This window comes from Anser brachyrhynchus, assembly GCF_964034855.1.
Source record: "Anser brachyrhynchus genome assembly, chromosome: 6".
NCBI classification, from domain to species: domain Eukaryota; kingdom Metazoa; phylum Chordata; class Aves; order Anseriformes; family Anatidae; genus Anser; species Anser brachyrhynchus.
In genome coordinates, this window is record NC_137700.1 from 36,325,202 (window position 1) to 36,446,209 (window position 121,008).

General features: G+C 47.3%; 3 protein-coding genes across 10 annotated transcripts; 2 read left to right on the forward strand and 1 right to left on the reverse strand.

Annotated features, from left to right (window-relative positions):
• Positions 1 to 2,883: 2,883 nt before the first annotated feature.
• TDRD1 (tudor domain containing 1) lies at positions 2,884 to 25,892 on the forward strand. The gene is made up of 25 exons (XM_080597745.1): positions 2,884 to 3,086; positions 3,841 to 3,938; positions 5,117 to 5,187; positions 5,370 to 5,514; positions 5,912 to 6,017; positions 7,132 to 7,192; positions 8,763 to 8,867; positions 9,203 to 9,385; positions 10,055 to 10,198; positions 11,268 to 11,316; positions 12,483 to 12,554; positions 12,986 to 13,162; positions 14,371 to 14,478; positions 15,908 to 16,078; positions 16,480 to 16,731; positions 17,510 to 17,629; positions 18,318 to 18,428; positions 18,629 to 18,799; positions 19,337 to 19,579; positions 20,064 to 20,180; positions 20,402 to 20,512; positions 21,430 to 21,597; positions 21,892 to 22,107; positions 22,315 to 22,361; positions 23,866 to 25,892. The coding sequence occupies exons 2-25, from the start codon at positions 3,878 to 3,880 to the stop codon at positions 23,956 to 23,958; spliced, it is 3,102 nt and encodes a 1,033-aa protein (XP_080453871.1). The 5' UTR covers positions 2,884 to 3,086; positions 3,841 to 3,877; the 3' UTR covers positions 23,959 to 25,892.
• A 999-nt stretch (positions 25,893 to 26,891) lies between these two features.
• VWA2 (von Willebrand factor A domain containing 2) lies at positions 26,892 to 49,198 on the forward strand. Of its 4 annotated transcripts, none has more exons than XR_013952884.1 (15): positions 26,998 to 27,235; positions 31,724 to 31,782; positions 32,347 to 32,421; positions 33,432 to 33,565; positions 34,951 to 35,060; positions 37,648 to 37,842; positions 37,983 to 38,113; positions 38,685 to 38,817; positions 40,065 to 40,120; positions 40,976 to 41,083; positions 41,218 to 41,799; positions 42,077 to 42,628; positions 45,688 to 45,810; positions 46,319 to 47,519; positions 47,594 to 49,198. XR_013952884.1 is itself a non-coding variant. In XM_080597755.1 (14 exons), the coding sequence occupies exons 2-14, from the start codon at positions 31,734 to 31,736 to the stop codon at positions 46,438 to 46,440; spliced, it is 2,370 nt and encodes a 789-aa protein (XP_080453881.1). In that variant the 5' UTR covers positions 26,892 to 26,991; positions 31,724 to 31,733; the 3' UTR covers positions 46,441 to 49,198. The 4 variants fall into 4 exon arrangements, 2 of the variants coding, with proteins under 2 accessions (XP_080453881.1, XP_080453880.1); XR_013952885.1 differs by having other exon boundaries at positions 47,610 to 49,198; XM_080597755.1 differs by lacking the exon at positions 26,998 to 27,235 and adding an exon at positions 26,892 to 26,991 and having other exon boundaries at positions 46,319 to 49,198.
• A 1,531-nt stretch (positions 49,199 to 50,729) lies between these two features.
• On the reverse strand, positions 50,730 to 114,096 carry AFAP1L2 (actin filament associated protein 1 like 2). Of its 5 annotated transcripts, none has more exons than XM_080597752.1 (19): positions 113,933 to 114,096; positions 76,076 to 76,204; positions 75,463 to 75,540; positions 71,286 to 71,377; positions 67,570 to 67,660; positions 62,093 to 62,295; positions 61,652 to 61,831; positions 60,691 to 60,780; positions 60,287 to 60,371; positions 59,828 to 59,932; positions 59,043 to 59,254; positions 57,000 to 57,145; positions 56,553 to 56,664; positions 55,639 to 55,878; positions 55,371 to 55,551; positions 55,022 to 55,189; positions 54,308 to 54,489; positions 53,741 to 53,869; positions 50,730 to 53,086 (listed from the first exon to the last, which is right to left on the reverse strand). In XM_080597752.1, exons 1-19 carry the CDS (start codon positions 113,946 to 113,948, stop codon positions 53,060 to 53,062), a joined length of 2,466 nt encoding a protein of 821 aa, XP_080453878.1. In that variant the 5' UTR covers positions 113,949 to 114,096; the 3' UTR covers positions 50,730 to 53,059. The 5 variants fall into 5 exon arrangements, with proteins under 5 accessions (XP_080453878.1, XP_080453876.1, XP_080453877.1 ...); XM_080597750.1 differs by having other exon boundaries at positions 62,093 to 62,298; XM_080597751.1 differs by lacking the exon at positions 113,933 to 114,096 and adding an exon at positions 92,151 to 92,184.
• Between the last annotated feature and the right edge of the window lie 6,912 nt (positions 114,097 to 121,008).

The following is a 121,008-nucleotide window of genomic DNA, read 5'->3' on the forward strand; positions in this document are numbered from 1 at the left end:
CAGGAGTGCAATGTCCAACGCCCGCCCCTTGCAGGGCTGACTTTGCTGTTAGGTCAGCCCACTCCTTTATTTTGGCAAATTTGTTTTTATATGCATAGAAAACCTTACACATACAATTTTTTTTTCAGCGGTGTTGAAATCAGGTTAAGAAAATCGAGGCTCTACTCTTCCAGAGAGGCAGTCAGAAAGGACATTTGTAGGCAGCTGGACTCTCCACAGCTCCAGGCCCAGCACGGAGGCTCAGGTACTTCTGACTCTCTTTCAATACCTGTGTTGAAGCCAAATTTTCACCTAAACACTATCTTATCCCCAGCAGGCAGCTACGGATACATTGTGAATGATAATGCCAAGACCACAGGTTGAGCCCCCTCCCCAAACTGTCTGCACTCAAATTAAGTAAGAACAACCAAATGACTGTAACTCTTAGGTAGCCAGCAACAGCTCTCATTCGGCACCACAAATGGTGTGGAAGACAATTTCTGAGTGAGAGAACTTACCTTCTAAAAGACAGTCATATGCAGACTCCCCTTCTGCTGCAGACATAAGCTCTGCATTGCAGAGGCAGAAGCAGAATTTGGCCTGTTTTTTCAAAAAGTCACAGTTGGAGAGCTTTTGCCTCTTATTTTGTTGTCTTCTAAGAAAAAAAAATAAGTATTCACATAACTGCTCGATTTCTAGCTGGTGTTTGTTAATTATATAGGATCTTTATAGCTCTGCCCACTGCAGGGGCTTATGATCCTCTGTTCTTCCCTTCAGCTGTGGAAGTGTCAGCATCCCCACTTTAGGGGTAAATAAACAAGGAGGTGGCTGAAGCTGCAGAAGTGCTGAACACCCTGTACTCCTCCTCACTCCTCCACACCCCGGGCACTGGAGAGCCGTGGCTGGCAACACCGAGGAGGAGCTGGGAGGAGGGCCCCATCCTCTGCAATCATCAGCAGGCTGCTCTGTTGTAATGTAATTACTGCAAGCTGATTTAATTTCACATCATGCCTTTCGTATAATGGCAAGATGACCTAAAGAGTTATTATTTTCTTCATTAAGAATTGCTTTCATTAACTAACTATTTTATTCTAAGTAAGCATGGCTTGCCATGGGTCTTTGGGAGCACCACCAACAAAACCCCAGGAAGCCTGTCTTCTCTCCCCAAGTCAGATAAGTACAGCATTGCAGCTGAAGCTGCAGTCCTGGTGCCCAGGCCTGTCCACCATTGTCGTGTCTAATTTATGCATGGAATCGTTCAATCCTAAGCGTGACTGTAATTACACAAGCACTCTGAGTAAGTCATACCTGGAAAAAACTATTTTCATTGTATGTTGCTCAGACTGCCCTTTGTTCAGCATGTAGCGCAGTGGTGTCCCAGCTAGTTCCTAGGCACTTGGATCCTACAAATTAGAGCTAATAACACACTGGTACAGTATTACAAAACCTGCACGCGGACAAGCCCAAAGCTCTGACTAGTATTTGCAGGCAAAGCACATCGACCTCCAGCAGCTACTGCGATGTTGCTCCTGATCAGTCTCTATGCTAACAGCACTACCCCCAGCTACCTCTGGCACTCCTTTGCATTTGTCATTTTCCACTGCTAATGCCAGACCTGTTCTTTTTCTTTTCAGAATTAGTTTTCACTGCTGTCATTTCATGCCCTTTCTGGATGCAGTATCCTAAGGCATGGAATGTCCCAAATGACCAAGTAACATTTAAGAAACAAAAACAATGAAATGAACAGTCGTTGTGGCTCAGTCATTCTTTGAAACTTTTAACTGCAAGAAAACTTCATGCCAGTTCACGTGCTGATAAAGTTCTGTCCCCAGTGGGATACTTGATTCTCCTTTTCATTGCGTCCTGTCAGTATTCTTCCAGCTCAGTCTATAAGGTTAATTAGTGTCATTCCAAAAGACTGTTCAGACCAGCAGTGTTGCTTTGATTCATCCTTGGGGGTGGAAATGGTTAGCCAGCTAAAGGTACTAAAAATATCTGGATATGTTAAATTACAAAGATAGTATAAACTTTTTTTTTTTTGGAGAGATTTGAATGCCAGGGAAGCGTTTCTTAATGCCTCAGTTATTAGTGCTTCTTAGGCACTAATTACTGGGCTCATCCTGGGGACAGAGGAACATGGTGCGGGGAGGTAATGGAGGCTGCATTGTGATTGCCCCAACTCTCTGCAACCCCGCTGTGCATACTCTGCTGTGAAATGGTGGGCAATTTGGCCATTTTCCTGCAATACCACATACTCCTACCAAATTTATCAGCAGCCACTCCACTGTAGCCAGCTTCTGCTGCTTGCCACAGTGGGCTGAAGTTCACAGGAGCCAGGAGAGTTGCTTCTCTGACTTTGGTAGGTAATAACTCAGTCGTCTAGAAAAAATTTAGCCAGCTCTTAACACAACACATTTTCTTTGGAGTATACTTAGTAGGGATCAGTAATTTGGCACACAGGAGCCTAGATCCACACCTCTGTGTCTGTGACAGAGATCGTTCTACCCGCCCCACTTGACTTGTAAGAATAAACTCTACCTGATTTTACACATCTTGGCAGTGGGTAGAGCAGCCTAAGCACCAGAAGAGCCACGGTTCACTTATTCTCGGTGAATGTTTAACTGCATGGCACTGGATCACCACAGCGCTCCGCAGGGTCGGGACGTCAGGGTGCGCCTCGTCCGGGACACGAGGAAAGGGGAGATGGATGAAGCACCACATCTTCTAGGCCACAGGGCAAAATCCTAACGCTTTAAAACAGAAGTTTATTGATTATTGAGCTTCACAGCTCTTAGAGGGAAGGTGCCTGCCCCACGGCGCTGCCTCAGGCACCGCCAGCTCCAGCCGCCCCTGCAGCACGTGTCCCGCGGGGCCGGGCCGGGCCGGGCCGAGCCCTTCCGGGGGAGGGACGGCGGCTCTGAGGAGGAGGAGGAAGCGGAGGAGGAGGAGGAAGCGGAGGAGGAAGCAGCCGGGGTGTCTTCGTTTGCCCTCGGCCTTCGAGCGAGGCCCAGCGGCCGCGTGGCGCAGCCCGGGGGGCGCAGGGTGGCCCAGGGTGGCCCCGGTCCGCCCCGGTCCCTCGCAGCGCTCTGGGTGTCGGCGAGGTCGGGGTGAGAGCCAGTACCCTGGCCTGGCCTGGCCGGGCCCCGGCTGGGTGTCTTGGGGCTAAAAATGCTTAATTCTGTCCCCAGTTAGTTAAAGTAGCGCCTGCTGGTTCTATGTGGTTTCGGTTGTGAGAGTTAGTTGGTGGTTTGCTTGATTGCCATGTAAATGGGTATGCTCAAAGGCAGCTCTGCTTTATTTGCGAGTAGATTGTAACTTAATTTCTTCATCGTAATGTAGTAAGAGAACCTCTTTATAGTTAAAATAGATGTATGGTGCATTAACATTTGGAAAGCAGGTGCTAAAAATTCCTTCTGGTAACATCCCGTTGCCTGCCTTCCCCTCAGACACTGGCGGTGCTGGTCCAGAAGCTGGCTCGCCTCAGGGCTCCGCTGTGCTGCGGAGCCTTCACATGGGGCTCTGATCCCATTGTTGGGTGGGTGAACTGGTGGATTTTAGCTGGTGCTACAAATAGATGTCACTTACTGAAGCAAGTGGTTCAGTTAGCTTGTCACCCTTTGTGACAACCGTTCCTGCTTCTCAGCAAATCCCTTTTGTAAAGCACTGCTGCTTACTTACCTTTGGTCAGAAGTGTTGTTAATACCTTTAGCACAAGCTGTTACTTCTTAGTGTGTAAACTGATGGTGAATTATCCTTCCAAAAGTGATTTTTAAAGATAACTTCACAATATGACTTCAAAATATTCAATTTTTAAATTTGTGTCCTTGCCTGAATTGATTTCTTAAATCTATGCTTCTTTAGTTACCTGGCATACAATCGCCTCTTGTCATACTCGGGTATGAATGCTGACATGATGGCCCAGCCCCTTCACGTGAAGGACAATGGTAATAAAGTTCCAGGTAAAGGTTAAAGCAGAGGAGAGCTACTTTTCTGTTGCAAAGTCCTCAGTTTGGAGGCTGAACCTGTGAGATATATAACAAAAATGAGTATTTCGTGAAGCAATTACACACTTTTTTTTGGTCAAATGTGTGTGTTTAAAAAAAAAAAAGTACAGAAAGTGTTACTTTAAGCTGCAGCACAAGAGTGAACAACTGCAATAAAAAGAGATTTTGTCCAAAGCTTGACAAAGGTATTTTAACTTTTTTTCCTCTGTATATGCGTAATCATTGTAAGGATCAGCAGTAAAAGTTTGGCTTATAAATGCAACTAATTCCTAATAATTCAGACTTGGGTGGCCAGGAATGCCTTAGATAACTGTAAAAAGAGAGTAATTGGAGTACTGGGGAACTTGGTGCAATTGTGCAGTGGGAATCGGAGTCCACTCAGGAATATTTTTTGCCTTCACTATTCTCTGCTCTATGCTCTCAGTTATTCCAAATGGGGGGGAGAGGGGGAGGATTGCTACTGGGAGATCTGAGGTAGCTTGGTATGCAGCCATCTGGAGGGTTCATTAAATGTAATTAATTTGCTTCCACGTAGAAAAAGGGCCGCATAAGCTTTATATTGGCTTAGTGGAGAATTGGGACTAATGAGCCTGTTGGACTGGAACAAGCTCAGAAAGGCATGTGTGGTCTATGACTGAAACAACGTCTTTTTTGTAGATGAATGAGTTACCCAGTAGTAAAAAAATATAGTTCCGAATACGTTGGTATGCAGATTTATCAAACAACTTCCACAAGACAAGCGTTCACATAAAGAATAAACTTGGGAAATCATAAGGCTTATAAGGCACTCAATTGAAAATAAAATCTGTTTAAGTAGTTTCAGAGTGTTTTGTTTTTGAGTACTTGCTTATTTATGGATGGTGGTCATTAAGGCCTCTATTGAGTGATAGGACCAGAACAGAGAAACTGTTGCTCAAATAATACCACTGATGGTAGGGTTTGAATAAATGCGGTATCAGAATGATAAGAAGTGACTAGCAGAATATGTAATGTTCCTGTAACATCTCCGTTTGCTCAAATGTGCTAGCAGAACAGTAGAAATAGAGAAGACTTGCGTGTTTTCCTGTAAATACTCCATAACACAGGCACACATTAGTATTGTTAGATCACTTTGCAAATATTTCTTCTCTTAGGAAGTTCTATGGAAGGCACAACCAGTAGAAGAAAGTTGCCACAAGCAGCTGGAACTGATAAAGGACGTACTGTGAGTTACTGCACTTTATAATTGCCCCACGTATTCTGAGTGTTTCTAGATAGCAGAATGATCAGCATAAATTGATCATCTCTTTCTAGAACTTTGAAACTTTTGTCATGTTTTGATACATGAGAATATTTCTATCCAACGGGATTGCTTTTTCTGGTAAGAATCACCTTAGATTTTTACAGGTATCGCATTCTGATTTGATTGAGAAGCCAAAGAAGTTGCAATATTCCTATGAGAATGTTTTCTCTATTGGCTATGATAAGAGTCTCTTCAATTCACTAGCATCACCTCCTCAAACGAGAACTTGCCATCATTGTGGTCTGTTTGGTAAGTTGCTGTTACTCTGTAGTCTGTGATGCATGGTGTATTTGTCAGTGAAGCAGGATCATAAGAATTACTCAAAAATGCCTTAACATAGAAATGTATTTTGTTTGTCATATGCAAATGTAGTGACTATTCATAACGTAATTGGATTTACAAAAGTGAGAAAATGAAGAGCATCTCTCTCAATCAAAATGTTTTTTTCCTTCTTCAGTACAGAAGGAATTTGGGGCAACTGGAGCAGTAATAGGTAGCTACAGATGAATAAAAACACCTGTTTGTATCTGCTTAGAACTGTAGTAGGACCCCCTTGTAAGCAGTTATTTAATAATACATGGAGTTAGTATCTTAACAGCTGTTGTCTTTTCCCATATAGATGTTTCTTTGACTTTTTTTTTTTTAGGATCCCTCAGATGTTCGCAGTGTAAGCAAATATACTATTGCTCTGTAGATTGTCAGAAGAAAGATTGGCCATCCCATAGTGTTGTGTGTGAGCCAGTTAAACAGAAGTAAGTTTGTTAAAAGGTCTGCTAAATAATATTTACAGAAATATAATGATATCCCTCTTAGTACAACTTAAATTACCGTATCAGGGCACTATAACAGTAAAATATGTTGCTTATTCTTAGGCTAGTATTACATCAGGATGACGTGATAGTGTTTAGAGTTCTTAAGTGTGAATTAAGTCAACAGAAATGTTTTTGCTTTGTGTTAGTATTGGAATGATGTGAGCATGTGGTAAGAATACCAGTTCATCACCTGTGTTATTGCTGTTGATGACGTAGGGAATGGAGGACAAATAAGCCTGTACTTATCAGGAGTGGCGCAATTAATGGACTGTTTTAACAGACTGAAGAGGCGAATTTTAAATGTAACTGTAGCGTCATTGAGCTTTATGGATATTTTATTTTTGATCAGCACAGTTGCAATTAGAAGATGTTGTTTCAGCCAGTTCATTCTCTAGCTGCTCTTTATCATTTTTTGACATGCCAGCTGAGATGATCAAGAGATCGCTGTCTAGTCTGTTTCAGTTAAATGAAGCTCTGTTAGGTTATGATACTGTACAAACTGCCTGGATTTGGAGAAGTTTTGGAAATCTGAGCGTTTAGGCTGACACTAGCAAAGAGTGATGATAGCAATTGTTCCATGAGCCTGTAGCCAGGTTTCCATAATCAGTTTACGAGTGAGGTGTTTTTTCACAAGTTTTGCTACACTCTCTGAATCACGGGTGTAGGAGAAGGGGATTCAGTCTGGCACGTTATCTGGATTTTACCTGTGTGTTCAATTGAAACAGCAAGATTTATCTTTTTTTTCAGTTTCTACAGTTTTTAAGGCTTATTTGGGATTGCAGTGTTAGCAGAATGCCACAACAGTGTGAGATTTCTTCTCCAATTTAACCGAAATTAAATAGTTTTTGTTGATGGTATCACAAAAAGCACACCAGATGTTACGTGACAGAGAACTAACAAATTTGTTCTGTCCTTTCTTGGAGGAGGAATAAGGGTTGACACAAACGTCTCATTATTAACGCAGCTTTTCTGTTTTATTTGCAAGTAGGTGTTATGAATGTTCCTTGTCTGGTCTTTGGTTCTTCAAAACTAACATGTTTTTCTTTGATTACAGTTCAAGTAATAACAATGGAGGCAAGATACCTGCTAAAACAAAGACAGGACTTTACCTTAAGGTATAGAATATGATTTTTACTATGTGTTGAATGAAGTTACTGTAAGCTAGTTGCAGGATATGATCTAACCTGTCCAGGGAAGGAGCAAATTCCAAAGATAATAATCTACTCATTTTAGAAAGATTAATGCTTCTAATCAAAAGTTACTAGGAGAGACATTCAAAAGTATGTTACTTCTAGAGCTAGTAGCAAGACTGTCAATAAACTTGATTTCTGTTCGAAAAAAAAAAAACACAAACATTTGTGATAAAGTTAAAAATTAAGATGTATGATGTTGCTAGAGAAATATCTTAGGAAGGATACAGATGTAGCTTGTCCAGTTCTGAACAATTCTGTATTTCTACCTGTATCCATGAGCTAAAGCTGGAAGCCTGGCAAATATTGGAGGAATACGTCATGTAGTCTTGTACATTAACAGATGCAGATGAACTCTTGCTTGTTTGCTGTAACAGGATTTAAACATGATGCAGCTCTCCTTCATAGCATTTTGATCTTATTTTCAGACAAACATTTCTTCCTGTGGACTTCCTAAGAACAGTTTTGCAGGAGATCATTTTGCTATCATTTTGTTCGTTCATCTGTTTAACTTCTTGAAAAAATTTAGAAAGTAGGCTTCATTTTTGGTCATGAGACTTCTGTTAGTACATTCCGAAAGCTTTCTGCTGTCTGTGCGTGTCTGTAACTGTTCCGTTAAAACTGATAAACTGGTAACAAGGGACCTCTAAATCAAGAGGGCATACAACATGAATAAACAATTTCTAGAGGATTATTTTGAAATAATGGAAGGCTTTATTTCTCCCTGTTTCATCTTCTGAGTCTCAAGCAAGTTCTGGGGAAGTAAGAGAGCTCACGTTAAAAGATTGTTCGATATGTAATGTATTTTACCGTTGGACTGTGAGGAGCATTTTTATGGGAAATGTTCTGAAGAATCTTTGTTGCAAGTAAGCAATTAATTTGGAAGTTATAACAGCAGTCTCTGTCGTCATGCATTGTCCAAAGTATGTTGGTCTGAATATAAGAGTACTTTTCCTTAAGGATGTGTATGAGATTTTTTTGTGATGTTTTTAGGGTGTCGCAGACACGGATGGTACGCATTAGGCAGATTACACTAAATGTGCAATGTTACTTTTTTTTTATAAGTGCTGTTAAGCAGTAGCTGCAATGTACTCTGTTAAAGCTGCAAGGAAGCAGGTGGAATTGAATTCCTCTTCTGAGAGCCTCATAAGCAGGAAGTATAGCAGAGTCATTGGTCCTGTGTGAAAGGAACAGGTGAAGCCATGACTGCTGCCTAGACTACTTCAGCACTTGTTTTTCATCCTCAGTGTATCTCTTGATAATGTTATTTAGTTATTATATAACTATTTATTTTATGAACTAAATATAACTATTTATGTTATAGTTATTTCCAAGAGTAATACAAAGTCTTTGAATTCCAATGAGGAGGTCTTAACCAGTATCTACAAATGTGCTTTTGTTGAGATGATAAAATGTTCTTTTTTTCATCTGTTATTACTCAAAGATGCAGCTGAACAACTCCAGTCTAAACATAACTTGTAGCTCCTTTAAATAGGGTAATTCAACGTCTGTGGATTCCCTCAAGACAGAAGAGCAGTGCAAGAAAATAATGTTGTCAGATCTCCGGAGCCTAGGTCTCAAAAAAGCTATGGAAGTACAGGTACTTCAATTTTGAAAGAATGCAAGAGGCATTTGAAGCATTGTTAAGCATGCGTAGCTGTATGTTACCTCAGCAATCTGTATCGTTTTGTTTGCCTGTAAAGTGTCTTTATTTTTATAAAGATAAGTAAATGCAAAGGGAGGGAATAATGGAGAAAGATTTGTTTCTGTGATGGTGAACATCGCTGTCTCTTTGTTCTGAGTAGATACTACTGCTAGATTCAAAACAAAAGAACAGCAGCAGGTGTAGGGTGAAATGCATTTACTGAAATGCACGCTGGTGCTGAATAATGGACTGCGGGGTGTTCTTGTATCATTGTTATGTTCTCTCTTCAGGGTACAGTAACAGAATTCAGGAGTCCAAGTGAATTTTATATACAGATGACTTCTCCAGAAGTTTTAGACCAGATCAGTAAACTTTCTGTGAAACTGCAAGACTGTTACGCTAACACGGTTATTCAGGAGCATTATGTGGCTATCAAAGGAGAAGTCTGCGTTGCAAGGAATTCTTTGGATCAGGTAAGATCCGATTGTCCATAAAATAACACTTTTATAATGAGCTTATCATGTCTTTGCAAGTTTTGCTTTTATGTCTCTACAGGTGAAAGCTGCTACTTAGATATCTGTTTATTGTATTGAAATTGTGATAGTTAGCAACTTTATAATACCTGGAACTCAAATTGAAGGCGCTCTATTTTTTCCCTCTAAAAAGTTTACTTTTATATATTTTTATGTACTTAAACCGTGTAGAAGTGGTTTGTCCTAGTGTTTCTTGAAGGCTATGGGAGTTTATAACAAATCTAAATTACTTTAGTTAGTTTGGAGTATGCCTCTGCTTATTTATTTCATTTCTTACCTGGTTGCTGATTGCTTTTTTTGTAGTCACCTCTAGTTCTCATTTCCCTTCCCATCCCCTTTCTTTCCTTTTTTTTTTCCTCCTCCATTGTTAGCAGATGTGATTCTCTGTAGGAAAGCCCAGATCCATAGGAGTTTAACTATCTTCACAGCAGTCAGTGTTGACGTGTGTCATGTTCATTTGATTTGCTTTAAAATTGCTTGGTTGCCTTTGTTTAAAAACAAACCTGGTGGAATAAAGTAAGCTTTGAAGTGTGTGTTTTAGTGAGGAGTGCAGTAATTGTGGTTGTTTGTTATGCTGTGTTTTTACTAAGAGTATTTATTCCCATACAGACATGGAATAGAGCATTGGTTAAAGATGTGGATATATCGCAAAAGAAAGCGCAAGTATTCTATATAGATTATGGAAAGGAAGAAAATATTCCACTCTCCTGGATTAAAGCTCTTCACAAAGACATTGAACTGCTTCCTCCATGTGTGAGTTCTATTTTCGTAACAGTAGTTGAGATTTTAAATGAGTAGCTCTGAAATAAGTATAGCTCTTGTATCAGTGTAACTGTCATTATCACAGTATTTTGTGTTCGGTGAAAGTGATGCATAAAACCTGCTATATTACGCAGAGGTTCATGTCCTGAAATGTTCCATAGCAGTGAGGAAGGCCACCTATATTATTTTTTTTTCCTTAGTCCTAGAATTGTTTTCTGAGCTGGTAAAATAACTGTGGGATGTTCGGGCTCACATTTCCCTTCTGTGCTGGAGGGTGGTAGGGGGTGCAGCCTGCTCGAGTAATTTAATCTGGTTTTAGGCAGTGGTGAAAATGACTCAGAATTTGGGCAAACCTCGTCTGCAGTATTGACAGCTCTTGGTCTAAGTTGCAATTGTTCTGGTAGTTGTTCATCATCCAACTGACTTCGTTGCATGCTGTGTGAATATCTCCCATTACAAAATAAATGGTCTAGCTTTAATCCACAGGTCAAAACGGTATGTTTGACTTGACACAAAGAATAAAGAAGCATTCTTTCAACCAGTGGGTGCCCTGAGTACCAGCTATCGGAACAGTCTTTCGTAGTGTGTTCACGCGACTCTGCTGGGTTTGTAGTAGACTTTGACAGCCTTCTGAACTTTGTCTTAAAACCCTCAGTGTCTCCTGCAGGCAAGTTACGACATACACCCGTAGTCAGACGTAATGTGATACAGGCACACCTTGTAGTCCTGAGGAAATGCAGTGTACAGTTTGAACATAACTTCCTATTTTTTAACTGTTCTGTAAAGAAGTTAGTTGAATTGATAGTGCTTCAGATTTCAGCAGCAGCTTTTACTCTTACAGACCGGATGATATTTTGGAGGGCCTTAATTACTTATTCATATTTTTAAAGGGCAAATAATCCCCAACCTTCCTTGTTTTAATGGTAATTCTTTCCAGGCAATTAAGTGTTCCTTTGCTAATTATGATCCAAAACAAAGAGGATGGAATGAAGGCGTCGACATCTTTTCTTCCCAGCTCATGGGAAAGACCTGTTCAGTAATTGTTGTTGACATATTACAGGAGGAAATGATGTCAAGATTTGCTGTAGATGTTGTTCTTCCAGATTTTTGTAAGTGTTTGGAGTGAGGGTGGAAATGGGCTAGGGGGGAGGTGGGGAACACGACTGTTAAGTCTTTCATACTCACTTTCCCTCTCCACAACACTCCCCAAGACCCTTGGAAGAGGATTTTTTTCTTTTTTTGCTTCCCTCCCTCCCCACCTGCCCCTTGATTTTATTTTTTATATATTTTTTTAATTATATTTTGCCTTTTAATAGAGGCTATTTTAAAGTACCTGTACCTGAAATATCTTAATGTTTAATGACCTTAAAATTGAGTCTGAATTGATATTTTCAGTTGAGCTTTAAGGGTTTGATTGTAGAACCAGATCAATACAGAAAAAGTGTACCTGCTGTCATCATTAGGAGGGCTATTTTTAATCTGGCCCCAGAGCAAGAACAGTATAGTGATGAGATAATATTCTTTTCATTAATTTGCAGCCCCAGAAATTTTGAAGAAAGTGATAGTTCATTTTCTTAACCTGATAAAATTCCTCACATGCAGGAAGCTTATCTTCATGCCGTAGTCTCTGCAGTCTATGGATGGTTCACCTTATTCCTGTGTAAATGCCACTGCTTCAGGACCGTGCTGGGCATATTTCACATCCAGTTGCTTTTTACTACATTGACAAACTAATATAACTTATCAGCCTCTTGGAGAGAAGATCACAGCAGTCTCTTGGTCATGGAATAGACACAAGCAGCATTTCATGACCTTACAAGCAATTTAAACATCTGTACTCAGGCTTTCATTTGAAAAGAATTATATTGAAAACTTGAAATACTGTTTCATGCTTCCGAAATGGAATATGTAATTACTGAGAAACTCAGGATTTCTTTGTAAATCCTGTGTACTTGGTGTTGCAAGTTTAGACACAGGCTGTGAAGAATTAAAAAGTTTCAATCGCTTTTCAGCCAAGTATTTTCTGGTAATGTCTACAAGAAAATGGTGATCATGACTGTTTAGTCAAACAGTCTTGGAGCTATGCATGTTGTCAGGAAGCTTAAATGCTTGAGTTACTCTGAGTCTACTTCTGTCTCACATTCTAAGTGTATTAATTGCTTGATAAATAAGAACAGGATAGTAACATAGGATAGATTCAGAAGATGGTTCTTAAATGAAACTGAACTATGACTAACTTGTATGCTAAACTGCTTTGCTTCTTGCATCTGTTTAGATAAACTGCCTTTAGAAATGAGGTCTAATTTAACTCCAGGAAGTAATACTGAAGGAACAGACTCTCCAAAAGGTGAGTAAGCAAACCATACTTTCTAAGTAGGAGGCTGAAAAAGGTTGGGGAGCCTTAGATTCTCACAGATGGGGTGATGCTTTATATGTAGTTTACGTATTCTAGCTGTTCATTAGCTTTACATCCTACTTAAACGTTGGCCAGGGAAGCTTCCTTCAGCTCACTAGTGACACTGGCACCTGTGCTTTTTAATAGTATGAAATGCTTGTTGAGTGAGGATGATGTGTCTATTAGTTTCATGGATAAAATGGCATGAGCCTTCAAAGTCCAAAGAGTATAGCAAAACAAACTGCTTCAGCATGTTTTAATTCTGTAGTTTAATTTAGCATAATTTGTATAAGTATCTCTGAATCTGGCCTGGTGAGGTCGCACATTGCAAAGTCATCTAGCTTTTGATCAGTGACATCTTTTTCCTTTTCTTTAATGTACAGTGTCAGAAAACCATTCTATGGGAGGTAAAGAAAAAACACCTGAAGATAAAGATCTGCTTTGCTGTGGAAAGTCGGTAGCAGAGTGTGTCTCTGTATGTATTGGAGACACGTTCCCTGGTGTGGTTTCCCATATTCAAAATCCAGACAACTTTTTCTGTCAGCAGATGCGCAGTGGCCGTAAGTGACTTGTTGAAAACAGGCTGTGGGGTATTTAGTATGGCGCTTTTTTCTTCAAGAGAGATCCTCTAGAGGGAGGCATTGCTGGTCTGATAGTTTGACCTTATAATGGAGATTTCCTGTGGCTTTAGGCTGTGCCTCAGTTAAGAGCCATGGTGCTATAGAGGATGTTTTTGGCAGCATTAGCTGTTCACCTCCAAGTTAATAGGCGATGCTATCATTTGTTGCCAGTCTGAGTAGTCCAAACTAGAAAGATGGTGTTTGTATGGATTATAGCAATCTTGTTGAGTGAATTTGTATATTTAAACAATAAATGTGTTCTCTTAAATGTTAAACATGTTATCACAGGTATTCAGAAATGTGTGTCAAGTTCTAATTATTCCTTTTTGTTCCTATAATGCCTGTAATGCTATGCCACTGGGGAGAAGTTGCCTTTTAGGCTGGGTGTGTGGACTGAGCTTCTTTGTTATGTAGAGTGGGGAGAATATCTGAGTTTCAGAAGGGAGAGGAGCCCGGATAACAATTCCCAAACCCTGCTTTGTTGTCTTCTGATACAGTAGAATATAAGATAAGTAACAGTTACAGTGGATCAGAATGCTAGGCTAGGAGGAGCTTTGGTGCATCTCACACAATGCCCTTAAACAGATGTTTGGGGGAGGGAGAGAGCAGAGTAAGTCCGTGGGTTGTGTCCTCCTAGCACTCTCTGAGTGTACGGTTATTTTCAGCTGAAGTGGCTTTTGCAGCTGGATGGGATCTGGCATGTTTACTAATCCTGAGTGGTTTTCTCTTCTTTTATACTTACCCAGTCTTCCTCTGAATTCTGGGTAGACTCATAGCTTACGATTCCTTTGGCAAAAAGTTACACTAGACATCTACCTGTTGTTTGAAGAGCTGTCTTCCTTTTGTTTCCTTACAGCGTGATTATGCTATCCGTGTTCAATTCCTACTGGCTTCAGTTATGTTACTGTACTGAAAGAGTCTGACTGGCTTTCCCTGTCCTCTTTACTGTAGTGATTTCTCAGAGTTGTGCAAGACTCTCCTTGTGCAAGTCCTAGTTTGATCACTTTTTTTTAGTATTACATTTAACATTACATGAAATAACCTCCGTTATGTTACAATCTGTTCTTTATGGCCTTAAACTTAACATTTATATACTTCCTTAATTATCAGGCAGTGTATTTTCCACAACATGTGTATTTTAATACCAGGTCATCTTGCTGAGCTTCAGGTGTGTCTTGATGAACACTGTAACAGACTTCCTAGCAATCCAGATTTCCGTCCTGCTTCAGGAGACTTGTGCTGTGCCCAGTTCACAGGTAAAAGTGGAAGTACGACTCTGAATTTGTCAGCTTAACTTCCTGCCAAATTTAAATGAGTTTTACAATTATGTTTAGAAATGTCTTATACAGACTATTTCATTTGTCCAGTTTTAGCTCTGCATTGCACTTCATAGTGGTTTTTTTAAATTTAAATTGAATAGTATTTGATAGATGTCATCATCATTTACCAATTTTTAAACAAGAATCATAAAATGGCCCCATCACTAAACAAACAACACTGCATTCATTTTTGAGTAAAGGAGCTTTTTAGGAGACCATGAAGAAACTGATTTAATGCTGTTTCCTGTGACTGGAAATAAGCATAGGCTTGAAATTTCACACCCCAAAAAAGGTAAAGAAGAGACAGGATTATATATAGCATTGTTGCCCTGATGGGGTTCTTCACAACAGGTTATTTAGCAAAACCCTGGTAATTATGAACTGTATGTTCATAACTTAGTTTCTGTGTGACAGCCATCACTGTCAAGTTTCTACAAGTCTTATTACAAAATTACATCTTGTTTAAACCTAAACTAGTATTCTGCATAAGGCAGTGTTATGTGCCTGGAACTGTCCAGTCTACATGAAAGAAATACCTTTTTATTTGTAAGAATATGAGGTCCTGTTTGCCTGAGAGCAGGAGGGTAAAGATGAATCTCCTCCTTACAGATATTTCTTCTTTTCATTCACCTTTTTAAAACAGACAAAAAATTGCTGCTCTTGTACCTTTTTTCTGTTCAGAAATGTTGCTGTTACAGCCTCTTTACATAATCTATGAGCATTCCTCATCATTTCTTTTTGTTTCTGATATGTTTTTGCTACTTTTAATAAATTAGCTGTTAAACTGAACAGATAAGCTGAAATAAACTTTTTTTTTTACACATTCAGAAAAAGCTGGTACTGTCAATAAGCTGTCTTGGTGTTTGAGTGGACACTGGTTTCAGGTGCTTAGCTGGGGAAAACCATCAGTTCAGTACTTCAGCTGTCTTGATAAATTTGAGAGAGAGCTTTTATTTCTGTTTCTGAAATCTTTTAATTGAATTAAAATACGTAAATTATATTAGATCTGTTATGTGGTCTTTGAACTGCATGCCATTTCAGTCTGCTGAGATCCTGGTTTTTTTTTTTTTTTAACGCTGAATTTAACTACATTGTGTGGGTGTAGTGCTTATTTTTTCTTGCAGTATGCCTTTGCGTGCTGGGGCTTCTTTATGGAAAGAATGTTTGTAACGTTTAACTCCCATGAGGGGTGATGGTGGTAGGTGTCTTCTACAGGGTTTTGTCAAGGTTAGCATGAACTGTAATTCTGTTGTTTCAAGTCTTGTGTTGACATTGCTATTGTGTTTTATATTGTTCTGTCCAAAAAATCATTCTGTTCTTGGAAGCAAGTATCTAGTATAACGAATGTCTGTGTGTTCATTTCTAGAAGACAATCTTTGGTATCGTGCTGCTGTTATAACATATGCTTCTGAAGATACTGTTCTGGTGGGATACATAGATTATGGGAATTTTGAAGTTCTCCAGCCAACCAGACTTCGTCCTATGACTCCAAAATTAATGAACTTGCCAGCTCAAGCCATAAGATGTACCTTGGCAGGTAGGAAATAAACTTTTTTCTGAAAATTAAGAATTTTCAGAATTCTTAATTAACTGTTGTAGCATATGTACAAAACAAGAAGAAATCTTTCCTCACGTATTTAAAATCTTTCCTAACCTATTTAGTGACTTGTATGCTTAGAAAACTCTTATGTTAATGTGCCTATTCTTAGGTTTGCGTGTGCTTTTTTTTTTTCTAAGCAAAATTCAGTCACCTGCTGGATTTGTGGAGTTCTTAAATCTATTGTGGCTTTAACACTGCAGGAGAAGATAAAACTTCATGTTGTATTTTGAAATGCTGAACTCTGTCTCTTCCCCTCCACTGGGACAAATCTGAATCCCCTCTGAATCTTTCCTCTGAAATCTGCCCTCTGAATCTTTCCATGCTATTTGACTTTTCAGGTGTAAAGCCACTAATGGGAGCCTGGTCCTCAGAAGCTATTTCTCTTATGAAACAATTAGTGAAAGACAAAGTGCTGACAGTGAAAGTAGTGGATAAAGAGAGTTATAGATCTGTGGTGGAGCTTGTGGATGCATCTGTTATTCCGGAAATAAATATATCGAGCTATCTCCTGCTGAAAAACTGTGCAGCTGAGGAATCAAGGATAGCCTCCTTGCCAGCAACTGAAATAAGCGATGTTAAGCAAGCAAATAGTGAGTACAAGCACGTCCTGCTCAAGTGGTAGTATTTAACCTCCTACTAGAGTATGTACAGAGAACCACGTTCTTTGTCCAGTCCAGATTGTGAAATCTAGCCTCTACAGCTCTGAAGTCTAGTTATTGTGACTTTTCCATGAAGAAATCATGTGTTTGTGTATGTGTGCACATACATAGTGAAGTTGCAATTGTTTACTTGTAGAAGATCTTACAAGAATTTAATTTTCTTTGGTCAGAAGTCTTAAAATTTCTAGTTGAAGTAGGATATGACTGGTTAATACCTGCCCGTTTCTATGCCCTTGCCCTTTAGCTCATCTTTGTCTATATTTAACATCTGAAGCCATATGTTCAGTCTTTCAAAAGCTGTTCAACTGCAGTAGCCTGTGTAACTTCAACACTAAAGGGGTTAGTGGCCTAAACTGCCTTTCGTGCATTTAGTGATCGAAGCTTCAGTGTGAGATAGGTAGGGGACTAAGGAACCAACTTAGATTCTAGGAACTACAATTCCACAGAGTCCCTCATGCTCAGATTACTGTTGTCTAGTCTGAAACTTTCTGTGATCACCGCTCCCCAAATACCTATGGCTTGCCCTTCTCTGTAGTGAAGCAACTGGCATGTTTCTCTTGCTTTTATTACAAAAAGGTTCTCACTGGTAATTAGTCTGTTGGTTTACTTATAATGAGAAATTATAGTACACAAAGAATGAATATACAGGATGTGATTTTTTTTCTATAAAAATTATTTTAATTCCTCTACTTCTCTCTTTCCTCTCTAGAGGACACAGCAAACAAAAAAAAGTGGGGATGGAATAAATTAACTCTTCAACAAACAGTAGATGTGATAGTGTGTACGCTGTACAATCCTGGAGAATTCTACTGTCAGATTTCAAACAGTGGTAAGTTTCTTCAGCTTTTGTTTTCCTGCATAGTTTATTTGCTTCCTGATTTTTCAGTTGTTATAGTTCAAATGCATTGCTGTTTCAAGTGAGTTTATAGCACCAAGTCTTACCTCTGAATTTTTGTATGTAAGAGCGAAGAGTACAAGAAAAATGATGAAATTGAATCAGGGCACGTAGTGGCTCTGAGACTGAAATGTGAAAATGTTGAAGTTAAGCAATTGAATAGTACTGAAGGGTGCTTAGTGGTAGATAAATCTCTTAATTCGTGTGAACTGACGAATGTGACTAAAAAATCTGGCAATACAGTTATTGGAGGTACTATTAATCAGAATGGATCACTGCTAATTTTGGCAACCCATGTCAGAGCTGATACACCTCTTTCACAGATGGTTAGACTTGTGGAAGAGGCCCAGACCTCAAAGGCTCCTATACAGCAATTTGCAGACAAACTTTGTGGCTACTTACCTATTTGTCAGTAAAGATCAGCTTTCTCACTTCTTGCTAAATCAGTCTGCCTGGTAAGTTAACTAGTTAATTCAGTGTCACAGTTCTTTCAAATAAAATACTAAATTTCACTGAAATCTTCCATTAACTCTTTTAAATGTAAACTATACCACAGAAGTATTGATAATGTTCAATCCCACTTATTCTATTGATCTTGTCTTTAATTCTTCCCATTCTTCAGAGTTACGCGCTCTAAACTTACTTAATAAATCATTGTCTGAATACTGCCGGAAAACTCCTCCAAATGTTTTTAAGCCAGAGAGTGGAGAACCTTGCTGTGCTTTTTTCTCTGGTAAGTGGCAGACTAAAATATTTCAGTTTAACAGGGTGAAATAAAGCACAAAAAACTCCACCCTAACTGATAGTTTATATTGGTAGAAGATAGCAAAGAATTGGTTTTATTTACTAGTAAAAAAAAAAAAAATCTGCTGGTAAATGCACTAGATGTGTGAAATGTGTTTTTTTTTTTTCTTTAATCTTTTCTTAAATCAGATGATGGTAACTGGTATCGTGCTTTGGTGCAAAATGTTATTTCAGACGGAATTGTTAAAGTATGCTTTGTGGACTACGGGAATGTTGAGGAAGTACCACTGGATAAAATACGGCAGATTCCATCCTCGTTCCTACAGCTGCCATTTCAAGGAATTAAATGCTGGCTTTCAGGTGGATCTTCTTAGGAGTTCTCTCCTTACAAGTGTTACTGCATGTAGAAACTTGTTGCTTGTGGGGAAGGAGGTAAATGCATGGTATACTTCACAGAACTGTGTTTTATTATAAATGTCTGTGTTATTTCCAGAGTCTGGAAACAATATGCCTCATTTCATCGAGGCATATTCTGCTCTTTTTGTCTCTTAAAACACTATGATTTTCTGCGCCCTTTATAAAGCAGTCTAATATGGCGTTTTCATAAACAGTCTTCAGTGTTATTTGTGCTAAGGGTTAGGGATTTACTTGGTAGAGTATTGTAAGATGTAGAAAATAAAACTTGGGAGTCCTGAGGAAATGTTTCCTTTTTGAGGAAAGGAAGGAGACCAGCTAACAAGTATGAAGTACGCTGTGTATTCCTAAGGTAGCCAAAGTAGCCTTGGTATTTCAAGTTGTGTTTTAAAAAATAAATAAAAATTAGATCTTTAAAGGAAAATACAATGTTGGAGAAAGTCAGTTAATGGAGTTATCTTGAACAGATCTCCTCCTTCTTAGGTATAAAGCCTGCTAACAGCAAATGGATTCCAGAAGCAACAGAAAGATTTCATGCATTCTCTGCAGGGATGAAGCTTCAAGCCAAAGTAACTTCCCTTTCTGGAGATGGGGCAGGTGTAGAGCTTATTGATAATTCCACAGGTTATCCAAAAGTGATCAATGAGATACTAACTTCTGAAAAATTAGCTGTAAGGGAAGATCTACAAGACAAAAGTAATCTTCCAAATAAGTCTGACAATAAAGGTAACTAAATGAATGTTAACTTTTAGATTGAACGACAATTTTCAACTTTCCAGCCTTTAACCATAGATAAACTCAAAACAGTATGTTTACTATTGATATTATCTTGAGGTTTTTATAGTTGAACACAAGTGCCCTGCAGGTGGCATTACAGACAAAAAAAAAAAGTATAAATCTGTGTTTGTCTTGAATGTTATTTGAATGTTTGACAGTGGAGAGTTGTAAGCTTGCTGCATGATGAAAACTTTTTCCATGTTTTCTTTCCTGTATCTTATTTCTCCAGAATGCTTTTTAATTAACTACTTCTATACCTAGTAGATAATGAACACCAAATTAAGCAAGAATTATCTTGGTTTATAGTTATCTTCTTGAAATAAAGCCATGCGGTTGTCACTAAAATTCAAAAGTGTGTTCCGTAACATACTTAAAACATGTATATGCTTGGGAAAAAAAGCAGCATGAAGCACTTTCTTGCTCTTCCTCTTAGAAACCTCAGTTGGGTGCTGGAAGCCGATAGAATTGGCTATGGATGAAACCGTACCTGTCTGTGTAACAGAAGTTGTAAGCCCAGATTTGTTCTATGCTATTCCAGTTCAAAGTAAAGGTAAGAAACAGTGTTCTCTGCTCCTAATACCAGTAAGAAGTTATTGCTGCGAGCTAGTTAATAAAATGATTGCCTGTAGTGAACTGAACTACATAGAAACATAGCTTGGATTGGAGAAAAGTACAAATATATTAAAAAAAAAAAAAAAAAGCCAAGAGTGGGGGCAGGGGAGCTTAAGAATAATTGTGCTCTTCGTTACATTCATTTTTTTTCTTCTGTAGATCATGAGAAACTACTTAGGCAGCTGATTGAACTAGATGACTACTGCAAATCTTATAAGATGCAGTCATTCACACCAAAAACGGGTGAAGCCTGTTGTGCCAGGTTTTCGGGTGAGGGAATCCATCTTTCTTATATTTTCTTAACCAGGAGAATGTGGAATATGTTGTGCACTGCAAAATGTATGGAACTTGAAGAGGAAAGAATAGCTAGTTACTGCTTAAACTGAAATTTATTTGTGCTGCCCTGCGTCTTGGGGCATGAAATTTATAGCAGAGCAATAGTGCCCTTGCATCTGTACAGACCCACTTCTGTTTTGTAGGTGGCTGGATGTTTTTCTGTTTTGTTGCTTTCTCTGTGCATGGGTAGGTGCCACTGGCTATAACAACTAATAATTCAGCCTTGTTAGGTTAACAAGGGATTAGTGAACTGTTATTCAAGTCAAAGGTATTTTTAACTGTTAGGAACCTTCATTTATTGCCTTAATCTTTTAGAAGAGGGCATTCCCTGCTGATGCATTAGCTCACCTTTAAAAAAAATTAAAAAATAGTGAGTAATATTAAACATTGACTGCATGTGCATTGCTACAGGAAATCCAGCTAAGCGCTGAACAGCCTTAACTTAGAAAATGCTATAAAAATAAACGTAGGTGCTAGATCAGATAACAGCTCATGGAAAACAGCATAGATGAATTAAAAAAATACTAGGCAGAGAACACTAAGCATACGCTAAAGGAATGTGTTGGAAAACAGATAAAGGAGCTAGCAATGGGGTGGGTGTATAGACATCCCAAAACAGTAGCACAGTAAAACTCTTGTCTGTATGATTTGGGCAAAATTCTGAAAGAAACACTTAAGTCAGTATAAATACCGCAATCAGAAACTGTTCTCTTGTTCTTCTGTGGGTTTTTACCTTGTCAAGTGGCATTGTCTGTATACCAGAGTATTTAAAAATTCCTGGGAAACTGTAAAGCTGAATATTTCTGTTCTCATCATAATCTGTCTGATTCTGCTTGTTTTGATCTTTTCAGGTAATGGGCGTTGGTACAGAGCTCTTGTTCTAAAAGTTTCTCAGTCCACAGTGAAAGTACTATATGCAGACTATGGGAACACAGAAACTTTACCAGTTTCAAATGTCCTGCCGATCACAGATTCCTACTTAAAGTTTCCTTTTCAAACAATTATATGTTCACTTGCAGGTAACAAAAAAATAAAAACAACAACAAAAGTTCATTATAAATCTGCGTCTATCCTGATGATATAGTGTTCATTCCTTAATAACAACAAACATAACGATCTGTTGAAATAGTATACCGGTTAATACCGTGAAGGCTGTTTCAGAAAACGTTCTTAACTAGCTGTAGAATCTTAACTATTTACTATGAAAATTTAGTGTTATAGTTTCAAAAGCTGTGATGACATTATATGTAAGATGAAGTGATATAAAGTAACTCTTCATAGAACAAATTTGATTGTACTTCTCTTTTTTCCAGGAATAAAGAAAGCTGAGTGGTCTCCTTTGTTACTTGACAAGTTGAAAGAAATGTTGTTGAATAAATATGTCACAATTACTGTGAAGGGAATCAATGAAAACGTGAACTTGGTAAAAGTAGAGAAACAGTGTGAAAATGGTAGTGTGAATATAGTTGACAAACTAGTAACAGAAGGTTTAATCTGCAAAGCTGAAAACTCAGATATTGTGCATCAAGGTACTTATTTTTACAGACTTCTTAAGTTAAACTTAATTTGAAGAATTAATTAGGAATTAGGAATTAATTTGACATGTGGGATGCCCGAGTGACTTGTTCTTTTGAAATTTTAGGGAATTCCACATACCAACTCTCACACATGAGCACTGCTTTCCTAGTTAATCTAGATCATTCATTTACTTTGTGGTTTGTTTGTCCTTTTTGTAGGCAATGGAAGTGAGACCAAATGCTGCTGCACAGAATTAAAAATACAGGTAAGATTCAGTCCAAACAGTACTTTAAGTTTTTCCAGAATTTAAAAGAAACCCTGTGTGGGAAGCAAATGGGAGCAGGGAGAGAATAGCTAACTGAAACACTGAAGGTATGTGAAGTGAATATCCCAATACTTTTCTCAGTTTTTGTACATGGTAGTAATCAGAACATCCCGAAACTGAGAAGATATTGTGTATGTATCACTCTGTGTGTTCTGCCACACATCCAGCTGGTTTTTTTTCCGGTAGAGTTCAAGGGCTCAGGGATGCTAATTTTGTCTACTGTGTAAAGATAGTTGCAGTGTTTTGCATAGACTGTATCATTTTGACCAAGGGCAACTGGATTGTTTTCAGTAACAAAGCTGTGTCTTGCTGTGGATGCAACTTGGCAGACAGCTGCGCATGTAAGAGGACTCTCACAATATGTATTTCAGGTAGCACAGATGAGTGTTAACGTCTGCCACGTTTTGTCATGGTGCTAGGGATGAGAGTCTGCGTTCAGTTGGAACGTGTAACTGCTTTGCTAGTTTCAAAATCTTTTCTTCTTTATTTGCAGGGGAAAAAGTCTTTCACAGAAATAGCATGTTTGTGTAATTTTTGAAAGCTTTCTGGTTTTAGCACTGCTAATCTTTAACTTAGGCCGTTCGTGAAATATTAGAAACAGCTCTAGATTACTGAAAGTGACTTAAAGTGTACCAGAAAAGATACAGCAACCTTTTCTGAAGTAAGGGTCTTTGTCAGAGGAATAAGCAAAACTTGGAATTCTAAAGGCAAACTCCTTTGTAAAGGTGTTTTGATTTTTCAGCCAGAGGCACCTAGGCCAAAAGAAAAACATGCACTACTATATTTGGGAGGTAAGAAGAGAGCATTTCTGGTGGTTCAGGATCTTGCTGTTTCAAAGGCAGCGTAGTTAGCAGCAGTTTAGTAGCAGAAAGATAACATAACTAAGCTTGGGAAGAGTCTAGTAGATTTCCCTGTCCCAGTGTAGGCTCTTGAAGCTCCCTTTCCCTTCCCCCCTGTATCTCTTTGATCTTTCAGTTCTTTGGGGCTTGTTCTCTCTCTAATCTCATGTGACTTCACTTTGGTTACCTTTTTATCATCCTTCCTCATTCCAACAAGTTTGGCTCAAAGTCTCATGACATGAAGAGAAGACAGACGATTTCCTGATCTTTTAAGTTGTACTGAAATAGGTGTGTGTAAATAACAAAAACTTAACAACCTGATCTATGCCATAATTTGAGTATTCCGTCGATTTTGGTCTTGAAATTTTCTTTTTAAAAAATAAAAAAATATCAAGTTGGCTAGAATTCTGCTGGCTTCCCCCCTGAAGATTTTACTACAGAAAGGAACAGTATATTCAGTGACTTAGTGTGGGACTTGGCTGAGTTTGTAGTTTTAGGATATACAAATTAAATTACAACAATTGTAAGTTACAATTGTAATGTAAATTACAAATTTACACTTCAATTTTTAGAACTGTTTCTAATACTTTCTGCTTATTCCACAGCTTAAAAAACACGAACAGATTCTCCTCTTCCTTCTAAACAAATATGGGAATCCAGATGGGTTCAGTGAAATGAAAAAACTGTTGGACTGCTAAGTCTGTGACGTGCTGTTTCGTTTGTATGCGTACCAGGTTACTGCAATTCCATTTTTGGAAGAGCAATTGTATTCATCGTACTAAAAATGAAAGTCACTTAGAAGAAATTCTGCAGTTTAAATAACTGTATCAATCTGTATGCTTGGACTGTTATTATGAAATAAGTATGTAACTTCAGTGTTTTCAAATCTGCAAGCTAAATTTTCTGTTCGGGTTTTTTTTTGGTACCACAGTGTTGGTAAGCTTTTTTACTTTTACTTAGCTATTGAATGCGCATAACCTTATGGAGTGGTCATTGCACTTTGAATATATTATGTAAAATTAGATTTAAAATTACTGTAATCTAAAGCTTACTTCAACTTTGGTACCATTAATTTTACTTTCTTTTACTTTCTTTACTTTCATTTGCTATCTTATCTTGATTACAGTCTTCTGTCAACATAATTTCCTGTCTTTGAAGTTAGACTGAAATTTTCTCAAACTTGTTTTCAGTATTGTTAAAGGATGAATCTTGTGTTAGGCTGCAAATAGGTAGTTCTCAAATCAGTAAACACTTAAGTGTGCACAAGTGTTTGTTTACACTTATGCTGTGTAATTTGCACCTGTGAATATTTTGGAGTTGTATGAGATCTTTGTTCTGTCTCTTACAGGTAGCTGCATTGTCAAGATTTCAACCCTGTCATTTTTTTTCCACACTAATAGAGAAGTCCTATTCTGGGATGTGACAGCCCATTCATAATTTGATTCAGTATTTCTCTAATGCAGCTGATACCTTCTTGTCATTGCTGACTAATCCAGTGGCAATGTTACTAAGGAGTGCCAAATCATTATTTATAGAGCACAGTAGATACTTGCTTATTAAAGCTGCAGGGATACATTTTTTGTTCTCGAAGTAAATATGTTAAATTCTGGCTCTGTTCAAAGTAGAAGGATGTTGATATTAAATTTCTTTGTGAAAGTGAAGTGTTTGACCTAATGTTTTATTACACTTAAATTGCCTCAGATATTTTTCCTGCCTCTTATTTTGTTATATTTTATTCTTGCAGTGTAATTAAACTGACTCTTCCACTTGGTTCTGTTGGCACTCTAGAGTGCCTCAGTCTTGAAACACGCCTGTGTCCATCTTATGTGTCCCCATAGCCTCCTGGGACAAGTGTGACCTTTACAAGCATTTACTTGCATGCAAAACAACTCACTGCTGCTATGGTTCTCCTGCAGCTTTTGTTCACTTTTCCACATACCACCGTTCCTTGCTGCTAATACGAATCTTCTGAAACTAAACAACTAGTTGCTGACTTTGCAGTAGACTAACAGTCATTTTTGTCTACATTTGAAAAGCAGAAAAAAGAAAAATATGAAGATTGAATTTTTGCTTGTTCTAATCTGTCATTAAAAAAATGGAACGAAGTTGGTGCTCTACTTAGACACAGTGAGAGGTTATTTGGCGGTTACCTTTTCTAGACAGTGGAAGAAATGGAGAAGAGACTTGGAATGGTTCAAAGGCTTTATTTTACTCCATTTCAGATGAAGTCTTGTGGAACATTAAGAACAAATCACACAAGAAATATGGAAACCTCTTAGACTTCCTGATATGTAGCCTTGGGTTCCTCTTGTTCTGTTTTTCTCTGCTCCTTTTAATCTGTAATTGAAGTCTTTTCTTGAAGTGATGATAAACTCTATCAAGTCTGTGTGAATTATATATCTAAATGCTAGTATAGAATCTAATTTTTAAGTAAATTTTCATGTGAGATAATGTCTGAACAAAGGATGTAATGAGAAATACATGAATTTATAGCATCCAGTCTCTTAAATTTTACTTACAAACTTTATCCTCAAAGCAAAACAAATATGAACTGAAACTCTGTAATAACGTGGAGCTTCTGAAATGGAGGTAATGAAAAACTTAATAAAAATGATATAGCACTGAAAAACAACAGGGTTTCGTTTTAATCCTTAAAAGACTTTTCATTTATGAACAGTGTTTGTAGTAGCTGGAGTATTCTCTGTTTGGTTTGGTTCTTTTTTGAGTATTTGCTATTGTAGTATATTCTTAACTAGTACTATGCTGTGGAGGTAAGAAAATATTTTTTTCTGTGCAGATTACAAAATTATTGATCTGTTTAGCTTTTGTGTGGGAAGAGACGTGCATGATATTCTTCGACTAGAATAGCTTAATTTTATGCAAGCACCAGTATTTGTACCCGTCTGTCGGGTTAGGGTGGTACAGTGCTTTCGGTAGTCAGTGATGCCTTGGGGCTTGGAATCCTGAGGTCTTGCTGTCTGCTTTAAAACCCCACCTGTAAGCGGGTCTGATACCTTCTCTCTTAAGTGCATCTTTTACTTCTGTTTACAGGAGCAGTGCTCAGGCACTGTATGCATCAGCTGCTCCTTCCTGAATGTGATAGAGTCTCGAGGTGGGTCAGGCACAGGATTCAGAACCTGCCAAGCTCTGCAGCTATGTGTGACTCCAGGAACCATGAAATTAATGCTTTCTGAGAAGTGTTAACTCATGCAGTTCTCTTTCAGTTACACATCATATAGCTCATATAACTCTAAAAAGGGGTCCTAAATAACCCCTCTAGGTGTAGGGTCTGAATGTGGTTGATAAAAAGTAGTTTTAGCTGGAAAACAAGCAGTAGGGAAAACAAACAAACATCCCCCATCAAAGTAAGTAAGGGAAGTAAGTTATTTCATAGCTGGTCTGGCTTTTACCTCTGTTTTTGGTCCTGTTTTACCTGTTTTTAGACACCTGCCCTCCCTAGCCAGCCTGTCCCAGGTGTGCTGAAGTCAGCTACACTCAGGCTCTAGGATGAGTAGGTACAACAGCGTGACTCTGAAATGAAACCTAGCGCACTCTTTTTTTTATTTTTTTTCCCCCTGCACCTCCTGGAGCTCGTTACGCGGCCGGGGAAGGGGCAGGCGGGGATGGCTGAGGAGGCGAGGCCGCCTCAGCTGGCGGGGGGCGTGCGTGCACCTCCGGGCCGGAGGGGCCGGGCAAACCCAGCAGGTGTGCAGGGGCCGCGCCACATTAAGGTAAAATGCACCCGCAGCGACTTCATTTTCTCCCGTTCGGCTGGTAACCTCCGCGTCAGCGCTTGAAGATCTCACCTTTTACCTCTTCTCGGGGCTGACTTCTCCCTCTCTGCTTTAAAGACGGCTGCGAGCCAGGCGGTGCAGGGGGCCGGCGGTCTCCCGGCCTCCTCGCCTCCTTCCCGGCCGAAATCCGCCCACCCCCGCCGCTGCCCCGCCGAGGCCGGGGAGGGAGAAGCCCCCGGAGGTGAGGCCCCAACCCGGGGAGGATGCGGGGTGGGGAGGCCGAGGGGCTGCCGTGGCCCCAAAGCCCCCGTCCGGGTCTGGGGATCCCAGCACCGAGGGGAGGCTGCGAGCGGGAGCCGTGCTGGGGTGGCTTGGCCAGGCTTCCTGAGCACTTGGTGCACAAACAGCGCTGGGCTGCTGAAATAATGAACAGATAAACCAGCCCTAGCCCCTGCTTCGAGGCTTTCGGCTGGCTCGTTTGTCATGGGTTTGGGGAGACGCGCTGGACTTGTCAGGGCAGGCTCGCGGGCAGGTTGTGTCTGGTGGCCTCGGTGATGGCCTCCTTCCGAAGCCACAAGGCTTCATCGAGTCTCCGCAAGGACTGAAGGACCTCAAACGGTGTCTGTGATGTGTCCGGGTGCTTGTAGTTCGTTAAGGAGAGGTCATTAAGTGGCTTCTGTCTTTGAGAGTGCATGGAGCGGCTTCTCCTGGTGTGTTGGCGAGGGGAGGGCTCTGGTTCACAGCTGGGTGATGGACCCTGCCTGTGTTCAAGAGGGATGAAGATGCCTTCCTCAGAGCTGCTACTTAGAAAATCAGGAGGAAAGGAAAGGGGAAGGGTGCTGCTTCCATGTCAGCTGAGTAATATGTGAACAGACATTAAAGCGTGGCTCGGAAATTGTGAAAATGACTTAATGGGGGCTTCTGGTAACTTGCCTGCCATTTTACATGTTTAATTTTGCATAGTGAAGACGAGGCATCACCAGGAGACCTGCACCGCGTATAAACACACTTTCCCATTTCCCTTTCTTCTGAGCTGGCTGTGCTGGAGAGCCTGTGTGTGTGTAGGGCGTGCTGGGACAGCAAACTATCTTCTTTTTGGGTGCTCTTGAAGGTATCTGTTCAGTGGGGTCAGCCTAGGAGGTACATGCAGGTGAAAAATCAATAATAAAAATTTGATTGTATCCTGCTTCTGTAGAAAAAAAAAAAAAAAAAAGGAGGATTCCCACTCTCTGAAGTTCCTTTAGGAAGGGCCCACAAACCTCTGTCCTGAAAATGCGTGCAGGTAGCAGCTTGTAGTTCGCAGGAGTGGTGCCATGGAGAATTCCCAGGCTGTGCCTTCTCCCCGGGGGCTCTCAGAGATGCAGCAGGAGGATAAGGTGGTGTTAATTGTGCTTGGTTTTGTGAAAGGGGCTGGGTATGTGATGATCAAGAACATCTTGGCGTCATACAGGCTGAGATGAGGACAGACTCTCTCGTGTTCTGAGAGCTAAATTAAATACCAGAGTTGACAAAAGAAGGATTTTTCTTCCCTTCCTCCAGTCCCTGCTGTAGGTAACCACTACAACTGACTGGCTAGGAAAGCTAGAATTCCTCTTCTGCAGGATTAGGTGTTAGGGGAAGAGGAAGGATTGCCACAGCAATCCTCGTTCCTGCATCTGATGCTGTGAGGTTTGTCCTTCCGAGCCAGCCAGCAGGTACCTGTGGTTTGAGGGTCTATTTGTTAACAACCAGCTTGATCCTCAGTGTTTTAAGGACAGATTCTTACTGCTGAGGGATAAAGCAGAACCGTGTCTTCCTGCTGAGGTGCAGAGGAAAGCCACAAGGATGCGGGGAGCCTGGCCCTCTCCCACCTCCTCTGGGAACCATTTGCACCTGCTCACGGTGCAGGTAAATCGCTCACTGACCCACCTCAGGTGGGGATGCCTCTGGCTGGGATGGCACAGAGCAGACCCCAAACAGGCACCAGCTGTGGCCTTCCCAGACCTGCACGGGGCAGGAGGGGACGATTGCAGTGACTGCAGCTGAGCCCATAGCCTTGCATGAGATCCCAGCAGGGTACGGGACCCAGTCCTCTGCACGTTTTCATGACCTCAATGTAATTGTATTGTTTTTGTGTTTTTTCTTGCACTGCTGTTGGTTTATCTCAAGAAAACCAAGTTCACACAGATCACCTTTCCCCTTTTCTCAGGCACTACACAAAGCATTTCTTCCTGGCATCTGTACTTGCTGCTTGCTGCCGAGAGCAAGTGCTCAGTGCTTGAGGTGCTCTGGCTCCCGGGGGTGGCCTCAGATGTGACATCCAGCAAGGGATGAAAAGGATGAGGCATTCCCGGGAACACTCCTGCTGCTCTAGCCACAGGCAAAGTCACTAGCGTGAGCACGGCTGTCAGAACAAACTGCACAATAAGTTTAGCACAAGCTCCTGGGTCAGAAAAGTGTCTTTTGTTCTGCGGCTCATGGCTCTTGCAGGACCTGATGTGCAGTACCTAGATTTTGACAGTGCCCCGTGTGAGCGGTGCTGCAAGATCAAGGTCTGTGCGCAGGAGCCCTTCTTGCCCTGGGGAAAAGAGCCTGTCAAAACCCTTACTCGGTGCAAAACCAAGGGTTTTGAGTAAACGAGCTGGTTTTGTCAAGCATATTACGAAAAATTAATCTTGTTTATCACTTGTAGGAGGAAAAAAAAAAGCGTCAGAAGTTTTAGACTGATTTTTTTAGTGTGCATTTGAGCAGCAGTTAAACTTTTCCTGTCTTCTTCCTTCCTCCCCCTGCATCTCTGGCTCACATTTCTCCCCATTAGCTGTCCCCAAAGGGCCGAGGGGACACCTGGAGTTCCCCATAGATGCGTCCCACCTGCCTCCAACCTCTTAGCAAGCCTTAGGAGATGAAGCAATGAGAATTGCATCGCTTGCGATTAATGCCTTGCCTTGGACAGCAAATCCACCTTTGGGAGGAAACTTTCAGCTTCCAGGAAACCTCCTTTGTGCGGGTAGGGCAGCGGGTTCCCTTCGGCAAGCCGGTGCCACGTCCTCTCCGGCAGACTGGCACTGAGGGGAGGCACCACGTTACAACCGTGCTGTCAGGGTGTCGCTGGCTTGTTAAGGTCACACTTTGACGAATATGCAGCATAATCCTTTCTGCCTTCTCTCCTGCTATTAAATAAATGGAGGACAGTTAGGAGAATAAGCTGGAGGATGCCTTTTGTTGCAAGCCAGGTCTCAGTGTAGTGGGTTTACGTGGCAATGGGGCCATGAAAAGAGCTGGTATTTAATTAAAGCAGCTGTGACAGGTACTTTTACCCATTTTTCTTCTTGTCCCAGCACAAGAGGAACATCTGCCCCAAAGCAGTGCAGGCGGTAACCCTTCCGATAACCGCCCATAGAAGTGGTGGGTGTGTTTGTACGGATACACAGGGAATAGCACCTCATGGCGTTGTTTTGTGCCAGGCAGTTTTGGCAAGGTGCACCTTGTCCTTTCTTACGGAAAAGCCTGCCCAGAAGAGCAGCCTCTGTTGCTTAAAGCTTGGCTGGTGTCTTGGGGTTTCAGGTTTTACGTGTTCCTGGACTCCTGGGTGTACACCTGTGTGTCACCGGGGGCTTCCCACCTGTGGAAACAGCAGAGGCTGGGGCCTGACTTAAAAAATTGTGGAAACTGAGGGAGTGAGAAGCCAGAACTGAGCAGGGCCCGGGGTGGTCAGTCAGGTCCGGGCCTGAGAGGACCCGGTGCTCAGCTCTGACTGAATAAATGTGTTCCTGGTGGAGCTAACATACAGAAATGTGCTGGTGAGGGGCAGCAATCGAAGGTGGCGTGGCTGATAGCATGGTGGCCCCACAGGAAAACCCGTGAAGCTGCTTCCTGGCCTCTGTTTCTCTGAAGCGCGAGGTTTGCCAGGTTGTGCTTTCAAAGCACTGGCATCTGGAGCGATGGGAACGGGCCTTTTCTGGTGATTTCACCAAAAAGTGCAGGTTCTTCCTATTTATTTAATGTATCATTAGCTGCAGAGATGAGTCTTTCCTGTGTAAAGCCCCCTCTGTCTTCACAGAAAAATAATTGACGCGTAGAGGCAGTGGTCAAGCAACACGCTTATTTGTCTTTAACTATGCAACAAAAATCTGCTTTTGCAATAAGGGAGACCAAAACCCAGCCTGAGTCAGGTCAGAATTGCCCTGGTGAGTGTACCCAGCACTCCCAATCTGGAGAAAAATTAAATATACACATCTTAAATAGAAAGACAAGGCCTCTGCCAGACATGCTTGGTCTAAATCTGGGCACGTTTGAAAGTGTCACTGATGTCCACCTACAGAGTGATGGCAGCCTTTCTGATTTCACAGAAAACGAGCAGTCCTTTGCTGGACGTTTGCACATAAAAGCATCTCCCCAGAAAGCAGTCCTCAGAAAACACGAGGCACGAAAGAGCCCGAGGCAGAGTGTTGTTGAGGAAGGGCTGGGCAGTCCCGCCTTCCACTGCCAAGCCTGCTTCCTTCTGGGCTTGGGAAGAAGAGTATACAGGGTATACAGGAGGAGCTTTCTTCTCTTTCATTCCTTCTATTTCAATGTTTTGTTTCCTGTTTCCCACCCTTCTTCCCAGGACAGCTGCATTTGCTGCTTGTACTCAGACCAGACATTTTGGAGCTCTTCATGAGACAACCAGCAAGGCGATTTTAGCTGCAGGCAAAGAAACCTGCTTTAGGAATTGGATTAATATTCCTTTCATTTTTTTCTTTTCTCTCAGGTTTGTCGCCATGAGCCTCTTGCCACTTGAGTCCATCTGCGTTTTCCTGCTTCCCCAAGGTACGTTTAAAGTCGTCTTTCTGCATCAGTGGTTTCTCTCTCAGATGCTTCCCCGTCTCCAGCTGGAGTTCTGTGCTCGGAGGTGCGAGAGCTGAATCCAGGAGGTTTTCATGTAAGCCTCTGCTTTACATGGACAGGGGGAAAACGGTACCTGGAGAAACAGCTTTTCAAACGCACATGACTGTATGTGAAGAGTCTATTTGGAACAGGAAAAGCTGATGCTGTTATTATGATATTAAAAGTTCATAGATGTCTCCAGTTGCAGCGGTTTGGTGTGTCCTGTGGCTGCGGTCTTCAGAGCCGGAGCCTGGCACAGCTTGCAGTGAGCGGGGGCACCGTCCTCCCTTGTGCAGGAGTGAGGTGCATGGCAAATTGTGTCCGTGTCCCTGCCAGAAGGAATTTCCTCCTGGGGGTGCTGATGGGCTGAGCTGCATCACCACGTTATGTTTTGCAAGTGTGAAATCTGCCCAGCAAAACAGCATTTTTACTGCTGCAGATTAAAGGCCGCATTTATTTTTTTTTAAAGGCAGTTTCTGGTACTGATGGATCTGTTTGATCCCACAGTTTTGCTGGCGATGGGTATACAAGAAATTCATGCCGACCAGGAGATGATTGGCAAGATTTCAGCTGCTGGCCAGCGTAAGTTTGTTTTTATAACTCAAGCCTTCTACTTTCTGAATTCTTTTTTTCCTAGTTTCTCTTGTGTTTTTGTTTGTTTTCTTTTTCTTTTGGGGCCCTATTAGTTCCTAAAGTCCCCCCCCTACTTACAGACTATATCATGCATTCTCCTGTTAGACATTTGCTATTGTCTGCCTGTCAATTTACATCTTTTCTTATGCCGGCCGTGCCCTCCAGCCCCATCCCGCAGCAGCGCCGTGTGTTCAGCTCAGACTTTCCATCCTGGTGTGCTCCACCTGGACGTTTCTCCCTGGTGCACATCACCACCAGCCCCTTGGCTGCGTGCGCTGCCAGAGGGATGAGGGGCTTCCCCTGCAGCACGATGCCTCAACAACATGTGCGGGGGAGTTGGCGTGTTCCTGCAGGCAGGGGTGACACACGGACACGGCCCTGAAGGCAGGAGAATGGTCAGATCTTTGTGAAACGTGTTTCTGTCAGTGCCTTGGAGCTGTGCAGAGTTTGTGTTTACAAAAGCAGAGCGTGCTTTGAACACTGTGCTGTAGATGAAACACATCTGGCTCCACGGGGCCCGGCGTGCCTTGCAAGTGCCTACTCTGTGGGCTGGGAGAGCGACTCTCCCCGCAGCTCACAATCTTGCTGGATGTGCTCACCAGAGCTGCCAGCTCCCTCGATTCCACAGAGCCCAGAGGGCCGGGCTGGGGACCTGAAATCTCAGGTGGAAGCCTTGCAAACCATCAGCTCTGAGCTGTCCTGATCAGAACAGGAAGGAGAGCGTGCAGGGTTTGGGTTGGGAGTGTGGGATCGCCCCACTCTGTGCTCTGCAGGTCCATTTTTTTATTTATTTTTTGCCATTTACTTCCAGAGACTGATAAATGCAGGCGCTTTTATTTCCTTTCCTTTCCTTTTCCCAATTTTTGTTTCATTGTTTTCTAAAAAATCTGCCTGCCCAGCTTCTGCAATTGCCTCGGATCCAAGCGTGAGCCCACAGCATATATCTTGTTCCCTCCTAGTGATGCAGTGCTCAGCCGCAGTTGATATCCTTTTCCTCTTGGATGGCTCCTACAGCGTTGGCAAAGGCAGCTTTGAAAGGTCTAAGCACTTCGCAGGCAAACTCTGCGATGCCTTGGACATCCATCCAGGCAGGGTGAGTGTCAGGAATGTCTCATTTTAGTTTCAAGCAGCTCGATGATGTGTGGGAAGGCAAGTGATAGCATGCTGAGTGAAATTGCAAAATTCATCCTGGCAGCTCCCTTGGGGTGAGGATATTTATTCAGAAAGATGCAGCGAAGGTTTGTGAAGCAGTGAGGCTGGAGGACTCTTCTTGATTCTTCGTGGATTTAAGCAGTTTCATTTGGTCTTGAGAAAAGACGTAATCATTCAGGTGAAAGATTCTGATTTGTGGTGTGTTTTTTTGTTTGTTTTACTGATTTTTGTTTGATTTTGGATGCTCATAGACAGACTACAAATGGTAGCACCTTTTTGTGTTGTTTCCCCCCCCCCCCCCCCCCCCGGAAAGTAGCAGAATTAGTCTCTGGCAAGTTCTCTGTAGGGACAGTAGAGAGGTCCTCTGTAGAGAGGTCTCTACCTCTCTGTAGGGATGTACGTGACACAGTCTGTTGGCCCTGCTTCTAGAAAGTCCCTACTTCACAATAAGCCCAGAGGGCAGAACAGGAGGAGTTCATGCCAGTTGTGTACAGAGGCATTTGGGAATCTGCATGCTGCCACAGGTCTTCACAATGTTCTTGTCCTCCTCAGCTGCTAGTGGACCTACATTCTCTGCAGCCAACAGGGATGTTGCTCAGAGGGGAGGTTTTCACTCCTGTGAAACCTCCCATTACAATTTGGTTAAGGGCAGGTCCTGGCTGGATGCTCTGTTCTTTCGTCCCTGCAGTATTTGCAGATTTGAGGAGTTGTTTCCTTAAATACCATGCTTCCCCTAGTCTTTCTGTTAATCCCTACATAGGACTGAAAATCAGTAGCCTTTTTACCTTCAAGACGTCACATTCCATAACGCTTCTTGTAAGGCTTCAGTGAAATATTCTGAATGTATAGCCCAATATAGGTAATTTAGTCAGTTTGCATTTTCAGCTATAGCAAATGGTTTTAGAGGAGGCAGTGGAAAAATAATTGCCTTGAGTTACCTGCTGTGATCAGTGCCAGAGGGAGCTGCTTTTAGTAAAGGAAAGATTGCCATCTCAGTGTCTCAATGGTTTGGTGTAAAAGGTGTTATTTATAAACTTATTATTATCCTTGAGGCTATGAGCTGCTCTGAATGGATAAATACAGTTCCTGAGCTGCCTGCGACTGTAGCAGAGCGTCCAATGTTGTCTGCAGCTGAACTTCTTTTGCCTTGTTTGTAATCAGTACAGGCAATGCTGTGGTTTATGCTCTTTTTTAAGGTATATTTAGAGTGCCAGTGGTTCAACATGCAAAACAATGTTTGTTGTGATACAATTTAGAGTTTCTAAATCTGTAAATTGATCAAAAGACTCGCACCTTTCTTTCATACTCTTTAACCTTTTCTTTTAGGTCCGTGTGGGACTGATACAGTTTAGTTCAACTCCCCACCTTGAGTTCCCGCTGGATTCATACCGAACCAAACAAGAAGTGAAAGAGGGAATCAAGAGGACGGTGTTCAGGTCAGCTTATTTTACAGCTCTTCTCTTTTTCTGGGCTATGAGTGATCTCTGGACTGAGAGTTTTCCAAGATTTCCACCTCAGCTCTGCGTGCACCACTGCGATACCCGTAGGAAGGGGGATGAATGGCCAGTGCCCGTGGTCCATAATCCACAGCCTGCGACAAGCATGCGTCCTGCTCTGTCTTTGTCAGTGCAGGCTAACAGGGGAGAAAGCTTCCAATGTCACACTGTAATGTGGTAGATAGGGGAGAGTTTCTGTGCTGGGTGGAGGGTTACATCCTTCCTCCTGCTGGCAGGAGGTGCAGGGATGCTCTGCTGCTGTTTGCTGGGCCGTACAGTGAGGAGTTTGCACAGCCACAGCCGTGGGCTTGCAGAGGAAAAAGCAAGTGTGGCCTTCCTGCCTGGCTGAGCGCTGGCAGGACAGTGTGTACCTTTGGGTTTTGGTGGTTATGATTTCCTTTGACCTAGCAGGTAGTGATGAATTGCTAGCGCCTCGAAATCTGTGCATGCCTTGCATCTGCTGAATCCAAGGGAGTTGGGTTTTCAGGCAGAAATCGGGTTTTCAGACAGAAATTTTCTTCGTGAACGTTATGACTTGGATGTGTTCCTATGGCCTCAGGAAATGGAGTCAGAAGCCCAAAGAAACACTCTTCTCAGAGGCTCTCAGCATCCAGACTTTTCATCTCCAAGAAATACATTTGGATCAGCAAAGGGCCTGACAACCAACCCAAATAACACTTGTTTTGGTGACAGATGAGGTATCGATACGGCCCGTGAGTGCCTTCTCTTTTGTTGATCTGCGTTAGGGCGAAAGGTTAGCTCAACTTTTCTCGCGGATGCCTGCTGCTCTCAGCACGGTGTACATGTTGCGAGCAATGTGACCACTTCTGACTTTTAATCAACATCAGTTAGCTGGGTTTTGTTGCAGTGCTCTTGATAAGCCTATCAAATCAAGAAAACCTCTTTTGTTGTGTTACAGGGAAAACTTACCAGAAAAAAAAGAAAGAAAGAAAGAAAGAAAAAAAACCAACACACTCCTCCTCCTTGGCTATTGCTTATAAGTCTGAGAGTAGAGAAAGCGAAGCAGTGTTTGGTGTCTGGCACTGAAATTCTTTGACAACAGACGGATGCTGACAGATTGAACAGAAATAATGACATTGTGCTCAGCCATTTCATCTAGCTTAAATGAAAAACTGACGTTTCAGAGTAGATAAAATAGTTATGGATGGATTCCAGTTGGCTTCTGAAAAACGGTGTTTGACATCTTAGTTGAGAGCCTCCTTGACGTGCTCCTGGCGTTTCCCAACTTCAGCCCCTGCACCGGGCACAGAGCTGAGAGCACTTAAAAGAGGCAGCACCAGGCTGCGGTGAGGCTTCTGTGATTTGTTTGGAGACTGTTGGTCTTTTTCTGCGAATCTCATCCAAATAGCTTTTGAATGCACTGGCCCATCTTTTTGCTGTTTTTCCCCTGGAAAGTAGCAGCATTGGTCTCTTCTGTGGGGCCAGGTGAGAGGGAATGGATGGTTTCCTGGGGAAGGACAAGAACGGGCTGATGTCGACAACTTGTATCGTGTTTTAAATGGCCCCGTGCTTGTTCCAGGTGATCCCATCTCCAACATGAGAAGGGCTGGGGACAGCTTGTGCGAATGTCAGGGACTGGTGCACCTTCCCTATCACACCAGTGCTGCTGGCATGCAACCCAGCAGATGAGGGTATTGCTTTCAATTGAATTCAGGGTAGGTTTAGACAACCGGAGCACCGGCTGGCTTTTCTTTATGCTTACTTTAGTAGTGTAAAGGGCACTGGCAAAGCCCTGAAGAAGTCATGCCTTGTATTCAGTCCTATGGAGTTTCTGGGAATACACTAAGAAGCTTAGCATTTGTATTTTCAGGAGCTTTCCTACAGGATGGACAAACGACTTTTGTAAAAAAAATAAAATAAAAAATTTGAATTAAACCTCAGATCTCAGATTAACCAGGGAGAAAGAGGCAAAGGCTTTCTGCCCACTGCCAGCCTGCAGATTCTTAGCCACAAGCTGCGATGCATGGCTCCCCTGCTGTAGCTCTCATCTCAGAACGGCAGGAGATCCTCTGGAGGGAAAGGGATGATATGTGGCGAGAATGTATACCACTTTTATGTGCCTAGAGGAAGGAAAACTTTTGAGATGCTGGTCTTTGTTCATTATCGCCGTTTGTACTGTGTTTCTGACTGGAATACAAGAGATTGCTGTTAAACCGCTTTTCCAAGCCACTCTTAAAGAAGTGGTTTTCATTTTCAAATGGAAAAACAGAAGCAGTTGATAGTTGTCATAACTGGAAATTAAACTTAAATATTCTAGAGTGCTCTGTTTTATTAAGTCTTCTTAACACAACTGTGGGTTGGAGAGGAGAGAGGTAAGGATGGATAGATGGACCTGTGGAAAGATGACGAGAATGACAGGATTGGACGTCTCTGTGGATGCCTTGTGTGGCAACAGATGGAAATAAGTGAAGTTCCTCCCTTCCAGATGTTAGAAATGTGGAAATCAGCAATAGCAAGAGAGGAAGTTTGATTTCTGCTTTTCTAATTTTATCTCCCTTCTCTCTAGAGGTGGGAGCACAGACACGGGCCGGGCTCTGAAATACATTCTCCGCAAGGGCTTCCCGGGTGGCAGAAACTCGACCGTCCCTGAGATCCTGGTCATCATTTCGGATGGAAAGTCCCAGGGCAGTACCGCAACGCCTGCCATGCAGGTGAAGGAGAGAGGAACCACCGTTTTTGCAGTGGGAATCAAGTTTCCAAGGTAGGAAACTCCACAGCGTTGGGCACGAAGGCCCAGCTCACCGAATGGCAAGCGTGGGGTTTGTTTTGGTACTCAGCTCCTTGGGGACCATTTAGGGCCTGGTTACATGAGTGATTGAACCCCCCCCCATTGCTTGGCAGGTGGGAGGAGCTGCACTTGCTGGCCAGCGAGCCCACCGAGCAGCACGTGCTCTTCGCTGGAGACGTCGCCGACGCCGCCAACGGCCTCTACAGCGCCCTCACCGGCTCCGTCTGCCGCGCCGCCGCCCCAGGTAGCCTCAGCCCCAGCTCTGACCCTGTCACTGCGTGAGAAAAGAGGAGGTGGTGTCTGAAATGCTTCTCTAGACCTGAAGGGTCTCAGACCTAAGTCTTGGTGTATCTCTGTTGACCTCTCAGAGTGGGAACACCAGACCTCGCTCATAAGCATGGTTGTGCTAAATTTTCTAATAGACTTGGCTGTGTGATAAGGGGAGGCCACCAGGGCCTCGCAAGAGATGGAAGAGATACCCATGTGGGAACTAGGGTGGCCCAGAGGTAGAAGTAAATCAAACACAGGAGTAACGAAGGCACCAGAGGAGCTGAAAATTGCTGCAGTGCCACAGCAGTGCGGTTTTATAGCCAGAGCAGAGGGGGCTGAAGAGTACCCCAGGAGGCGGGGTAGGCTGTGAGACAACAGAGAAATTCCCTTCTGGGGTCTCATCGAGGACTCTTTGAAGCACTGCCTCCTGAACTGTTGGCAGGTAGATGAAGAAAGCTGGTTTGTTTCAAAGGGCTGCTCCACTCCCACAGAGACTTGGTACTTTCAGGCAGTTGACCCCAGTTCGGGTTTGCTTTTTGCTACAGGCTGCAAAGTCGAATCCCACCTTTGTGAACGCAGGACCCTGGAAACTGTGAAAGAGCTGGCTGGAAACTATGTCTGTTGGAAGGGCTCCAAGCAGCAAAATGCAGTGCGTGCTTCGCTGTGCCCTTTTTACAGGTGAGTCAGACACCCGCGGATCTCAGAGTGAGAGGGACAGAGAGAAGAAGGGACATACAGCAGTGAGGCTTTTGTCTGACCGTGTCTTTATGGGGATGAAGATCCCTAGAAACACTGGTGCAAGCATGGAGCATAGCCCTAGGAAGAAGCTACCCCTGCTCTGACCATTGGCTGGTCTGAAAAGGGCAAGAGGAGCATCTGAGGTGCAGAAGGAGAAGATGATTTTCCCAAGAGCACCCAAAAGGTTATCAATGGAACTGGGATTAGTCTCCTACCTGCTGAACTGAGGTGCCTGGAAGTTTACATGCCTGTGCCTACTCTGTGCTACAGGGGGTTTCTAGGTCTGGCTCCCTACATGGGCGCTAGTTCTGTTTTCCTCCCTGCAGGCTTTTTTCCCTCTAGAGGAGCCCCTTCTCCTTTGCTTGGGTGGCCTGGGAGGGACTGTCCTGTGCAGAAGCTCCAGGCACTGGTAGAAAATACCCGCAGTCATGATGTGGTAGTGCCAAAACTGGGCTGTGAACACGGAGGCACTTTGTTAGATCAATGGCAGTGAGCTGTGTGAGGGGAATTTCCTCTTGCCCAGAGGGGAGGCTGCAGCTGGAAACCCACAAAGCTTGCCAGGTCCTCCAAAAGATGTCATCACTGCAGTCAGTGCAGTAGGGAAATGCTTTAAAATGAGCTGTGAAGAGGAAGGCAGCTTCTCGCTCTCTTTGCTGATAACAAGAGCTGAGTGAAAGTGTTGGTGTACAGGAATTGTTGTGTGTGTGGGTATTTTCCCTTAGAGGGGATGCCTCATTTGTTTGGTTTAATATCAGGCAGTCAGATAAATATTTTAAAATCACTTCGTATTTGGGCCGTGCTACGAATGGCCTGCTGCACAGATATATTGGGGGATGATTATACAGACAATTTCAGACATGTCCTGAAGTTTAACATCCCTTCTTTAAGAACTAAAAAAAAAAATATCATTTGAAGCTTTAAAAATATGTCCATAATCTTTAGGCATAAAATGTCGAAGTAGAGTTCAAAAGCAAAAGAGTAGATTTGATAAAAAGATCTGTATTTCTTTCACCACCCCACTTAGAACAGATGTTTTTATTTGAAATACTAGTTTTGAAAAATTGCCTTTTCAAAAGAAAATGTGTTCCACTGAAAACATAGTAAGGTCAGCCTTGAAGGTACCTTGTTAATCTTTAAATTCATGCTAGATTTTATTTTCCTGTTTAATAATAAACTTCCTATTTCAGATGGAAAAAAGTCTTGGTAAAACACACATCCAGATGCTTCCGAACTGTATGCCCAGGTAAGGTTATACCTTTTTTGAAATTTTATTTACCAAGCAGGAAAGGTAATATAAAAAGATGCAGTCTTTATCCTCACTTCTGAAAATTTTGTTCTGAGTAAAGGATTGTGATCTTCAGCAAGAAGTTGATACTACATCCCATTTTGTCATCTCATGGATATGTATGACCAGAATTCTTTTGAATTAAAATACCTCCCCACCTTTCCTCCTTCCACCCGAGGAGTCAGTTCTCTCCTCACCTGCTCGTGTTGCTGGGACAGGGGGTTGCCCTGTTCCCGATGCCTGCGGAGAGCCACAGCCCTCCATCTGAGGGTGTGCAGGGTGGGATGCTTCCACTCGTTCACTGGGTACCGTGGGCATCATCAGTTCCGCAGGGAACCTGACACTTGCTAATTGTCAGCCTGTTTCTGCGACAGTGGAAATAGCTGCAGGACTTGAGCTCTGCGCTTAGCCTCCCTCCCTTTGCTGGTTCAGATAACAGTGGCTTTATTTTCTTTGTCAGTATAACATTGTCCAAGCAACAGGTGAGACCTTTCCCTTCTTTGCTGGTGTAAATCTGGAAGGACTGCAAGGAGTTTTTTAACTATTTTGTATGTACATGAATGTAACTTCATTGGCATTATTGGAAAGCAAATGAAGTGAGGTCAGTCTGGTTTGCTGTCTTCACCGCTGTCTATCTGAGAAGCATCCCAGGAGAGTGAGGGTGCACATGGCCCTGTGTTAGCTCCAGCTGCAGGAAGACGGGCTGAAGTTTGACCCTTTTCCACACCAAAGGCCATTCTCGAGCCAGCACAGGATGGGAAGGGGCAGGCTCCCTGCTGACTCCCCGTCTTTCCCTTCTCTGGTCCCGTTTAGACCCTTGCGACTCCCAGCCATGCCAGAACGGTGGCACCTGTGTCCCAGAGGGGCTGGACAAATATCACTGCCTGTGCCCGGTCGGGTATGGAGGAGATGTCCACTGTGGTAGGTGTGAACCCGTGCTCTCCCTCCTTCCTTCTCAGCTGTGTCCTGCCTTGGCGGTGCCCATGGCAGGGCCGCAGGAATGACTCCAGGGGTCAGCATACACTGTATATAACACATTGCTCTCTCCCTTTCAGCACCAAAGCTGAGCCTCGAGTGTGGCGTGGATCTCCTTTTCCTGATGGACAGCTCAGCGGGGGTCACACTGGAGGGGTTCCTGCGCTACAAGGCGTTCCTCAAGAGGTTCCTCCAAGCGGTGGTGGGCCGGGACTCACCAACAAACGTGGGGGTGGCCCAATATGATACTGATGTCAGGATACCCATTGAGGTGGGACAACACAAGGATGCGTTTGGTCTCATGAAGGGCATCGATGCTTTGAATTTCGGTGGAGGAGGAACCCTAACAGGCAGAGCCCTGCGGTACATTGCACAGCATGGTTTTAGGAGCACCCCAGTCTTTGCAGATGTGCAGGATGATCTCCCACGCGTGGTTGTCTTGCTCACTGACTCCAAGTCCCAGGACCCAGTGGCAGAAGCTGCCAAGTATGCGAGGGACCAAGAGCTCTTCTTGATTGGTGTAGGCAGCAGCTTTGTGGGAGCAGAGCTGGCTGAAGTGACCGGCAATCCGAAGCAGACAATTGTCTACTCAGATCCCCAGGATCTGTTCAACAAGATCCCAGAGCTGCAGAGAAGAATCTGCAGTGTGGACAATCCTGAAGGTAAGAGAGTGGTGAAGGGATTTCATGATAGGTTTGTCAAACCACTGAACTCCACTGGTCCTTGTTTTGCTTTTGTCGGTCGTGGATTCAGGGACTAAGCTTCCATCGCTGCTTTTTATGATGGAGCCGTATCTACTGGTATTAAAGGGTCTTAGATCATCCTTCACAGTGATCAGTAGTGATGAATTTTGCCCACCATTTGCCCCCACTGCTCTTTTTGGTAGAAAGAAGTACATATATACTCTGAAAATTACATTGTTTGCACCCTTCTCTCCAGGCTGCCAGGCACAGCCTCTTGACTTGGTGTTTGCTGTGGATGCCTCAGCTGGAGTTGGCCTGGAGAATTTTCTGCAGCTCAGGGACTTCGTCAAGAGCAGCTCTTCGCACTTCAGCATCAACCGGGATGTCACCCAAATTGCCTTCGTGGCCTACGGCAGCAAAGCTCACACCGTGTTTGCTTTGGACACCCACACGAGCAACTCAGCTCTCCTCCAAGCCGTCGACCAAGCGCCTTTCCTCGGGGACGTGCCATCTGCCGGCAGTGCCTTACGCCATATTTACGGTGATGTGATGACAGTGCAGAAAGGAGCACGGCCCGGTGTCAACAAGGTGGTGGTGGTGCTCACAAACGGAGGTGGCACGGAGGGTGCAGCTGCCCCAGCTCAGCAGCTGAGGGACAACGGCGTCTTGGTGTTTGTGGTCGTCATTGGAGATGCACGGAGGGATGCGCTGCTGAGGGTTGCTGGGTCTCCCACCTACCTGGTCCCCATCTCCTCCTATGAAGCCCTGCGGCATTACCAGGACCTTATCACTGAAAGAATCTGTGAAGGTGAGAACATCCCAACCTCGCTATTTGTGCTGTTGGCAGGTGGTAAACTTCATAAAACAGGCATAGAGGGGAGTTTCATACGTAGTCCTTGTTGTTGTGGGTTTTCTGATGCATTAATGAGTGCTCTTGGTGTTGTCACGTGCACTTTACAGACAGGGAGACCATGACATAGAGATCTGATGATTGTCCAAAGTAATCCTAAAGGAACAGGAACCAACTTTCCCAATATTGAGTGCAGTTGGTGAGGTCAAGCTTCATGTGACTGGCTCTTTCCAGCCCTGCCAGGTCCAGGTTCTGCCTTCACTGAAAGACTAAGACATTGCTCATTTTCTGATGTTGCTTTACATCTGTAGAATTTGCTCTGTGTTACTGTACCTTCTGAAGTGTTTTTAGGGAGGATTACGGGGATGCATTTCTGCAGCCAACAGTGTTGGTCCCTGAGCGAGATCTCTGAGTGTTGGTCTCCCTGAGCAAGTGTCCCACTACAGGACACTGAGATTTTGTTTGCATTGCACAGGATTTAATCCAAAATCCAAAATCTGTCTGGTTTTGGAGCCTGCAGACTGATAAATTGAGGTCTTCAGACACCTTATGCTTAGTTTTGTTTGCAGGACTAAATCCTTATTCCCAAAGCATTCAGGAGGGCAGAATTTTCAAATATTCATGTAAATCTCATGTCTGTGTGCTTTCTTCACAATTTCAAGTTCTGAGGGGCGGTCCCAGCTGGGAAAAAATGCATACTGAAATCAAGTTTGAAACAGATGTGTGCTGTGTGTGAGTGCTTGTGTTTGAAATGAGCTTTTCAGAATGGAAAGCAGCCCTGGTTTGCAGACATTGGTGGTGGAGAAAGTCCTTTTAGTTCCTTGCTGCTCCAGCTCATCTCTCCCCCTTTTTAAATGCCATGTCTTACTTCTCATTTGTATCAGTATAACATTTAGCTCTTTGGTCTTGTTATGTTTTAACCCATAAGTAAGATCAAATGAAGAAGCAAGTTGAGCAGTGCTGTGATTAACAGCACAATCAAAGGTCTTTTTCATCTGTTGGCATGCCGTGGCTCTTTCAGGGTTAGAAAAAACGCCAGAGCTGTCTCTTTGGGACGAGGAGCCTGTCTCCTGGCAGGCCTCTGCAGGCAGTTCCTACCTGGAGATGTTCAATGCGCTGCTATTACAGCGGTATTTTCAGCTGTGTTATTATAAAAACAATCTCCTCTACCATGAAATTAACCACAAGGACACAGATGAAGGGGAAGAGACAGCAAGGTTCAATGATTCAGGCTAATAACATACCATTTCTGGAGACTGAATCGTTGCTTTCATTTCACGTGCAGGTAATCACTGTTTGTACTATAGAGGCTGGGACCCAGGCTGATGTAAAGATAAACCCTTCATTCACTCTTCTACTCTAAGTCCAAGACTTAATAACAGAACCATTGTCTGTGAAAGGACTTAAAAAGAAAGACTCGTGATAAAAGTATGTGAAAAACAGACCCTGCCTCTGGACACCTGGAGTATTGTATTTATTACGAGGCTTAGCTGAAAAGAGACCATAAAAAATGACCTGGGGTCTAGGAGAAAGGATCCTAAGCACTAATTATATAAAATAACAAATTAATAGAAATACAGGCATCATCAAAGGGTAAACTCCCCGAAGTGAAAGAAGCTGATTTAAGGTGATATTGTGTTAACGGGAGGCTTGAGTTCAGAGAAATGGTGTCTGGGCGGAATAGCATGATTCCCCCAAACAGGGATCCCCAGGTTGTGCCGTGAGCCAGGCGTGGAGGGAAGTGGTGGACACAAGGCGTGTGGAGCAGAGCACCAGGAAAGCTCTCTGGGGAGCAGCCGGGGCCTGGAAGGAGTGTGGTAGGTCTGAGAGGGGCCTCTGGCTTTGGTTGCCAGCAGCTCTGCCACCCTGCCATGAAGGCAAAGGCACCTGTCCTGGGGACGCGCCGTCAGGCAGGACCCCATCCGGGGTGTCTCACCACAACAAAAAGGCTGTTGAAGTCAGCTTGACTCCACGTAAAGTCAACAGGGACTGATGATTGAGATCCCTCAAATCTAGGACTGGCGTCAGTGATAATTCTGCCTGTCTCAGGTGTAGGTTTGAGTGTTGATGTGCAATCATCGTTGTCTGTACAGGGGGAACGACTGTAACGTGTTGTGATCTGTAGTAACTGTTGTGGATAGAGGATAGAAGTTGTGTTCTTTCCCTCTCCTTCCTTTCCTACTCCCTTTGTCTGCTTTTCCTGCTGCGGAGCAAAAGGCGAGGCTAGCGGGTGCAGGCCCTACGCCACGCCGTGGTTCCCCAGAGGAATTTCACACCTTTACCAACGCTGCGGTAGAGGTGCCAGAAGGCTGGAAGCGAATTCCTCAGGGATGCTGCTACGTAACCTAGCGTATTCACAGCAGGAAGCGCTGCCAGCCCTGCTGCCAGCTGAGGTCTGCTCCTTTCGGAGAGCTGGGAAATCTGCCCCGTATTTCACAAGAACAGAGCTAATTACAGCCCAGGCTACCATTGCAGGCTTTTCTCTCAGATCTCCAAGAAAAAAGCACTGAAATATTTCCCGTATTGTTTTCCCCTCATGCCATCCCTGCTGCCCAGCTGACTTCTTGTCCTTGCTGCCCTCTGGTACAAGCTCAGGCCCTCTCCAGGGCGAGTGGGGTTTGAACTCCGGGGGTGCCTGGGCTTGTGAACTGCTTGGAGCAGGGCACGTGTCTCGCTCTGCACTGGCGGTGTCTGGATCTGGGAGGTTTAGAAGCGCTTGTGTCTTCAGTGCACGGCTCTGAAGATGCTTCCTTTTAGATCATAACATCTAGCAAAGCCATCCTTCCTCTTCTCCAGGTTAAACACAGAGGAGTCTGCCCTCTGTGTACAAACAGGGCCGTAGGCGTACGCCCTCTGCCATGTCTGTGTGCCTCCCGCCCCGCTCGCCCCAGCTGACATCTCCTGACCTTGGGGATATTTAGCTGCTGTCTTTTTGGAAGTGTTCCTGATGGACGTGGGTCTTAACAATTACCACTCTGCCGACGTGCCTGACCCTGCTGTCCTGCTGTTTGTTGCAGAAGCGAAGAGCCCCATGAGCCTGTGCAAACCCAACCCGTGCCTGAACCAGGGCGTGTGCATCCTCGGGCCTGGAAGCTACCGCTGCGAATGCCGCGGCTGGGAAGGACCCCACTGCGAGAGCAGTAAGCCTCAGCAGACACCAACCGTGACGGGCCTCGTCCGTTCGGCCCAGCCCCGCTGAACCGCTCCCAAATGCCCACCTCTCCCTTGAGCAGAGACGTGGCTGTAACTCCCTGACAGCTCGCCAGTAGCCTTGGTGCTGGCGTGGTGTGTCGCCCGGAGAGCAGAGAGGTTTGGGATGCTGAGGGCATCTCTCGGGAAGCTGCACCCTGTTTTATGCATTCACCAAGAAAGCCGAAGCCCAAGGTGTAATAATTTTGGTAGTCTTCCCCTCCGTTCTGTTCCCCTGTCCTGTGGGCCCTGGTTGAAGAAACGAACCCTCCTGGGCTATTGGGATGGGAAGCTCCGGCCGCCCTTTGAAGGGACGGAGTTATCGCTAACTCTAATAGTTATCTGTCGTTAGATAACTCTCGGAGTTGTCTAATGGCGTTTGTTGGGCCGTAAGGTGCCGAGCTTATCCCTTGGTCCTAAAGCCCTTATCCCATCTGCGTTTCTCTCCTTCTGCAACAGGAGCTCTCCGGGGTGACTCCCTGAGATCCCCAGGCCTTCCTCCGGACTCCCGTGCGCAGTGGGGACCAAGGGCTTCGCAGCACTTCGCCAGCGCCCAAAGGCACGGGGACCACAGACACTGACGCAGAGGTGCGAGTGCCCCGGTTCTCCTGCCACCGACACGGACTGCTGCTCGCAGGCACGACCCCCCGGCCACCTCTGGCCTTGGCCCAGATCAAGTGACTGGCACCGAGGCCATGCTGAGGATGTTCCCAGTTCCTGCATCACACAAACTTTCCGGTGCTTGCTTTCTTTTTGAATCAAGTAAATATTTGTGTTTCAGTATTTATCGTTGGCATTTTGCATTTCCTCATCTGGAATTCTGGTGCTGTGGGATTTTTATTTGTTAACGGACTTCTTGAAAGATCTTTGAGTTAGTCTAAAATTATGTGGGAGTCTGAGCAATTCTGGAGTTTCCACCGATGGGGGATAGTGTAGATTGCAGCTTTGTTCCCAGTGCACAGAGATTTTTAAGGAAGTATTGAATCAACTGAGCCAATGGGCTGGGTCAGACTCTTAGTCAGCTGTAATCTTGATGTTAGTTTTTGGATCAGCCTAAAGATTTGTTTGTCTTTCTGAATTTGACTCCTTGATCTTGGCCAGAATTAGTTCTCAATGGAAAAACCGCAGAATGAAATTACTGGCTTTTTTTTTTTTTAATGAGGAAGTTGCTTTTTAATGTTCTCTTTTCTGAGCTTTTTGAGCATCACCTCGCAGTTAAGGAGGGAGCATGACTGGGGAAACTGAGATGGATCCTGAGGTCTCACAGACCCAGTCAGGACCCTTGGTCACAGCTGCCTCCCTGGTTAGGCAGCGGGTGACGCAGTGAACGGCTTGATAGATACCTACAGGAACACAAGTACGAGGAAGGAGATCTGGTTGTGAGTTTCTGTTCTGTTTCGTAAGTTGTCCATGCCGCTCTCTTCTCTGAATTTATGTGGACTGATCTGATATGGTTAGTTTCACAGGCATTTTTTAGCTGCCCATTTTTGATAAGGAGAGAGGTTTGAAAATGATTGGTTTTGCAAGAGCATTCAATGGTTTGTGCAGCTCCAAAGCAGAGGGTACAGAAGAGGAAGAGGCCTGGACATCTCTTCCCAAATCTCATCCACCACTTCCTTTCTCCTCTTGTTGGCCACTTCTTTGCTGTTAACTTTGTATGGTATGTGTTTTTTTTACTTTTTTTTTTTTTTGGATGAGCCTCGTGGCATTTCTCCCTTCCCTCTTTGCTCTAAGCTGACCTTGTCCGCAGCACAGCAGCAGTCCCTGCAGCATAAGCTGGGCTCTGATGGTTCACGTGTCTCCAAAGACGCTTTGGCCTCACGCTTGCATCCTGAGCCTCACTGGATCACCGGGTCAGTTTGCCCATGGAGCTATAAGCCGTGTGTAATCGCTCCCCAGGGCCCGAGGTTCGCGCTGTGGGGTTGTTCTCTGCTGCTTTTCCCATGGCACCCGTCACCTCGGCAGAGCCAGAGCAGCTCTGGACAGGGCTGAGGCAGAGACATCAACTGCGACTGCCAGCCCTTGTGACAATTGTGGCTGTTGTTCACGGAAGAGGAAAAATAATCACCCAGATGTCCTGGCTCAGCGTTTGAATAGTAACATTAGATGTGCAGAGAGAGACCCAAATTATTCCGCAGGTTCATTGTCAAAAGAACAACTGTGTAAGGCACTCTTGGGGATGAAAGCTGGCGCCAAGACACGAGCGATGCTATCACACCTTGTGGAGAAACAGGTTAGGGGAAAAGGGGAATTTCCTCTCTCTTTTCACTGTCGCTTCAGTAGATTGTCTGTGCGCTTTGGTGCCCGAGGCACAGCAAAACGGAGGTTTGGTTGAAGGAAGGGCTGACAGGAAGAGAAATGAAACCTTTACAATTACTGACTTAGCCAGGGCTGTAGCTATGCGTTTCCCCTGCTATAAAAGTGTTGGTTGTCTCTTGTTACAGGGAGAATGGGCTCCATCAGATTCACAGTGAGCATCTAAAGTCGTGGTTTGTGTTTTATGGTGCGGAAGCACCCGTGGAGCCAGCTGGATTCCAGCCAAGCTGCTCGGAAAACTCTTCCCGGGTCTCTCTGATGGGTCAGGGAGACTGCAGCGCTCACCCTCGTGGTGTGGGGTTTGCAGCTCCCTGCTGGTTTCTGTGCCATAGCTCATCCAGCAGCACTGTTCGTTCCCTCCTTGCAGCCTTTTTCCCCTGCAGGATCAGGCTTCCCTCTCAAACTGTGGAGCACGTTTACCTTGCCTGGCGCACAGCTCTGGGGCTGGGGTATGCTCAGCCTCATCCAGGTGTTTGGAGCCTTTCCCTTGCATCTCTGTTGCCTGCAGGATAGTTTGTACGGTGCTGCTGAGCATTTTGGCTTGTGGCAAGTGTGGTTTGCATGTAATCTGTGCGTGCCTGTCTTCGTTTCAATATGTGGCTATGAAGTACGTTGGTGGAGTGCCTGGGCTTTACTGGGACTGCTTGCTGGGGTCCAGAGTCGGGAGGAACCTTCTGCTGTGTTGAAGCACAGACAGACAAAGCCCTCTGTGAGATTTGGGAGCCACAGACTGCCAGCTCTCGTGCTGCAGACTGTATTTTAATGCCAGGTGGGATATATCTAGCCCCGGGCATCCGATTGTCAGGTAGTGCTGGGATGAAAGCCTGGAGGAGTTTCAGGGAAGCTGGTTCCCGTGCTCCACTGGATTTCCAGAGATGTGCACCTCAGTGTCTGTAAAACCCAGCCCCTAGCCTCTGGGTGAATGAGGCAGGGGTCTGAGAGCCCCAAATGCCCCAGGGATCCCCGTGTCAGGGATCCACGCGTGCTGCACCTGTGACCTTCCTCCTAGATGTGGCTGAGCACCCAGCTTCGGGTGGTTGCTCAGCCGTGCTCTGCAGAGCCTGCTTGCAGGGTGCCAGCCATGCCCCGCAGGGTGCAGCCCACGCCGGGCTATGTCCACCGCGGAGGAGCAGCTCTGGACGCTGGGAGCAGCCCCGCAGAGGTCACCAGGACTCACGCAGGCACTGGTACGCCCAACGTGCATGCATGGGACAACCCGGCTTGGTCTCAAGTGACCGTGGGTTCCTCGCCTCTCAGTGCTTGTTTTTGCATCCACAGCCTTCCATTTCTGCAGGGTTTTGCCAAGGGAGAGCAAACGCCCAGCAGCAGCAGCCCCAGCAGCTCTGTTTTTGTAGGACGAAGCGCTTTGCAAGGTAAGGGGGGCGTAAGGGCAGCGGGAAGAGGGGGAAAAGGCAAAGGTCATAAAGGTCAGGGATTTGGGATGGTCTTGGAGAGAGCTGCTGATCCCACAGGCAGGTAGGACATTGCTGAGCAGTTGGAGCTGTTTTATTTTGCCTTTTTTTTTTTTTTTTTTTAATTAGAGTTGGAGATCCTGGCTGATTTCTAGGCCCTTTCTCCTGCAAATTTTAGTTAAAAATGGGTAAGTAAAAAAAGTAAGTAAGTGGCTTGGGGCTCTGTTGTGATCCCTTATTGGGTTCACTCTCACAGACTTGCTTTGAATTCAGTCAGAAATATTTAACAAGAAGTATCTGATGGGGGCTTGGGCCCTGGAGGCTGGGCGCTGCTTGCCCCTGGCACAGCCACTGAGGGGGTCCCTGCGAAGGCGGCACTGATCCTGTCTGCCTTGGCGGGGGGGTGCAGAGGCTGAGGCCTGTGCCAGCTCAGTGTTAGGTGTCTGTGCTGCTAACAGCTGTGAACACCTCTTATGCTGCAGGATTGCTGCAGGAACCTTCGCTGCTCATGGGCCAGGTGCTGACTGCAGGGGAGAGGCCGTTTCTTCTTTAAGAAACTGGGATTTAGGTAAGTGCCACGAATTTCATCCCCTGTAGGTCTTACCTTCCCTCTGCCCTCGAGTTTCTTGCACAAAGCAAGCAAAATCATTCCTGTTGTGCCTAGTAAATATTTGTTTCACAAAGGGGGTCTGGTTTGGCATCTGTGTAGCCTAGCTTCAACAACTTTCTTTCCTAACCCTTTTCCTTCCCTTCCAGCTAAATGCCTTCCTGCTTGGCCCGACAGCGATGGCAGCAGGCACCAAGCGCTGCACACAGTTGCTACCTGGTGGTGAGTGGGAGGTAAGGGACTTTTGATACATTTTTCCCTCTGTGCTGGTTTTGTGCTAAGGACTGTGCTGCTGAGGCTGCTGCACGTATTCATGCAAACTCCTTGCTATTTTTCAGTGGGTTAGCTGTCAGAAAAATTTGGTTGGCGTTGCTGTCACTATAGAGGACTAACCTATTTATTTCAGACATAGACTTTGTGGACTGCATAGCCAAGGAACTCTGTAGTAACTAACAGTGTTGGGGTTTGAAGTGCATGAAAGCCATTGGAAAATAGAGCAGGGACAGGGCGTATTAGAAATAAATTACACTGGTAATAATATACTCAACATTTTATTATAAAACCCTCTAAAGCGCCACTTTATAGCTCACAGTTACGACAAAGGAAATGCCTTGAGTTAAGAAAACAATGGGGACACAGAGACATTGTTTAACATTTTTTTGTCTGGAAAACACGTGTTGCTCAGGACTCGCCTACGTTTACCATCCCCTGGCGGTCCCAGCAAGCCCACCGAAGCTGAGGGGGCTGCGGTGCGGGCAGCGGGGCTGCTCTCGCCCAGCGCTGTCTGGGTACCACTGTGAAATGGCTGGACAAGCTCTGGCAGCTGACAGCGGGGTGCAGGGTGAGGGCATGGTGCTGTGTGTGTATTTAGGGGGTGGACGGGGTCTATTTAGGGTGTGGACAGGGTCTCCCGCCAGCTCATCGTGGGTCAAAACAAAAGCTTTGTGATGGTGGCCGTGGCCTCCTCGTGCTTTGGAGCTGAAAGGCCCCTGGGCCCTGAGCCAGCAGTGGCAGCAGTTGATTTGCAGGAGTTTTTCCTATGTGCAAACCTTGCTGAGGGACAGGGCTGACAGCTGGGGCTGGTGATGAACCCCTCCTGAGGCCTGGGCTTACAAATTCCTCAGTCTGTGCCACAGTAAAAACAGGCACGAGGGCATCCTTCTTGCCTCGGGGATACCCTGCCCACATGCTTTGCTGCACCAAGGCTCGGTGGCAGCAGCGAGCAGCCTCCCGCACCCCTTCATCCCCCAGCCATCAGGCCTCTGTTCACGGAGAGGCCTCATTTGGAGCTGATCTCGGGCCCGTCAAAGGCTTTCAAGGGTTAGGAAGGTACAACGTTTTGCCTGTCTTTACCCTGGTTCTGGGTGCTGTTTGTCAGCGTAGCCGCAGGACCCCAGGGACAGCCCAGCCGGGTTAGCAGAGCTGCTTTGGCTTTGCAAGGTTGGAGAACGCTGAGGCCCTGCCGTCAGCTCAGTTACCGAGCTGCAGGGCTGAAGGACCAGCAGAGGAGCCAGGCAGTGGTGTCTGCAGGCCTTCAGATGTGACAGCAGGTCACGAGGAGGAGAGGGAAACAGGTGGATGGATTTCTGCCCTGCGCCTTCAAATTTTACTGTCTCTAAGCTTACCAGTTCCAGGCACCTAACATCGCTCATTAAAAAGCTCGGCCAGAGAGGAGAGGGATGAGCTCTGCAGGCCACAGCACCCAAAGGCTATATTAAGTAAGTTTAATCATCTGGAAATAAGGGTGATAGCACCAAGACAGCCAGCAGCCTACCAGAGACACGGAGGAGAACAGATCCAGCACCCTCCTGCACCCATGTGAAGGGTTCCTTTCCCACAGGGAGGTGTTCAGCAGATTGTGCAGTTGCTGCTGTGCTGCAGCTCTGCAGGGACCAGAGAGCATCAGCAAAGTGGTGCTTGCAGCCAGGGCAGGAGCACAGGGACACTTTTACCTTCCCTCCCTGTGGAAAGGGCCAGCATCAGGATCCAGCATCCTCATCCACCAGGTAAGCAGGCCTGGACCTTTGGTAAATTGTTAACAAGCCTTCAAATATGGTTTTCTTTTTTTTTCCAGAACTCCTCTGGATGCTGTCTGAGAGATCTTCTTTACCCAGAGCCCTTGGTGCCACCAGGCTGCAATATAGCACAAGAAGGTGAGCAGGGATCTTCCTCCGTATTGTGGCAAATCAACCCTGCTGCAGGCTGGTAGGAAAAAGGCTGCAGTGTGATGCATCTGGTCACTGAAAATCTCTGCTGCAGGTGTAGATATACTTAGTGCCCTGTTGTGCTGAGAGGATCCTTCCCGCTGGTGTGTGCTTCTCATCCGTGTCTCAGACGTTGCTCAGGCCCGGGTACCTCCCCAGGCTGAAGGCTGGATGATCTGCAGCTGAGTGATGACCAGCAGCAACAGGTAAGACTTTAGCTGATTGGGATTTGCTGTGACAGGTTGAAAACCACTGGGGTATAAAGAATAGCAGAGGCCTGTCCTGAACCCACTACTGTCACTAATATAGAAACCTTAATAACTCATTGATAAACCTTCAGAGTAGAAATACACAAAACACCCCTATGTACAGTAACAGTCTTGTTTACATCGACTGGGTTAGGAATCGGATGCAAGGATTGCCACTGGTTGTTATTGTTTTAGCTACGTGATGGGACTTGTCTGGAAAGAGCAAGATCGTTTGGGCTAATTGGTATTGGCAGCCGTTGGCTCCACTGCTGCATCTGAGCAGGTGGAGCGACGCAGAGGAGGCGCGTGGTGTGGGTTGTGTTGCACACCCAACCTCCACCGAGAGGTGATTGAATCCCCTTGTCCATGCCTGGGTAATTCCAGTCTTTAGTCCATCTCTGAAAAACGTGCTTCTAACTAGCGCCCTTCTTCTCCCATTCCTGCCAAAGAATAAAGGCAAATTAGTCAAAAGGTAGATCTGGCAAGCAGCAGTAGCTGTAATATGCTCAGGAGCAACCTGATTATCTGGTACCGAGGGGTTTTAGCCGCAGAGTGGGTCAGGGAGGTCTCTGTTAGAAGCAATGCTTTTGTTACAGCCTTCCCTCTCCAGAAAGCAGTGGCACTACCTGCAAGGGACCAGGCACGTGGGTGGGTAGATGGGGTGAGACATTTAAGAGGGTGACAGAGAAAAGCTCAGCCAGCATCCTTGTTTTGTTACAAAGACAGATGATGGTAAGGAGAAGACCATATGGGGGCCTCCCAGGTGCTCAGAAGCAGACTGCCTGATCACCCATCCTCCTAGTGAAACTTCAAATGCGTTTCAGCACAGTTTCAGTGAGAGGAAACCTCTTGTTTACTCCAGTTGCTGCCAGCGCAGTCAGCATGACGTGGCTCCAGTTACAGGAGCACACAGCGATTAGCTGAAATCGCAGCCAGGACAAGCCCAGGTGAAAAGCCCAGAGGAAAACCAGGCTGCCCTGAGTCATGCTCAGCGCGCTGCCCAAACACCAACAGGCCAGACCCCGTCACTGCTGGCCTGCTCAGCCGCTGGGACAAGCGAGCAGCAGCTACCCCAGGCACCAACCAGCATTTACCTTAGCTTTCTGTAGGACTGTCCCCTTCCCTGTCACCATGACGGACAAAGGCCTGTTTTTCAAAGCCGTTGCTGAGTTGACTGGTGAGCTCTCTGCGCTGTTTCCTGGACTGGCAGTTTTTGTTTGAATCTACAATACGAGTAATAGAAATAGGGGTAACCATTGCTGTTGTGTGGGAACCTTGTCCTCAGGAAGGAATTTAGGTGCCTAAATCTCCCCCAGAACAACCCTTTGCTTGGCTGGGTGCAGAAGGAGCACTGGGTCCTGACCTGCATGACCCTGATAGTGTGGCTCAAGGCCCCACAACAGCCAGTCCCAGCCTCCTTTTCGCAGCAGTGATGGGGGAGGTATCTCATTATTTTATTACTATAGTTTCATATTACTATATTTTATTTTCATGCTACTATATTATCATATTACTGTTATTATCATATTATATTTTTATATATCACATCATTATAGATAGAGTGTTAAAATATGATGTTGCGTTATTATTAGTTACGCCGTTAAGGAGCAGGCTGAAGTGGTGTGCCCACGCCACCGCGCGCACTGGGTGCCCCCACCTACCCGGGGTGCTGCGTTCTCCAGGTGCGTGGTGTCCACCGTGGTGCCCAGCGTCACGGGGCCGGACTCTGCCTTCTTCAGGTTCTCCTTCACCTCCACCAGGTTCAGCTCCACATCCACCCTTCGGCTCTCCTTTTTCTTGCACTCTTCTTCTATCTCCTTCAGCTTCTGCTCCAGGCTCTTGTCTGCAAAGGGAAGGACAGCTCGGCACCACGCGCGCTGGCTGGTTCCCAGGGGCTGGCATGAAGCTGGGGGTCCTTGGCAATTGTGGTGCTGGTGGCTGCAGGGGACTTGGGGCACCCAGAGGGGGAGCAGGGACCAGCCACAAGAGTATGCATCACTCCTGCACATTTTCCTTATGTCTTTCCCCAAGATGGACCATGGCAGAGCCAGCACTTGCTCCAGTGCATTCTAGGCTAGGTGGTTTGGCTCAGAGCACAGGGTCTACCCCCGGAGCTGAGGCAAACCATGTCACTGTGACAAGGCCAGTTCTTCCCTCCCGTGCCATGAGATAGGAACAGGGTGGCTCAGGATCCAGCCTTTTCCAGGATTTCAGCACTGACTCCCCTGGCAGCTGGGCTGCTGTTAATGTGCCCGTGGTCACGCAGGTGGTGCTGGAGGAGCAAAGCCCCTTCTGGTCCCAGGTTCATCACCCCTCTCCAACCCCCTGGTCCCACCTTGTCCCATTTCTGCGTGTTGCCCCTTGCCCAGCTCTACCTGTGCATCCCACGAGCATCTCCTTCAGCTCCCGCCTCTCTTTGCGCAGCTGGGTGAGCTGAGCTCGGATTTCCTCCTTCTCCTTCTCCAGCCGCTCCTTCTCCTCCGTAAACCGCTTCACCTCGGCCTCTGTCCTGTTCTTGCCCAGCTTGGTTTCCACTGCTGCCACTGAAAGCACAAGCCACCCAAACCAGCTCAGATGGGGGGAAAAAGCAGGAGGGAAAACATCTTTGGGTGGTTGCAAACAAAAATGAACGAGACTTGGGAAAGTCATGGGAGGCTCATCACCAGCCGCAGGGCAGAGCTCGCACCCGGAGCCCCCCGTCCATGCTCCCCGCTCCCCACTCACCAGGAAGGGGCATCTTGGGCCGGTGCGCGGGTGCCAGCTGGGGGCTGCCCACCGCCGCTGCCGACCCCGCGGGCAGCTCGGGGGCCGTCTGCGGGAAGGCGACGGTCTGCTGCTGCGCCTGGGTTTTGACAGGCGGCGTCTGGGGCGGCAGCTCTTCGGGCTCCAGCTTCTCTGGCTGTTTCTGGAGCAGAAGATGGGAAAGGAGGTGAGATGATGTGGTGGGGAGCTGGACCCCTGATGAATCCTGGCCCCAAACCCAGTTAAATACCTGCTCCGAGGTCTCCATCACCTTTCCACAGGGCTCAGCGTCCTTAGCCACCGGGGTTGTCTCATCCACGCTGTCGGGGGCAGCCTTGGTGCCAGCCCTCTCTGGAGACGGCGAGCTCAGGGGTGAAGTCTGGCTCGACTTCTTGCCAGCGCAGTGCAGGAAGGACTTCACCGGGGTGAGATCCAGGTACACCCTGTCTTGGTCCCCCTCCAGTTTGCTGTCGCTCTTGGATACTTCTCCCTGCAAAAGCCAAATGTTCCCCTGAAAAGGGCCCGTCTGCTGCAGCCGAAGGAAGGGCAGTCTCACTGCAGAGCAGCAGCATCTTAGGCAATCTGGGATATTTTCCATAAATATATAAGTGATCTAACGAAGTTACAACCCCATTTTCTAAGTCACTCCTCAAGGAATATTTTCAGAGTACAGAAAGTTCCACCCTGCTTTCCTCCAATAAATCTTTCCAGTGGTAGCAGAAGACTCATATGGGGTTTGCACCCTGGTGTAGATCTAGCCGGGCCCTGTGAGATCCTTTGCCTTCTCCAGGATACCAGCCCCCATCTCCCCAGCATGGCCTGTGAGAGCAGATCCCTACAACACCCCACTGGAAACCTCTCACATTCCTCAGTGACTCCTCACCATCGCCCACTTCTGTCCCTTGCAAAAGCCTGGATTTCCCCGGGGGGGGCTGGGAATTCCCTTCTCCCCAGGTGCCAATACCAGCTGTGTGTGGCTTTGGCAAATCCTCTCCCTTCCCTGCTGGAGATTCCCCCTGGCTGGGAAATGCGATGCTTCCCCGTGAATCATGGATGCCCTTTGATGCAAGCCACCTGTGACAGCGACCAGGGACTTTTTAAGCAGCAGGAGCCAAACCCAGTGGCAGCGCTCGCTGCAGGTGGGTGTCGTGCTGGGCACCTTACCTCGGGCATGTCCGGCAGGTCCACGTCGTCGTAGAGCTCCTCCTGCGGCATCCTCCCCTTGGGCAGGTTGTCGATGTAGGCGTTGGGCTCGGAGTATTTCCTCTGCATTAGGCTGTGAACAGGCAGCAGGACATCCTGTCAGAAGGGACGGTGCTCTCTGCGCGGCCACACTGCTGAATTCTGGGGCGTCTGTGCATGCGGTGCTGCACCCCCAGCCCCACTAACCTGGCTTCCCAAAGGCCACCTGGGCGCACGCCCCTACCCCTGTGGCAGCAATGCTCAGGTAGGTGCACCACGCTGGGACGAGTGCTCTCCTGCCTTGCACTGAGCTTTCAGAGAAAGCACCCGAGCTGCACCCATGCCTGAAGCACCCCTCTCCAGCTTGCCCCCCGCCCCCCCCCCCCCCCCCCCAGCTCCCAGGAGCCCCGCGCCACCCCAAAGACGTACAAGAAGGAGTTCTTCGCAGCGCTCACGATGCAGGAGACTCTGTCAGCATCCACGTAATCATAGGTAAATTCCTCCGGGTCTGTTTTTGAGCCTGACTCTGATAAGAGGAGGCCCAGCCAGTGGCCCATTTCCTCCGAGGACTTCGCCTACAACGTGACCAGACAGATGTTATGGGTGGCAACAGCAGCGCCCCTGGACTCCCTCAGCAAAGGAGTTTACCAGCAGTTCTCTGTCCTTGCAAGGAGCTGGCCATTTATTTTAAACCTGAGACCACATTAAAAAAAAGAAAGTACCACCACCCTGTGTACGGACCGACTGGCAAACTGGGGAGATAGATACATAAATGCAGCTCCTCACTAAAATTTGTAGTCGGTCTGCATGTACCTTTCAGTGGCGAACAATTCACCTGCATTCCAAACTAAGAAAAGTCTCTATGGCTGGAGGAGATGCTGTCAGGGGGCCAGCTTTGGGAGGAAAGAGTGCGTTTTTTATTTTGCACCAGCAGAGTGCAGTAACATGATTTCCAAACACCAGATGTGCAAGGAGACACAAGCATAGCAAAGAGCCTGCGAGTTCCTTATGCCAGAGCCCCAAATCCTGTTTGCACAGGGAAAAAGGGAACAGGAGAGTTTAAAGCATGGTCAGAGAAGAACATCAAAGGGAGCCCCTAGCTATAACATGGTCAGAACCAAATTCCCAGATGCAACGAACAGCCTGACATTTTGCAAAATTAAGTGTTGAATATTATGCCTGGAAGTCAGCTCTAGCAAACAGCCACATAGGCTTACCTCCCAGTAGTGGATGATTTCTACCTGGAGGAAGAAGTGGGCTGACACAGATATCGTTTGCTTTGATTTGAGGCATTAGAGCAGTAAGTACAAAGTAAAATTCAAGGCAAGTGAATCCCAAACTGGAAAGTGTATTTTAAGCTTCCAATCTGTTTGATTTAGCACAGACTTCAGTGCCTGGGAAGCCAGCCAGCCAGTCTGTACATTGAGGCTGGTGGCCCAACAAAATACAGTTTCTTCCATTCACAAAATGTAAATTTTCCCAGCACCTTTTCTTCACATCTGTAATTAGGCAAAACGTCTTGGACATAGACACAACCTGAATCAGAGGCTAAGCAAAAACACCTAAAAAATGTCATGGCAGGCACTCGAAGTCTGTTGTTTAGCTATAAATATTCCACCCACTGGAAAAATACAGGAAATTGCTCACATTGTCCACCTCCTACTATAATCACGCTGTCGTCAGAGAGAACTAAGATTAGAGATAAGCAGCCTAGATGCAGGCAAAGGAAAGTAACAGATGGAGACGAATTCACTTGCACTTTCGGGGCAGATCTGTGATCGGTTTACTTAGGATGCACTCATGACCCATGGCTTTGGGACTGTTTTCAGAAGATGAAGTTCATAGAATCATAGAATGGTTTGGGCTAGAAGGGACTTTAAAGACCATCTAATTCCACTCCCCTGCCATAGGCAGGGATGCCACTCACTAGATCAGGTTGCCCAAAGCCCCATCCAACCTGGTGTTGAACACCTCCAGGGATGGGGCATCCACAGCTTCTCTGGGCAGCCTGTGCCAGTGCCTCACCTCTCTCTGAGTGAAGAATTTCCTCCCACAATCTAATCTAAATCTTCTCTCTTTTAGTTAAAGCCATCACCCCTTGTCATAACATTATCTGACCAAGCAAAAAGTTGCTCTCATCTTTTTTTTAGAAGACCCCTTATCCTATAGTCAGTGGAGATGGGCACCTCCAGAGACCCTTCATCCCAACCTTAGATGAGAACCTAAGATGAAGGCTGAACAGTCCTCTGGAGATGCCAGCATCAGAGGCAGCCTGGATTACCAGCCAGGTAGGACACCTTCTAGGTGACCGTGGTCTGGTGAACCAAAGTCCAGTGCTTCAGGCTGTTTGCTGAACTGAAGTCTTCCCTAAAAAGGCCTTAAAAGCATCCAAGCAGTGAGAGGCTTTTAGGCCTGCTGAGACACCCAAACCGACCATTTAAAGAAGAATGAGCTTGGAGATATACAGCCTACCTCCAGAATGACCCGTTCTTCCCCGTTGTGCAGGATGCGGAAGGAATAGAGATGATCAGGGCTTGGGTCTGGAATAATTTCACAACCCGCCAAACTTAGGGGCTGCTGAGCCAGTTTGCTTCGGTTCTTGTCCTGGTAGAAATGGAGGTGACCGTCTTTTATCTGACACCAGCGAGACTTCCACTGGCTGTTCACAAGCACATTCAGGTAACCTGCAAGCAAACACAGGTTATCGAGTCATATTTTCCACCCCACGGGGGGGGGTGTGAATCAAAAGTCATTTCTGTGCACGGGGAGTAAGTCAGTTCTGAGTTCACCGCAAAAAGCCACAGGCAGTGATGAAGAGCAAAACCACAAAGATGAGTGGTCCTGAACCACATAAAACAGGATGAAAGGGTGAAAATTGGTTCAAAATGGGACCCTTGAAACTCAAATTAGGTTTGGAGCAGCAAGCTGGCTACGGACACCTGGGCAAAGTTGGTCCCAAATGATTCCAGTTGACCCACACAACCTCCTCCCTGTTGAATCACACCACGCGTGTCTGGTATTACCTGCCCTTCCTCTTGAGTCACCCTGTGAGCTATTGCCTGCCCCTGTAAGCACCACAGTCGCCTTCATGTGAGGAGGCACCATAATCTGCGTGGATTTACTGGTGTGGACAGTGGCTTTTTTGCCTCCTGATGCATGCAGACAGCAGGCAATGATGCCTGGTGCTCACCCTGCACTGCACACCAGGGCCCAGCCCTGAGACAAGTCCCTGCAGAGGAGTTCGTGCTGTCACTTACTTGAGGTCTCCAGGGATCTCTCTGGGCTATCCATGGAGCTGGATTTTTTCCTCCCAAGGTTCATCAGGTTGCTTAGTATTAGGCCAGTTGTCCCTTTCTTCTTAACTACCAGAAACAAACAAAGAAACAAAAGTCACTTAGGCTGCATTTATGCCATCTAAAACCGTCGCAAAGCGACTTGCCCAGATTCATGCAGGATCTCTGTGGTAGGGCAGGGCCTCACGCCCAGGCTTCTCAAGCCCTATAGGAACACTAACTGCTGAGAAATCCCAGTGTTCACCTGCCAACTCATCATGGAAAAAAGCAATGAAATCAAATTCTCAGGTAGTGAATTAACAGACAGTTTTCACCCTGCATCAGGTCAGTTTGAGGTGGCAGCAGCCGGAGAAGCTACAGAAACCCTCGCTGCACACAAGGTCAGCAGCATAGTTTCCCCTCATTCCCAGGGTGAGTTTTTACCATCTTTTGTCTCAGCCGTCTCCGGGTGCCCGTCTGTGCTGCTCCCACTCTCTGAGGCTGCAGAGTACCTCTCGGAGAGCTCCACCTGCCAACAAGCACCAGACATCAGCTGTGCAGACACATGCAACCCGCTCCTCCAGCAAACACCCACCACAGGGAGTTTTCCCCCTGGCTGCTCCCCTGTATGGAGGGGAGCCCAGTGCTGGGTCAGTTTTGGGGAAAAAATGTGGCAAGAAAATTCAGACTGTTCCAATAATGCTCCTTTTTAGCAGAACAGGTGGTGGGTTACATTTGTATCCATCTCTGCTCAGACAAAATTAATGTACCTACGCCTGCTATTTATTAAAAGAATAGGGTGGAAAAGTCATCCCCCTATCCCTCCTCTCTGTAGGGACAAGGTGTACCTTCGGGTAAGTGAGGCGCTGTGAATCTGGGATGTACTGGTTGCCTTCACTGCCTCCTTCGCACTGCAGACCGCTGGTCTCCTGGATTACCTGTGCAGAAGACAAAGCCATAGCTGGTGAGTACAGTGCAGTTACTGGACTGATGCTTCTCCCCACAACCATGGACAGGTGAAAACAGGACATCCTGCTAGACCCCCAGAGTCCCTCCTGTTCTGGGTCAGCCAGGGAGCCCTGGTGCTGCCCCAGGCTCCGCAGAGGCTCCCCCTTCTGCTGCCATCCCAAGGCAAGGGCTACATTTCCCCCTGTCCTCAGCCACTTCACGCTAGGCACTCTCCCCCCAGGCATTCCTCCTGCTGCGGTGGCTGGGCCGCGAGGTGCCTCTGTGGGCTCCCGCGCACAGAAGATGGTGGGTTGCTCCAGGAAGAAGCTAACCCAGACATGAAAATGAAGTGGTCTATTTGTATATGGGCTTGCAGGGAGGAAGGAGCCAGAGCATGCGAGGACAGGACGGAAATCAGATACGGTGCTGTTGGGATTCAGCTGGAGGGATTCAGAGACACTCGTCTCTGGAAGATGTACGGTCCTGCACAGGAGCATGAAAAGCACGTAGCACTCACATTTCTCCTCTTTCTTACCTTCCCTCTGCATTACCAAGGAGTCAAGACAATAATGCTGGAGGGCCATTCCAAAAAGCTTTCTCTGGTTACCTGTCCCTCCCTCCCCATGTTCACACCTGCCTCACTGAGGCAGGAGCTCCTGCAGCACTAACGCCACCCATCAGCATGGGGAGAAGCAGGGGCTGAGCCACACCACATGCATGGAGGGAAGTGAGGAGCTTCCCCCTTGGCACACAGGGCTCCCGATGGGCTGCTATGACAGGCACTGCAGCCTGAAGGAAATGCTCAGGGACCTGCCTTCCCTGGCAGCTGAAGGCCTGGGCAACCCCGGGGATGTCACTGACCCTGAGCCACTGCTCTGCCTGGTCTTTGCTCTGCAGCCCCAGCACGATGACATCAGCGTTCATGGGGATGATCTTCAGCTTGTGCTCTTTCTTCCTCACTTGCTTTTCCTTGTGAATGACAGTGCAGCCCAGCAAATTCACATCCAGCTGCGGGTTGTGGTCTTTGGAGCTCTTGTAGCACTGGGGAAGGAAGATGGAGGACAAGTCAGAGACAAGAGGAGCCTTCCCTTTTGCTTGCTGGCATGAACTCACACTAGAAGTGGCTCAGTGCAACCTCATGCATTAAGTGCCCTGAACACAAGAAGGTTTAGGGCCTATAAGGATGCCACATCTATGTATGCAGACTACGAACAGGTCATATCTATTATGTATGTAGATACACCTAAGGTGTAAATAGGTTGTTTTAGGTTGTTGTAGGCAGACGGCAGAGGATATACGCACCAGCAGCCTGGTGTCCTTGATGACACACAGCTGCTTCGCCCACTGTCCCAGCCACTTCTTCCTCCATAGGAATGCACAGATACGGGCGTCCTTCATCAGCTCGATGGTGGCCTCTGTGGATGGCCACTGGTGGGTTGCTGACTTGCCTTTGCTGCTCTCTTCTTCATCGTAAGATTCATAGGAGCTACTGACGGCGTCACCATCTTCTAAAACAAAAGCAAAGCTTTGTCAGTAAGTACATCCCTCGCACAACTCTGGGCCTATTGCTTGCCTCAACCATGCTCAGACATGCAAAAGCTGCAAGCACAGGGATGTGTCTTTTGAACATCTCCTGCAGAGGATAATCAACAGGAAAATGACCCTCACTGATCTTTTTTTTTTCTTTTTCTTTCTAGCTCAATATTAATCTAATTGAAATGTTTTGAGTCTCATAGTCTCAGTTATAAAATACTCAAAAGACACATCTCAGTTGACCACAAGTTTGAGAACATTCCCTTAGACATTTTCTGATGCTTTCTGCTTTTTTTTTTTCCTGCCAAGATGCTTTCTCTGCTTTCCACTTGAAGCCAAATAAATTTTTTAAGGCAATAGCAAGCTATAATCACCCCTTGTTCTCTGAATGTCAGAAGTAAAAATGGTATTTGCAAAGCCATGCAACAAGCAAGGATCTGTTGTATTAGAGATGTCATGCCACTTTCCCTCTCTGGGCTAACATATCTAAGGGACATCAAGGGGCTTTGAAGTAACACACTGTTGCAGCAGCGAGAATTAGTCATAAGTGGCAGCGGTAAATAATAACAAGCACATTTTTCACGTTCATTCTTGAACTGATTGCTACTTTATTAGGGTAAGCCGGGATTTTCAATGCTCAGCTCTACTGGGAGGTGATAGGAGCTTTCAGCTGATAGGAGCAGCTGGTTGTTGGTGCCAGATTCATCAGAAACAACAAAAATGTTCCTGTTGGCTGCAAGGGAATTTGCAGTGCTTTGATGGTGTCTACCGTACAGCTCTTATTCACGAGGAACCGGATCCCCATCACGGCTACGTAAGCTCGCATGGCAAGATGGCAAGATTTGGGCACCATCTGCGTAGAGTTTGACATTCTTATCTGATCAAACAGCACTGAGAAAGGTCACCAAGTTTCCCTCACCAGAATTTAATCTAATTTAGATTCTCATCAAATCTTAATATCCACATAAAAGTAACATTGTTGGATTGGTGTAAAATAAAAGTGGAAAAGCAGCCGGAAAAGAGAAAAAGCATCATTGAAGAGAATTTCTTAACTTGGGTTTGTTTTTAAAATAAAAGGAACTGAGACTCAGTAACAAAGCTACAGTCTTATCCCCAGCCTCCTCTGGTGAAATCTCACTCTACAACATCCCTCAAGTGGCCAGCACGAAGCTGCACCAATTTAACAAACTTTAAAAAAATAAAAAATAAAATAAAACAAAAAGACTGCCTTTCAAAGTCTCTGAATACCGCTGACACAAGCTACTGGATCACCATCTCCAAACCCTCCTGGCCTGGTACCACTGCGGTGACCTCCTGATGGAAAGGCGTTTTCCAGGCTGCGTTTCCAGCTGACAAACTGGGACAAACCCTGCTTGGGTGACTTGTGCTAACACTGTGATTACCCCTAGAGCTCACTCCATCCCAAGGCAGACAGCTCAGGCACTTCAATACAAGGTCTTCGCCTACTGGCAGTTTCAGCTAAGACCAAAGTTTTATCCTCTTGTTGAAGTGACATCGGTGGCAGCCTCCTAAATTCAGAAAATTAGACACCAACACACAGCAGAGATGCTCTGATGGCAAATTTTGAAAAAACAGAGTGTGTTTTTCCCCAATTCTTCCCTTACAAGGATTTGGAGCCGTTCGACTCCCCTCCTCCATTTCTGCTGAGATTTCCAGTCTCTCCTGTGCCAAAATAACACCTGCAAGCTACTTTTGACCCAGACAGGATTATGAAACCAAGCCACCCCAGAGGCTCTCAGCCATGCTCTGGGATGCCCTTATCTAGACCCAGCTCTGCCTTCCTGTTTGGTCTTCCCACGGCTGCCCAGGCTGCCCATCGATACAGCGACGCAGGGAGCTCCAACCACCCTTCTTGCACGTAACGGGCAGTGCCAAGGGGAAGCACTTGATTGCCTTGGCTAAACATTAGGTTTCAAAAAAAAAGAATAATAAAGGAAAAGCATTTCAGGGTTAAAAGCATGCCATACCCATCGTTATTGTGGCATAAATAACACCCTCAGTAACCTGCAACCCTGGCCTGGGTCCAGCCGCAGCAAGCCTACCAAAAAGACCTGCACAGTCAAAAGCAAAGAGAAAGGGAAACAAAGAGAGAAAGCCACAGATAAGAAAATGCAAAGAACAAGGGCGACAGCCTGGCTCGGGTCCCGCTCCCCCCTCTGCCAGCGAGGCTGCCCCGTCCCCCGCGTCAGCTTCCAACAGGGACAGGGGGCCTGGGGACGCTTGTAACCAGCCCCGCAAGCAAGGCAATTCTCCTTAAAAAAGGGATCATCAGCAGCAGAATTAAAATCAGCGAAGGCAGACGAGCTGGCTCAGTAGGAATAATCGTTGCTCAGTTGGCAGTCATGTTGCCCCTTCCATTTTCACTCTGTCTCTTATCACAGCCTTCACTTATGCAAATACAGCAGAGGAAGGGAACGATAACGGTTTAACACATCTCGGTCTGGGCGGAAAAGGAAGCAGCAGCGTTCGCTGAAGCTGTACGGTGAAAGGCAGAGGCATCCCCAGCGGAGAGGCGGGGATGCTGACGATGAAAGAGGAACCCCAAGACCCAAGGGTCTCTCCTGCCCGTTTCATTTTAATTAATTCACCCACGGTTTGTTACACTGTTTGCAGTCCCACCTCTGATGATGCACAAATCCCCTATCTCCTCAGCCCATCTGGAGGCTTGCTTTGATGTCCTTTCTTGGCAGCGCGCTCCCTAATTTTACTAGCGTTCCTATTTTTGTTTAATTTCGCTACGCCCATTTGTTTGGAGAGCCATGGGTGTCTTCCAAGGCTCATGCTGTCAGCAACACCACGAGCAGCTCCCTGCTCCGCCAGCCTGCAGGGGCGAGCAGCGAGGTCTCGGCTGGGTACTGGGGTCCTACTTCAGCACACATGGCTCTTCTTTGCCCTGGGCACACCCACACGTGTTCCTACCACCCTTTAGCAACGCCAGCCACACTAAGGTCTCAAAGCAGTTGCTGGCAATGAGCATCACTGCCTGTAAGCAGGTATTGCAGGGTGCTATTACCAGCTGACGCGCTGAGGGGTGGCTAAGGGATGGAGAGCCTGGTTTTGTACTTGTTAAGCCAACGGGCAGGACCAAGACCTGCAGGTTTGCCCCATGTGCCGTGGGATTTGAAGTCGGATGTCTCCAGGCAAACCGGGGCACCAACTGCCTGAGAGTATTGCTGCCTGACCTGCCCTCGGCACAAAATGCTGCATTTCACCCCCTTCTGAGCACTTCTGCTGCCTCCTCCTGCACATCACTGCAGCTCCCTGCCTGTCCCTACTCCTCCTTCCCACTCACCCCAGTGAGCCCCCTGACACACCAGTATACCAAAAAACAACAGAGATTCCCAGCAGCACAGCGCTCTCTCACTTCCCACACAAAGCACCTTGAGGGATATCTGCGTTGCAGCACGCAGGGCGCTTTGTGCAGGAGGGACCTGCTGGGGCCTGCAGAGGGCACGGGTGGTACCGCATTCACGGGCGGTAAAGGCACCGCATGCCTTTACCTGTCTGCGCTGTCTGGGCTTGCACATCCCATCTCTGCGCCCTTCTTGGGCTTGGATCTCCGCTTATTGCTGCGACGCCGCACTCGGTGGTGCCCGGCGTCACCGGCTGGGGGGAACTGGGCTTGGAGGCAAAAGGGTTTCACCTAGCTAGCTCCTGACACGCAGCCCAGTGGTGGTGGCCACCCCCTTCTCTTCCTGCTGCTCTTCTCCCTGCAGGCACCCAGCTCTGGCCTTCTCAGGACACCCTTGTTTAAAGCACACGCTGCAGCAGTGCCAGGGACGGTCCCATTCGCACCACACCATGGGGCCAAGGTCAGTGCCTGGTGCTTTCGCTCAGGGCAAGCTGCAGCGTGCTCGGCATTTGGAGGTGTGAAACACCAAGCCCGCTGCTCAAACAGCTGCTAACAGCAGCCACAGACAGCAACGCCAGCCCCCACAACCACCTCACTTTGACCACGCTCCCATCACGTGGGGTTTTTCCTTTCTACCACACTTGCGGGCTCGGATCTCTGGGTGCCTCAGGTCTCTAACTGGCCCTGCCGGGTGTATTTGCATCTCGGAGCAGCACTGAAAATCCTAAGCCTGGATGAGCACGGAGATCCACACTGAGCTACGAGCTGTCCGGGTGTGTGAGGGGGACGTGCTGCAGTGATGGCTGCCCGCATAAACCAGCCCCAGGTGGCTTCAAGCAGGGCCACAGGAGTTTTACAGCCTGGCGTTGCACACCGGGGCTGTGGAGCGCTCAGCTTCTCTCACGGACAGCTCTGATTCAATGGCCAAGAGCTTAGATCCAAATCCCACTTTTATCCCTAGCTCTCACTTCTCTGCTTGCCTCAACTCTTCCCACTCGGATCTGCCCCGTGCCACGTATACGACTGCACCCTACGCTGCTGCAGTCAACGGTGCTGAGCTGAGAGCTGCCTCTCCTGCAGTGCAGTGTCACCTCTCTCATCCAGACTTAAATGGCTCGTACAGCAACGACAAGATCAGCTGCTATCAGATTGGAGGGTGGTAATCTCTCCTAAAGGGTAGTCCCGAAAAGAAGGACGCACGAATGCATCGGCACAAATGAGAAGCCGGGAGCTCTGCCTGCCTGCAGCAGCCTCCCCCAGAGGGGATGGGAGCGCACGGTGATGGGCACCAGTGGCACTGCTGAGGACATTACTGGGACACGGGCGTGAGTGAGTGTGCACAGCGAATCCACGCTGTCCCCTCACATGATGGGTGGCTTTTAAAACAAGCTTACAGATAGTTCAACTACCCGAAGAGACAGAGCTGAATAAATAGTCAATTATAAAACCTGTTACAGCAGCTAACAGGTCAGAGTCATCAATTTTGAGCCCCAAAGGGACAAACAGAGCAGCAGGACATAAATGCAAGCCACCACAGCTTCACTGCTTCTGAACGGAAACCAGCATTTGACTAGAGACTATCTGCCAGAAAACCATCAAGACAAAGAGAATCCACAATGATTTATAATATTTTACAGCGATGTCATATTAACCCAGACGCACTACTTATTTCTACAGGAAACTTAAAACTTTGAGTAACTCATTAGACTTTTCAGCTGGCATTACATGTATAATATTACACGTGATCAGAATCAGAAAACAAAATCTGTCACATAAGCTGTAAGAATTGTATGTTTTTTAGTTTACTTTTTCTCATAAACTTCGAGTCTTCCATCTCACACATAACCCCCCCAGACAGTTAGCTGTGATATACCATTTAGAGAGACATCATATGGCTCAGCCTCTTCATAGTATCCTTCCGGGGATTCGATCTTGGGGACCAAAGGTTGTTTTGTGTCAGGAATCTGAAGAATAAATAAAAAAAAGAAGCATGATTTAAGGTAAAAATAGATGCTTGAAAACAATGGGCATCCTTTCTGTAGCACTGAAATACATTCTAGGGTTTTTATCTAAACAAGCTGAGATGACAGGGAAGAAAAATTATTAGTCTGCTGAAGGTTTCCAGTTAAAGTAGAAAGTTCTCTGAAATTACTGCATAATTGCATCATAAATATTATTTTCTTTAATTTTGCTGAAATCTGCTGAAAGTTGATCCTCGGAAGGATCGACTTGTACGTTTCCCCATAAGCAGCAGCTCCAGCCCGCTGGCCTTACCGTGAACTGGGACTTCTGCCTGCCATGCTGACCCCTCCCAGGCTGCTCCTCGGAAGGGGATGAGCCTCTGAGCTACCGATCACCTTAACGGGGAGCCAGCGGGGTGGGCGCTCCGTGCAGTTCTGGCTTTGCACTCAAAAGCGCAGCCTGAGCTGTCACTGGTCGTATCTTGAAGTCTCTAGCTGATAGCTAAAAATCTCTGTTTTAGGCAATATTAGGAATCTTTAATTGTGCTCTGAGCAAAAAAAAAAAAAATGAAGGAAATGGATAAACAACACTGATGGAAAATAGGCCTTTGAAAGGAGTCCAAGTGCTGGAAAATCCCTGTGGTGCCTGCCAAACCCCTCCCTAAACACAAGCAAGGGCAGGCAGGAAAAACAGCGCCTTGATCCTTTAGAAATACCAACATATGACGAAAAAAAAAAAAGGGGGGAAGCTAAGAAACAACCTTTTTAGTTCTCAAGTAATTCACATGGCTGTTGAACGTGATACAGCAGAGCCGGAGATAACAGTCGGATGGGCCCTTAGCTTACACTCTTCCCCAAACACGTGGCATCCCACCTCTCCCACCACAGCCCAACAGTAGCATGCCGCCATTCCCCAGCGAGGTTTCCCCTCTCCTCGCCCAGGTCAAACCACCCCCAGCCGTCTGACAGCGCTATGCTCTGGCTCAGACCGCTCCCGTGGCTTCTGACCGAGAGCTGCGCAAGTCCCGGACAGGACGTTCAGTGCTTGGGGGGTAAAACCCCACGCCTCCCAGGAGGACAGGCAGAAGAGCCGGTCTCTCTCTGCAGAGACACCAACATCGAAGGTCACGGATCATGCATGGTCCCTCATCCACAGTGATTGCTCCCCGTCGCCTTGAGCATCACGGCACAGTTTAAGGCAGGATAGTTCTCTTTGCAGGTCACGCCAGCACCATCAAATGTAGGTTCAAAGCCGTTCCTCCTGCCCTGGATATTTCCACCAAAGGGTACTGTTGCCCAGAGGCAGATAGGAAGTTTTGAAGGAAAAGATTTTCTGGCTAGCAACTTCCCTTGATAGGAGATGCTGCTGATCCCACGGGAGTTAGGTACCCTGGCCTTGCTGGCCAGCATGGGTGAGCTGCACACTTGTCACCTTTTCAGGTGTCTTGGACGAAGGCACCTCCTGACATGGGACTGCCAGCTGCTGTGAGCAGGCTCTGAGCTTGCTTCCCAGAGCCACACAGGACGTGCTGTCAGAAAACACTTGCCTCCAAACACCTCAAGGTTTAGGAACTTGTCCTAATGTGTTAAATTAAAGAAACAAGAACAACCAGTCCAAAGCTTTCCTTAATCCCTTCCCCGGCCAGGAGTATGTCTGCAATTGCCATCTGCGGTGGCCTTGTGCGTGTAGCCAGCTCACATTGTGTTATGACCATAAACAAATTGCCTACACAAAGAAAGGCTGTGGGTTTTCTGACACCATCCCAGGAGTGTCAGGGAAAGGGTGGGGGGAAGGGGCAGCTCTGTTTTGCTTCCTACAGACAATGGAGTCCAACAGGGAATAGGTGGGACTGCGCCCCAGCTGCCCCAGAAGTCGTTTTTTTTCCTCTTTCCCTAAAGACGTAGAGTTGTTTTGTCTCTATCTGAAATCAAAGAATATATGCTGCTGCGTTATCTAAGCCGGGCTGGCCCTCGCAGCACATTTGTCTCTGTATTACAACACAACGGAGCATGCAAACGAAACCATCTCGGGAGTCCGTGCCTGCACCCTGCCACCTCCCTGGCAGGCAGCTGTGAGAAGCAGCAGAGCAAGGAGAGCTGCCAGGGCTACCGGAGGATGGAAGGACACTGACATCTGAGCTATAGCCCGTGGGACTTAGTGCTTAAAGGCTACTTTGGGACAAAACCAAAGAAATGAGTCAGATCCAGCTGGGTCACCCCCCGTTGGGTAGGTAGCCACAGTTCTTGGAATACTGAAGTACCTCTGAGTGCTCGGATGTCTTTGCAGCCAACAACTCACTGATACTCCTCGGATGCTTACAGCGAGGAAGCACCTGATTGCTTTATGTGAGTGAGGTTAGTTCCACGGGTAAGCAGTTGGGGAAGGTAGTTCCCAGCACAGGCAGCTGGCCTGGGAGCAGAGCCTAACCTTGTCAGCTGTTGTTGAAAACTGCTTTTCCTAACTTCCTCATTTAATTTTTCAATTGTCCTATCAGAAGGACGTAACATGCCTTAGAGCCATGCCATAACACTTGACACAGAGCCAGGTTTTCAGGACAGGAGCTCCCAGGGAAGGCCAGCAAGCACCAGCAGATCAGGTGGTGGCATCCCAGGGGCTTACCCGGGAATGGCAGTGAGCTGAGCTGTTTGGGGAAAATGCTTTGGATGCTGGGTTCCTTGGGGTATTCCTACAAAAGCAGTCCCTGTAGTAAGTAGCTAGCTCTGCCATTCCTTTTCCCAAGACAATGTTCATTAAAAAAAAAAAAAAAAAGGAAGTGTTTTTAATTTTCTGGATTTTCTTTGAAGTGGATTTTCAAAATTCAGCATCATCCAGCTGCCAGGCTAGGGAAGAGGCCACCCCACTGGAGCAGTGAACCCTCCTGCCCAGCTTGCAGAAGCAGACGTGCAGGAGCTGTCCTGCTACAGCACACAGCCTGTCCTGGGCTGAAGTCCTGGGGCCTCCACCCGTGTCGAGGGAAGGGGCAGGTTCTCCTCTGGGGTCACAGATGCACCATCCTGCCCTCCTCTCCATGTCCCCTCCACATACACTCCCTGCCCTCCTTTCCTTTCACATCCCCAAATCCCAACTGCTGCAATTCCCACGTCAGACCAACTACAGAACAGCCACAATCTCTCGAGGACAGTCGGGCTGGCTTTCTGGCACAGGGACAAAATCCCACTGGAAGCTGACCATGTAAAACTGTACCCTCGCAAGATTTACAGCTCTCCTATGGAAGGATCTAAAGGAATGTTCTTTTTGCAGTTTTTTGAAGCAAGCCCTCAGCAAGCTGGAGCACAGTGCCTGGGGTCTTGCACCTCTGGGCATCAAAAGCAGTGAGAAAATGGGCTCTGTGGGGCTGTACAGACCCATGTTGCCTTCTCCAGCCACTTTTCCCTAGGCCTGGGGCAGGAAACCAATACACTGGGGAGCCCGTAGTTTAATACATATATACATATATTTAATAAAGCTCATCTGGACTATTTGCCACATGAACAGATGACTGGCAGAAGTCTGTCCATTTAGCTGTGCTGCTCACTATGTAATAAAAGTGGCCCTGAAGCCTTCAGGGGTTGATGTCCCCAGGCTGAGGGCTGGGCAGTGAAAAAGCAAAGGTTTTGTAACACCTACCTTTGGAGGGGGCAGCTCCGGCAGGCTCTTCTGAGGAGGGGATGAATGCAGTCCCAAGTCTCCATTGGTCAAGGAGGCTCTCCCATCCAGTGCTGCAAGCCAGAAACACAATTATATCGATGACATGTGGCATTTCCCAGCAAATGGCTACCCAGAAGGTGCAGGAACAGCGAGGTGCTATTTTGGTAGAAAGCAGAATGATAATTACAGGCAGCACTGCGGGGTGACCATGTCACTTTGGGCTAAGTTCAGGACTGTGGCACTAGAAGACCCAGCAAAAGAACCCGCCTCTGCTTTTCGGGCATGTTTTTTGCTTCTGGAAGGAAAACTGTGAAGCCCAGACCCATTGGGTTGGGCTGGGCTGCACAACAGTTCAGAGCCAGCCAAGAACAGTAATTTAATTGCTATTGAATCTACCAGCTGAGGAAGAGATGCTCTTGAAGCAGCAGAAGCCAAACATGTGAAAGGGCATATGGCAGCAGAACTGCTCCAGGCAGTCAGCCTCTGCCTCTGGAAAGTCAGATTTTCCAAGCAGCTGAATGCAGAGTGATTCAGTAGCTGGGGGATATACGGAAAGCTCAGAAAACTTGTGTGCAGTCCCTCTTCCCCACCACAGAACTCCTGGGTGGCCTCAAATGAGTCCCCAGATCCCACGCCCTCCAAGACAGAGAAATGCAGTAATGCTCAGGAACAAGTGGGAGCCAAGCACCCAACGGCCAAAAAATTAAGGACGTTGAAGGCATTATTCTGTGCAGTGGGGAAGTCTCCTTTCACACAGTGTCTCTTAGCAAATACTCTGGGAAGAATGAGGCTAAGATGTCCAGATACTGCAGGTCCAGTAGATTAAGCAAGGGAATTAGGTCCAAAATCTGCACTGAGCTGGTGCTCTGGGTCCCGTAGTCACCTGCTAATGCTCCAGCCACGCTCCTCGGGCATACACAGAAACCACCACGGCCTCGTGCAATGCCCAGCAGCAGTTAGCACTGTGCTCAGAAGGCACTGGCATGAACTTTGCTGCATACTTCTGGGTTTTAAAAATAGAAGTTGAAAACCACATTGCTTTGTTCCAGTCTGGGGCTCGGAAGCCACAATGATTGCTCTGCCCCAGGCTGCAGCGAGCTCGCGGCCAGATGGTGCAGGAGAGCAAAACGCATCTTTCAAGTCAAATTGCTCCCTCTTAGACAGGTCTCCTGGTCATCAGCACTGGCCAACTTTGCAGACACTCAGGGACTGACAGACACCAAATGCACCGCACAAGTAGGACCGAGTGATGCCTTGTGAGGTTCCCAGTGAGAGTAAAGCAGCACAGGATGGGGACCTCAGCCTCAGTCCTCACCCTGCTGGAGACCAGCCCATTCCTGTGGACACAAGCCCACACGCTCCAGCTGAGGAACAGAGCAGGACGCAATGGAGCTTTGATTTTCAGGCTCTGCACAGGAAGAACAACCTCCTCTAACCTTCTTCCTGACAGGACTCCTGGGGGATGTTTCGGGGTTTTCTGTTCTGAGGTTGCAAAAGGTACCTATCGCTGTTCCCAGCTGCCAGCAAGGGGGAACTGTGACCGATATGCTCAGTTCCTGCACTGGAAAAAAAAAGTCTTGCTCAGGCTTATGAACCCCAACAGGCCTCGATGTGACAGCGCCTGGAACAGGACAGCTCATTCATAACAGAGCACCTGGTGAGTGCTCACAGCCATGACCACGAACAAAGGGGGTACAGCCCTAGAGCAGGTGACCGTTGAAATCCCTCATGGGGAAATAATAAATCACATCAGAGGTCGAGAGCAATATGACAAGAATTCTAAGTCTGAGCATGGCAATGACTTCCCCTTGAGCAGGGACTCCTCTCAAGTTTACTCCTCGAGGTCAAGAGATCCTTACTAACTACGCCTGTTGGTGAATGGGACTTTAATTTTTAAAGGTACTTGATTTGTCTTAAGATTTAGCAATCTGAATATGCAGTAGACCACTCCCTGTGACTCTTGTCATCATAACAAATTAATGATATCAATCTACTTCCTATAATAAACCAAACTGGCAACCCTGCCCATGGCAGGGGGGTAGAACTAGATGATCTTTAAGGTCCGTTCCTCTACCCAAGCCATTCTATGAATTTATGAAATTGCTGCTATATCATTAAAACCATCTAAGAGTTGGATATCTCCTGCTTCTGACTTTCAGAAGACAGCATTCAGCTTTCCAAAGAACCCCACAGACTTGCAGGGTGGAAACTTGCTGTATTTCTCAAATAAATGAAATCAAGCAAATGATGGTGCCTTCTTCACTCACTGCAGTGAATTCAACTACTGTGCCATAAAGTGGCATCTCAAAAATAGAGTACAGTTCAGCTTAAATTCTTACTGATGGAATTGGAAGCGGATACAGTGAGCAGTGAAATATGTCATTTATTTGTTTTTTGTTTTTACAGAAACTGCGTTTTTAAGGACTTTAGGGGCTGGTGTATTATCACGTCAAGAAGCATTGCACCCTGTGCTGCTAGAGCACACCCAAGGTGGTGAATAAAACCTGCAGGGGATGAGAGGTCCCACTGACCTCAGCCACAGAAGTGTGGTCACCACATCCCACCAAAGGACTGTGGTGAAGCACAAAGCTGCAGCAGGTAAAGGGGATAAAGGGAGCTGCATAATCCCTTGGGGATCTACATCACAGTCCCTAGCACCAGTGGGTACTACAGCCCCTTCCACCTGCTAAGCCTGAACCTTCAGGTCCCACCACTGACCAAGCACGCACAGACCTCTCCATGCCGTGACAGAGACAGGCTCAGGGCTGTACACCCAGATGCAGCTATGGCTAAGATCCCACACATGTGTCTGACTGACTTCATTTCCAAATAACCCAGAAGTTTTACTTGGAATAAGGAAGTTGCTGAAAACAGAGAAAGAGAGAAACGCCAGGTCCCACAGGGAGGGACTGAGTGGGTAGGCTCACAGCCCTGATCAGGAAAAGTCTGAAATAGAAGAAGCAACTCTAAATAAATTGTCTGAGACAATGACCCTGAGTTTCAGCATGGTCCATAAGTGCAAGCCTTGTTTCATCCACCCAAACAAGAACTTATATAAAGAGGTATTTCTGTTGCCACTCAGCTACTGGGAGCTACCAGGAGGCTGTGCAATCCTGTTATGGAGCATTACAGCATTACCCAGAGGACCCTGTCTGGAGATCATGTTGAGGCTGCACGCGTAATCCGGGAGGACATCCTGTCTCCCTGGGTATTTAAAATTAATCTAAATTCAGCTGCAGGTAGTTTTTTTTGTTGTTGTTGTTGTTATGTTTTTTTCAAACCAAACCAAAACCAAAACTAACCAACCAAACCAACTACACAAACAAACAAGAAAAAAAACACACAAAAAAACAACTGAAAACAGAGCTGGCCTAACTACTGCAGGATCAGCAAGTCAATGCAGGCTGCACTGAGGCGTCCTCTTGTTTATTTGTACTGAAAACTTTGGGGCTGGGTTTGCCTGTGACTACAAGTGCTTTAAGAAGATGCGTGTCAGCAGTAACTCACTCCACACAATTATCAAAAACAGCCTTTGTGATGAACTTCAAAGAGCACGGCTACTTTTAAAGAATTATGTTCTTTGACACGCTACAAATTTGAAACTTGGGAAATCTAAATTAGAAATTAATATTTTGCCTAGGTTTGATTTCTTGGCTTGTACACCGCAGAACTCGAGGAACCCCCGGGAGACAAAGCTCCTCTGCCCATGCAGATGGTGCAGGCTGTGCCTGGGAGTTCACTTCACTACGTTGCGACAACTCGGACCCTATGGGCTAGCGCAAAGCGACACACAAAAGAGAACATGCTTTCAGGGGCTCAAAAAGGTGAAGTGACTTCTTTCATGGCCAAAGGAAACACAACAGCTTCCTTAAATATTTCAGGCACTGGAACTGCAAGCCTTAGAAGGCAACGTTTTAATCCCAAAATAATGCCCTCCAAAGTGCTACTTCCAGGAATAACTTCACAGTGTTGGCAAGGACCACGATTTCCAAAGGAATGTAGTGAAAATGGCAGTCCTTCCACACCATCAACTGCTTCAGCTCTCAGAGCTGCCAGAGGGACCACCACCAGTCTCGGTAAAGAAAAGCTCTAGTAGTCACACGCACCTTCATCACGCTGTTAGGTATGAGGCAACCATCAATCTTCAATTCCCTACCTTTGTCTTGTTTCTCCTGGTCACCCTGCTGTTTGTTGACAGTCACTTTGTTCATGTAAATATATTCTTCATCGCCACCTGCAACCAAAGGGAAAAGCGAAGCCTTTATCCACCCTCTGCTTTCCCATTGCTCATTTTTTTTTCCACAAAGACGGATGTAAGAAGTGGCTTTGCTGAGTGCACGTGGGGGACAGCATGTTTGTTGAGGCAATGTGCAGAAAAAAAAAAAAAGAAAACCAATAATAAAAAGCAGAAAAAATAAATGCTGTATAGCCAGGAAATTCCATAAGTTAAAATTTCTACTTAAACACTAACTTAGCCAAACAGTACATCCTGTGTATCTTACAAAGTGGATTAAATAAACTTAAGGTTTAATAAGGAAAACAGAAAGGATCAGGAATCTTGGGAATCCTTTGCTTGTAAAGCTGGACACATAACTAGAGGAATTTTACATAAACAATTAGAGGTCACTGCAAAAATAATCTGTTCCATTTTCTCCTTTTAATTTTCTTGTCTCCCCTTCCTGCCAACCTCCAAGAAAATGTTGCTTCAAGACCCCGTAGCGGTTCCCACGTGAGCCCACCACCCCATCTTCAGCTTTCCCTGCCCGTACCGCTGGTCTTGGTGTACACCCGCAGCAGGTCGGAGAGGAAGCTCTTCTTCACAAGAGCAGTGCTGCTCAAGTTCTCCTTGTCCAGGATCCTCAGAAAATCTTCAAGTTCATTGAGCAGCTGCTCGAGAGCTACGACAGCAACAGAGACAACTGTTAGCAAAGCAGTTTGGTGGCATTTCAAAAGAGGACATACATTGATTGTTTTCCATTTTTCTGCATTTTTTCTGCTCAGGAATAATTCATATTTACTTTTCTAGCTTGAACCCTCCTTCTATTTTTTAAAAGAAAGCTCCAAATTCCATTAGCTTGTTCATAAACCACTAAAATCTCAGGTAAACACCTACTCTTCTTCCTATAGGACCTTTTGCTCAAGATGACAAAAGCCTAGAGGGATTTTGAGCAATCGGGCTGAGACTACACAAAAGCAGCTAGAAGGATCTTGCCACTTGAATCTTGAATCCCTTCAAATATAACGGAAACATCATTGCAATTAGAGCCTATCAAAGACCCTGCTTTTTGGTTCCTATTTTCAGGCTCGCTCCTTATTTCTCCACAACAATTTGAAAAACATCCACGTGCTATGTACCAAATATTCATCTCCCCTCAAAAAAATAAGGAAAAAAAAAGGAAAAAAGAAGAAAAGACCATCAAAAATCCATGATTCAGTAACTCCTCACACCATCTTGCTTGGGTGCTGACCAGTGGTGTGTGTACCACATGGAACTGAAGATAAACCCAAGGCTGAGCAGCTTCCCGGACAGCCTTCAGGAAAACCTGCCGCACCGATGCCATCCCTTCACACCGGCAGCGACAGGTCTGTTTTCCTTCTGAGGAGCTGCTGCTCAGCTCTGCCACTGACAGGGCTCGCGCCAAAGCACCAGGCGTTTAATTGCTTGCTTTTGTTTGCTCTGAAGTTTATCGTGGGCTAATTAGCAGCAGTGGCAGGAGCCTGCTCCGCAGAGGAAATAACGAGGTGTTACGTGGAGAGAGGAAGCACAGCACAAGAATGACAGCGTGTGGGAAAAGTAGGGAAAAACCAGCTTCGGCTCTTCCTCCGGCTGGGAGGCTCCCCGCTCACCTCCCTCCATCGCTCCCTGATGCCAAGGACCTGCGGGGAAGATGATGGGCTGAAAAGCCTGGGGTTACCGCTGCCAGGCTGCGGATCCTTAGCGGCTGTGACGTGTGGGTTATTTAACTGGGGCAACACGCCCTTCCCTTTACTTGCGGCATTTCCATGCCTCGTGTTCCCATGTGAATCACAGTGCACAGCAGCGAACTAGAGAAGTGTTATACTTCAGTTCTGCCGGGCAAAGCATCTGAAGCATATTGACCCTAAGTGCTACCACCTCCAGTCTCATCACAAATATTTGTGCAGGAAAGAGCCTTCACCGTCTTACTGCCCCCACCTTTAGCCAGCCGCTGACCCTTCCTCGGGTGAATACTTGTTAGAAGATGGAAAAATAAAGCATAAATTACTCTACACTGTGAAGTTTTGTGTTGCTAGCCATTAATTCAAACTCATGCTACTGCTCTCAAACTGTATTAACCTTCACTAGCCTGACTCTAAAGCAGTCTAACAAGTCCAGATCAATTGATAATAGCTCTAGAGGAAACTGCTAAATTCTAGCTCTTCACACTTCATTTTATACCCTCTATATCCAATTAATTCTCATCTGGTTTTATTTAGGACCAGTATGAAATAAAAAATACCTGTAACACGATGCATTAACTTGAATGCTTTTGTTGGCTACTTGTTTGCCCAGCTATAACCCACTGCTGACTAGAGAAAGTAAAAATGATTTCAAGAAACAATAGCATTTTTCATAAGCTACAAGGAAACAGGTAGCATTTGTCAACAATACTTGATGTCATTGATAAGTGTCACTTAGCAATGAGCTGTGAGCATTTTGTGTCAAGCACGCTCATAACCTGCTTCTCTCAAGTATCAAGGAGCCTGCTTCTCCTAAATTTAAGGAAACTCCACTGGGGCAAATCCCAGGCTTATAAACCCCGCCATCCACTACAATGGTGCGCTTCCAAAAACCTGAACTGAGGCTGGTTCTGGCTGAAGTCAGGCCTAAACGTATGTTCCTATTCGTTTGTCCTAGGAACAGGACATTTGCGTGTACCAAAAGAAACAGCTCAAAAAACCACTTAATCTTAATTTGAATCTTCAGAAGCGGGTCAGCTCCCCCAGCTGCCTGCGTGGCAGTCACGACACTGCATTTGCAGGGAAGGGGGGATAATTCCCTCCTCCACCCCCATGACTGCAGAAAATGCCTTTATTCTTCTCCCAGGCATCCACAGCTAGCATACACACAGGACCCGGCTCTTGTGAATAACACAGCCCATACAGTAGGTTACATTTTCCAGCCCACCAAAGCTGAATTCAGGCTTCCAGTGACTCAAAGCAACTCATTTAGGATGTGATCCTGGGGCCACCGAGGTCAGTGGAAAGACTCTGTCAGACTTCAAGGGATTCGGCCTTTAGGGGCTCAAGAGAGATTCATTTTGCTCTTCTTCAGCAAGAAGCAGCATATAAACCATCTGCTTCTATGCAAGTTTCTCTTTCATCTCAGCTGGACATTCCCTATCCAAACCTGATACCTGCAAAAATAAACCGCCATTGAAATGAATGTGACCATTCATTCTCTCATATCAGAAGAAGAACAAGCTAAAACTCATCAGAGTGATGAATGTGAGAAAGAAGAAGGATGAATAAGAAGGGGCTCTATAAGATCCTCTCCACAAGCAAGAATCACAGCAGGTCACAGCAGGTCAATAGGACTAAAAACAGTTGAGAGCCCATGTATGTCAAACCATCTCAGGATCTGGAAACCACTGCTTGACCTCCCCTAAAGACCCGTCACGCTGTGGTGATGAAGTATTGAACATACGCATGGCAGAACCAGGTTGGTGGTTATCCAAAGCAGCCTGAAACAAATGGCTCCCTCCTAGCTGCATTGTTTTGCTCTCGTTATTTTAGCAGTTTAGAACTCAGAGCACATAAAGCTAGGCGTGCTCTGCAGGGCAGTAGCTACAGATGCAAGGAATGCATCTGCAAAATCAAAGGCTGTAAGCAGCAGAATGAGACATCAGAAGTAGACAGAAGCCAGATTCACAAGACAGTGCAACTCTCAAAGACTATTTTAAGAAACCTCCTTCCACATCTGCACTGCTCTTCTCAACTCTTATAGCACTTCAGTGTAAGCCCCAAGTACAACATTACCCAAATAATCTTTCTACCTATTTACCTCTATCAGAAAGACTACCTCAAATAAATACTTCCACATCAAAAAATTTGCCTTATTTATGAAAAACAAATTACCTCTAAGGTTAAGAATGGAGAAAGCAAGGCCCAGAAGAATTAAAAGATTTAGCCACAGTCACTGTTTAAACCCCTACTGAAGCCAGTCCTCCCAAGCCCCGGGACAGGATACTCCATCTCCTTACAAAGTATGGCCAAAAATATGGAGTACATTAGATGGCACAACACAGCTCACATCGTGCTCTTCTTCATGGCCACAGGCATCAGTCACTGAATACAACCATAAGGATTTCTCAATATGTGATGAAGAGAGTAGTCAATGCACGGAACTTGACTGATTTCAGTGATGATTGTCACCGAAAGTACAATACTTTAAAATACAAACAAATCTCACATCTTTGCTGGTGTAGGAGGACTTACACAGTGGAGGCTACAACCAGAACCACCATCTCCTCCTACATGATCCTAAATGGAGGATGAGGGATGCTCCCCCTTCTTTTACTCCAAGACAATGAAACCCTTTTTACAGAAACTCCTGGGCAGCCCTCTGACCACAGCAGACTCTCTCTGTATGAAGGTTGGAAATTCAGTTGCAGCAATAAGCAAAGAATTACTTGAAACACAACTGATCTGTTTCGACGTCAATTCAGTGGCAGTCAGAGAGCGCTGAAAAGGGCTTCTTTTGGCTCTCTTCTATGGCCTTTCTTTGCAGACAGAAAGTCCCTTGCATTGCAGCAGTATCTGTCCTAGTTCATGTGAAGCTAGAGCCAAAAATGCAGCAGCTCGCAAAGCCCCCATTGAGGAAGCACATTCCTCGCAACGGAGCTGCCAATTTTGCCTGACACCAAGGTCACTGAAAGGTAAATGACCATAAAACTAGATTATAAAAGCCATTCCTTCCAATAACCACTGATCTTTGTCATTTTGCTACAATAACAACCTATGTCTACATCTAATTACTTCATGTCTTGGCCTTATGAGGAAATGGAAAGACAGGCTCAGAATGAACTTTCACTCAAGTGTTTTAGTAACCACTGGGCAGGATTATATTAGACCTTTTAATCTAAATTCAATTATTTATTTTATCAAGGTAGAGGGGCCCCAGCCACTGGACAAAGGACTGTAAGAAGAGACATACTAAATGATGAACTCTTTCCTCTCCCGAGATGAGAGGATGATAAGGAGTACCCTTTACTACCAGGAAACTTGTGCATGCAGTGATGAGAGTGATTTGGCCACGGATACGGGCTTCTTTTCCAGCAGGTCCCCAGTACAACCCAGCTTCCCAGTGTCCCAGCCCACCCTTCCCCGAACCTTGGCATGTTAAGGAGATTTCCAGCTCCACGCTCCATGTCAGGCTCCACACCTGCTACGGGTGTCTGGGCTGTGGGCACATAACATGGAGTCCGGCACCCCGCAGATGGAGGGGGCACCCCACAACACTGCGGCCCACGGAGAGCAACGCTTTTCACTTTTTTTTTTTTTTCTCTGGTTCCTCATCCCCCGTCAGCAGGGCAGCTGAGGAGTGCATGGAGGGGCCTGGCAGGCACAGAGGCAGCATTCAGAGGGCCGAACAGCGAGCGCTGTCAGCCGAGCCACAGCACTGTCCCCAGCCTCCTCGGGCCTCGCTCAGGCTGACGTCGCCCTCGATGACAGCCAGAAGGCTTCTCTCATGGCCCTGAGGAAAGGCAGATGTGGTGACAGCGACAGCTGTAGAGGCTGGATGACCCCCGCGTGGGGCTGCCTTCCAAAACAGCAGAGCAGACCCTTCCTCGGGCGAACCGGCCCTCCCCACGGGGCCAGCCTCAGCACCTCGCAGAGGGGCAGCAGACAAGGCCACCATGATGCCCTGGCCCTCCTGCGGTGGTTACCCCTCCGCTGTGGCACACTCAGAGGACGTGTGACAGGAGAGCAGGAGCTGGTGTGGCTCCAGCACGCCAAAGTTCACCAGGTTGATGAGCACAAGACAGGCAAGCACGGACTCAAGGGTGCCGGTTTGGTTTTCATCACCATAAAGCAGGCTCCACTGCCCAGGCTGGCACCTGCACTGACTGGCCAGCCTTTCTGCCTCTAGCTTTTCACGGAAAAATAAAATAAATAAATAAAAAATAAAAGAAAAAGCTCAACTCAGTGTTGGCCAGATGAAACTCCTCCATTTTTCACAAAAGAGTATTTCATAAATATTTGTAGAAAAAAGAAGTCTCCCCACAGCAAAATGTGAAGTGCTGTGTTTACCAAAGGAAAAGAAGAAGGAAAAAAACAACACCAGGCTTCCAGTAAACAGCGAACTTTCTCATTAAACAATCACTGCTAGATTAAAAAAAAAAAAAGGTAAAAAACACAAAATTGAGGCAAGCCTCTTCTCTTAAATAGGAAAACTGTAAGATTAGTGAACTCCTATCATATTTTCCCTATTAAGCCTGCTGTGTCAGACTATTATGACCAGTCACAAAGCTGTCTGATTTTCAGACATAATGAGTGCTTACAAGGAAGAAAGAAAGAAAAAAACCCAGACTGCTTCTATTGATGCACCTAAAATCCGGCACCGCCTGGCTTCACACTCCAGTCGGGAGCATTAGGCTCATCTTTGTCGCAAAGTATGAATCATGGAAGGAGAGAGGCAAACAATGTGTCTGGTGGGTTGTGGGCTGTGAACTGCACAGATGAACCCAACCAGCTCTGCGTGGGCTGCTCTGGAAGTTGGAACAAGCCTCGCATTGAGAAGTAGCGGCTCTAACCTAGGAACCCTGAACTTCAGCAAAACAGCAGCAGAAAACGCACACAAAGCTTTTCAGTTTGCTGAGCAAACAACGGGCTTCTCTTCACTCTGCTGGAAGATGAGAAACAGCATCCAAGAAAAATTAAGAAAAAAAGAAGGAAGAGAGAAGAGAAGCAAAACATGAAAATTACTGTGTCATAAGGAGCTTTACTAAGCAATCTCATATTTTAGTGCCATATTGCCTTATTACAGGCAATATAGGGTAGATGAATGAAAATTCAGGGGCTATACAGTGACATCTTTCTTTGTCAAGTGTCTCAGTCTTTCCATGACAGACCAATTGGTGACTCATTGGAGGTCTCACACTGGCAAACGAATCGGTTGGCTGATATCTGAAAGAAGCCAGTCTCCTCCCTGTGTAACATGCCCTATTAGCAGAGTGCCCATCAACCTCAAGTCCCTGAAGTGTTGCTAGGCCATGGACCGCACAACTGTGCTCAGGTGCTTAGCGATGCAAGTAGCATCAGCACGAAACTGTGATGGGATGTGGGGTTGTTTGGACTGTCACCATGAGAACTGTTGCACCCTCAGCATACCAGGTCACGTATCACTTGCCTAACATAGTAACTTGCTGGGGCAGAACAGAGCTAGGAAACATCAGGGAAGCAACCAAGGAAAGATCAGCACAGTGGCCAAGAGGGTAAGTTGAGATCAAACCAAATTGGCATGGACATCAACTGAAAAAATACGGACTAAGTCAGGCAGGGCAGGATGTTAAAGAAGGTCCTCTTTCTAAGATAAATATCCCCAAGAGCAGGCTGTAGCAGGCTCCCTTCCCAACACGGAGGAAAACAATCTCAACAATTTCTACAAATCAGAAATTTGCTGCCAAGCCCCAGAGTTGAATCCTACAGTGGTGTTACAGAGAGACATAACTTCCTCTAAAGCTGCCACCACTGACTCTCTTCTCTTCCCACAGTCCTTTCTCCTGTGTTTTCTCCCGACTCCTTCTGCTAAAATTTAGGGTTCTTTTTCTCCTTTCTTGTGAAGTTTTGCTCTCTTCTCCCTCTCTCGATCCTTACAAGACACAAAGACTCCATGCAGCTACTTCATTATGGGGAGTTGCTTACCATCTGACCTGTAACTTAAAAAGGACTTCCGTTGTTTGCTATCTAATGTAATGCATAGCTCTATCCAGGAAGGGGCTACTTAGAGGCATTCAATCAAATAGAATAGCTGTTTTCATGGAAAAAAAAAATAAAAACATGCAAAGAACTCAACTACATGACACAATTAGACATTGCTCAAATCCAGCAAAACGAGCATCTCATAGCCACTCACTCAGCCCAGTCATATTCTCTTCTCCGTTGGTGCAATGTTTGCTCCATGGAAGTGGCAATGTGTGCTCCTGCACCTCAGCTGAGGGTCTTGCCACTGCTGGGGAAAAACCTTTCTCTACTGCAGCCAGAAACCAATTCCCAAAAGTAGACTTCCTCTTGCAGAAGGAACAGAGCCAGGTAGGGCTGCTCTAGCTCATGGAAGGGAGGGTAGCCGGTCTTGAAGGAACTCCTGGGTTAGGGAAAATGATTGTTGTCGAAATATGTCGACCTTGCATCATTCTTATCCACCACTCTGCATGGCTATATCCAGAGGAAAGCACATCCCCATCCCTGCCTTACAGAACAGCAGGCACACTGTTGTCCGAATGCCTCTCAGAGCCCTGGCCACAGGATCCCTCTTTCCCATAGAAAAAGGAAGCCTGGGATACCGCACTCACAAAGCAGCAACTGGGAAAATGCAAGGCCCTCGAGAGATTAGCTATCACAATGATGGTGAGCGACAGCCCTGGAACAACACCCCGCGCTTTGTACCACATCAATACAAATAAAGGAGGTTAACTGCCAAAAATATTTGGAGATGGATTTCTCTCTTGCAGGCAAGACACAAATTAAAGGAAGCTGCCAGATATGCAGAGGGTTTGTGTGTGTGTTTTTTTTTTAATGGAGGACATGCACACACACATACACATACCCTCGTATCAAAACATTTTCCCACCACTCTCTGTTGATTTAATGGCATCATTTCTCCAACAAACAATAGAAACATAACAGAAGGGGAAGGGAATTATGTCTGAGAAAGCAAAAGCATGAGCTCTGGGGTCAGAAAGAAAGACAGACACAGAGCCCTGGCGTCCCCAGCCTTTCCCTGCTGTTTCCTCTGCGGCAAGGACTCTTCGAGCTGTGCCGGCAGCCTGTATGGCCTGGGCTGAGCCTCTGCTTCTACAGCTGAGGAGCAGAAGGACTGCGCAAGGCTGCTGCACCAGTGCAGGGGAAAAACAGGTTTTAAAAGTATCCTGAAATATATCAGGGTAGGCTGGCGGAGGCAACAGCGACATCATTATTGATTGCTATGTTTCTTTCTTAACTATCTTGCTCAATCCCTTTTCCAAACATTTCATACTGTCCTTATCCGTCCTCTTCAGGGGAACCACGGAGCCTAAACATGGGGCGGGAGCATGTCCCCGAGGCACTGAGCAGTGGGGATGCAGCAATGTGCATATCAGAGACTTTTTCTGGAATCCCACTGTATAACCACCAGCAGGCAGAACCACTCCAAAACAAAGATAATTAAAAATAAATAAATAATGAAAATCTACAGACATCACCCAAGCTCATTGCTTTACTAACAACAGCAAGCTGACGTTTACTAAACTTCAGTTTAGGGTCACCAGGCGTGGAGGTGCTTAGGAATGACCAGGCGGTACTTCCTCCTGCCCCGAGTCACCAGAGCTCAGCGAGCCTCTCCCAGCAGGGCCCCACCATCTGAGCATGGGAGGCCACAGCTCCCACCCACCTGCAGAAGGTGTCCTGAGGACAGGGCTGGATGACATCTTTATTCATCTCCCCCACCTCAGACCTGACGTTTCGCTGAATTCGGGGTGGAAGAGCTGCACCCCAGGAGCACACGTCTCCTGTTAGCTGTGGATTACCGAAGCAGCTGGGCACCACATGAGCCATTTCAAGACATGTGAGCCCTGCAGGGAAACACCAATGTTGTCCTAATGCTGCAGCGATGCTCTAGAAACAGGGGCTCTGCTCTGCTTCAAACCCCAAACATCACTTTCACCGCTCACCAGGTTTTCAAATGCAGTTCAAGTTTTTGGTACCATTTGGCATCTGTGTTGTTAATTCATATATTGCCCAAGAAATTGCCAAATGTGTTTTCTTTGTAGAGCCTACCTGTCCAATACTCACAAAAACAAGTGTCACCCACAGGGAGACTCAGAAGCGAGCCTCTCCCAAGCCTCCCGATTTACGCAATGGCTGCACACACGTTACTCGTCCAACGCAGCTCTCCTTCACTGTGTGAAAGAAACGTGCCCTACTAAAACACAGGTGACAATGCCTCGGGACTAAATGGTGACACAATACTTCCCACAACAAGCCAGGAGCATACTGGGGTGAGTGACCCAGTAACGTGCCAGCCAGCACGGGTCAGGATGCCAGCGCCACGGCGACTGCCGGAGCTGGGCGCTGCTGCACGAGGAGATGCAACGTGAGCTCCTGCTGTCTCCCCATGGATCCAAGCCCCACGTGCTGTGATGGTCAGATCCATGGAGAAAGGATCAAAGAAGCCCAGAATCAACCTCTCTACTCTACCAACAGCTACAAGATCTCTCCAGAGCCTTCTCTGCTCCAGGCGGAACAACCCCAGCTCCCTCAGCCTGTCTTCACAAGAGAGGTGCTCCAGCCCCTTGATCATCTTTGTGGCCCTCTTCCGGACTTGCTCCAACAGGTCCATGTCCTTCTTGTGCTGGGGGCCCCAGAGCTGAACGCAGGGCTCCAGGTGGGGTCTCACTAGAGCAGAGCAGAGGAGTGCAATCACCTCCCTGACCCTGCTGGCCACGCTGCTTTTGGGTGCAGCCCAGCATATGGCTGGCTTTCTGGGCTGCGAGCACTCATTGCCGGCTCGTGTTGAGCTTCTCATCAACCACCACCCCCAGGTCAAATTCACCCAGACGCACAGAGGGGTGAGAAGGAGCTCAGGACAAGGTAACCCTACTGCACCTCTGCCTTCTTCCCCAGCAGGGCCCCACAGGAGCCCAGGGGGCTGCGGCAGCAGAGCACCAGGACAAAGAGTGGCCTTTTTATTTCCCAAGAAAACTCAAAAACTTTTCCCTTTCTATTGTGACTGTGAGGCATGGGAAATGAAAGACAGCTCTCAAACCAAAAAAACAACCATTTACCGGATAAAAAAGATTTTCTTACTTTGTCTGTCTTGCATTTTGTTTACATGAACGAGAGCCAGTTATCCAGAGTGGGAACAATACGCTGAATTAAATCTCTGAAACCCATTACATAAATATGCCGAAGGTATTGCTAATCCTATCACAGATTTAAGAGTTAGATCATTATTTTCATTTACCATTTCAGCAGAAAATCCATGACAAGAAACTGCTGATGAACAAGATCAGGCCCTTCCAGCAAATTCAGCTTCCTTCGAACTTTTCTGTGCTCATGTTTGACTCCTTAATTTCCCTCTTAACAGACGTCTGAGAGATCCTTGTAGTTGGGCTATAATTTACCCAGTCTGGCATTTCTCTTTTCTTAGCATTGCCCCTGCTCCAAGCCGTGTTTTCCATCCCAAAGGTGAACATAACATAGTTAAATGTTGGCACTAATGAATTAATAGCTTTTAATGAAAGTAATAACTTGAAGGAAGTCTCTTATTCTACCGTGAGGCGCAGCCTGGCCAGCACACTGCTCTGCCTCCGGCGCTGGAACCAATTCAGTCAAGGACACGATTAGCATCTTGCAAGCAGGAACTGCCCTTGAGATAATTTTATAATGCTCGCAGTCATAAAGAGAAACACATCCTCAAAACCACTGGTGAGTGAGCTGCAACTAAAGCAGCAGAGCCCCAGTTTTGCAGAGAAGGTACCGAAAACCAGTGGCCATTCAACGTGCTGATGGTCCAGAGAAAGGGGCAGCAGCGAGGAGAGGAGCCCCGGGCTGTGTGCTCCAGACCTCCCCCTCACCACACTGCTTCGCTCACTTGTCCAGGGAGCATTTGGGATACTGCTTAGGGAGGGATTTTCTCATTTGCTGTCTCCTGTTCCTGTCTCGCAAAGGCTGTCCAAGCCCTCGCAGCTGCACCAGCCCTTTCCCACACAGGCTGCCACTGCAAATTCACTCAACCTGTTGCCTCTCCTTCCATCAATTTCCAGCCCCAAAGGCGAAGCTGAGGCAGCCAGGGAACATAAAGCCACAGAGCCTTTAAATCTTCTTGGGTTAGGGAAAATACGAGGATTGTTTCTGTTGTGGTTTGTTGCAGTTTCATTTGTTTTATTGCTACCTGCTTGTCCAGGCTTTCTAAGCAGCAGAGAGGCAGGTGAAGGAGCGGAAAGACAAATGGCTAGGAAAACACTGCCCATTTTTAGGGCTAGGCATACATTATTGCAGAATTAACTGAAAACAATGAAGTGATTTTTTTTTAATGAAGTAAAAAGCAATTTTGATTTCACACATTTGTTTCAACAGAAAAAGAAAAGAGGGGCAGGAGATGGGTGGAGGTTGGATCCACCAAGACAGGGCAGCTGCCCTCTTGCCATTACCTCCAAGGGGGCAGGCAGGTTCAAATCCCTCCCCTGCCTGAAGGGATTTGAATTTGTCTTTTAGCTCTGCCTCTCTGTTAGTTTGGAGCCAAACTATAGACCTGCATTTTGCAACACTTCATAAATTGGTCCTGCTAACCTGAGAAAAGATACTGTGCAATTAAATATTTTTCAGAAGTGGACATTTTTCCATATTCACCCTTCACCACAGGCAACCTTAGGCCAAAACCAAAGGCTTCAGTGATGGGGCTGGTTTTCTAAGCCTCACCAAGGATACACGCCCAGCACTGGTTAACACTCGGATGCTGGCTTCACTGAGGCAATTTTTCCTCTCAGCACACCTCACTGTGTCCACGCCTTGGCCATCTTGCTCTGATTTCTCTGCCCTATTTAGGTGGCAGCGGGGACTTGCACACATACCCAAGGCATGCTACCTTTCTTGCATGAGTCAGCAGCAAGCAACAGGAGAGCTGTTATCTGCAATTGAGAAAGAATTAAGCGATTTTGAAGACCGGGAGTGTTTTGGACTAGTTAGCTGACTGACAGCAGGAACACTTCAGAAAAGGCTGCATTATGAAAAACAGACTTCAAAAGGAAAAGTGACAAGGGCCAGAGTGTTTACGGTGCCTGAGGAAGTCATTACAATTTAAAAGGACACAGATTGGGCAAGTACACTATGCTAAGAAAGCTGATCTACTGCCAAAAAGTTTCTTTTAGCTTTCCCACTGCTCCCCAGCCTGTTAGAAATGCAGCTTCATGAACACCTGTGTCTCAAAACATTTTTACAGAAAACCCTTGCAACCGCTGAAAACCTGAGGAAGACGCCACCATGAAGAACTAGATGCCTCCTGCTCCCATTTTTCTTTTCACCTTACTAACGGCTGTCTTGCTTTCATCGTTTCCAAACAAGAGAGGGTTTCTGCAAATCCCTCAGAGATAAGACGTTTCTTAGAGGACTGGATCTGTATGTGGCGCAGTTCATCATCCCTCATCGTAGTTCAGAGGGTGGTGTTTTTTTGAAGCAAGGGCTTCAAAGGCATCTGGGGTCCGCGAGCACTGGTGTTTGCTTTGGTGGTGAGCGGCCTGCCAGGTCAGGAGTGCTGCTCCAGCTGGAGAGGCGTGATGCTAGCCAGAGATGAAACCGAATGCAAAACTAGGTGGTTTCCAGTCACAAACAACCATTGCTAAATTGCTGCTGCTTTGAGATACGTGCTATGCCACGAGTGGTTTTGAACGGGGGCTCAAACGAACACAAGCTTATGACAGCAAAAGCTCAGCTGAAACCTGTCGCGCTTGTTCTGTTCCCCTCAGCAAGCTCCACATTCATCCCCTTCCACCAGGCCTTAACGCTTCTGGAAGAGCAAGAGCCAAAGGCAGCCAGATGCAGTGAGACCCAAAGCCAAAAGATTTGTGGTTTTGCAGTGAAGTCAAAGCTGGTGTTAGACCAGGGCCATTTCGGCCCATCACCTATTCCCCACCTGAAGGCTTTAATGCCCGTTTTCTCTAAAACTTTCCCCTACTGTAAAGACTCTTCTGCTTGATGGTTCATATCCAGACAGCGACACAGATGATTAAAACGAGTCCCCAGCCCTCAGAGGGCACAGGGCTCGGGGTGTCTCGCTGGGTGCAGGTGAGATGAGGTGAGCCAGGCCAGAGGAACAAGCCCCAGCGGCGCCGCTCGCAGACGGTCCCTGGGGACCGCCCCGCTCCCAGCTGGACGGGTCGCCGTGGTTAAGTCCCTGGGGTTGCTTATCTGTCAAGAGTGCTAAAAATAAATAAATAAATATATATTCTGGAAGTTTGGCAAGCTTAACCAGGCTTCCAGAAACACTCTGAGGAAGCTCACAGGATGTCATAACGCAAAGTATTTACTGAAAATTGTCTCAGCATTCAAATGCTACTTGTGGGCTTAGTTCAAACCGTGTTGGATCCCATCTGCTTCAGACTTGTGGATCTAACCATAATTTCACAGGAAGGGAAGTTGTCACTTCTCCCCACAGGTCTCACAGGGCCCCCATTTCACAAGCTCCTGGCAATTGTGAGGGAAACAGAGCAATCTTTGCACAAACACAGCCGCTGCTGGAAGAGGACTCATCACAAGAAGGTACACACCAGGGCGGCCACGCCTCAGGATGCACGGGCAGACTGGCAAAAGGCTTCTGGCTATGAAAGCACATGTACCACTTCAAAAGCTGCTCTGGGAGGTATCAGTGGCACCATCACCCTGACCCAGACACAAGCAGCCACCCGAGTATTTGGGCCACGAACCAAAGGTAACAGGGCAAGAAGACAGCTTCAGACCAACACCTCAAAGGTGTTCAGAGAAATCTGATGGCTTCATTTCTAGCAACAGGCTGCAGCCTGGATGGGGGACATCTAATCCCACTGCCCTAACTGGACTGCGTACCATCTTTCCTCCTTCACCAGGTGTGAAAGTGCACACCATGGCTAAGGCAATGGTAACATCAGGTACCACATCAAACCCGAACGATCACTGCTGTTCACAGGATTTTAAATACAGAGTACACAGAGATCTCGTTATTGCTGTACAGTCACCGCAGATATCTACCTGAGCCGTACCTTCTTTTGTTAAAGATGCACACAGCCCCCACCGAAGCTTACCAATAAAGTTTTAGTTTAAGCACAGAGAAGAAGGATGACCTCTTTAACAGAAACTTCAGTTTTACGCAGGAGCGAACAAACAGTGTAGATATTTCCCAATTCATGTCACGGAGATCCAGATGTTCAGCTCTGGGGATCCCAAAATACCACCAAAAAAAAAAGCTCAAGATGAAACTGAAACAAACGCAAACTATGTTTCATTGAAATGGGAAACCACAAACCATTCCACTTTCAGTGGGAAGCCTGAACATTGGGATTTTGATTGTTTCTAGAAAAAGAAAGACTGATTCCAGCATCTTTCAATAGCCAGTAACTCCACCAGGCTGCTGGGGCTCTCCTCTGGGACAGGAGAGACCTAGGACCAAAACTGAGGTCAGGCTGGGGAGAACTGCAGGCAAGTCCCGTGCGCCCCAAACACCAGTTTATCTGGAGCAGCTGACTCCCATTTTATCCCATATAAGTTGTTCCCCTACATACGCATGTTTGTACACATGTATGTATATATGATACTACTGTTCCTTGACTAGGAGCCTGACATGGGGTGATTTGCAAGGCTCGGGATCAGGGACGTGGCCCACTATTTTCCTACTACAGAAGGAAAAACCCCACTATGTCTGAATTTGGCCATTTTCCTTCCCTTCTCCCACTGCCAACAACAGCTCCCCCAAGCACATGCTCCCATGGTGAGACCCAGCAGTTTCTGTGAAGGGTTTGCCCGGTGCTGACATTTATCAGGAGACAGTTGCTGAGCCCTCAGCCACCTTCCAGCGCTGCCCGTGACCTACGTGGTGTGCTCCAGCCTCCGTGCCCTGCAGCCCAGCTCGGTACGAGCAGCTCCCAGTCCAACCGGTGAAAGTTAGACCAGGACCTGGCCTCGTTGCAGGGAGACAGCCACAAGACCAAACACCAGTGTTGAAAAGCAAACAGCTCCAAAATCAAGAGTCATAAAGCAACCCTAAACTTCTGTTTGAAAATATTTAGACAGGATGTCGTGCTGAGCTGACACATCTGGCTTCCAGAAGCACTCCGGGTCAGAGCTACGCTGAAAAAAAAAAAAAATCACGTTGCCCTCAAAAAGGGCAGTGGGAGCCTGGGACACTGCTGCAGCCACCCAGCGAAGCTCCAGGAGCTGAAGAGCAGCTGAAGCAGCCCACGCTGCTGTCCCTCCCACCCAGCACAGCTTTCATGCTCAGAAGTCACCTGCAAAGTCCTCTGGCCCTGTACCACCTACATGGATGGATGGATGATAAGCAGGCTCTGTTAAATTCCTGTGTTTCCCTTACCCTACGGCTAACAAACCCATCTTCTCAGTAACTCAGAAGCACGGACCTTCACAAAACACCGCATTGTCGCGACCGGCCCGCTCACGGCCCCAATTCACCACGAGGAAGGTGAGCGTGTGGTTGCCTCCATTCCTCGGCAGCGTGCCCTCGCCCACACAACTCACTTATCAGCAAGGCTGGGGCAGGATCTGAGCCCGGGCCTGGGCCAGGGAGGACACCTCAGCAGGAAAGCGGGCAGGAGCTTGCCTGCGCTTTCCCAACTGGCAGGAGGTTACAGACCTCCTACATCCAGCTAACAGAAAGGAGAGGAGCTCCTCAGATGCACGCTGTGTTCATCCCTAAAACATTTTACCTTCTAGGAGAGGCAGGGAGCAGACCTCACATCTCCAACAGCACAAAAATATTCTTTTCTTTCCCTTGTTACATTATGTGTGGCCAGAGAGCACCAACCGGGAAAAAACAAAAACGAAAAATTGGCCGATCGCCCTCCCTGCGTGCTTCCCACACAGACAGGCACCCCTTCTCCGATAAGGGTCGCTAAGCCAGGATGCGTTTTGTCTGCTGCTTACCTAATAAAAAATAGATCATAAATCGTGGCGAGCTTCCAGGTCCTCCTTACTGTCCAAGCAGCATCAACAAAGGCGAGAAGGCAAATGCAGAGCGTACCCGGGGGACCTGGAAACACCCAGAGGCTCCCGAAATAGTCGCTGCTCGGAACGTCGCAGCTGGAGCACGCCTGGGACCCGCTTCCCCGCACGGCAGAGGCTCCCGGCGGCGGGTCAGGAGGTGCATTCCTCCACTAAAAATACTGTGAGAAAGAACGGCGGGGCGGCAGGCCCAGCTCAGCCCCTTGGAGGAGCCGCCGGGGCTGCTCAGGCCTCCTGCCGGGCGGCGTTTGGGTTGGAAGAGCCCTCGGGGGAAAAGGGCTGCTGCTTGTGTTGTCCCCTGAAAGCTGCTCAGTCTGGTTTTGGCTGTACGTAGACGGGAAATACGTAGCAGCGCAGATTTGAGAGCATTAGAAGTAAAAGACCTGAAATCAGCACAAAAAAACGATAGCAATCAGCCCATCACCATAGGAACAGGTTTAGTGTTGTGGCGGCCAGAGGACCGGGTCCTGTCGGCTTGCGTCCTCCTGGTAACCCTGGGAAAATCATCGGCTCTTAATCACAGATCTGGGGGAACATTGCACATCAGTGTTTGCACTGCCACGTTACGTCTTGGCTCTGCCGAAGGCTTCCCTTGGCTCCCAAGGTGCTGGAAGACAAACATGTATTTTCTTTTCATTTCAAGACGGCTGAAAGCCACAGCCTGAGCAACAATGAGAACTGTATGTGATTAGGAATAAATGAACAAAACAGCCTTGAACAAACAAACAGAAATCCCCTGGCCTCAAATCCCAGACCAAAACCCCGGGGGTCCAGAAGGTTGCAGCGACAGCGGAGACCTCTGGGCCCGCGCGCCCAAGGTGACAGCCGGTGCTCCACGGCGAAGCAGCTCCACTGCAGCAGCAGCAGCACACCCTGCAAACAGCCAGCAGGGTCTGGGTCTGCCTTCCGGGCGCTCAGCAGGGCGAACCTGGGGGCTCAGCACAGTGCGAGACACCGCTGAGGTACCACTGCCACTGCAGCTGATGGAGTTGTTCTCCCACCCCGGAGCACAGTGCCGTGCTAGGGACAGCCTCCGGCTTCCCAGGTTTTTCATGCAAGGCCACGCTGCCCAACACCGGCTGTGCGCAACCCTCCCAAGGCCCAGCAGCCCACGACAGAGGCGCTTTGCTTTCCCTGCAAGTGCATGGATCGACTGTGCCCAGCCACAAGGCGCAGTGCAGACGTACTGCCTGGAAGTCCGGCAGGTTTGGGTCATATCCAGCTAGCAAAGCCCTTTCTAAAAGGCAGGCTAACACCACTGGTCACACTCACGGCATGTGGAGGAGCCCTTTCCTTTATTCACTGCCCATTTCCTGCCCGTTTGTTTCAGCAGCGAGCTCCCTATTCTCACAGTGTGGGTGGGATATACCGAAAGGAAGGGAGCGATCCCTCCCCTCCCGCGGCACAGCAGCCACGGGGACCACAGCCCCTTGCAGGAAGGAGGAAGCTTGCAAACAGCCCTTCTGCAGAAAAGCAGCTTTTCCAGGGAAAGCATGGAAAGAGATAACAGGCTGGACACGCAGCTACCACCACAAATCGGTGCAGGAGTGCAGGGGGAGCTGCCTGCCCTGGGGAAATGGCATCCCCAGGCAACATGGCTCATTAAGACGGGACCAGCTGCCAGAGCTGCCAGAGGAAGGGGACACCCAGCGGAGCAACCAAAAAATTCCCTGCTTTGGCTTCATTTTTCCAGGAGGAAAGGGGCTGGGAGGGAGCGTGGGGCGGGTTCCCACCACTGCCCAGCTCCAGAGCAGCCCCAGCTCCCTCTCGCGTACCCATGCAGGAGCTCCACCAAAGCTACCTGGCTGCAGGCTGCGGCTGGAGCAGGGGGATTGCAACCTCTTATCTTGGCTGCTCCTGTGAGCAGCACAAATCTTCAAAGATCTTCCCTGTGCAAGCCTTTTCCACTCTTCTATCTCTGTCCTCAGCTCACACACGAGGTTTTTCAGGCAAAACACAAGTTTACCCTGGCAGTTTGATGCCTTGTCAGTGGTTTTCTTGAACCGACTCCTTTCGATCACCTCACAGCTCAAACCCGGAGGTCTGGGTCCACGACCAAGCCCGAGGACAGGAAAGGAGGTGGGGGAACCCACCGCCACCTCTGGCCAAGATCTCCTGGGTTTCTCCTCCCAGCCTCCGCAGGGCTCCAGCCCGCTGTCCGTGCTGTCAGCGCGCGCAGCGCCAGATGACTCAGCCTGCAGCTTCCCCTCAGGATTCCACGCCGAGATCCGGGCGGCAGCGGTGCAGGGGAAGGTGGAGGGAGCGGTTTTGCACTACCGTGTCAAAACAACGTCGTTTGTTTTGCTGGGCGGACGCCCGCCCCCTGACAGGAATGCTCCCGCCGGGGACACAAAGCAAAGCCGGGAGCCACCGCGAGCCGAGCACCTTGCAAGGTGCAGCCTTCCCACAGCCGCACGGGACCCTGCCCGGACAAATCCTCTTGCAGCTTTCTGCCAGCACAGCTGCGGGTGTCAAAGACACTGACTCAATATGCTGTAATTTAAAACAAACTTCATCCCTTCGACTAAAAAAAAAAAAAAGAAAGAAAGAAAAGAAAAAAAGACTCGGTTATCCTGCAGACTTACTCCCTTTCCCTCTCTTCCTCCAAAATCAGAGTTTACTGGGCCATTGGCAAAGAACTGCTTTGCTGGAGGGATGGAAACCTTGACAGTGGTCACACTTAAGGAGTAACAGATGTGCATTTCCACTAGAAATCCCTTCTGCCCAGCTGAACTCCAGGACGCGTAGGAGACCTGGCGTGCCAGATCCTCTGATGAGGAACATCCCAGCGACACTTCCAAACCTCTAAAAATAGAGGGCAGCCAGAGGGGGTCAACATGGTGAACACCACGCTCGGCTGGGTCGGAGAGCATCCCTGCCCATGGCTCTGCCCACCCCGACCACGGCTGGCCAGGGGTGGGAGCTCACCTTCAGCTCACAGCGAAGGGCAGCTTGGGCATGCATGGGAAGCGACTGACCTGCCAGGAGAGACTTCATGCTGAACCGAAATAAGCAAAACAGAGAGCATCTTCCCTCCAGCCAAGCAGAACTGCTGATGAAACCACCTTTGTGCACGACACATTTAGTGGTGCTTCAAGGAAACCGGAGGCAATAAATCCATTAGAACAGAAAAGCCTCTTTTCTAGCCCTGAAGGTACAGTCCCAACACTTGAGATTTTCGTCTGCAGAACAGCTTAAGAGCCACAAGTTCACAGGTACCTGAGTGTGCCAAAAGTAGATGCAGCGTGAAGGGATGGAGGTTCACCCATGTGGCTGCGTCACGCACTATGGGAACACAGGCCCTGCTCAAGAGCTAAAACTCTCTTGACTGAGACAGATTGTGCCTCTGCGGAAAGCATTGCCTCTTGTCCCTTCCCTACATACCACTAAGAAATGTCTGTCTCTGCCTCCTTTACCCCCATCAGGTGTTTATACACAGTGACAAGACCCTCCGAGCCTTCTCTTCCCCAGGTTGAACAGTCCCAGCTCTCTCAGCCTCCCCTCCTGTGCCAGATGCACCAATCCCTCCAACATCTTCTTGGTCCTTTGCTGAACCAGCTCCATTACATGGTCCTCTGAGGAGGAGTACCACGGTCCTCCACCAGGACCTCTGAATGTTTCCTTGCAAAGCTGCTTTCCAGCCGCTCAGCCCACCACAGGTACTGGTGCAGTTACTCCTCTCCAAAGCACTCTGCACTTCTTTGCTGAACTTCAGAAGCCTTTGGCTCATTTCTCCAGCCTGCTGAAGTCCCTCCAAACACCAGCACAACCCTCTGGTGCACTGAACACTTCTCAAGTTTTGTTATCTGCAAAACTACCGAGGATGCTCCCCATCAGCTAGGTCTTTAATGAAGATGTTGAATAGTATTCGCCCCAGTATCGACCCCTGGGCACACCTCTAGCGACTGGCCCCCAGCTAGACTTTGTGCCACGAAGCACGGCAGTTCAGGCAGTTTCATCTCACCTCCCCGCCTACTCCTGAGACGATGTTATGGGAAAGCCTTAATAAAGTCAAGATAAACAACATCCACTGCTCTCCCCTCAGCCACCAAGCCAGTCCTCTTATCAGCGTTTTACACGCATCAAGCCTGTAAGATGATAGTGTGTAAAAAATAAAGCAAACATTTTCCCAAGCTGTCTACTCATCAAAAGCTAAGCATGAGTAGTAAGGTGTGGGTTTTTTGTTTGCGCTTTTTTTTTTTTAAAGCTTGTTTAGAGAGAATAACATTGCATATCCATGGGTTGTGTTTGTTTTAGGACTTAAACACGGAGATAAGAATACTCATATATCACCAGACAGAATCTGGCTCCCTCACCTGTATTTCTACACGCTACCTCAAACCAAGCTACAGATGCAGCAGTTTGATATTCTGTGGGCTCATTTTGATCAGCATTCACCTGCATTCGGTTTACAATTGAAACATTGGCACCGTGTCAAGTTACATCACACCACTTTGGCAGCATCTGAATGCCTCCCACTACTGCACTACTGCATCACACATTTTCTCTTGGCCTTTTTTTTTTCATAGGGTTAGAAGAACATCTTGTTCTGAAATCTTGTATAGTGTATACAAAATAAATAAATAAATAAAAATCATACAAATAGATTGAAGCTGCTTTGTAAAAGTCCTGGGTCAGATCCAAAGCAGCCCTGGTCTTTCGCAGCCTGAACTTTATTCCAACAGAACAATTTGCTCCGCATTAATGAAATCTTGATTTGAGCTTCACCATCGACAGACGGGTTGCTACGAGGGGACTGGCCTATTCCAGAAGTCTGCTAGCCCAGAGGGAGGAAATCTGCCTGGAGATCTGTTGCACAAGCAGCTCCTGGCCACAAGTACGAGCAGCTTTGGCCAGATAGCACGCATACAGAGAACTCTCATGAAATGGTTAAGCACAGCTCACGTAGCCCTCGACTATTCCCTGCAGGCAAGGATCCTCCCCACACACCCTGAAGGCAGCTGCTTTGCAATATGAGTATCAGGGATTTATTCCAGATTCAGCATCTGGGTCGTACTGTCCCAAAGCTCATGCTTATTAAGGTCCACGGGTATGGATGGGGAGAGGGATGGCACCCGCTTAAAGTTCCACTAAGAAGCACGGGCTAGAGAGCCACTACATCCCCAAAACTGCAGCTTCTGGAGGAGAGGTGCTGTTTCTCTCCATGGCTATTAATCTGAAGAATCCCAGAAATGCTGCAGGTGGAAGAGACCTCAGGCATCCCTAATCCAGCCACATGCTCAGAGCAGCATTAACTCCTAATTCACACCAGGTCACTTTGGGCTCTTTCCAGTGATCAGGTCTTGAAAACTTCCAAGGATGGAGACTGCACAACCTCTCCATGCAGCCTTGTCCACAGCTTGACTCTCTTCATCATCAGAAAGATTTTTCTCATATCATGCCTGAACCTTCCCTCTTCTGTTCGTCCTGGGCCCGCAGTTGGGCTGGAGGAGGCTGTCCTTGTGGCCAAGCATCACCATTACATTCTAAGCCAGAAAATATCCAGTTTTCCATTCAGAAGATGGAGGCAAACATTTCTTTTTCATTTTTTAGCTGTCAAAATATTTATTTTACACCAGTCAAACAAAATACTCCATTTAAACTTTTCTCCACTTTGTGGGAGGGGTGGGAGTTGAGAAAAGCAAATCATAATTTATTCAGGGTTTAAAAACAGACAGACAAACAAGACTACGTTGACAGAAGTTGTATTTGCTGCAAAGTCTTTTTGACACAAGTCTTCCTTTCCTTGTTTAAAATTCAGTCTGTTAGGACTTGAGCCTGTTTTCCTTGAAGTCAATCAGAGACTTTCCTCAACACAGAGAATTTCATCCTCAGATTGAAATAAAACAAATTATGGATACAAACACTCAAGAATCCAATTTAAGAACTGGGTTTTTAAGTTGAATATAATATTTCAAACAGACACGAATAGCACAAGGGCCTTGGAGGGCTTGGACAGCTCCAGCCAACAGGCCGAGCCTAAGAGGCGCTGTGGAAACAGGGACAGTAAATTCCCCAAAATGAGTTTATTTGTTGGCAAAGACAGAGCAATTCCATTCTGATTTATTTCTACTTTGAAAGAGACATTCAACAGCTTCCCAGCATTAAGACATTTTCACACTCGAGTCCAAAAGGGGCTTAGAGCTACTTATGCCCAGTTACTGTACATTTCCACAACAGCGTGGAGCCTTGGCAGGCTACTCAACCAGCTGGTGAGCCTCAAATCCACCAGAATGTGAGGAATAAAATATTTTTCCTCCCAAATTTCTGAGCAGCTGTTTCTCAGGAAAGACATTGGCCAACTTTCAACAAATCTGCTGGGCAGGAAGTAGATGCAATCACTTTAACATCGCTCCCAAAGCCAAGGGTGTCTTCACCTCGCTAGCACCATTTTCAGAGCGATTATTTCATAGCACAGAAAATGTTTAAGTTAAGCTGAAGAGGCTTAACAAGAAATGCAGAAGTAACGTTTAAGGTACTGGACAAAGCTGTTTGCTCTCTTTATGTCACACCCCTCTCCATATCCTTTCCTACCGGTTAGGGAAACATCAAGGTTATTTCAGTGACCAAAAAGCTTTCCAAATGAGGAACCCATGAAGCTAACGAGCCCCATGCTCCTCTTCCTTTTCCCTGCCATTGGCTACAGTTTCGGTTCTGCCCTGCACTTTCAGTGGTATTCATCCCACCCTTCACTGAGCCACATCAATTCAGTGAGAGTAACGTGTGGCAACAACAAAAGGGATTTTGGTGGGGACAAGGGAGTTTCCCTTTCCTTCCTCCCCCATTTTTCACCTTGGTTGACCAGGGGAATTGGCTCCGAGGGTGGGCTGACTGTCCGAGCACAAGGCGAGCAGCAGAAGTGCCTGGCCAGCGGGGAGAGCTGAGGGCACACGTGGCAGCCCCCCTTTCCAGGGGGTGTGAGATGTTCAGCAGCTCGGGTCGTCTCCTGTGCTGACACCCTCAGAGACCTCCCGCTCACTTCGCACACTCCCTTCAGGCTCTCACTGAATTGGAAACAGTCAAAGGTCAGCCTATCCCATCCCCTTTTCTCTCATTAGCCTCTCCCCACCCCTGGCATCTCTGTTAATTGGAAGCCACCCACACGTTTGCTTCACATGACAGCTCCATCCACTAACATTTAACAGCCGACATTTTTCCCCTCATTTTGTTGATTCAAAGGCAGGTTTTCTTGTAATGCAGTAACCACTCCAGGATTTCAAACCTATTTCATGCAGGGAAGAGCCTCTCGTGAAACCTGTTGCTTCCTATCAGAAGATCCCTTTTGGTTAATACGTGGCTGATGCTCATCACTGAAGTGCATCTTCAGTAGGTCACAGTGCAGTGCCCTGATCACTATCACAGTGTCCAAGGTATCTAGAATGCAAGCTCCTCACTAAACCATTATATGCTTTTTTTTTTCTTCATCTTCACAAATCGGAAAAAAACCCACACCCCAGAACCCTTCTGGCTCCCAAATCAGAAGTAAGGATGTGTGGCCGGATCCTGATAACCAGCCCCAGTCAAGGTGGCCAAAGAGAGACTGCCCTAAGCTGTGCTGAACCCAAGCAGTTCTTCCAGGACGATCCTTCAGTAACGTTAACTAGAGTGTGCTCACCCCTAACAGACTGCTCTGGTGTTTCCTACACAGCTGCAAGGGTATTGATTGATTATTTTCAGGAACAAGCTGTGGACCTGCTGCTGCTGCTATCAAGCCCCATCACAAGAGAAGACCAAGCTGCCTCCAAGGCACACATCCTTCTGGGACATCCCATGCAGCTGCAGGGGCTTTTCTTCTGCTCCACATCACTCCTGCACCACAGGGTCCATCTCATGGGACCACTGTCATGGCACAAGAAGGCTAGGAGGTCTTTGGGCACTTCTGCAGCATGATGATCTTGAAGGTCTTTTCCAGCCTCGATGATTCTGCGGTCACTGTAATACTGCTGGAGTCTCCGTGCCCTGGGCACATGGGCACCCATCCCACCTGGTGCCAGGTACAGCCCCTTCCAGTCCTCAGCTGGAGGTTTGGAATGGAAATTCCTACCTGGGCAGGGACTTGCAAGGCTGCTGGGCCACCACAGCCCTACCTGGAGGGATGATCCAGAACTTGGTTGCACAAGAGGTTCAGACAGATGGAAAGCAAGGGAAAAGCTTTGCCCTGAACAAGCAGTACAAGGTAGACATTCACCACAGACTCTTGCTGTTTGCCATCTTCTACGGATCTTTTAGGCTCAGACCCCAAATCAGCTTCAGGTTAGTAAAAACGCTATTATTTCTGTTGGGTTTGGCTCAGGCCCCTTCTAGGTAAAATATAAAACACAGTTAATGGAAATGCAGCGTGCATGGAGCTTCCACTCCTATTAGCAGGTCTGTCCGAGAGGACACAATTTTCCATCCATGCATTAAGCCAGTCCAATACTGACATCAGCTCATTTCCATTGATCCTGATTACATAAATAGTGACTTAATTCTCCACAGAATTGAATTTTCCATATGTTTGGATATTTTTCAGTTGCTACATGATTTCCTTGTTCCCTGCTGCATTTATTTTCCCTTTGTCCTACCACCTAAAAATTACAATCTTCACTGCAAGCAGAAATTTCTGCAGGCTTATTTTGATTTTCTGATACAATGTTTATCCTATCAATTTCCTTCCATCTAAAAGACACGCCAGCAACTATACTGCAGCATTGGGCACACCTATAGCTTTGAGGATTGTCACCAATTCTGGGCTGAAGTTACATTTTGGTATGACCTACATTAAGAGGAGCTAATAACAGTTACAGCATCCAAGCTTTCAGGTACATTTACTGGTATTTATAATTCATAAACATCAGTTTTATGAGATCTGGAAGTTGTCAAAAAAAAAAAACACACCCAACAACCGATTGCAAAAGTTATTGTTTTAAAGCTGGAGATGAATAGTCACACTGTGTATTTCCACCCAATAGACAGGACTGTTCCAGCCAAGGGTTAAAAGCCTGCTCCCGTGGGATAAAGCTCAGCAACATCTCCAGTTAGGCCCTTTGGGCTGTTTCATGGAGGACAGAAATCCGTGCTTCTAATCTCTTTGCTAACATACATATCACCAGTGCTACTCAAGAAAGCATTACTACTTCAAAATTCACATGGTGCCACTGGGTAAAATCTCTAATTCTCACAATACTGCTTTATATTAAAGGCACACTCAAGACAAGAGTGAACTGAAGCATGGAAATATCAAAAGCACCACCGATACCTGGGAGCACACCCGCACTGCCACGCTACATATTGCTGAATATTTACTTGGGATTAGCCAGCACTGCTACGTGTTTTAGGTCCATTAGCTTCACATTTGCCTCAATGTCATGGTCACACAGTTATCCCCTGGGCTGAAAACATCAGTGGCAGGTGAACCACTACCAGAGAGAGTCCTTTTCAGATAAATGAATATGATCATCTGCTCCTCAAGCTGTCACAGAAGGAACCTCCCTTCTATCTCTGCAAGACTTTGAAAATTGGGGTAGTTCCTGGAAACGGATGGGCAAAACAAACTGTGATAATGATAATGTACAAAGGGAAGCTGGAGGAGGAAGAGAAGGATTTGATGACATCTGGGAGCTCTCAGTCTGCTCTGCTGTAGGGTGGACAGCAGACACCTCCTCCCTCCCACCCACCCACAGGGTGGAAGCGCCCAAGACTCCGTTCCTTCCTCGAGGAAGGGACATGATCAACTCCCTCCAACCACGTTCTCTCCACTTTCCAGCTGCAGCCTTGAGCTTCTGAATCGTCTCCCAGCACCACATCTGCACTCACACTCGCACCAGCTGCCAGCCACAGGATGATGCTGTGGGAGGCCAGTAGCTCGCTGGTAAGCACGGGCTGGCTGAGACACCTCTGGGTGCCAGGGCGGTTTGGGTTCAGTGTGACAGCAGGTAGTGTGGGCCACTATGTCCTCACATCACACCTTTGGCTGTTCTTTGGCGTTGGTGAAAATGGGATTTTTTTAAATTTTTTTTTTTTGGCCATGCCAAGAAGGGAAATTATGTGAGTGTTCCACTATATGCATCCAGTACTAATATTTCACATCACGTCCCTAGGAGTAATGAGACCTCCCAGACCATGGAGCAATCCTGACGAGATCTGAGGGGAAGTCACATCACTTGGAATATTCGGTGTCTAAATGGGGAAAATACCAGAAGACACACGCTTTCTGGAACATGGGGTAAAGTAAATGATTTAAGGACTCTCTTCCCTGTATAAATTAATCTTCTCTACAGCTGTATAGCTTGGGCTACCTAATCAAGCTACTGTTCTATAACCAACCCTGTTACCAGGCAGGGCTACAATGCAGACCAAGGAAATCCCTGCTGCCAGGCATCTGTGGAGAACCTTAACATCCTTGGCATCCTGAGCGAGCACGCTTGACAGTGCATTGCTACCCAACAGGGTGGCTCCTCTCCCCAGCACGCTGCTCCCACCCCCTTGCCCTCTGGTCTGTCAGCAAGCTAAGTGAGCAGAAAAATAGCCTGGCCACAAGCTAGCTGGCAGCTGCCTGCTAGGAGAGGGAGAAGGAGAGCAAATGCCAGAGGTGGTGCAGGCAAGGCAGGGGGATCGTAGGGCTGAGGGCTGGGCCGTCCTCCTCAGCAGGAACAACCTGTTGGGTAGCTGGAGGTTTCACAAGGCGACCGTGCCGAAGAAGTCTCCATCACCCACTGCACGCAACCACCGAAACCACCAAGGATGTGTCTGGAGGCTCCCTCCACGCACACACCCACTCGCTCTCAGCCTGCAGAGGAGAGCAGCACAGAACAAAACAGGCCAGTGGCTGGACGTTGAGTAAAGCTGCACCAATGACAGTTTTCCCTTGCGCCAGGACTCGCCAGCAGCTCGCTGCCTTGAGCCAGATGTGTTTCACCACATCCCCAGGATGCCGGCCGCACACCCTGCTGACCCCAGCACCCAGCTCAGGCCACGTGTGTGCGCTGCGGCCTGCGCAGGGCCCCAGCCCGGGCGCAGCTGTGTTGTTGGGTCAGCTGTGGTGCCACGAAACACAGCTGCGCCGATCTGGGCCCGGACACCTGGCTCCAAATAAAAGCAGCTCAGTAGCAGGAATTGGCCATCCCTGCTCCACACAACTGGAGCTGACTCTGTGACCAAGCAGGGTCTGACCGTGTCGGCCCCCTCCAGCGAGCTGCAAGCAGTGGCACAGGAGATGCACCGAGTCAGGGCGAGGAGGCAGCAAACACGGATTGTGGGGTCTGACTCAGGGCCAGGAAACCCAGATTTTAATCCCGGCCCCACCTCTGGCTTAAGCTGAGGTGCAGGAAGTCTCTCCCCTTCCCGGGTTGTCCACGTTGCTCCCTGTTCCCATCTCCGTAGCAGTGATCTTCCCCCACCCCCAGCCCTTTCTGGCTTCAGGAAAACTCTTGGCAACCGACATCAGAAGTGTTTTTTTGTTTCAGAAAAGCATCCACACTTCATTTCAGACATTATGGTTTTCATTTTCACATAATATACACTGTGACTGACGTGTCAAACCCACCATAGCCTAAATCTTAGGGTTTTATTTCTGAATTCAGAATAAAGAAATGCTCCCTGCTACTGACTGAGTCATCTTTTCTAGATCAAAGCTGCTCCTGCTCAAATTGAAAGAAAACAATTTGGCATTTGACTCTTTCATCCAGAAGCCAGCTCTGTCTTCACTAGGCAGCAGTTCCCTTTACATATTAAAAAGGGAATATTTTACTTCCTTCTTGCTGTACCATGGCAGAGCAGGTCTGCGCGTTTGGAAACAACACAGACAAAAAGTGAACGTATTAACGAGAGAAGGAAATCTTACAAACAAGTGCTGAGAGAAAATTTGAAATTCCAACCCAGAACGTGGGACTCGCAGAAGCTCTCAGGAGCACCATTTCAGCAGCAGCTGAGGAGGCTTCAGCCCAAAGCCTCAAAGATGAAGATGTCAAGCACCAACAGGTCGGTGCCGTGCCGCATGCTCCATAGCCCTCAGCGCCAGGGTCCCCTAGCCCTGGCTGAGGTCTCAGCAGAGGATTTGGCTGTGTTTGCATACCGCACGTCTCCAGCGTGTTCAAACCTCCTCATCTTTCATGGTCCAAGTAATTATGTCTGGAGCAAGGGTGAGCCATGCCTGTGCTACGAGCACCCAGAAGCATCAGCATTTCTGCTGGGTGAATGAGCTGCCAGCTCTGCATTCCTTTTCCATCACACATTGGCTTTTGTTAACTTTAAAGTTCGATTTCCTGATGTGACAAAGCATCTTTATCAGTTGCACCAGAAATGTAGTTAAGTAACGTATCAATAAAAATTGGTTAAACTTTCAGAAAACTTAATGTCTTAGATCCTATCTGATCCTTGTGGTCAGCCCATGGACTATGCTGGAGTGACACCAGGAATGAATTTGGCCTTTCCCACCTCCTCTAGTTGTAGGCCAACAGACATTCATGTTTGTCAGAAAAAACAAGAACACATGCTGAAAACAGAGCATTTCCAACAAAAACTCCAGTCCTGCATGGGAACAAAAGCAAACTGAAAAGGTTTTGCAGCTAATCAGGAGTGTCGGCGTGAGGTTGTCTGACCAGAGTTAAATTCTATAAGAATACCTTAAAGAGAGAAGTGGACCTACTCGTTTCTTCATGGGGACTAGCTGACTGATGTAAGAACACGCAATCTGGAAGTGGCACACAACAGTCCACTGCTTTGTAGTCACACTAGTTTCAAAGACACTAAATGCCTACACTAACTGCACGGATGCTCCATTTTAGTGCACATGCAGCATGAACAGGACACCCTACACCTGGTCTTGAAGCCTTCTCCCAGAAGAGCTGCTCTCCATGCTCAATACCTGGCCGTGCTCCAGGTTACCCCCGTGGCTCTGAAACTCCTGTGGAGTTGGTAACTGACCACCACAAGAATAAAAGAACTACCACAGCTGAAATGATACCAGCAGCAAATGAAAGCACACAGGACCAAAGGGGGATGCCATTATTTAAGCCGAAGAATTGAAGGAAGGCTGACGTAGCAGGCCCAGCGAAACATGGAATTTAAATCCCATGCCATTTAACACAGGGTTTCAGCCGGAGGCAATCCTCTCCTGGGGTGCTGCCCCAGGACCTGGCTGCAGCTGAGCTCCCTTCCTGCGGCACTCGGGTCTCCCGCCCGGGCACTGCCCACAGCTTGCTGCACGCGGTCGGAGCGGTACAGGAAAGCTGCCATTGCTCTTTCAGTTTAAGAGGCTCAGAGAGCTATCAGAATTACAAATAAATCACGCTGATGTTGGGAACGCTGAGCCTCCCGGGTCTAGAAAGCATTTGCTTCTCTTCTCAGCCAGACAAGGGAATTCAGGCTTCATAACGTATGAGTTTCGATTGCCATTTCGTTTCCCCCCAGCTCGCCAACTCCCACTTCAATTTCCAGAAATAGACCTCTTCTGCACTCAAAGAGAGCATCTGCTTGAGCAACCCGAGCTGAAAACTATGCTCACTGAAGTCATCTAGCACAAAGTGCTAACAGACACAGACCTGAAGAAACCGCATCCTCACCCAGGTCTGCTCTGCTTTGCTAGAAGCAATGCATTGCTAGGTTGTACTGGCTCAGCATAAGTCAGGGTAGCCCACTTAAATCCATTTGATTGGTATTTTGGCATATGCAGGTGATTAAAGCAAGAGCCTGCTGTGCTGAAACTGGGACTAGCTGCCACAACGTAAGCACTCCGATGACAGACTGCATTAACGGTGTCTCAACATCTAGATCAGGATCAGCGACAGAATTACGATTCAAAGTCCCAGAAACCAAGAGTGAAGCTTAGCATAATAAACACACTTCAAGACTGACTTACAAGAATTGGGGAAGTTTCCTAGAACTAGACCCCGCAGTTCAACCACGTTCAGATACAAGCTGAGCCACTCTTGCAAGCGCTGATACATTAACGACACTCGATAGGTTACAGGGTCCCAATGCATAGCTCAGCATTAGGACAACCAGCACCAAACAAGCCAACAGTGCCTTTCAGCACCTGAAAGATAGCCTAATTTCACAAAGGAGAGTCCTCTCTTCACCAGGGGAAGAACTTCAAAGCTGCAGCAGCAGAATTAAACTGTCGTGGCACTGAGGCAAATGGGTAACATCATCAGCCAGCATTGCTCATTAGAGAGTTGAAAGACACTGTGGATGCATGTGTATCCTTTAATAGGACTGGAAAAGATGGGACAAGTAGTGAGAATCTGTGCTTATATAAAATAATACTGTGCTTAACAGAAGAGTAAATCATTTACAAGCACTGCTTTGCTAAATGGTGTGGTAGCAGACTTCCATTTTGCATTGGTGAGAAGAAACATGACCTTTCGGGTTTGTGTTAAGGTGAGTGCACACCTGCTGCAAGCCTCAGAGAATATTTGGGTTGTGCCTTTTCAGCATGCTCTTAGGCTGCTCCTCATCCCACACAGCCCTCGCCCTGCGACAACGTGGGTCCTTGTTAGCCGAAAAGCTACACCCATGCTTGGCACAGAGCAGGGGAACTGTATTATTAACTGCTCAGCACTATGATCGGTTAGGCTGTAGACAGAACCCAGTAATGTGTAATTAGGACTATCACAAGTCAGTCCTCACGTTTTCATACAGCCTTCTCATGGGGTAGCCAAGGGAGGCACTGCAAGACGAGATGGCAGGGTGCAGGAGCTCGCGAGGGGTGGCTCTGCAGAGGTGACCTCTTGCAGAGGCCCCTGGCTTTCAGAGGTACCGCTGCCATACGAGGCCGAGCACCACCAGCAACAGCAGTGGGCTCTGACTGTTGCACAGGGAACCAAGACAGATGTGGGGATCACAAGCACCAGGCTGAGGGAAAACCCAAGATTCCCCAAAGTCACACACACACAGCTCACTGGTGACTGGGTACTGCTCTGGGATACTCATGACTGTCTTTCAAAGAGAAGGATGAGGGTGCTGAACTACAAAAGCCTGTGCAGCACTGATTACACTTGCAGTCCCAGGCACCAAGCACGACATGCCCCAGATTAGGCAAACCACCAAGGCACGGCTTGAAAAGCTCAGGAGGAAGAGCACGTAGCCGCAGTGCTGCCCAGCAGACACGAGACCCCAGCAGCCACAAGACCCCAGCAGCAGCAGACAACTGAGCAGGAGCCTGCCCACAGCCTGCTCTTCATGGGTCTGAGGCCAGCAGAGGACGGCACGTGGCCCCCCAGGTGCAGCAAGGTCTGCCTGGTCCATCTGTGTCACACCTCCACTTAGAGCCACCTCATGCGATTTCACACGTAGCTCGTCATCTTTGTGTTCTACACTTCTCCCCTTGTTACCCACCACGAGAGGAAGGAATATAGCCATAAGGTCATCAAACAAGTTCTCAGCGCTTCAGTCTCCTAACCCAGTTTCACAGGCACGGTCCCAAGCACCGCACACAACAGGCAGACAGCTGCTACGATGCACACAAAACACGTTTTTTTTAATTAAGAAAAAAAAGCTGCTTTCACCCACAAGCACATGAACACATCCTGAATTCCTAACAGGCACCAAAAGCTTGGCTGTGGTTAGATGAGGGGATGCTACATCGCACCCCTCAGCCCAGTTAACTGCAGCAAGGTAAAGAGAGCTCTGCTGCTTTGTAGATAGAGCTCCATCAGTCTGAGCAGTTCTCTTCTCATGCGAGGAGGCTTTATCACACCTCAATCAGCTGCCAAGATCAGGCAATCCTATAGCAGATGTGGAACAGTACATTATAATCCCAGTTCTCTGCTGGATTCTGTATACCCCAGGGCAATGGAGAAGTCTGAGAAGTATGACAATAAAACCAGCAGAAGTTCCCAGCATTCAAGGCTACCAGGCACATTTTTAGAGGCTGTAATAAAACGCAAAATATCCTTGAAGACACCAGATTCAAACAGAGGAGGCAGGACATGCTCCCCAGCCAAGTAGCAGGGATAAAGCTGCTGGTGGGATGAGGGGACAGATGGCCTCCAGCTGTCACAAGCCACCGCAGAAGCCTGGCCTTGCCACATCTCGACTTTTGCAGCCCAAATTTCTGCATTTGCAATCCTTTACTGCTGCAGGTGGTGGCCACCTAACCGCTGCGATCACTTGCCCGTTACCAGCAGGCACCAAAGAGCGTCTCTGTGTTAGCGCCGATTTCAGCTCTTTCTCAGTGGGACCATCAGAAGCCGGAGCCTTTGGCATGGGGACTGACCGGCCGCGTGCACTGGCTTGTTCCACACAAATGACAAATTAATGGTGCTACTGGAAGCCGGTGGGGCTGCAGCTGGCCGGGTCGCATTCCTCAGCAGAAGAAAGCTCCCCGTTTCAAACGTGCTTGTGGAGAGACACTCAGCTAAAGCCACTAGCGGCATTGCAAAACCCTTGTGCAACTCACGTTCTCTGGGAGCCAGCTCTTTCTTCCCAAGCCTTAATAGTTCTCATGCTTTGCAGTGATAAATAACGATGATGTGATCTGCAGAGCGACTTTGGATCAGAGATCTGTTTGCAGATACCTTATCTCAGCCCACAGAAGCCTGTACACACACTTCCCCTCGCCACCTGCCTCGGTGCAGACGCAAGCTCCGGGAAGGAGATCGCCTCATCGCAGCAGCCCGAGCCCTGCTCCCCACCGAGCTCAGTTCAAGAGGGAAGGGCTCAAGCCACAACTCGGGCATGAACTGCAAAAATCTCCTGGCTCGGGCCCACCTCGCTGAAAGCACTGCTGCCAAAGCGTTATGCAAACATCTTCAAAAGGCATCCAAGCTGCTTAGCAGCCCACCTCTACACTCCAAACTTCATGCTGACTCCAAAAAAAACCCTAGATCCATTAATTATTAGCGAGATGGGGAGTCTAAAGATATTTTCAAAAAGAAAGTCTCCCAAGTCACACGAGCGAGTGGAAAACCACGTGCATCACCCCCGTGCTGGGGGCGGCGACTGCTCCTGGTTATCTCAGGAGGAGACTCGAATTCCTACACGCACAAACAAGAAGCCCACAGGCTGAACTGCCAGCCGGGGCTTGCAGATCTATCTTTCCCAGGCTCATTGTAAGCCTTGCACTACACTTTTATCCTAAGCGGATCCAAAGGAGGGAAAAAAAAAGACATCAGAAAAACCTTTATGCAAGACAGAGCACAGTTCACCAAAGGGAGGAAATACTGGCTTTTATTAAATCACAAGTGGCAAGTATGTACATTATGTGGGAGTTTCAGGCTGATCCTATAATTCTGAGATATTTACTTCCAGACAGAGCTGTTTATAACTGAAGACAATGTTGCCATACACCAAACCATCCTCAGATGTTCTTTCTATGGAATTCTGCCCACGAAAAAAGCCAGTAGGTCAGTGGGAAAAGAGGGGAAAAAAGTACTTCAGTGAGTGCTGACCCTTGTGTTTGGAACTTCAGGCCAGCCGAGCGCAGTTCCCAGGCCTCCCCCCGCAGCATCCTGCCACGCCACGCTCCCGCTGCCAGGGGACCCCAAGGCAGCAGCAAAGCCAAAGCCCCTGCCTGTGGGAGCTGCCACGCACACACCTCTGTCACCGACACCTCTCCCATGGCCATCCCGCACCAACAGTCACAAGCTAACCCATGCCAGGCGTTAGCCCTGGCGATTTTCTCAGCCTCGGTGTCTTTCGGCCCTGGCTGTGGCCTTGTTGGGTCACTGTGGGGCCGGTCGCCCACCCAATGCCGCCCTGCTTAAGGGTGCTTGAGTTTGCTTCAAACTACCCCACACACACCCCATCTTCCTAAAGCTCTGCTCCCTGAAATCAACTAAATTTATTGGTCTCTAAAAACATTTATAGGAACTTCAGCCCAGAAACGAGCAGTGCTGGCACCTCCACCTCTGAGGGGCAAGGCCATGTCAGCGACAGCTCAGAGCCGTGCCAACAGACCACAGCAGTGACCGCACCAGCCTGTCTTCCCCGCTGACCTGAGAGCAGAGGGGAGGTGACTCAACTTCCAAGGCGAAGTAAACACCACCAGGCAGGTCAGCAGCCCGGCCCTGTGACTGCAGCACCCCGATCAACACACTGGCTCTGGGCCTGTGCTTCAGCGAGGAACGCCTACGGCCCAGGTGCTCGTGCTCCACATCATCGTTAGTCACAGATGCACGTCTGAGTTTTGGTTCTCCAAGGTCTCCCCTACAGCCCTGGGCTCTCTGGTTGCTACTGCCTGAAGATACGCTTGCCTGCCTCAGAGGACTTCTGCCTTCCCGGAGGGGACAGCAGGTTATTTGGAGGCTCATAGGAAGTTCCCAAGAGAACAACATCGGCACTCCCTGTGCTGCAGGTTTTCGATGGAAGTGATCAGTGAAAGCCCCTGAACAACAAACTCCTTCACAGGGAGCCTCCGGTGCCCCCGCCAGGCACAGCACGCACACAGACGGCTTCAGGAGCAGCGAAGGTGTGCAGAGGGGCAAGAACTGCCCCATACACAAAATGAAAGAGCACACCACAAAAACAAGGCCTCCTGCCTTGCCAGGAATGCTCCAAAAGCAGGCACCCAAAGTTGCAGTGCTGGTGAGCACTGCCAGCTTTAGAAGCAGGATCCAGGCAATTCTGTGAACGATGCCAGCAGGGCACAGATACCACAGCAGCATGACTGAGGGGGTTCTGCGTTCAGAAATGCAGCTGGGCTAGAAATATACTGGCACGGGTGACAATGTGCAGGATGGCGTGGCTGGGTGGACAGGGTAGATGTATAATTGAGACAGGCTGTGGTTTTAGTCACAGAAAAAGGCTTCATTACCTAAATCCGTGCTGAAAATGACTGTCATCCCTGCCTTCTGCTCCCAGAGCCCATTTCCTTCTCCAAAACCCACCAGGGTCACTCTCACAGAAGTGAGAGATAACATATCTTACAGCATTACACAGGACATTAATTTCCATTTCAAAGGAGACTCAGCACAGCAGTTGAAAATTGTATTGGATTCGGTACAGAGCAGCACACTGCCCTGTTTTCTCCAGTTGCCAATTGCACCAAAGCAATTAGCTAAACACAACAGCTGTGATGGTGCTCAGCTGAGGATAAACCACATATGTTTATATACAGCCTAGATCATGTTAATATGAATCAATCCAATTCTGATTCTGATTAACGAGGGTTTATAAAGGGCCTCAATGTCACCAGGACTCTTATTCTCCTCTCTGCTTTACAGTTCATCCCAAGCATATCTCCTTGCATTTGCAGGAACTTGTTTAAAAGAACATGTGCACTAGGTCCCAAGCAGGCCCACGCCCCATTCCCCTCCCAGTCGAAACACGCTAATAAGCAAGCAAACACCTCATCTTTCTACCAAGTCACCATTTTAATCCTCATCTACACTAAATGCTTGGCTTCTGGTAACAAGACAACCTCTACTCCGCAGAGGAAGGAGCGCGTCCCCTTAGAGGAGCACTGCAAGCACTCGCAGTGCCCTGCAGAGCCCTGGCAGACCCTCAGATGAAGAGGAATACAAAACTGATGTCTTTCCTCAACAGAGACAGTAACACAAGAGTGCCAAACATCTTTCTTTGAAGGACTGGGCTGCAAGTCGCACCGATTTCCATTACAGAGTCCTATCGCATTAAAAATACAATAATAACCTACCAAACCTCTCAAGGCTCATATCATTTGAGAAAACGCTCTTTGCTGCAGACTGGCAGGAAAAAAAAAAAACACACACAAAAAAAAACCCCTGCCACACACCGAGATCATTTTTCAGAGCCTTAGTAGCCTAACAAGTGTCAAGAGAGTTTCTTCCCATGCAGCTGGCCCTGCATCCCCATCTGCAGAGGCTGGGAAAGGAAACCCATTCCCAGGAGAGCTCCACAGCCCCTCCTTCACTCCCACCACGTGCATCCAAGCGCCTAAGCCCTTCCCGCAGTGCAGGTGCCACCCCGCAGGCTGATACAGCACCCAAATCCTGTGGCTGCTCTGGGAGCAGGAGGGACAGACACCTCCTGCGTGTGCCAAGCTATGGCCACAACTAGAACGCGTCCCCACCTGCATTTAAAGGAAATAAGCAGTGCTGTCTGCCGATGCTCACAATCTGCACTTCTTAAGCAAGAGGAAAGGCCTTAGAGTCAAATGCCTCTCCCTAACAGCAGTTTATTGCTTAACAGTGTCCATTGACTCCATCCATCGTAGGTGGACTGTCCCACAGGAACGGGCACTGCCCCTCATGCTCATCACTAACTCCTCACTCAACTGCTTCCTCCACCTGCTCCGCAGGGCTCCCAACTCCCACACGCTATCCCCCTGGGACCAGGCAGCTCAGGATGCCTCCCTGCCTTCATCAGTGCCCGCTGGTCCCACACCTTCCCCGTTCGTTACCCATAGCACAGAAAGCACTGCCGAGCCTCTGCCATCAGTTGCTCTTGCTATTCATTACACATGTGCAGAACGCATCCCACTGCTCTGAGGGAGCAGTGTGCATATTTAAAAGAAGACAATATACAAAACATAGCTGAATCTTAATGAATCCACTGCTTTGCCACGAAAACTGAATGGCACTGTGCAGACCCTGCCAGAAAAAAAAAAAGGCAAAAAAAAAAAAGCTACACAATATTTAGCTTGTGATATGATCTTTAACATCACTTTAGCAGTACATCACTACTGTGCCTATCGGGCCTCTAAAGCACCAATTGTAAGTAGGAAACGAATCAAAATGCAATAGGAGATACAGAACCAGCTGTGTCAGAGCACTGCATTACTTGCACAGCAGAGTCAGAGAACAGACAGTCCTGGCAAAAATTAACTTCCACAGTATGATACCTTGGCACATCAGGTCCCCACCACGGAAGGACTAGGGAACAAGGGCTATTAATTTGAATGCATCTGCTGAGCTCTAAGCACACCTGGGCAGTTCGAGGGTAACGAGTCCAGGTGGGGTCAGGCAGAAACATACTTGTCCAGCTCTATGCTCCTCTCTGAAGTGTTCAGGCAGCCCAAGTTGGGCACTGGCTATGAGCAGAACCCTCTTTCCTCCCAACAGACAAAGCTGTACTGCAAACTTGTTCGGTACAGTGCAAGTGCTGGAATCACCTCCTCCGGGGGAGACTTTTACAAAACAGCAGCACCAAAAATCGCAGAGCACCCCAGGCGTGGGCACTTCACCAGCCTCCCTCCCTCCTCCTCCGCTCCCCGGAGCGGTTCCCCGGCGCTGCCCGCATTGCTGCGGGGCTCGGCCGAGCCGTTCCCAGCCGCCGTTGACCCCCGGAGGTAGCGGGGAGACCGGGGCGCTGCCCTGCCCTCCCTCCAGCCCGATTTGCATTCAGAAACCAGGACGCCGATGTCGCGCCTGGGAGGGCAGGAAGTCTGCGCCGACGGGCAATTTAGGAAGAAAAACCGGAGCCACCTTAGGCATATCCAGGGGCTGCAGCAAGCGAGCCGCGGCGGTGCTCCCTGGCCCCGAGGGGGACCGGTCCTGCGTGGGGAGCCCCCGCGGTCCCCGCCGCTCCCTGCCCGGGGCAGGTGCCCGGGGAGCCGCAGCTCCGCGCCCCCCGCCCCGACCCCCTGCGGGACTCGCCCCGCTCCCATCCCCGCCCCACTCGCGGGGCTCGGCTCCCCGGGGAGCTGCCTGCCGCCCCCACGCGCGGACACCCCCCTCCACCGGGGTTTCTCCACGCGTGAAAACAGCGACCCCCCCCCCCCCTCATTTCCCCCAAGCCCCTTCCCCACCACCGCCGGAGCAGGGGAGCGCGGCGGGTCGCGGACACGCGTGGCGCCCCCCCCTCACCTCTGCATTTCTCCATGGGGGCTGCGGGACACGGCGCTGCCTCCGCTCCGCTCCGCACCGCTCCCGCCCCTCCGCCGCCGGCGCCGGATCCCGGCCCGGGCCGCCCCCTCCCCGCCCCTCTCCCGCCCCGGGGCCGGGGCTCCGCTGTGGGCACGGGCAGCCGGCAACCTGCGGCCGCCGAGGCCACCGGGAGCCGGGAACGGCCCCAGGGGCACGGCGCTGCCCCGCCCCGCAGCGCCGCGCCCGGCTTGTCCCGGGGGCTTTCCCCGCCCGCGGTTCCGGCGGAGCTTTTCGCGGCAGAGCGCCGCAGGCACGGCCAGCGGGGATCAGGTCCGAGGGTGATGTGCCGTTTGTGAGGGCGCTGCAGGACCGTGACGCTTCTTCTGTCAGTAACGGGAGCGTTGTGGGCCCGCACGAAAAAGACGTGGGGCTGTTGGAGACGCTCCAAAGGAGGCCACGAGGATGCTCAGAGGGCTGGGGTCTCAGAGGTCTCAGAGGTCTCCTGCTCAGAGGTCTCCTGTGGAGACAGGCTGAGGGAGCTGGGGTCTTCAGTTCGGAGAAGAGAAGGCTCCTGGGGCAACTTACAGCAGCCTCCCAGTACCTAAAAGGGGCTGCAGGAAAGCTGGGAAGGGACTCTGTCAGGGAACATAGTGGTATGACAAGGGGTAATGGCTTTAAACTAAAAGAGGGACTGAAGGATGCCACTGAAGGATGAGGGTGACACCAAGGCCATGTTTTTCTGAGGTTAGCCTTGACCCTCAAGGGACCCACAGACTTTGGGGCTTGGGCCTTGCTTAGCACTTTAAGTGTGGACAGGAAGACAGTGGTATAGCCCGCAATGGAAACATACCTCTTCTTGCAGAGACCTGTTTCCACTGTGGGGCAGGTGGGTGGGATCTCCAAACCATACAGCTCCTTGCACCTTTGCTCGGCTCTGCAAGCCTATCTCTGAGGCGCACACACACGTCTGAAGAGCCTGGAGTGCTCAGAGATGTTCATTTCCACTTCAGCTGAGTAAAATGGTGGGGGGGGAGCATCATCATTTCTGTGCGATTGCTGGGCCATGGAGTCAGCAAGCACAGGGCAGTGAGTTAGGCAAAGGCCAAGGAGGGGCTCACGGAACCCCCATTTCCCAACCTGCCTGGGTCCCTGTGTGCCCCTCCTGCCCCCACCCTCCAAGGCTGTGCTTGCTGGCGGTGACATCTCACAGGGCATCTGTGTCAGGTGGAACTGCAAAGCGGCTTTTACCGCATGGAAACGTCCCCAGTGAGAACACATTTTGATAAAGGGCTATTGCTGCTCAAGGAAGCTGAAGGTGGAGCACATCCCGTCTCTTGCCAGTACACAACCACCACACAAATGGAGAGGCAAGCCAAGAGTGTGAGCCATCAGATCCAGCAGCCTCCGATGACTGGAAGAAAAACAGGTTAAATAAATACATCCGTCACTAGGAATACTTCTCTTACAGCCCTTTCCAGCAAGTTCTTGGCTGTGGTTTTCATAATCTAGCAGTGTGGCCCTGATTTTGCAAACTTTTAAAGCCTGCCTGTGCCTCAAAGCAGGTGAGTAGTCATTCTGAATTCAGCAAGCCTAATTAGGGATAATAACAGTTAAACAAACTAATTAAAGATGATTTGAAACATCAAGACATCAGATACCTGAGATTCCTGTCTTCAGACCCCAGAGGCTTTATATCCCCTGCCTGTCCCTTGCGTTCCCCTCCTGGCCGTGATAAGGACACACTGGTGCCCCAGGACTGCTGGCCAGGCCCATGGCAATTGGTGGGGTAGTGACAACGAACATAATGGCAGAGGATATAAATTCTTCCTGTTTGTCCCCTTCCTCTTGCAGTGTAAACTACCTAGAATACTTTGGAACACTTTTTTTTTTTTTCTTCAAACAGGCTGTTGTATTCCAGGTTTTAATAAAACTGGGAAATGTGCAGACCCTGCTTAGTGCAAGGAGCTAATACTCCCAGTGTTGGTGCTGAAATCAGAGTTTGCTGCTTTGTCCAGGCAGAGCAAATACTTGTATGCCGGTTTTCATGATGGAGCTCCTTGGAGCCAATAAAATAACATCCGTCTACACATGTATCCATGTATTTCTTGCTTTTTTCCTCCTTATTATTAGTGGCAATTGCAGACATCCATAATAAGCTTCTGCCTCTTTTCAGGGGAGATATTTCATGTGGTAAATGCCATTGCCAGGTGACTTACTGCAGTGCTCTGTGACAAATCCCAGTGACCCGCTCAGGAGCACGAGCCTCAACCCAACTTCTTTCCCCAGAGGTAACATTTGTGGGTGCTTTACAGCAGACCTGACCTGTCCCCGCTTGCAGGAAAGCACTGCCAGGGCTCAGTCAGTGAAGAAAGGCCCAGAAGCAGCAGGAGGCAGACCCATCGCTGTCTGGGATAGCGTAACTGACGCAAGCAAAGCTACTTGGCGGAAGAGGAGTGAGTACTTAATTGGAGAACAGGACATGAATCCTTCACTTCAGATTTTCAAGCATGCCGACTCTGGGTATGCCTTTTGAGGTCTTCCTGTTTCCCTGTAAAGCACCTCATGATTCTGGCCATAAAAGAGATGGCCAAATTCTTCCCCAGCTTCAACTGGCCTAACACTGGTGTTGCTCCACTGACTTCTGCCCAGCCATTTCTGACTTTTTCCAGTGAAAGGCAAGACAATCAGACCTAACACAAACAAATAACAAAAAAAAAAAAAAGCTGTTCAGCTGCTCAGCTATACAAAAACTTCATGGCTGATACATTCCAGCAATGTTTTGGATTCCCTCAGACATTAACTGTTTCAAAAGAGCATAGCTGGGAAGAGAGTGGCTGGAGGGAGGGGGGGATTTCCCATTAAGGACAGCAGGACCAGATGTCTTTTTGATGAGCTTCTCTTGGCTTTCTATTCTTCGACATTTCCTTTGCAGTCGTTGAGTCCAAACTGCTTCTAGAACAAATTAGAGAGAGCTCTAACAGCATGGATGACTTTCTCTCCCCTGACAGATAGCGTACCTACCTCTGGCCAAAGTATGAGACATGCTGACTGGACAGTGTTCTCAGCTGCTTGGGCATTTATTCATCCTGGAGCCATTCCTTCGTCACACTTATTTTCCACTTCAGACCTATGTTTCCCTCCAGAGAAGCCCCTCAGCTTTCCTTTGGCAGTGTTCAACACCAGTAAAAGAACTAAAAAAACATTCTTTTTTCCACTCCGTATGGGCATGCTCCCACCAGCAGACCTCACTGGGTATCAACACACTGCATTTCAGCATATAATGCTCACAGTCACCATGGGACGTGTCTTTCAGCTTCCTAAGAGTTTCTGTTACAGGTTTCTGATATGTAATTAGCCATGGTCCTAGTTTTTGAGGGGATGGGATAGGAAATCAGGGCTTTCAGTGGACCAAATATTACAAATCTCATCCACACATGGATTTTATTGGTAAGCCAATATGGAGTAATCTCTCTCCTAAGTCGGTACAAAAAACCTGTGTGGACTATAATGCTGTCAATGGAGGACTTGCCTCAACAGAGATGACCTCTTGGCATCTTTCAGCACCACTAAAACTTACCCAGGCGAGAGGAAAAACTGGTTTTATTAAAATACGGGAAACATTAATTTTTACATCTTGCTACATTTTCATTAGGATCTTCTAAAGCCTCTTCCATCATCACCACAACCACCACAACCTGTGGTCTGATGTCAACTGTGAGCTCACAGAAGGCTATTTATTCTGGCATTTTCCCAAAAAGGAGGTTTTTTGGTTTTTTTTTTGTCTTTTTTTCAGTCCGCAGCATCTCTTTAGACCTTAACCACTTCCACCAAGCCAAATTCAATAAGCAGAACACGCTTCAGAGGTCAGCGCTGCTGAAGTGGGAAAGTTAAAAAACAAAACAAAACAAAACAAAAAAAAAAAAAAACAGAACCTGTAATTCCTACAGGAGAGCACCAACAAACTGCAATTTCTTCCAGCCATGGCTAAGTGCTACGGAGGAGCCCCTATGCCTGCTAATAATACTAGATCTCAGGGTATGTCAGACTACCTGACAAAAATGAAGCAACCACACGGTAGCAGATCTTATCTGTATAACTCGAATCTCCCATTTTTATTTATTTTTTATGTCCTGTGAAAGGAGACTTTAATTAAGAGTCAAGAAGTCAGCCTCAGTAAATACCAAAAGAGCTCTTTTCCTTTTCCCACGTAGACCAGCAGAATTGAATTTCTTCTGCCTTCCCCGCTATCATTAAGTATTCCGTTTAAATAGGCCAGCTTCATGCCATCCATAATGAAGTTATAGTGTATTGCTCTGTTATGAAGGATGAAGCTGTTGTGTCCTACGGGGAGAAAAATCGCTGTAATCCAACTTTCCTTTTGAAAAGGCCTAATGTATCCACATGAGATCTTCTGGCAGAGACAACTGAGAGAATATAAATAGAAGCTTAAAAGAAGAAGGAGGGGAAGGGGAAAATAACTCCAACAGGGCTGAGTAGCTGAAATTCGCAAGTTTAATAGGAAGATGGATGACTGAAGAGCCTGTTCTGTGACACAATTAGGACTTTATGTAGGCCTTTTTCAATTATTTGTAGCTGACAAAATATCGCACAAAGGCTGTTTCACACTGCAGGCCAGGTGCCCAGAAATGTGTGTTTTTTCGGAGGGGGTTGGACTGGGAGAGCCGCCCAGGGGCACAGGCCATGAGGGTCGTCACTGGCGAAGCTGGGAGATGGCGTGCGTCACCCCATGCACAAGTGGCAGGAGCCAGGAGTGTCCCACGGTGCCTGAGGGCCCTGGACACCCAAGCCCTGGTCTGCCATTCCCCGAGGAGCACAGGGCTGCAGCCGCCATCCCCAGGCCCCAGCAGCTGCAGGGTGGGAGGTGACCATACAAGCGTGCATGTCCACCTCAGGCTGCAGCTCTCCTGTCCTTCCCTCAGGCAGATGCACTGAGGAGACACGTGGGTTCTGCTACAGGATGAGGTTTCTGCTAAAGGGTAGTTCTCGGTACTGAAGTTATAGCAAGAGATCTTGTCTCAGGGCCTTTCTGGTGCAGGTTCCGTCCTGCCGCTTCTCACTGGCTGCCCACCAAACACTATTTTTGTGTATTCTTGTGGCATTTCCTTTCTCACCGAAAAGTTAGCTACCACAGCTCAACCTTCAAGGAAGGTTGCTTGAAATAACCTGAATAGCTTTGCATGCAGCTGCTCCAGTGCTGCAGCTGAAGATGCTGCCATCCAGCAGAAGAGTGGTGGTGAGGTGTAATGGCTTTAGCATCTCCCACGAGACCTGCAGAAGATCTTACCAAACCTTCACGCTTTAAGTGCCTTTAATTTGTTTCGGTTTACTTCAATCCCTCAGTGAGACCATCTGACCAAGGACAATTCATTTCAGGCCGAAAATGCCCAGATGGGAGTGGTCTAGCAACTTAAGTTTGGACGAGCTTCCCTGGATGTCCCTATGAGGAGAAGGCCGAGTGGCAGCCTGGGGCCTGCAGAGGGGTAAATCCTGCTGGGGCAGAGCTCCCCTTCCCTGGTGTCAGCACCAGGGCCATGTTAGCCGCATACTGACCCCAACAGCTTGCTGGTACAACTGAACCTGACTCCACTTTTCCTCACAGGGTCAGTTTTTGAGCTGGTTTGTGCACCCGATCGGGTGGCTGCTCAGCCTGCCCCTGTGGTAGCGTTGTTGTCACTGGGACTGGTAAAACACGGGGAAGCTCTCCTGGGGTCCTCCACTGGGATCGCTTCGGGGGCAGAAGGAGCACAAATGCACTTTTCAGGAAGTGGAACAATTGATCAGCTGTGGAAAAAACAAATCTTGAATGCCAAGCATTGGCAGCAAGGTCGGCATGTTGCAGTGGTGTGCTTGGGGCTGCCTGTGTGCAATGGCAGATCTTGTTTATGATCCAGTATTTCTTGTCCTCAACAGATGTGCCAATTACCTACTTTTTTTTTTCTCTCTCTTTTTTTTCCCTCTCTTTTTTTTTTCCCACAAAACTAGCCAGTAAGAGCATTACTGTTTTTTTGTTTTGTTTTGTTTTTATTTATTATTATTTTTAGCTGTGTGAGGAGGTAGGGGGAACAGCAAAAGCCACAACATGAAAATAAAACACACTTCTACATGATTCCAAATATCTGGCCTCCTTCCTCCTTCCTCCCACAGTATCTGTACTCTCAAATGCATCATTACTAAGGGAATTATTAATGTAGTCACATCAATAAATCTTACTTAAAAGTCCTTTATATTGAAGTCATCATTCATCTAGCTGGGACTCCTCTGTAAATGATAATTAGGGTAAGAGCTAACTGAGATACCACAGAGTTTGCTCCTGGCAGTCATTTAGCGTCCAGCATGGTATCAAGGCTATAAAGTAGGCATTTCTCAGCAGCAGTTCATTCATTGTAAAACTTGTTTTGATTATTAGCTTGTCTCCTGTTTCACAGCAAACACTTCGGTTCACATAAAGACCTCAAAGCATCAATGTCAATGAATTCCTTGAATGGACTCAGCTGCATTTTGTTTGCTCTGCAGTATGTAGACTACTTCCAGAAGAGTCAGCCAACGTGGAGCACTATTTCAGGCAGCCTCACTGGGCTCATCCTGAAAAGGGTTGGTTCTACAAGCAACTCTTCTCTCCAAAACCTGCTGCTGTGGGGGCTGGGATATCCCCAATGATACACGCTTCTTAATGACTGCTTAATAACAGAAGGTGTGAATGTGCTGCTGGAACCGCAGCACTAAGGGAGGGTTATCACCTCTGTCACCAAATCAAGACTGTAATTTCATGACGTAATGTGTCATAATCCCTCGCAACTCAAAGTATTCTGCTCTAATGCTCTTCATACCCCATTGCCCTCTTGTGCCCACCCCTTCTTTTGTGCCAGTACAACTGTTTTGTGAGGCCACTGCATTCACCGAAGGAGGGAACTGACTCCATTAAAAAAAAAAAAAAAAAGAAAAAGAAAAAAAAAGTATGGAACAAAATAAGAAGTAAAAAATGTTTTCTTAAGCAGGATCAGTTCCCGAATGTCAGGGAGAACGACCCCACAAGCAGTCATGCTGACATATCTGAT

Bases quoted from the DNA above. Each gene is read 5' to 3' on its own strand.
- TDRD1 (XM_080597745.1), top strand. From the start codon at position 3,878: ATGAATGCTGACATGATGGCCCAGCCCCTTCACGTGAAGGACAATGGT. The intron at 3,939-5,116 runs GTAAAGGTTAAA...TTCTTCTCTTAG, and splicing joins CAATGGTAATAAAGTTCCAG to GAAGTTCTATGGAAGGCACA. The intron at 16,079-16,479 runs GTAGGAAATAAA...TTGACTTTTCAG, and splicing joins CATAAGATGTACCTTGGCAG to GTGTAAAGCCACTAATGGGA.
- VWA2 (XM_080597755.1), top strand. From the start codon at position 31,734: ATGAGCCTCTTGCCACTTGAGTCCATCTGCGTTTTCCTGCTTCCCCAA. The intron at 31,783-32,346 runs GTACGTTTAAAG...TTGATCCCACAG, and splicing joins CGTTTTCCTGCTTCCCCAAG to TTTTGCTGGCGATGGGTATA. The intron at 38,114-38,684 runs GTAGCCTCAGCC...TTTTTGCTACAG, and splicing joins CTGCCGCGCCGCCGCCCCAG to GCTGCAAAGTCGAATCCCAC.
- AFAP1L2 (XM_080597749.1), bottom strand. The intron at 67,661-71,285 runs GTAGGTGTTACA...TTTATTCTTCAG, and splicing joins CGGAGCTGCCCCCTCCAAAG to ATTCCTGACACAAAACAACC. The intron at 60,372-60,690 runs GTACACCTTGTC...GCTTGTTGGCAG, and splicing joins AGCGCCTCACTTACCCGAAG to GTGGAGCTCTCCGAGAGGTA.